The sequence below is a fragment of the Atractosteus spatula genome, chromosome 2 (assembly GCF_055471065.1).
Source record: "Atractosteus spatula isolate fAtrSpa1 chromosome 2, fAtrSpa1.hap1, whole genome shotgun sequence".
NCBI classification, from domain to species: Eukaryota; Metazoa; Chordata; class Actinopteri; order Semionotiformes; family Lepisosteidae; genus Atractosteus; species Atractosteus spatula.
The window spans coordinates 34,756,185-34,857,886 of record NC_142707.1 but is presented as its reverse complement, the minus strand read 5'-3'; the positions used below and the strand labels follow the sequence as shown (position 1 = coordinate 34,857,886).

Below are 101,702 nucleotides of genomic sequence, written 5' to 3'. Positions count from 1 at the left end.
TTCTTCATAACACAAGTACCATCAAGTTGTCGTTCTCAGAGGTGTTAAGAGTGAAAAAGCAGTACTGTTCTGTTAACATCACTGCCCTCACGTCCTCATTCCGTCCCGTTTTTGAAATCTCCATTCACTTCACCAGCTGTTATGTTGTTGGTGACCTTGAAAAGGGGGGACTTAAAGAGAAGCGTAGCACCAATTGGGCCAGAGAGGGAGCCAAAACGTTTCAGAAGAGACTGCAGGTTATAATAAATCCATGGGCTCTTCTCTGTACCTCCTTTCGGTCTTGCTTGCATCGTATTCTCTGCCCTTGCTGCGTGCGCACAGCGACGTTCTCTGTCAGAGGTGACGTCATAAAGAGATTCTCCTCGGGGCGGCTGCAGGAGATAGTATTGCTAATAAAACTGAGCAAATTACAACAGAGTACTGCACTTTAACGGGATCTTTATTGTAATAAAAAAGTGCGTTTACATGGTCGCGCAGCAGATACATGAATACCTCAGGACATTTTCCAAGCACAGCTGAAAGCAGACGCGAAGGACTCTCCTAACTCTGAAAAAAAAGCGGGTGTTGTAAATGCTCATCATCTGGTGCTCAAGTGCTGAAGAATCCATATCTAAACTGGTCAGCACGCATTTAAAGAAGTCGATTTAAATAATCGGGATGTGGTCGGGCGGCATAACGGCAAGGTGTCTTCCTGGCTTGACGAATAACACCCTGGATATGAAAGAAACTACATGTGACTGGCTTTAGACATCCATCTTTTTTAGATCAGCTGGCGTTTGCACTGGGGCTGAAGAGTGTGAGTAGGATTTAAAATGTTAATAGCTCCTTGCACCGTGAGAGATTTGATCCACAGGATCGGGGGCACTTTGTATGCACAAGGCAAACGAGCCCTTCGTTACATTCATTGAGAAAGGGAACTCTGCTCCGTGCGGAGAGGCTTCCGAAAAGACATACGAGGGAAATCGTGAAAAAGATTAATCCACTCTCTTTTAATAGGATCGTACCACGATATGACTGTACGAGGTGTGTAAGAGACCTACCAACAAAACACGCCTGCGATTTAAGATCATTTTAATCAGATCGATTGATACTGTGAATCAGTTATAAATACAACGAAGAGCAGTGGGCACAATTGACTCGAAAGGAATCCAAGTTAATGAGGTTACTCACGTTGTGTAACCCATGGACGTTTATTGTTAGATATATTGCTGTTTATTTTACAGAAACCCGTTTCAGTCTCGTCACTTCCCTGTTAGCAGCACTATGACTAGACTGAGCGCGCTCTCCGCTGCGTCTTAGCTCCGAAGCCGGAGAGACGGCTGTGCCCGTGACCTCCCCGCAGCCGCTAATGCAAGCCTAGAAAGAGACGCGATCGTACCCCTCGGCCTTCCGCAGCTCATGATCCTGAAGGCGCCTGTTGCAAAGGCTGCATCGTGAGGTAAATTACGTGTAACATGAAACATTCGCGTAGCCGTGAACGTCTGGCGTTTGTCCACGAGGGTGACATGCTAAATTCCTTAATGTTGCATTCAGGGTGTAACTGGGTTTCTGTTTCTACTGCTCAGGCAACTTCTAACTTCCAGTAGCATTCACAAGACCTCCAGTTTGTGAGATCATAATGGTACATTAAAAATGGAAACTGAAACTACTACAGTTGTTATGCTTATTTGCAAATCAGTTATTTAAATTGAAATGGAAGCTTTTTCGTAAATAGCTGATTAAGTACTTTCTTGGGAATCTTCGTGCAAACTCAAAATAAAGAAGTGCAGCGGTCTCCGTTTTATCCTAAACGCAGGTTTAAAACTCGCCCCAGTTTTAATGACACGTCTTGTTTGCTCATTGAATGTGCTCGTGGAATTTGTACTGCCCTACGGCTGCTGGTCATATTAATTTGGTGTTATTCGCACTACAGGCAGAACTACAGCTGGGAGGGGAAGAGAATGGCCCTAACCTTTGAAGAAGCCCGCAGGCTGGGCTGGATTCTGCTAAAGGCTATCATCCGGTTCGCCTTCATGATCATCAATAATCTCGTTGCCATTCCTTCCTATGTTTTATACTTAATAGCACTGCAACCCTTGAGGTTGATGGACAGTCACACTTTTTGGACTATTGAAGGAGTCATGTTTAAATGGCTTTTAGCAATGGTGTCGTCTTGGGGCTGGGTGGCAGGATACACAGGTAAGAGGACGCTCTGCATCAATGTGGATGATACGGTGACTGCTTTTTGGAATTGTTGACTGACTCTTTTGAATCAGATGTATAGTGGAATGTTTTTTTGTGTATTGCTACTTGCTATTTGGCTTACAAATTGGAGTGTTTGTCATTGTTAGATTTAATCTTTACTTGCCTTGCAGTCACATTTCTCAACCTGTTATTTCTGAATTCCTTCAATGACAATTTTGTATTGTCACACTCTGAGGGTACCTTAAGGTCCTCAAACTCCTCAAACTCATATTTCACTCCTGTCTCAGAATTACCTGCCAGCTTCCACTCACAAACGTGGGATCACATTGCTGTCCAGGTAATTACATAAGACTGTAAATTATCTCCTTTATTGTCTCAAATACAGACACTGTGCAATCATGGCCTTAGTATTAATAGAGTAGCCCACCTATATGTTGCTGTGCCTTGTTTTAGTTTTTTACCTGTCTCCTGCATGTGAGTGTTTTAAGAATTTGGGTCAAGTATGAATGTTCTGGTGCTTTTCAGAGATCCCTCCTTCATTTTTATATTTTGTTCAGTGTACTGTATCCTTATATGCTTACATTGACACTTCTGTCTAGGCCTGCCTGTGTTTCCATAACTTCCTGTGCTCTGTCTAGCCAGGGGCCCGGTGCTTCTGAGATGTTGCTGTGACATGGAATCAGGGCTTAAGAGGCTTTCTAATGCTACATGGAGGATAAAAACAAATTACAACAAATTCTGTGTCCCACATTTTCTTTTACTTTTCATTTTGATAACTTCTGATTTGAATTGTCCCAGAGAAAGTGCATCTGCCTATAATTCATTTTCTCTAAGAGTTTCTTCCCTGAAATTCGAGAAAGCTAACTGGGGAAAAGCAGTAAGGAATGATTTTTGAGATGGTGCTTTTCTGTATTTAGAAATGTTGTAAAAAAATATGATTTTGAAGCGCTAAGCGCTCTTCTTTGGGAGCTTGTGGGAGCAAAAGCATGGAGAATGCTGTTTTCAAAAACTGCGTAAACTGTGAAACATTTTTTTGCAGTCTGTGATATCAGACTTCTGCAGACTTATCCCTGCATCTCCAGGGACTGATTCACAATTTCAGAAGACTTCAGCAAATGAGTCTTAACTTTTTTAATGTTTGTCTGTTTTGGTTATAGTGAAATAAAATGTCTATAAATGAAATTTCACATGATATGTCTGTTGTTTTAGGGACAATACTACTGCAATGATTCCATACCTGTATCATGTATTCAGTGAATGCTCAACAACTACAGTATGTAAATCTAAAATATACAGTAGTATTTCTGAGTTTGGATAAAATAATTCATACATCTGGATTAAAATGATCAAAGTCTGGGAACACGTCTCAAAGTAGCTGAAGTAAATGGCTTATTGTGAAAACCCGATGTACCATCAAAGACTCAGTGCTGAAAGAAATATATCCTGGTGAAGTTCTTTAATGACCGACTTTGTGTTAAGGACATAAGAGCACATTGCATCTGCTAGCCAATCTTCCTCTCGTTTGATGCAGCTTTTTCAACTAAAATGAACAAGTCCTCCATGCGAACGTACTCAGAACGTCCCATGTAGTCAGAACTGTTTCCCTATTGTATGTAGTTTTGTATCAATTCATAATACACATTTTATCAGAAATATTTGGTACGGTATAGTACATTACCGTTCTGATTATTAAATGCCTGGATGAAAACGTGGTTTATCGAAGTCCAGCATTCTGTGTTTTATTTTCACCGGAATTATGTTCCTTTATCTTTTTGTACTAGGGCAAACTGCAAAAGACTTCTGTAGAGCGTAAAGGAAATAAATGTTATTGTCACCTTTACGTTTTTAATAGTAACTTTTAAGCTTTCCTACGTCCGAAGTCTAACACGTAATGAAAACGCATACTCCCCTTTGTTCGTTTAACGGGACAGAAAAAAAACTGCTCAAGTTAATAGTTTGGCGGCTCTGCTCCTTATTATATTTTATATCAGGTACAGCCTACACAGAGGAATTTCATATACCTAAATCGGGGTGGTTTGTGATTTTTGACTGCTTGTTGGGCTCACGGTGTGAATGTTGAATAGCGGTTATAAAGACACGTGCTCAGAGCGCATCGTGGAATTTGGAACTTGCTGTTCAAATGCTAGCTGGTGCCCTGCACGTGCGGGGAGTGGATAATCCCATAGAGTTTCATATTGCGGAGATGGGTAATGCTACAGAAATTGTAGAAGGAGTCGGTAACAAATTTTTCAAATTAATACATTTAATGGGAACTGATTTTATATTAATGTAGAGGTAGTTTGATACGACTGGCTTGACTTATAGCTATGTGCCGTATACCTGATTGCTGACCGTAGAAAATTTATAAGCCAACACATTTCGTTAATAAATGCGCCCATGCGTCACACTGTGTCCTCCTTTTATTTTTATCTACATGCAGCATTTTTGCTGACAAGCGTGTATTCCCACTTTCAGAGTCTTTGCTATTCATTGCACTTTTCTCCAACCGTTGACTACTAACCAGGACGTACTCGGGGATTTGCAAGATTTCCTTTAAACCTTGTCTGCCCTTTCTAAATGTGTACAATGTGTTGGAGGCTTTTTTTGCATTTTCAAAACGTTCATGGAATATGTTCAGTTTTACTTACAGTAAGTTATCTATTGTGCCTTGTACCTGAAGGTCAGTTTTTTTCTTACAGCATGGACAATTCTAAAATGCTTTTCTTATTTGGTTGGAATAATAATGGACAGGATCTTATTTTATGCTTTTTAACACATTTTTAGCAGACACGATTACCAGAGGTTGGTCTGTTACGCTCTTTCTGACTTAACAGGTTTAATTTGAAATGCATTTAGTGTTTACATGCCTGTTTTTTTTTAAATTTTGATATTGTGTCGGCTGTAATGACATTTTGTTTGCTGTTATTGCTTCAGACATCCTTTGTGGCCTGACTGAAGTGGCATTTAACGCAACAAAATTCTGGAAGTTGAGTAAGGATTTTTCTGACATATACTTTATAGTAAATGTGCCCAAAGATGACAACTTCCTGTGCCCAGTATAAGATATGTTTCTGCATGCTCTGTATGCAATATCTGTCTTTTTTCTAACCAGAAAGATTTGTCAGAAAGAAAGAAGTTTCTAATATTGCATGAGATATACTAGAAACCCACTAGTAACTTTTGTGCGCATATATGTCAGCATTAAGAGCCATGACTTGGTGACAGTTTTCGTGGCCTTAGGCAACATAGCTAGAAACAAAAAAAAATCAACAAAAGGCTGTTTTAATCTGTTCTCCTTTTTTGTTGATGTTCCCTTATTTATTTTTTACCCTAATGTTTCAGTGTAAATTGACTGTTTTTCATTGAAACACATCAAAATGAACAGCAATATAAAATGCTGTAGGTCTTGTCTTCATCTTGCCTGGTGAAGATCTTACTCTCACACAGCTATGGGAAGCAATATATGTGAAGCGACAGTTAGGTGTCATTCCTCCACCAATTTGTGTTTTTTCCTCATGAAGGATATCATTGTGTTGGTATGGTGGGATTAGAGTATAACGTACTATTTGGTTATTGCTCTGCCTTTTTTGTGATTATTATAACACCTCTCTTTAAGATGCATGAAGCACTTCTGGCCTCTTCAGTAGATCCTAATGTAGAAAAACATATTCATCGCCTGGTAGGATTCTTTTTTAGAACTATTTGTTATAAGTAAATAAAGTATTACTATATTTTGCCTTACCAGAGCGATTGTTTCTTTATTTTCTGACCAGCAAAAATACATGTGAAAAAATTCATGTATATTATTAGTAATGTTTAGTAAGGGATAGTTTCAGTGTCAGCTATAAACATTTATTTGAGGGACTGATGAGGCAAAGTGATGAGCAACTGTGATGTGTAGAGGAGGTCTCCTTTTTAAATTTAGCACTTTTAGTTTTTCTAGTTGGAAAAGGCAAACTGCGGGTACAAATTCACACAATTGTAAGTAAACACAAAGACCAGTTAACGCTTCATAGTAAAATTATTCACAGTTTCTGAATACAAGTTACATTCCACAAAATCTCTGTTTCTAGACCACATGTGAACTTAAGGGTTTTATCAATTTAATTTTTTTAATGTTACAGTAGCAGTGTTTTGATGCAACAGTAGTGACTGTCCTTGAAAATTGAAGTAACTTTGAATTGTACAGTTTAAGGCATCCCCAGGTAATTATGGTTCCAAAGTGGGAGCAGAGGTCTCCTAGAGGGAGAGAAATTGATTATCTTTATAAATCAGTATTGGCAGTTTTGGTACTGTATTGAAATAGCAGTGTAATAAATATGACTGCTTCACCAGTTTAAAGTTCAGACCACCCCAGCGTTTCATTTAAATTGTGTATTTTTATAATGCTGTATACCGTAAAAAACACAGAATCCAAGGATATTGATGCATCTGTTTGCCTAATTGTTATACACAATATACAAATATTTTTGTTTTATTTTTATTTAGCTGACAGGTTAGTTCATTGCTTTTTTTAAACATGTTTGTAGTTGTAGCAAATCTCAATGCACATTATGTTGAGAATATAGTTAATGCAGAAAAGTGAAGGGAATTTAGCATTTAGCCCCTGTTAAACTTTGTCAAGCAGTTAGCAGTAAAGACTCATTTTCTTTCTCGTGGTCTGTGTATAGGTTTTCATTGTTTAAAGGATTACATTTTATTAATTTGGGTGCCATTTAGTGTATTATATGTATATGCAGCAATGCTAGTCAGTATCATTTTTCATTTATTATTTGCAACTGTAAAAGGTAATGGGGGGAAAATTTACATTAAAAAACTCCTGATTAATAGCATGTTTTATCATGCAATGTCAAAGCAGATATCAGACTTCTTTAACTGCAGATACTGTGATCTTTATGCTTGTAGCCGTAAACAAGCAGAAGCCCTCGAATTTTATGTGGGTTTGTAAAGACTTGAGCTATGAGTCAGCATTTCTAACAGGTCAGTTAAACTTACCAGCAGAATTGGAGGCCAGTGAATCTCATTGTAGTAGAACAAAAGCGTTGCTTCGTAAAATAAGAGATCAGCCAAGGTTACAAAGATACAGGAGACGTCATTCAAAGTGATGAAAAGCAATCAGAGAGCCAATACAAAATATAAGTCATTGTTCTTAGGTTCCAAATGACTTGCCCTCAGTGACTGATCTTGAGACATTTGCTCATTAACCTTGAAAGTATGTTGATGTGCACTGAACGACACTGATGCTCTTTAGTTTTATAAAATGCAGTGATTGTGCTGACTTGCCTGTCAGATTGTTCACCCTCTTCCTCCATTCTGGGATTTAAATCCCTTTTCATAAAAAGAGGTGCTACATAATAATAATTCTTTATACTTTTATAGCGCTTTTCTGGACACTCCACTCGAAGTGCGTTACAGGCAGTGGGAATTCACCTCCACCACCATCAGTTTGTAGCATCCACCTGGATGATGCGGCAGCAGTCATAGTGCTCCAGAACGTTCACCACACACCAGCTATCAGTGGGGAGGAGAGCAGAGTAATGAAGCCAATTCATAGATGGGGATTGTTAGGAGTTCATTCTCATGAGAAATGTGGCCAGGACACCAGGGTAACACCCCTACACTTTTTGAGAAGCACCCTGGGATTTATAATGACTTCAGAGAGTCAGGACCTCTATTTGAAACCTTCTCTTTCTCAGGAGGTCTCCCTTCCAGCTGCTGGCCAGGCTCACCTGCCTGAGCTTCACTGGGTTACTGGTTGTGAGCTGCAGGGTGAATGTGGCTGCTGGCTTTACATGGCATGTCTCTCTTGTTGATGAAGCAGCCCCTGTGTGCGTGAACGATCCAGGAGAACAATGGGTGGAATGGGGATGGAAAATGAGGTTTATTCAGGCTTTGTTCCCCTAATAGCTGTATAATTTATTTAAAGGCCTGTTCCCTCTGCCTGGGTGGACTTGTTCTTGGAAGAGCTGTCTGTGATTTGATCAGATAAACTGAAAGATACAGCACACCTGTTATTCCTAGTGATTGTTCATTCTTTCATTCCTTAGCTCTTGTAGTGTAGTTTCCTATTTTGTTAAGTGTACTTAGGTTTTCAAAATATATAGTATATATAGGCTCTTGTGTGTAGTCTGTCATATGAGTATTTTTCTTTCTTCGTATATCCTTTTTAGTCTGAGATGAAAAGGTGTGTTTTTGACCTTGTGGAATGTTGAAAAGGGCATTTCATCACTTTTTTTCCTTTGGAGTTGGAAGAAAATCATCTTTTCTTCAACTCCAAATGGTAGAGGAAAGCATGGGATTTATGACTGGTTGACCATTAAGGATTTGCTTGCAGGTCTTGCTGTATGATCAATACAGAAAATGATCTAATGAAACCAGCTGGGTAATGAGCTGGTCTGCTGTGCATGTATAGCACTGTTGTAAGCGGCACAGAAAAGGGAACCTCAAGTTCCGCAAAAGTTGTAATACTGTTAACATAACAATTTTGTGATTCACGTGTACAGTTTCACTATCTTGCTTTTTATTTCCGTTTAGAGAATACAAGTCAGATAATTTGTAATTTGTCTGTGGTAGGTAAAAGATTATGGGAGTAAGGATTTCAGTGGAAAAGATGATGATCTTCCAAGGAGGGTCTCTTATCAACTTTTTCCATTGTTTATGATGTTGCCTTGTCCAAAGGTTTATCTTGATTAAACATTACAGGGAGGTAACTGACCATGTTTGAAAGCTCATGGATCTAGCTACATTCTTTGGTGTAGTTGCCTTAGCAACTAACTAGACTTTAACAAACAGCACTAAGTCTTCCTAATGATAATAAATGCCTGAAAATACTCACCCTTAGTTTGACTCGCATGCAAAGTTGTATCACAGATGGGTTTGCAGAAATGTTTGCGCTCCTCTCATCTAATTGTTGGATAGCATGTTTAAAGTTATCCACATCTGACAACTTATCAAAGAAACTGGTGTAATTATGCTTTTTACATCTTTTAAATCCACTTCATTTTGTTCTCAAACATTTCAGCAAGTTCAGATCTATGTGGATTTTAATTATCTTTCAGCAATCTTAATGACACACAACAGTATTTGTCACATCTTGCTTTCCTAGTTAAAAAGCAAAGCTTGACAAGATTGAGGTTCATGACAAAACGACGGGCAGCCCCGATCCTCATTTTTATTCCATATTAGACATTAATTACTTCATTAAACCAATTATTTGGATAAGAAAATTGAATGACTTATTAAGTTTAAATGATTTGCTAATTGAAAATTACATCAACCTGTAGAACTCCAGCCCTTGAAAACTATAAATGTGTGGAGGCAAACTCATCAACAGTTTTGTTTTACATAGGAATCGACGTTTAACTTTATAATAACTTTAATTATATTGTAACCCAATTTATAAAAGCTAGGTATGTGTTTTTCACACCTCGGCTTTCAGCTGTGAACTCACAACCGCACATGGGAGAGGATGAGGAGACGTTTGCAGTCCCATCCCCTTTCGGGCCCGTGAGCTTTTAATACCTCACTGGCAACACACTCCCCTGGGGCCACAGGGGTCGCTGTTGCTGTGAGCCAACCGTGCCTGGAGTGTCTAATCTTACCCTAACCTTGGCCTTTTTGTATGCAGTTGCTTGGGGAATGCTGGGCATGTTTGGCTTGTGACATGACACAGGCTCGGACTCGTGATCCTAGAACTCAGCCTGTGTTTAGCCGAGCACCTTTAACTGCTTCAGCTACTTGGGATGCCCCTTCTACATCGAGAATTGTGCAGATGATGAATCAGCACACAGATGGGTCTGAGGAGAATAAGGATTTACACCATGGCTCTTTATATAAGCCCATACATTTCTCATTCTTTTTTAATTTTAAAGTAGTACCATATATATTTTAATATTTCTCCTAATTTTCAAGAAACATACTCTTAGTCTCTGTTGCTTTGATCTTTACCAATCCCTCTGTAGATTTTAGAAGACCACAAAAGAATCCAGTGTTAAAGTCTGAAAACCATGGCAACCATTTCTTTCCTGTTTTGGCTAGTTAAGAGTTCACCCTTGTTACCAAACAATTACCAAAACAAAACAAATGTAGAAAGCTGTCTCTTTTTTCTTGTCTTTAAATTTGTCTTCTCTTCAGTCTCTCATGTATATACCTTTTTATTTTGTTCATATTAAAATATCCCATACAGTACAGTTTTAACCATCACATTAGTAATATAAACGATATTGCCAACTACAGAAAAAACACATTCGCCCATTTCTGTTATTAGTAGAGGGAAAGTGAGAGGAGTGATAGCTTTATTTAATGTTCTACAGTGGCATATAAGACTTAAAGACTGTAAGACAAGAAGAGACAAAGATTTTGGAGATCCTCAGCCAAATACCTGCATAATCCTAGAATCTTGCTTCATCCCAATGTTTGAAACAACGGGATGGTAGTTTAATGTTTCCAAGCTAAATGGGAAGGGTGAACTGTAGTTAACAGAGCCTTAAAAAAGGAGGTTCGTCTCAGAGGGGTGGTATAGACATTAATACCTCAGTGTGGTTGGTTTGAGAAACAGCATGGCAAAGACAGGCATGACAGAGTGAAGTGAAGGCTGGGCTTGGAACTCCTCAGTGGGGTGAACGTTTGAGAGAGAAGGGAGAAGGGGTCGAATCCCCTAGTCCTAATAGGAGCTGACTGGAGAGCCCAGAGACATTTGAGATCTAGTGTCCTTCTGTGATGTAAGCTTTCTGTCTCTGATACTGGGATGGGACAGGACAGGGGTGACTTTCCGGTCTCTGATTGCCTTTTTTTTTTAGTCAGTTCTTATTTAGCTAGAACTGATAGCTGGGCTATCAGCATGAGCTCATGAGATGCATGAGCTGAGTTAGATTAGGGTTGTGGTAGCATTTGTAAACTGCTTTTCAAAGTAAACTTTTGCTCTTTGCTGCATTTGCTGTATCTGTTTTATTTACTTTGTTCTCTGTGAGGTTAGAGTGTTCTGAAATGTCATCCGGTTCTCTATCCACAGTCTCCCACCCTTGTGTTACAAAGGCACTGACACAGTTGCATGACAGTTTGGTGCCTGGCTGAATTTAGACTGAGATTATTATGCATTCACCTCATAGCGGATAGGGCAGCTGCCCAGAATTCCATGAAAGGTTGAGTCAGTTTGGATTTTCATTTTCCTTTCTTCCGAAGGACATCTGGGGGAGGGCATTGTGGGGCGGTTTGCTTTTGAATGAGCCGTGTAAATAAGAATCATGCATTATTCATGAAGGACAGGTACTTCTGGGGTCACCTGATGAATTAAGGTAGATGTTCAAGAAGTGTAAAGAAAGATTCATTATTTGAATAATTAGCCAATCCTCTTTTATAGTAGTACACAATTAAGGGGGAAACACTTCATTTAAAGGTAATGTCTTATATTGTAGATTATGTAAATTTGTGTATATTGTGATTTGGATAATATTGAGTGACTTGCCTGGGGTATTTCTGTGTATGCTGAAGACGATCACATTTGTTCAAGTTGCCAAATTAAAAGCGTCACGGGAATGAGTAGAGATCTGACGGTGAAAAGGACTGATATTTGTGCTGTAGCCATATTTACAATCTGAAGTTGTCACTGTAAGCGTATCCTGGGCCATTATAGCACTTACTGTAGCTTCCTGTGTCGTCTTTTTAGAAAGCAGTGAAATTGCACTCTCAAAATAAGCATGTAGTAGGGAACCAAAAGATTATGATTATTATACTCTTAATAGCTCCTAACAAATAATTTGCTAATGATTAATTCCTGGTTGACCATTTTTCGTATGATGAATCATACAGTATATTGCTGTTGCCTGCTTCTCTCCCATTAGGATGTTGTTGCTTCTTACTGCTTAAGAAACATGAGTCACACAGGGTGGCCAAAATAAATAATTAAGACAGTTTTCATGACCGTTGCCTTGTAAATGTTTATGGTAACACATTTTAAATGTGATAGGAAAGCTTTTTTATCTTAACTTTCTCCCTGGTTCATAAATTGTCAAGAAAACATTCTGCTGCAGTTGTGTATTCTCTTTGATGTTTGTGTTTGATGTTTGATGTCTTGTGTTTGATATGTTTAATTTTTTTTCCTCTTTTAAAAATAAAAATGAAGTACAAGAAATGTATGGCCATTTTCTTCAGGCATTTGTAAACCGCAGAGTCATTAAGTGATATGATTCCCCGTCACTCCGTTCTTTTTGTGATATAAACTGTGTCATAAAGCTTATTAATGCACAGAACAGGGGATTGGCACTAAGAAAAGATGCCTCCTTTACTGTCATTATTGGGGTTCAATTCCTGGAAAATAAGTGTAGTTATTTGCCCCAAATTAATTCACAGCATCGTGACAGTTTAGCTTGACGTCTACAGTTTGTTTGCTCAGTAAAATTTACTTTTTCCATCTCCCTCTCTCAGTTCATGTAAGAGCCTATGCAAATTAACCCACCAGAGAGAAACCAAAGTTTTTGGTTCCACCGCCGTTAAATCTTTCACAAACAAATGGGAGCTGTTATTGTAATCACCTTGAAAATCGCCCAGCAGTACGTGGGGCATTGTCGAGACACGATAGCAAATGCATTGAAATTGAATGCTGCTATTCTTTTTGACAACATGATGTATATTAATTTGTTCCAAAAGTAGTAAAATAAGAAAATGGCACTAGTGCCAACCATGGCACACTGCCACAGCTGTGGGTGATTGTGCAGAGGTCTGGACAGTTAAAACAGATTCATTTTATACACAGATGGTAAAATAATAAATAGGTATATAAAGATATTAGCAGTTGGACAGTCGGAGTAATGTAGTTTACAGCCACTCTGTACTGGTTCACCCCTATGGTAAACTTTACATTTTCAATGTTTGAATGCTTTTTAAATGAACCTTTAAACGGGATCTGTAACGTAGTTTGACACCTTATCGTTATTTATGTGGTCTGTGAGCTTATCAGCGGGTCAAGACTCTCAGCCACAGGGTTCTGAATGACAGCATGGGGACACTGTTAGCACTCTTCCTAGCACACTGTAATTTTCTGGGGGATTGTTGGGATACGATATTGGGAATCAACACTACATTATATAGCTCATTTGTGTTTTTACATTCCACTTAATGCGCAAGTAAAAACACCGGGAATGTGGAACACAAACACATCAGACAGAGTGCAGGTTCGGCTATAGAGATCCATCATCCTGGTACTTGCCAGGCCCAGGCTTCTTCTAAGATACTACACGGTGGTAACGTCAGTAGATATTTGGTATTTTATGTGTTCTGTGTCATATGTCTACTTTGCTTTATGATAATAGATTTCTGTATTTGTAGTAGGGCAGCATGGTGGTGCAGTTGTTAGCACTACTGCTTCATAGTGTTGGTACCCTGGGTTCAACTCCAGACCTGGTGCTGGTCTGGAATCAAACCTGCCTGCACAGTTCCTACCTTGATTGCGTGGATTTCCTCTGGGTGCTCTGGTTTCCTCCCGCAACCCAAAGACATGCTAGTTGGGTTCTACTACTGCTAATAGAGTAATTGACTCCTGGTAAAATTGGCCCTGGTGTGAGTGTGTGAATGTAGATGTGTGTGCTCCGCGACAGACTGGCGTCTCATCAAGGGTGTACCCTGCCTTGTGCCCTTTGCTTCCTGGGATAGGCTCTGGCTTCCAAGGAACTGGAAGAAGCAGTTAAAAAATGATTTGATGGATGTATATGTAGTTTGTGATGCATATTTGATCTCTTCCATATGACATAGTGTGTCTGTTTCGCAACATGGACAAAAAGTAGCTTGATGAATGGTATACAATTAGTAATTTAGTTTACTGCATTGTGTATTTGCTTTGCAGTATGGCCTATATAGTTTGATATATATATCTAGTTTGACATTTACTACATGGTACTTTGCTGATTTTGAGTTAGCCCTTTTGTAGCATTGCAAGTACTGAGGCACTTCATGTACTCTGGAGTCATCAGCTCCTTTACCAGACTAGTGGTGAGAATACATTTTTCAATTAATTCAGCCCTTTGATAACTCCTGATGTTTCCCAGTGGCATATATGACAGTCTGTCACTCATGGTTCTTTCTCAAATATTAATGGCTTACAATGTCTTGATACATTTCCAGCCTATAGCTACAGCTGACAATGTTTAGAAGTGTTTTTTAAGACTAGTCTTGCAACAGAGCCACACATGAACTTATCGGCACCCTTACAGCAGCACTCCCATTTACTGCCCCTGTTGGTGATTGAAAACTTTTGTTCTCTTTCGGTGGCTTAGCTTAGGGTCTCACCAGAAAGATCATTTTAAAATGTTTGCTGAAGGTAGTTGTGGTCTAGAGATACTTGTTAAATGTTATGGCTGTGCTTGCTGTTGTGTTTGGTTCTGTAAGAATATGTTCTTAATGCAAACCCACCCAAAGGGATTGAAGTGGAAAATAATATTCTGAGGTAAGGGCCTTAAAAACTGCACAGAAAAAGACATAAAGGGTGCAGCAGGACCAGCTGATATGTTGTTTGAAGTTTTGTTCCTCTGGACAGTTCTTTATTGCAGCCAGAATTAATATCATGTGTTTCCAGGCCTGCTTGTAGCCTGGGAGGTGACACATTAATACTGAAACTGCACAGTGTGTCTAAAGAAGGGGCTGGGTACAAATTCTGCAATAAGCAAAAATGAGCTAAAAGAGCAGAAATCCCAAAGCACAGCAAGTCCTTTATGCATATGAGACTTCTTACTTCTCTGTGGATCTGTGAGAAGAAACTGGCACTGCAGTGAGTGTTGGACTTCAGTCCTTGAATGTTGTTATCGGCGTGATCAAATCTTGCCCAGGAGAGATGTCTCGCCATGACAATCTTCAAGCTGAACCTGAAACCGAGAAACTTAAGGATCACATATCTATCTCCAGCTCCAGATAAGTCTTTATTGAAAGAAAATAAAATGAGATGCGTACTCTCTTAAGAACATTATTGAGAGTATGAATGAGAGGAAGCCATTCAGTTCATCTAGCTCTTCTGGGAGCTAGTAGCTAATGAATCCGAGGATCTGATCCAGCCCTTTCTTGAAAAAGGCCGGAATATTGGCTTACGGTAGTGTGGTGTGTGTTTGAGCCGCGGACTCTGGAGCAGGGTTGGCATGGGATCAAATCAGAAGTGAGACCCTCTGACTGTCCCCTTATCCCCTGGAGCAAGTTTCTTCGATAAGGTTGCTCCAATAAATGCCCTGCAGTTTCAATGCATTCTCTTCAGGCATTGATTGTAATGGACAATTTGTTCTTGGTTGATTTAGTTTATTAACCTTGGTTGGTTTATTAACGTGGTGTACAAAATGTTCTGTCTTCGTTGCTGTAGATCCCGAAGAGGTCCATGAGTTTATCCATGGGCTCATTGTCTTTGAGGATTGGGTATTGGCATCTCAGTCATTCCAAGGATAAGAGCCACATTGCTACAGCCCTTTTCCAGGAATAAGTGGCAGTCTGACTGTGGATGGTTGGATAGTTGGGGTTACCAAAAAACAACTAGCAAACTGTACAGGAGTATTGTAGTATCAACATTCACAGCTTCTTCTGGAACAAAAGAAAGGGAGCTGGGAATTTTTAAGCATTCCAGTGAATAGCAGCCCTGGTGTGGCAGGTGTGTGATTCACTTGCATGTTGTCCCTCAGACTTAATTGAGCATGAGTTAATGCTGATTAGTAACAGTTTTGCTATTCTTTAGGGATCTAAAAAACAAGCTTATCTCAAACCATGCGGCAGCTTCCTAGACATGGAATTTTTTGTGTGTGGTTCCAGCCTCACAATGCATCTGGTACAGTAAATTCTGTTTGCTAGTTAGTTTTTATTAAAGCTGCAAATAAATATTAAATTCTGACTTAACATTTTACCATATTTTTCTGTTCCTTTTCCTGTAATAGGCAATGCTTTATATATTATTGAATGAGAACTTTACAGAGGAAAACCTGGCATTGTAGCTTTTGGAAATTATTTCAGTAGCTCTGTATTTGCTGTATTCAAACATCTTAACTTTAAAATTGCTGCCAAGGCATTCTAATAAAGGAAAAAGTTGTAAGAAAGTTGAAATCCGATTAGGAGAAGTACGCTGAAAGTAGACATATTTTATTCTTCTTGTATAGTTAATACTATGTAATTTCCCCCCTTTAGAAATAAAATATTAGAAGGTGGCCTGATTTATAAAGCAGTTTGCTATCGCAGACATTGAAGTGGCTGAGGGAGTTATTAGGTTTTTCTTGTTCCTGCAACTCTAACTGACATGGGTAACTGCCCATACTGCTTAGCAGGCCTCGTCTGTTAATGTGAGATAATATGTAGTAGTGATGTCAATGGGACTTTGTGTGCTTGCCAAAGCTTTGAGGTTTGAAATTGTGTTGGGCTCGCAGGGCCAGCAGTATTTAGCTGGCAGTTATGCAATAGTAGGTAAAGTTCTACATTTCCTTGGCTGCTATAGTGTCATGGCATAGGGACCTGAGTACTTTTTTTTAAGTGTAAGGAATTGTAATTGCTTTCCTTATATAAAAAAATCAATTCCCTCCTTTGCCCTTTTTGCACATTTTCCAATTTGCAGGACTGATGTTAGTCTTTTGGTTTCTGTTTGAATGTTTAACTTGTCACATTTAGCTTCCCTGGGAGCAGTTGTAGCCCCCAATCCATATAATGATGCTTTTACCTACAGTCAATGCGTATGTTGTCAAACTTTGTTTTGGAATGTTTTCTTTGAAAGCACTAAACTAAAAATAGAAGCTGACTTACTGCCACAATTACAGGGTTTGGCTTCACATTTAAAGCACAGATGTAAAGACATGGCATCATGGTTCTTCTGTTACTTGTCTGATTTTTCAGACCTGAATCTCAGTTTACATAAGGACTTCATCTCCCTTTGCCCCTGACAAAACCCTCATCTTATGACAACCAGTACAGTTTCTGTGACTGGAATGGGTAAATGTCTGCAGACCAAGAAAACTGATCTCATTTATGCAACCTGCAAAGGTACATGAAAGGTTTGAGCCACCATTCATATTGTGCTATTGTTATGTATGTCTGCATAAGTAACAGTAATCTCTCTTTACACAGTAACCTATTTATTTCAACTAGCAGTGAAAAACCTATTTTTAAGAACAAATACTCCAAACTATTATTAGAGATTCTCTCTTCCAGTCAAAACTTGTGATTCAGCAAAGAGAACTGTTGATTCATTGTACAGGCATTCCAGTGTACAAAGTCTCTCCTTCAGTGCTTAATGATCAATAAATGCTAGTGGGAGAATCAGCTTCTCTGTTAATATGTTTACAGAAGTTAATTTCAGTACTTATTTATATGAAAATGCAGTTCAAGGATGCAATTGTTTGTTTTGCAGGTCAGTAACATTTAGCATTAGTATTTCATCAAGTACAAAAATTGTACTGTAGCTACTTTAAAAGTGTGTTAATGTGAACATCTTGATTATTTTTAATTTCTACTAATTTTGGTTTAATCTATTTCTGTGGTTCTACAGCTATTTGATTTAGATAAGCTATTTCTGTTGAATCTGCAGCAGAGTTTTTAAAGACGTCATGACTTCCTAGATTTTTTTAACATTTTGTCTTTTGCAAAAATAAGTGTTTAGTTTCCCAAATTAAGGAATTGAAAATGGAAAAATAGGAGAGTGACATTTGATGTGGCAGATGAAATGCTTTTAACATTTAACTGGTTAAGAGGTACAGTAAGTGTAGAGTTCTTGTCGTATATGGTAAAAAGTGCCTTCTGGATTGTGTGTCTATGCAGCTTTTTGTTCAAAGAGTCTATTTGATTATACTGTTGAAGCATTTTGGTTTATGTTCCGTAGAAATTCAAGAAAGCTACTGTATTCTCATGAATAATAGGACTTTTCTTTACAATGTGGCATTGCACATACATTAACATTTCATCCTGGAGGCCTTCTCCACTACTTGTCTTGCTCAAGTCTTTACCTTTGCCATGTGTCTTTGACTTTCTTTGTGTTGCAACTGGCAGATTTTAGTTGAAGTACTGTAATTCTTGAGGCTTAAGACAAGAAAGAGGATTTACAACAGTGTTTCCATTTTTTTCTTTTTCATGTTGCCCAACATGTAAGTGACTGAGCATGAGTTTAAATGTGATTTAGGCTAAGAGATTACTATTACCTGAGGCTCAGTCTTCATTTTTTTTTAACTGTTTCTTTTAGATGTTGATTTCTGAGCTTATTATCAGCTGTTTTTGGTGCAGAACTTTTTATAAGAATATATGCATACAAACCAATTCATGATTGTAAGTCTTACCATGCAGATATTGGAAAGGAACTCTCAGCATGAACTCTCAGCATGTTGGAAAAAATTCAAATGCATTAAACTGAGTTTATCCGAGTGTGAAAAGTTGGGGATATTATCCTATACTGCAGCAGCTTGATTTAATTTTCTTCACTGGCATGAATAGGGCTTTGGAGCTTGTCACCAGTTCATCGTTGTATTCAGAGGAAGGGACTGCTGTCAACTGAACATTAATGCAAACATGTCAGAGGCAGTGCTTTTAAATAATAAATCTAAGCATATGTTACATTCATTTTGCTAGCCCAGTTTAAAAGTTATTCTGCACTTATTTAAACATTTTTTCCTACTTTTGAGCCATATTTGTATGTTTATAGTTATCTTTGATGGTTACTTTGTAAGAATCCACAACCTTTAGTTTCAGAGCTGTTAATATTTACGAGTAGTTAATTGCAGTAAAATTACTGTGGTCAAGACTTTGGAGTATAGTACAGTACTGTGAACATACACTTGTATGTTCCTTAGAGGATGTATTATGATTATTTTGCTTATCTGGTGATCTTATCTATGGTTATTTACAATATATACATAGTTTATGTAAAGTCTCGGTTCAATCAATGATAACATACAAGTGCAACAAAGTAAATTATTACAATGACAGTAAGACCAGCACAGAAAAGCAGGAAGTGTTAATCATAATAGTAATAATAATAATAATAACATCACTTTATTAACCCTTTACAATTTCTTGCATTATCTTTTCGCATACCCCGGCTTGCTCTCCATGAGACACACAGACAGGGAGAGAGCCTGGAGTCAGAGCGCAGGATCTGCCATTGTACGGCACCCCTGGAGCAGTTGGGGTTAAGAGCCTTGCTCTGGAGCCCAACGGAGTAGGATTCCTCTGCGGGCTGCAGGATTTGAACCGGCAACCTTCCAGCCACAGGCGTAGATCCTTAGCCACAGAGCCACCACTCTGCCCCAAATGCAAGCATTTTTTAACGCTTAAAACAAAATGAAATAGTACGAACTAAAACAATGAGGAATTGCACTGTTACAGTACACCTTTGTGTATATAAAGGCACAATGTCAACACCCGGTAGATTTGTGAGCCATATTTGGAGTTCTTAGTTTCAAGTTACACTACATTGAAAAACACTAGTGCGATAATGAAGGATGTACAGTAGTAATAAATCTAGTTCCAGTTAATGGTACATTTTCTGCGTTAGGTAAGGGACTTGATTATCAAGAAAAGTAACATTCATTATTTTTAATGCATAACATTTATTTGTTTTATACATGAATGTATTATTAATGTTGCAATGAGTAACGAAACTTTTAGCTCCACACCTTACAACGAATTCCAATGTGCTGGTAAGCTGATAAAGACTTTTTAAACCAACACTGAAAAACTGAGTTCAGCAAAACGCTTTGATTTCAGTATGTATGAAAAAGATCTCAAACCAGCAATACTGTCCCATCCATCCGCCCATTTTCTGTCCGCGTCATTCAATTCAGGATTGCGGGAGCTTAACCTGGCAAGCAGTCAACACAAGGCAAGGTACACCCTGGATGTGACGCCAGTCCATCACAGGGCACACACAGACACAAACACGCACGCACTCACACCAGGGGCAATTTTCCCAGAAGCCAATCAACCTATCAACGGTATGTCCTTGGACTGTGGGAGTAAACTGGAGCACCCAGAGGAAACCCAGACAAACTCAGGGAGAACATAAAAACGCAACGCAGATAGCACCCTAGGTCCAGAGTCAAACCCAGGGAGCCAGTGCTTTAATTCCGCAGTGCTAACTACTGCCCCATCATGCCACTAACAATACTGCCCCCTGGTCTTGTGACGTATTGAAAAGCTTTACACCTGAAGCAAGCCTGATTGTGCCCGATAAAGAAGAATACTTAACCAGCAGGTCCAAACTGCATCACCATGACCAAATAGAATCCAGTGCACAAACAAAGCTGGAAGCCTGGCAGCCTTAATTGCAGTGAGAAATCGGCACCGCTGCCAACCAGATGCATAATAAAGAAGAAATTAGAGGAAGGAAGTAAAAGAAACTTCATTGTGGTGTGATTCTATTAAATTACATTGAACAGGAAATAAATTACAGGTATAAGATTACTAGCGCCGTCATACTCGAGCTGCTTGAGATTTAAAAAATATACTGGAGCCAGCAAGCAACAGAATACTGGCCATACCTGCAGTGTCAAGATTACTAGACAACCTGCGTTTCCAAGCACATGACAGATGTCAGGAGACCACTTGCCGTCATATCGCGGTCAACATCTTCATGACTCCTGATTAGCAATCTGAATATTGTGGATGCAAACCCATAATCACTGAGATAACACCAGTGCCCCTTTGTTTTTCAGGGTGACTGATTTGATTGTTCTGAACTAGGGTTTTTATAGTTATATTTATTGATCTAGGGCACCTGAGGAGGTATTGCTCTTTATTTTCAATCTACTGGTGTTACTTGATCTGTGATTACAGATTCTGGCACATGGTCTTTTTCTCAGAACATATTCGTTTTACTTCACAGTGTCATTTGTTGCTTAGAATTTGCTTAAAATTGTTTGCCTAAATATACATTATGATTATACATCTTTGATCAAAAATAAGACAATATGAAAAATCAATTAGCAGCCTTTCCTTCAAGTTCCCACTTCAGTAAAACTAGATGCTCATGGTATAGGGAGTATTGTTTATCATTATTTATCATAATTATGACTTCATACACATCTCCATTCTTTTCCAATGAATATTGTCTCCTGTGTCAGCTGGCTAAATTTTCAACCATAAACCAACATTAAGTGATGAACTGCAGTACAAGTTAAACAGGCTCTGAGATTAGTGATCAGCACCTTCTGTGAATGGTGCCTGAGGGCACAGATAAGGAGACAAAATACAAAATGTTAAGTTAAATGAAAAGAAGATTGGCTCGTTTTGCAGGTATCACATTTTTAGTGTTTTTAACTTAGAAATACAATCAGATAAGGGTAAATACCTGTTTAAATACCAGCGGCTTAAAAAGTATGGAAGTTAACACTGGAAATTATAATAATTTATAAGAATATAAGAACAATAATTTGGTGAATGGGTGAATATATAATGCAGTTCGCATATGTTATAATTAATAGCTTTTGACTAAAAATCTAATATGACCTTATACTGCATTATAGAGACTTACCATGTCATTGATTGTCAGGTGGCCAATCAGAAACACTGCCTTAAGGCCAATATAAACATAAGCAATGGGACCTTTTAAGTGTTTTGGTACTGTGGTATTTGGGAAGGAGCAAGGAATCCAGGCTTTAACTAACAGAGGCTACTCCCTATTGAAAGATTGCTGCCCAGCCTTATGTTTCAGCCAGTGCTGTTTGTAAAACTCATAGTGGTCTCTGTGAAACTGGTGCTGACAATAAAAAGAGTTTAGGTAGCAGGCTCAAAACTCAAAAAATTTTCCCCCAATTTGTTAAATACTTTCTCGGAAAGTAGCCATCATCGGCAGCCTAAGATGGATTGATCTGTCAAAATGTTTCTGTTTGCCCACCAGTTTATCCAATACTGGGTTGTGGGGGATCTGGGGCCTATTCCAGCAAGCAACAGACGCAAGGTGGGGATACAACCTGGACAGGACGCCAGTCTATTGCAGGGAACACCCTGCCACAAACGCACACATACTCAGATCAGGGCCAGTTTTCCCAGAAGCCACTTAACCCAGTACGTTTTTTTACTTTGGGGGTTGAAACCTGTGGGAACACGGTGGAGAACAGACAAACTCCGTACAGATAGCACCTCAGATCCCAGCTTTGTCCTCCCATTTTGACAGACTTTAATTAAATAATGTGAATGTAGAACACTGTTTATCCAACATTGTGTATTGTTACAAATGCAGAAATGCCTATAAAGATATAAGACAGCTGTTGGGGATTACACAGAGAGAAGCTTAGGAGGCCATTGGTAGTGTAGTACTTTTTTTACTTGCACTGCTGTTTCTGCAGACTATTTGCATCAGTAACCAGAGGAATATACTCCTCTGGTTACTGATATATAGGAATATATATATTCCTCTGGATGCTTCGCCAGCAGCCATATCACCCTGCAACTCACAACTGGCAACCCACTGAAGCTAAGCAGGTGTGAGCCTGGCCAGTACCTGGATGGCAGACCTCCTGGGAAAAAATAAGGTTGGTGCTGGAAGAGGTGTTAGTGGGGCCAGCAGGGGGCGCTCACCCTGTGGTCCATGTGGGTCCTAATGCCCCAGTATAGTGACGGGGACAGTATACTGTAAACAGGCACCGTCCTTCAGATGAGACGTAAAACCAAGGTCCTGCCTCTGTGGTCATGAAAAATCCCAGGGCGTTTCTCGAAAAGAGTAGTGGTGTAACCCCGGCATCCTGGCCAAATTTCCCATTGGCCCTTATCAATCATGGCCTCCTAATAATCGCCATCTATGAATTGGCTTCATAGATGGTTTTGATCAGATGTGAAACTTGGATGTATGTCGTGGTAAAGAAACCTTTGCAAGGCTTTGTTTAGTCGTCATTCTTATCAGAAGAATCCATGTCCCTTCAGAAGGGATGATATTTTTGTTGGCTGAGCAGTTGTACTACAAGGGCTTGATGGGTGCAGGCCCAGCAAGATGTCCATTGGCTCAGTCCGGTGACATTATCTGGCAATGAAAAGGGTGGACGAAGGCAGAGGAGCTCCAGCCACCATCTTCTCTGTAGGTAATGGTTATTTGCGATTGAGTTAAGTTGCTTATATGATCTAGGAGCACAGGATGTATGAATCTGTGTAGAGTGTCGTGCCATGTTTGATGAGCACAGAAACAACAGTTACTGTAAACCACAAATGTGTGCCTGATATCAGGCAGCAGTCCTGAGAATTACTACCTGGGCTGTCGGCAACGAAGACAGGATGGGACAGTCCCAAGCTTCATCCTGAGTGTACCTAACAAGGTGTGAGCTACACCCTTTTTGAAGTTCTGGTGTGAATGCTTTGAGATTCGGACACATGCTGCAAAGACACAGCTACCCTGATCATGTTCTTTTGTAAATAGCCTTTCTCTTTACAGTGGTTGTGAATGTCCTTACTGGGATGGAGTTTATTCTGTGCTTCCTGGTATTGTGCAGTTTAGGCCAAAATTGAAAGAATTTTACTTTGCATCTTTAGGAGGGATGTTATCAGGCTTCTCCTCCACTTGTATAAATAGAGCATGTAAGCGGGTGAATTTGAGCTCTGTGCCTCGTGCTTTCACTTGCAATACATTAGGTTAATGTGTAAAAATGGGAAAATTGCTCGCTTGACATCCTTCTTCAGTGTTCCACTTTATTAATTATCTCTAGTCACTTGGTCTCTTGTACAAGTAACACTTCTTTCATTTTAATCTCATCTTATTGCATGGACTGATGTTTTTTTGGATTCAACAGATGTTTTAGGAATCTTCACTTTTGATGCTTAAATTGCAGTGTCAGTTTAATGAAGTCCAAGGACTACTTAAATTGCTACTTCATTGGGAGTTTTGTGTCTAATTTTTAAATGCTAGTGTTGTCTTTTTAGGCCAACAACTTTGTAAAATGTCTTGTTATATTTTAATATACAGTAGAGCTGGGCGATAATTCGATAATGATAATTATTGCGATATAATTTTCCTTGATATAATTTTAACAAAAGTTCGATAAATGTTCGATATATGTGTTTATGCTTTGCGCATGATATGCGCATGCGCACAAAATACTGCGGGAGTCCGCGTGCGTGTTGCAGACCGGGCAGCTAACAGATTTGTTTAATGTTTCTGCTGTTTGGCAAGTGTTTGTTGTGTTCTTAAAATAAAGAGTTGTTTAATTTACCAATTAACTGTCTGGTTTCTTCAACTTTCACTCAGGAGAGAAAATCTGCCTTTAAACTTGAAAGAAATAATGATTTGACATTTATCGTGATAATTATCGATATCGACTGATATGAAAATTTTTATCGTGATAATGTTTTTGGCCATATCACCCAGCCCTAATATACAGTATAAAAGATAAAGTAGGACACCTTTAACCTGCAGATAGTCTTTCTAACAATGTTGATATTGTTTTATGCTGATTTTATATTTACTACGAACCGTAAACTCTGCCATGCTGTGAAACTGTCTAGCTGGTGAAAATACCTAATTAATTGTGGTGTTTTTAAAAATACAACAGTGTGCAGCTGCAGGAAGAAACTGAGGTCAAAATAAGAAACTGCTGTCCCAGAATAAAAAAGTCTTTTAAAACCTGCAGAACTTTGTCCACTGCTACAAAGATTTAAGTTAAACCTCACACCGGGCAATATTGAAATGAATTCCCTGAATGTACTGGTGTCTGTCTCTTGATAAGAAGGGCTTTGTTTCTTTTAGATCTGTGGACACACAGCAGCACACTGTAGCCAGATTTCCCTGCTTCAGTCTCCACTCACTGTTTTACAAATAAAACTGAAGCCTGGATCGATTATAAAAGCTCCTTAGCAAGACTGATGCAGTCAGTTTCAAAATGTGGTCTGTGTTTGTTGTTAGGAAAACAGGAGTATGATACAGCAAGTGTTTGGGATTCATTTGTTTCTAATGCAAGGCCAGGAAGAAAAGTTTGGAAGCATTAAACAGTATAATGTGTCTTGTTTTGCAGTTATACAAGTGCGGACAATATAGTAGAGTATGTAGGTATTTTTTGTTTTGGTGAATCCCAAAAGAACTGTACAGCCATTCCAAATGTAACTGTGGCATACAGAAACATTAATGGGTTTGTTTGACCTTGGTTATTCCTTTTTCCAGTAACAGAGTGGGGAGATGATGTGAAGCCTATTTCAGAAGAAGAAGCCATGGTAATTGTCAACCATCAAGCAACGGGTGATGTGTGCACCCTAATGATGTGCCTACAGGACAAGGGAACGGTAGGTTTTCAGTCAGCATTCATGCTTCTCCCTGCCTCTTCCTTGGCTTTGGGCTCTGTCAGAGTAACAGAATCACTCACAGGTGCATCTGTGCTGTAGCCACAATTCTTGCATTTTTACTCTATAAAAAAGTATGTGCTTACCTGCAAGATAAAGCAAACAGTTTTAATCCATTTACAGCAGTGTGTGTTTGTGTCAGTATTCAGCAGTGCCCTTAAGTGCTACTTAGATTTGTTACAAACTTTTAAAGGGTGTTTCTTTTCTTGTGTACAAGGGTGTGTACAAGTCATTTAGAGTAAGTTCCCATTTGTTTGCACTTAATTGCAACCACCACTTATTTAATTATTCCTCTTTCTACTTCCTGATTATACACAATGACTGTTTAAAAATGATCATCATTGCAGATATTAAATAGGTTAAATATGATGTCTGGTTCCAGTACTTTAAATCTACAACTTAGGGGTCACATAAAATGTCCTGGAAATGGTTTCAGAACTAGATTTTGATTGTAAACTGGTTGATCTGATTTATTTAAGAACTTTTATGAACCACAAAAATTCAGGCCTTAGCTGTAAAGCTTCATTGAATTAGTGTAATAGCTTAGAGAGTGAGTCAATTTCTTCAATGACAGTGAGCCCCAGGATCTAGGCTTTTTTTTCTTGCACTTGTGGTGGTGATGCAGAAGTGCAGGAAAAGATGTTTCTTCTGGTCTCCGAAAGACAGAGCCTAGAATTGGCTCACAAACTGAAATTGAACCCATTTCAAATTGAAGACGGCCATTTGTTTGCAATCAATAGTTCACTTAATGTAATTAACTGCAGGCAGGGAATTAAAGTGCATATCCTTCTACTGTAAATAAGCCAGAATCCCCTGTACAGTATATTTGCTAAAGCAGAGCATAAACACTTACCTTTTTATTACTAGGATCTATTTTTTCTTCTCTATATTATTTATATCTGAACATGAGTATGACAAGTTCAGTACTACAAAACTGCAGTATTTCTGCTCTAGATTTACTTCTTATGTGGGTGAAATTTACAATGTGTCAACTAAACAACAAACAAGAAAGTATCACAACAATGAGCAATTGTGTCATATTTCATATAACATTTCAGTAGTGGCAGTATAAACCATAATTAGTAGTGAGACTTTGTATCAAGAAGAAACTTCTACTATAATCTAACATAGGGAAAAAAACTATGTGTTCCTGTAAATGGCAATTTTGTATCCTTTCTGTTTTCTTTTGACTTCTTTAAATAAATGACTCCCATTAAGCACAATTTACAGACTCCAGGAGAAGATTTTTTTTGTAGAATGCCCAGTCTCATCTTAGTCTAAAACGATAGAGCAACACAGACATTGTACAGGTTGATGATTCCTCTGTGAAGAACACAAATATATGATTTTTTTGTTGTGTGTTTATATTTATGAACAAAAACCTCTGCTACTGTGCCGTGAAAATGTCTGGTTGGTGAAAATACCCAATCAATTGTGGCGTTTTATAAAAATACAAGATGGTATGCAGCTACAGGGATAATCTGCAAAGATGTCAAAATATGAATCTGCTGTCCAGATTAAAAGATGTCTTTTAAAAATGCAGCACTCCTTCCACTCTAAGTGATACTTTAAGTTAACAAACTTTAAATTAAGCGGTACTGAAGCAAATTCTTTGGTATGTGTCTGTCTCTTGATAAGTAGGGATTTGTTTCTTTAACGTCTGCAGACAGACAGAAAGTACCACATTGCAGCCAAATGTCCCAGCTTGGGTCCCTACTCACTCCTGCTCCTCTTACAGTATTACAGCTCTCTGTGAAGAGGGGGCACCAGCAGCCAACAGTACTTGAGCGTTTCAGACTCCGTTCTGTTGCACCTCTGATCCCGATTACTTAATTTAACTAATTATTTGCATAAGACGCCATGTTTTTATATCTTTATCATTTGCTAATTGAAATGTACCTGCACAACTTCCAAGTCTGCCCAAAGGCTGGAACCTTCTATCGCTGATACAGCAACTGAATTTGCCTCACTGCTGAAGTGACATTTTTTAGGGGCTCAAGACTCTATATGGTGAAGGAACAAGCAAGAAACAAGGCACAACTGCACACAACCAATGTAATTATCAGCTGATTAAGCACTGAGGTCCTGATTCCGCATCACCATTACAAAAAGAAACAAAGAGAATGCACTTTGATGACTGAATTGAAGAAGCATTCATCTCATCTACCAGGGATTACTAATTTCAACTAGTATCTTTGCTACTGCAGTTTTCATTGGAATATGGATTTTATAGGAGTTGTATCCTAGTGTACAGGAACAAAAAAGGCTTTTCTCCCTTCATGTGCCTGAATTATCTTCTTATTCCTCTATGAAGTAACAAGCCTCCACTGAAGGAAACTCTTCCCCTTGCCCATTTCATTTGAAAAGAGATGCGTGTTTGTGTTTTTTTTTCCATCACTGAACACATCCTACTGGGGCTTTAAATGCCTTTTAATCAGACTGGCATGTGTTTTCAGGACTTTAAAGTTGAATGAAATTTGCAAATTCTCCCAGTAAAAACTAAATAACCACTTATCTGAAAACCTTTCCTGCCACAGATCGTGGCAATGGAAGACTACCTTTGTGGTGGTGGTGGGGGCGTCGCTAATCCCTTGTTCTCTCTTTTAGGTGGTCCGAAAGATGATGTGGTTAATGGACCATATATTCAAATACACAAATTTTGGCCTTGTGTCTTTAATCCATGGCGATTTCTTTATAAGACAGGTAAGGTATCGGCTTTCTTGGTGCTGTGCTTGGGCAAAATCCCTTAATCGTGTGGCCAGCAGGTCTAAGAGAGTAGAACTGCAGGTGGACCAGACCTGAAATTTCAAAGTGGGAATCTGCCGTTTTACATGTGAACCTGTGTGGAGAATGAGCGCATCTCTCAGGACTTACTTTTGCACTTAGGCAGAGGGAAAAAAAACCTGGCAGATTCAAGGCCACTAGTGAGCTACTGACGTGGTCCAGAGTTGGACAAGACTAAGTGATAGATTCCAGGCCTCGAGAACCGGGTGTTTATGCCAGCCTTTTCTCAAAATTTGCCCTAGATAGGAACGATGTTCTGGAAGGGCGATGAGCTTGCGATGTGCAAGCCATTTACAATTTGTGGAAAAAATTAAGCAACAGCAATAGTATCCTTACAGAAATGTTCAGAGGATTTTAAGGCTGGCCTCAAATGCAATGTTGTGGACCTTCCCTCTTTGTGTTGCCAGTGGGAACTTATGTAAAGTCCACTGTGGGTGTGTACGCTGTCTCTGGTGGGGGTGTCTCACACGCCTCTCAGGAAAGGCACTGGCGCAGCTCCTGCTGTTGCTAAGCAGTGGGAGTGTAACAGCACCCTGCTCTCTCACATTCCTCATGAGCCGACTTGACATGCTTCACATGCCTGGTGTATTTCTCAGCCGCTATAAGCTGTTGCATCTCTCGTCTGCTTTCCTCTCGTCCACACTCTTTCATTTTTGTTCTCTGTTTTTCTCTGTTTCTCAGTCCTAGTCCCAACACCCTCTGCCACTGTCTCTCCTCAGTATATCACCAAGCTTTTGTTTTATCAAGTAACATGACAGAAATTACAGAACTTTTAGTACCTATTACCATTTACTACATTATTTAAAAAAAAGTCCCCGTTACAAGGATGGTGTAAAGCTTTTTTCCAAAGTTTGCGTCTGTTTGTGAAAAGCCTTTTGCTGAAGAATCCTCATTTATTTGTTACATTTGCTGCTGTAGCCAAAAATCGAGTGTTCATAACCGTAGCCAGTGCACTTTTCATTTGACACCGATAAAGGAGTGGTACCTGGGAGCTGGTCTCACAGACTGTGCCTTTGCCTGCAGGGTAAAGCACACCGGGATAAGCAGCTGAGCTTCCTCAAGGATCACTTAGACAAGTACTACCACAGCCGGGACCGCAAGTGGATTGTTCTCTTTCCGGAAGGGGGCTTTCTGCGGAAACGGAGGGAAACCAGCCAGTCTTTCGCCAAGAAGAACAACCTGCCCTCCCTGATGCATGTCACCCTGCCCAGACTGGGAGCCACCCAGGTCATCCTGAAGACCCTGGGGCCGCAGCAAGAGAACGGCAGCCTGGGGGCGGGAGACGCCAGCAGAACAGGTTCCTGCAAAAACCCCTTTTTGAACACTTTTGTCGATACAGATGATTGTTAAAGAATGGTTCGCCTCTATGTAAAAATATACTGGGCCTCACAAGAAACATCACTTATAACGACAACAAAATTAGGAAGTTATCAGGCGATTGAAACCTTTTGGTTGCAGGTACATGGACATTTTCTCAAACAGACATGACATAAAGGAATTTTTGTTGACATATATTTGCCGTCAACACGAGGTGTCCTGTGAACTCTGTCCCATTATTCTCATGAGAAGCATGTGTCCCTTCACTGGTGCCATGTTGTCCCACCTCATCCCTCGAGTGGACGTGTTACTTATTTGACTTGGAAATCACTGCAAAACAGTAAGCGGAACCAGTTTACACAGTGAAAAATAAATTAAATGAATGCCGCTAATCAACTGATGCAAATATACCCAAACACACAAATCCTAACTGATAATTCTTTGATTAACAGCAATGTAGATTATGTCCCTTGAAGACCAAAGGATAAATGATAAAGGCTGTAAAATTTAACTACGTTTGAATACCACGGTTTGCCATTCAAAATCTTGCAGTGTTCCAGACATGCCCTAAACGTTGCCTTAAACGCTTATGGTTCACTAGGGATTTGTATTCCTGAAGGGTAGTGTACTTCCACAAGCAGCATTAAAAACGCTTGCGGTTATCTCTAGCAGTAATGTCCTATCATCCTTCTTAAGACTCAGTGACTCCCCTAGTATACATCTACTAATGACCAATCAAAATAAGATATTGCTATGGGATTCTCAGCCTGAAAGCAGGCCCTTATTAAACCTCCTTTGAGAGCAAAGCTCAATGAGCCTTGGCTTATTGTGCTATTTTATCTGACTTTATAATACACGCAAGTGAAATGCTCTCTTTTAAAGTTAGAATCTTGTCTAAAGCTTAAGATCTTATACTGACTTTGTTGAATTGAGCTTGGAGTTTATCTTGCATTTCCATATGCTGCACAACAAAACCTTCCTTAGGCGTAATCATCTGGAATAACAAGCATAAAAAAGTATTGATAGAATCATACAGTGTTGTGGAGGATTGGAAGTAACCAGCATACTGGACTGCTTGGAGAAAAGGACTAAATGATTTTATGTTAAATCACTTAATGAATTATTTTTTTCCGACTTGAATACTTCCATTTATGTTAATCCACATTTGCATTCAATCAGCTTGACATGACAGTAAAGATTAGAAAATTAACCATTACCCTAACCCTTTTGCAGTTTGCAGTTCTGTTTATTAGTAATTATTATGTCGCGCATCTTTCTTTTGGATTCTGGTCATTTTCTATAGCCCCAGCTTTCTCTTTCTGTAGGTTTTGCTTAGTCTTAGTTTGTCAAACGGCTTTCTGCTGCCCCGTTAGAAGCAGATAATAACATGCTGTGTGAAATGTGGATCTTCACAAGCATTTTGGATCAGTGCTAGTCAGTATTGTTTCTTGGTGGTTTGTGACTGCATCTGGGGGCAAAGTGAAATTTCCTCAGTGGGTATCCATTTTTTCTTGAATGAAAGTGAGCTCTGCATTGATCCCAGGATTTACTTTGTCATGCCAGTTATGTGAGGACTTGCTTCAGTCACCATCTCCGCTCTGCTTCTTGGCAGCTACTTGTAGAAACAGAAGATGGTACTAAGGCACTCAACTCTTCAAGCCACTGCTGTGTTCAAAAAGCAGCCTTCGTTTATTGATTAGTATCATATTAATTAATGTCCGTTTCTGTATTTGTCAGTAGTACCATAATAGAATACTAGGAGCTCAATATCAGGGTCAGCTGATAAGAGTCTCTGCCAGTCAAGTGGAAGTCAGGTAAAAGCAAATAAGCAAACCTTTTTTAAACAGTGATAAACGTATTATAAAAGTTCCTCATTAAATTGTTAGCATTAACTAATTGCTTTATGTCTTAACGTTTAAGACCTCTATGGTCACACATTCAAGAAATATGGATGTTTCTAAGCACTCAGCTTAGAAGGCCACCAAAACAGTAATCAGAGGCCTTTTTTTAAAGCAGTGATAAAACAAATTTAGGTTGGGGGGAGCTGTATGGGAAGACCAGGCATGTCATTTGGGTGTAATGTACATAAGCAGTGATCTGTCTAGATTAAAACTTCATGTGTAGTTCATGTGGTCTGGACCAGGAAACCCTTAAAGATAGTGCTCTACAATGTTCTCTCTAAACCTGATAGTAACCACAATGTGCTACAGTCAATTATACAGTAGTTACATATTCTGTGAACATGACCGGACAAAAGGGAGGCACAGTGGTTAGAATTACCCTGGGTTCTGTTCTGGACCTGGGGTGCTATCTGCATGGAGTTTGCATGTTCTCTCTATGTTCATGTGGGTTTTAACCAAGTATTCTGGTTTCCTCTCATGGTCCAAAAACATACCTGTAGATTAATTGGTTTCTGGGAAAATTGGCCCTGGTGTGAGTGTGGTTGTGTTTGTGACTGTCTGCCCTGGGATTGACTGCCATCTCGTCCAGGATGTATCACCCTTTTCACCCATTGCTTGCTGGGATAGGCTTTGTCTCCCCTGTGACCCTGATCACCTATCCTGGATGGATATGGTTAGAAAATGTATGAACTGTGGACCAAAGGCTGCTGTGGTGTTGTATAACTTTACTGGCACAACTTGTTAATTGGAACAGTAAATTGTATGAGCTTTTTATTGGCTAATCAGAATCAATCGACAGAATAATAATAAAAATAATAATAATAATAATAATAATAAAAACCGCAGTTTCAAAATATACAATAAATAGTTATTATTGATATTGTTGTAATGGAAAGAATAAGGTTCTGGATCCCGAGATGAAGTTAAACAGATGAGTTTATTGCATGCAAGGAACAATAAAGCCGAAGTCTTGTTTCCCCGCAAGAAACAACAAAACCGAAATATTGTTCAAGGTGCCGGTACAAACCTTAGGTTTATATAGTCCTTCCTTGGTGCTTCGGACGTCATTCGTTAATATGGTAAAGGGGGGAGGTCACGTGTTTTGCCAGTTTACAGCCTTTTGGCCAAATGGTCAGGGATTAAGTCCCCAGGGGTTTTCCTAGCTGGCATCTGGAATCCTTATCAGTTAACCCCCTTTCCTGCCATAAACTCCTGTTGCTTAGAAGTCTAATCTTCAGGCAGAACTGACTTAAGTTAACCCTTTTCACATCTTATGTCTTACTTCAATATGAACCAACATGCATATTAAACCAACAAAAATCAACAAAAATACTAATAATACTTGAAACAATCTGCCTAGACTAAAAAACGGTGGCTTGTTTACTTGAGAGTTACCACAATTCAAAAATATATCAGGATTAGAAAGAGATACAAAAATATAAGAATTAAACAATTCTAATTGGTTACAATTTCTTACTCATGAATAAGTATTCAACATTCAGAAACTCAGAGATAAGTCAATACTTTTACTAATGCAAATTCACTGGTATCAAAATGTGTTTAGGTTAAGATAGTGCTCGAGATCGATAACATTGAATACTAATTTATACTCATCCGACAATGGATTCTTGGAACTCCCCTGCAGAAACAGAGAAGGCAGCTGATGGTGAGAGAGAGAGTTCTGTTGGCACATTGTGGGCAGACGGTTCTCCAGGAGGGACTTCATTGTTATTGCTGAGCTAAACCAGATTTTCAATGTTCGTACCCAAAGTCAGAATGTGGTCCAGGCAAGTCAGACAGGTGGGGAGAAACTGTGTTTGCCTCCAGTCGTAGCTGATACTTTCATAATATAAGTGTATGTGGAAGACCTTGGGCAGAATTCTGTTTTACATATGTGCTGTCTGTTAACCAGTCTTTTCTGACAAAAGTTTTAAGTTTGTGAGGTTTTATTGTCTGTTTGCCAAGTTTCCAGTCTTTGAGTGAGAGTGAGAGTGAGAGCGAGAGCAAGCGCAGAAAGTTGTGCAGTACTTTTTAACCCACAAACTTACATTTGGTGGTTGGTTGTGATGTCACCAGGTGGAGTAAGTTTCCACACCCTGCAGGTTCTTCATTGTTTGGTCAGCTTTTGGATAATTAACTGTGCCTTCAGCTTAAGATCATCTTCCAGATTATCTGTAGACATGAACTGTCCCAGGAAGTGTTGCTCATTAAGAAGCCTGTTTGTCCTGCCTTCTTGCCAAAGCCACCAAGAGCCCTTATTTAAATCCTTTGCAACTTTTATTTCTGTAGTTCATTAAATAAGAATTGCTGCTTCACTGCCATCTAACTGCAGTCTTCTTTGCATTAAATCATAACTCAGGGAAGCTTTTAAAGTTGAACCTTTTCAAGTTTGTGAACAAAGAAGACAAATGCCATTTCCATTTTGTGTAACTTGAACATAGAGCATCCAAAGAAACTTGTCACTCATAATAGTAACAGATTCATAAAGCTATTAATTCTCAAGAAATTTTTTTGCAGGTACATGGACATTTCGTTAGATGTGCCAGAGGTGAATTAATTATACTGATTAACATGTCACCCCAGAGTGTCTATGATGAAAGTTATAAGCTAGTAGTTTGTGTGACCTTCACTGGAAGCAGTACAATCTGCAACACCTGCTTTGGATCAGGTTGCATGTGGGAGTACAGTATATGCCTTTCCTCTTGTAGAGCTTGGAAAAACATGCGTGTTTTTCCTGGGTGCTGAGCCTAAGGTGCCACACCTCATTCCAGCACATCCCACCAAGGAAAGCTGTTGTTACATGAGTAGCACGAGGACTTGTGTTGTCCAGTTGAAATGTGGTCGTCTAAATATGAGACCATAGGAAGAACAGGAAGTAAGGTCTCAGGATTTGATTAGTGTAGCTCTGTGTAGTCAGGTTGTTATCAACCACTGAAGATGGAGTTCTATGGTGACTAGACACTCCTAGTCAGACCATCAGACATATGCTTCCCTTTTAATCTCGGTGAAGTGTCATGACTCGTGAACTTAGTGATAGAATGAGGCCTGTCTGACGGACTGTGATTAGCTGTAAAGTCTTGGTTCTAACATTCCAGACGTCAAGTCACATTCTGCTGACTTATCCCAGCTTTCTACTTAAAGGCTGCACAGAGCCATTGTTCTGTTGGGTAGTGGAATATACTGGTTCCTTCTTCTGTTTTATTTTCTTCCCAGGCTTGGCATTCAACAGATTACGTGTTGAATCACCTGTGCCCAGTCAGCTTTATCCTGTCAGTGCACTATTTTTCAATAATGTCAGAGGGTAGTAGGCTTGGAAAGAACCGTGGAACTGTGGAACATAGTTTTCAAAGGGTTTTGCGAGAAACTTTGGTTTCAGGGAGAAATACATTATGGTGTAAACATCTTAGCTGCCCAGTGTTTATAGTAATGGACTTAAGAAATCAGTAGCTAAGAGTATAGTTTTGTATTGTGTTTTAATACGCTATAAATAAACTGCACTGTTTTAAACCTTACAGCTGCAAATGTGTGTGTTTTCCTGAGACCCTGCCCATATAACACATCACTTGCAACGGTACCCAAACACCCTTATGTGTCACACTAGGAAGACGGGTTTGTAGTGAGGTTTTGGTATTTGGCATTAGAAGTTCCAGTGTCTCACTTTTGTTTGTAGAGATTTGCAAGTTGTGCTAGAGCGAGCTTTTTCCTTGTTCAGGAAATCATTATAAAGTAGCATGTCCATCTCTTGCTTAAGGTTAAGGTGTGGGTTATCCTTGAAAGGTTGTTGTGCATTATGTGTGTGTGTTATGGTATATTATGATATTAAGCCATTTGTTGGCAAAGAGCTGGGTAACATGAGGTTTTATACATGTTGGATAAAATAAGTCGTGTTGTATCACAACTAGTGATTGTCACCTCTTAATACATGTGACAGTTTTTTGAGTCCTGGAATTGGGACCTCCTGATAATGATGAACAAGCTTATATGAATATGCATTATGTATACGGTGAGAACATGATTGAAACGTTTAATTTGCAATAGAAAGGGCAATGGTAAAAAAAAGTGAGCTATGACCAGTTATATAGAGATGTATACCCGGCAATGTCCTGATTCTGTGCATTAGAAAGGCTGGTAGTGTTCTGCATAGTAAGATTGTATTCTTCAGGCTTTGTTGCCAGTTCATACACCTACTTGGTTTTGAATCTGACATGTCAGGAAATGGTAGCAAACAAACATTTTTTTTCCTTTTTACTATCGTGCAACATCAGAATTGTTTTGTGCATCTTACATACTCTAAAGTGGTTCACTATGTGATTAAGTCATTAGTGGTTTGGCCCTTCAACCATCACCTCTCCAGTTCAGTGCATGTGTGCCCACTTCACCATTTGGCTGGAATTAGTCTAATTGCTGGTTTCTATTATTAGAAAATCTTTCCTGACTGAGGCTCCCTATTGATGTGTTGCTGTGCTGCCTTTTCACTCTAACCAGCAGGCAAATACAGTTGGAATGAGCAGCGGGATTGTGGTGTGCCTCTTCTCTAAAGCTCTTTATCTTATGAACGCATCCGTCCTCAAATGCAAATTAACCCTGTTCTGCCATAAACACAACGGAAAATGTTCCAAGTTGCTTCAATTTAAAAGTAAAGTACCCTTAGTGTTAATTTTCTCAGGAGTCACAGCAGTATCACTATCCATGTAGCTAAGGAGCCAGTGACTCAAAGCTGAAATTGTTTTCTTGGTCGTTTTTTTTTCTAAACAGACATTTAGTTACTCAGTGTTGTTCTCTAGACCTCCCAGTTTTTAACTTGCCCTGCCGGTTTAAAAATGCAAGATTTTTTTAGAGCGGAGCACATTGGCACCAGAGAGTGCAACGTTACAGGATACAGGTGGTAGAGGGCATGAATTTACATGCTTTTCAGGAAAAGGGTTCCAAAGCTGCTGGATATCACAGATAAAACCGCTTCAATCAGTACATCGTCTTAGGCTATCTTCTCTCAGTGTGCCTTTGTGGCCTCAGAGTGGGTGGCAGAGGACACTTGCTGTGCTTCACGAGTACACTTTCAGTGTCAGCTGAGGGGCATGTCTGCCTGGATCTACCATCACACTCTGTCATTTCAATTTAATGGCGTTTGTTTTAATCCATCTGTAATTGGGGCAGCAAATGCACCTAAAAATATTAAAATGTCTGTTACACACCACAGTTCTCTTTATATAAGCTTTGCAAAGGTGTGGTTCCACCACCCTTATATACATTTGTGTTTTTTAACAATATTATAGGCACTAGAGCATGTGAATGAGAAAGTGTCTGTTACCTTGCATTAAGCGCATTGGGACTGTTTAATGCTTTCACTGTGTGCCAAGAGAATTTGGCTTTAACATAGCTGTAGCAACTGAGGAAAATAACAAAGCTGTATCATGCGATACTGTTCTTAATGTGCTCTAATGAACTGTGTAAGTGTACTATGAGGGCATTATTGTTTTTCATTTTTGTGCATCTGCAAAATACACATTTTGTTTTCAGTACAAGAGCAAATTGAAACTTGGAGATGGCAAGTTGATATACAAAATAACAAAAATCAGACTAATAAAATTCCAAATTGCGATTGCGACTCTGAAGTTGAAAATCAAATATGAGATACATTTGTAAGTTAATTCTCATCCTTGGCTTTCTTTTTTTCAGGGGGGGGAAAAAGGCCCCGCATATGACCTTCCTCCATTAGCTAGCATACAAAGGCTCTTCCGTGAGCTGTGCTTAATGGAGAAGTAATGCACTGCAAATATTAAGAAACTGCTGTGTAGAGCAGTGTTGAGATCCATTGGATGCAAATTCCTAGGTAACAAGGCTGATGTAATATCAACTGGTGTCTGCGTGTAAACACTGTGTCCTGCAGGAGTTGAAAGGCACCGTACTGCGGTGCGCCGAGCAGCTGAATTTGTGTAACTGATGCTAATTGAGCCAAAGTGGTATTGGCCAGCTCTAACAGCCGCACTCATTGCCTGCTTTTCCTGACACATGCATAGAGCAGAAAAACACTGAGGTCTTGACCGCCAGAGTGTAAGGCGCTGAATAATAAACCACATTTAATGGCCAAATGCTGTAGTTTAGTATATGTGGAGAGGCAGCACTGAGTTCACAAATAAGAGGCAGCTGAGAGAAGGAAAGTGTTTAGTGTCTGAAATCTGGAAGTGTGTTTTTATGAGTTTCAGAAGTAGTTAAGAGTGAGTCTCACTTCATTCCTAATACAGGGTTCAAACACATGGTTTCTGCAGTGTTCATTACCATTTCAGGACATAAAGCATCTGCTTTCACGGAACAGGCACAAACATGTTTGTAATAGCGCTCAGCAGGTATGAAACTGTTTTGACCTTTTGCCTTGCCTTTAAGCCATCCCTCTTAATCCCAAATCTGCATTGAAAATTAATGGGTATAAACTCCCTTATCCCCTCGCAGTTTACGACACGACAGCTTCTGAGCAAAGAAAGAATGAGCCTCAGGGTTTAAACATGCAGTTTTTCAAGATCCTCCATGATACAGAGCCAGTTATTGTAACCTTATCTTCTGGGATGTATTTTAATGTTTGTTTACGTTTGTCACAGAGGGCAAAAACATTTAACCATGCATGTTACCCCCTGTGTCTTATCAGATTTTGATCAAATATGCAAAATGGCATTAAAAAGCAACAAACAAGTTTTTGAACCAGCATTTGATGTTTTGAATTCCTCTCAGTATAATGTGTCAAAAATTGTTTTTGCAGGTGTGAATGCAAGACCAAGTAAAGGTTCAGTAAAGAAGCACATGCTGTGCTGGTTTTAGTGTTCTCCAACATGTATAAAAGCATATATAAATATTCTAATTTGGCACGGTTTATTAAAACACACCAGACCAACTCTTTCTATTGGCCATTAGCATGGTATATTAAAAAGCATTCAGTATACAAATGTGCCTAGTGATCACATGCTCTGAGGTAATTGCTCTTTTCAGGAAGGAAATGTTTGGAAAATACCCATATAAGTTGAAATTATCTGGGGATCCAGGCAAGTAAAGTGATTTAATTTATGTAATATAAACCCATCAATATTCCATGAAGTCCAGTGCATACAAGAGAAGAGCGTAGTAACTGTTTATATTACCAGACACTGAAGGGAGAAAAGCACTTCACAATTCATGACTTGTGAAAATGAAACTTGATCCTAGGTTAAAACAAGGTTCATTGCTTGCCTGAAACGACATTATTTTTGAAAATTTTATTAATTTTAAGCTTTTTATGGTGTACACATTTTAAAAAACCTATCTGTGGAAAAACGTTACTTTCACTGGTATAGGTTTCAACTTGTAATTGAGATTTAGGGTGTAGCATTGACAAAGTAATTTTTTTCTGTCTGGTAAAATAAGTATAGTTCATGCGCTAATCATAGATAAACCCAAACAATTTTTAAGTGAACTTAAAATTCTCCGAATGCAATCTGTACAGTTTGTTGAAATACAAAATAAAAATTGAAAAAAATCTAATCCACCAGAGAGAGCAGAGAGAAGCACTTTTGAGGATAAAATTGACTCTTGGCATCTACAGGCTAAAGATTAAGTGACAGAAAAAGCAATTTTGTGTCGGCAATCACATATTGCAGGTGCTTGTTCTTTAAGATCCTTTTATCTTTAAATGTTTCTAATGACACACTTTTCGGGGGTAGACATCTGCCTTGATATGTTTATTTTGATGTGACATCATGATTATTTTTTATTTCTATCAACATGATTGCAAGAAAAGAGAGCCTAAAATGTAAATCTTTCTTACTCTGAAGTTTTTTATATTCATGTTTCTGTTCACATATTCACTTATTTTACAGGTCACACAGATAATAATAATAAACTTTATTTTATATAGCGCCTTTAAAGGTGGCTTCTCAAAGCGCTTTACAGAATGACAACAACAATAAATAAAAATAATACACAAGATAAAACACAATTTCAATATACAGAGGAGACCGTGGATGGTGGTACTAAGTAAAGGCTTTTCTAAAGAAGAAGGTTTTGAGTCTGGATTTGAAGGAGTTTAGAGAAGGTGACTCTCTGATATCCTTGGGCAGAGAGTTCCAGAGCTTGTGGGGCATAACAGGAGAAGGCCCTGTCACCCATACAATGTAGATGGGCTTCGGGGACAGTAAGGAGACCAGAGTTATAAGAGCGAAGGTTGCGAGGTGGGGAGTAGGGTGATAATAGTTCAGATGGGTACTGAGGTGCCAAGCCATGCAGAGCCTTATAGGTGAGCATGAGGATTTTAAAGTCTACACGGAATTTGACAGGAAGCCAGTGCAAGGACTCCAGGATAGGAGTAATGTGATCATTTGCACTAGACCTGGTCAGGATTCTGGCTGCTGAATTTTGGACATACTGCAGTTTGTTCAAAGTAGATTTAGATACCCCAGTGAGTAGAGCATTACAGTAGTCAATTCGAGAGAACACAAATGTGTTGATCAGCTTTTCAGCCATGGTTAGTGATAGCATAGGGCGTAGTCTAGCTATATTTCTGAGGTGAAAAAAAGATGTTTTGACAATATGCTGCACATGTGGGTCGAATGTTAAGCCAGAATCGAATATAACACCAAGGTTTTTCATTTTTGATTGAAGCTCAAGTACAGAACCATCTAAAGATAGGGTTACAGGACTGGCTTCACGAATTTGATGGGGGGTGCCAATAAGCATGACTTCAGTCTTGTCTCAGTTAAGATGAAGGAAATTTTGAGTCATCCAAATTTTTATGTCAGAGATGCAATTAGATAGAATACAGACAGCCACATCAGTGTTAGGTTTGGTATGGATGTATATTTGAGTATCGTCAGCGTAGAAATGAAAGCTGACGCCATGTGATCTGATAACTGAGGCCATGTGATGTGATAACACAGATGCTGTGCATAGCACAGATGCTGAAGATGGATGCGATTAATTGAAGATACAAAAAAAACAAGTTTATTAGGAAATGTACATTGCTTATAGTATGAAATAAGCTATTTTTAGATGTCAGTGAGTATAAGCACAGTACAGAGAAAGTAGCAGAAGAGTGTCAAGTCACTGGCTGAGTATAAAAGCAGGGACTGAACAGATTTGTGTATTCTTGTGTGTGAAAGGTATGCTGCAGAGAGTAGTCAGTGATGACCCATCAGTCATGTGAAATACAATGGTCAGTGAACTGGAATATGATCTTAGAATATGTTCATTCAATTAATTTAAATTTTAGTTGAGTCTTATCGAGCTTTGAACAAGATTTGATGAAAGGGTGACCTCGGCGTTGCAGTTTTTTTTCTTTTTTTCTTTATACAACAGTTGTTATCAATAAGAAGTGCTAGAAGTTAGCCAGTCCCAAAGTCTTGTGCTACAGTTTCAGGACTAATCTAAGACGGTATTTTGTTCTTTGAGTAGTCTGATAAAAAACATTTATTTAAGTATTCCGAAAGAAACACTGTGTTGAGTTAGCCAGTGCTTTGAGAATTTTAAATACATGGATCAGGTCCCCTTGTGGCCTTTTCCTTTTGTATTAGGTGACCAAAATTGAACACAGTATTCTAATACTGTAAAGGTAAATTACAGTATATATCCTAACATTGGCTACTTTTTGTATTGTTTCTGCACTTTGTCTTAATTAGAAAATGATGTGAACATAACCTCCTGAGCTGTTTTCATTGGTAATATCTTCAAGCTAATTGTTTTCTTTTCATATGTATAGTTTGTTTTGCTGCCTGCATGCAATACTCTTCATTTTTCTATTTTAAATATGAATCCACCAGATATTTGCCCAGTTTTGGAGTTTTTCTAACTTTTCTTAAAATTTATTTCCAATGTTTGGCAATCCTCCTATCTTGGTTTAATCTACAAACATATGAGATTTTAGGTCATTGATTTAAATTGTGGAAATGTCCTAATACAGATACCTGTGGTACTCCAATAAATGCAACACCCCAATTTGAATATTCACCCCTTATCTGTATTTTCAGTTTTCCAGCCATTAACCACTCCTTTATCCAAACATACAGTATACCTTTTGTCTGCAGTTTGTGAATTAATCTTTTGAGGAACGTTATAAAAAGTCTTCTGCAACTTTACCATGATGTCCTCTGTGTATATCCATTACTGCCAATGTTAAGTTGCTTCTTCAAAAGGAAACTTTTGACCCGTACATTATAAATACAGACCTAAATATCCCCTGAACATACTTTGAAGGTTACACTTGAAAAACAGTAAGGAGAAGTCCATTTTAGGATAAAAAGCTACAAAATTGTATTCCATATTGTGCTCTACAGTACATACGATTCTTTCCCTTTATGTCCCATGAATTCCACTGCAGATTTATTGGAAATCTAATTTGCAGGGAGGACAGATGAGCACTAGATAAAATGGCTGAGTGTAAAGGCATCTCTAAAATTAAGAGATCACAAAATTAATTGGTTTTCTTTCACATCCATCACAGCTCAACTAATGAGGGCCTTTTTTAAGTAGGTCTGCTGGCAAGATGATGGGAACTGTCTGGCAAAGAAATATTGTTTCTTCAAGATGGTGTTGTAGGAAAAATGACATAAATAAACAATGCAATCTGACAAGCAATTCATGCTGTTATTACCTGGCATAATGCCCAACAACGGAGCTAGATTTCCATTTGTTTTGGTGACTGAAAGCTCTTACAGCAGAGTGAAAGCCCATGTTATCAGGTTATCAAAAGATATCATTTGCAGTAGCGATTTGTTTAGCAAGATTTCCACTGTTTGTAGCAAAAACATTTCTAACATTAGCAAGAAATAACTAGAATGCCTCTTGGATGTTTCTTTGTATGGAATATAAAAGCCTGAAAGATGGCTTACTTCACCTTGAAATGAGACTTTTTTTTTACATAAAGCCCAATATGTATTCTTTCCTAGGAAGTCTCCTGACAGCTCCATTTGTTATGTCTGCAGTCTAAATAAAATTGTTGGTGAAATAAAGGTGTTAACATAGACTTGATTTGCCTTTATGTTCCAATGCTATCCCTGAAACTGTCACTGTAAGGCTGTCTCTGTCCTTCAGCACATCTGCACAACCAAAGTCCAAGCACAGTTGATCTGATGTGACCAGATAATAGTATAACTGATAAACTCTTAACAAAAACCGATTAGAAAATGGGACAGGGATTAAATGGTCTTTGTGTTACTTTGATGAATCAAAGTAGCAGCAACATGTTGCAGCCCATGCAAAAACACTGAGCCACACATGTAGCAACACAGAGCAACACTCATAGCATACCAAGCAGCATCCACAACACGGACCAGAGGAACTAAAAGTCATGTTTCATTTGTTTCGGAACAGTTTTTATTTTTATCTTTGGGTGTGCTGCTTCTGTGTATACTACAGAATAATATAGTATAGAAATTCTTGTTTATGCATAACATCTCTTAGTTTTGTACTGTATATCTGTCAAAAGTCTTCTTCTTTTTATGCACAAATCAGATTCTATATTTTATTTAGCATTTGTCAGGCCTTTTCTAGTGGTTACCATGGTATCAGTGCTAAGGTCTGACAATACTTTGGCATCTGTCCAATGGTGTATTGCTTTAGGATTAATCATGCTGGTTTGCACAGGGTTTATAATGGTCCTGTCAGATTTGTGAAACTAAAATTAAGGGTGGGTCTTGTCAGCATTGGTCTTGGTACTGAGCCCTCTGTAACCTCCTTTCCCTAGTCTCTTGAAGCATAATAAATCTGTAATACTTTAATGTGTCATATCCACTGTGTAACTTTGGAAACATTGGAGATCTGATCTGAGACAGTGTTTGCTACCTGAATAATCCAGTTCAACAGATAAGATCACACCCTGCAATAGAGAATTTGGTTGCAGACTTCTCCCTCTTGTGGTGTGTAACAAGCAGATCAAATCAGAAAGTCCTGTTGAAGGTTTTATGAGGTATAGTGCCAAAGGCTTGAGTCTCTTTTTTCCAGCAGCAATTAGAATCCATGTCTAAAGTAACAGGAGGCACAAGACTAAATACAAAATCTCCTGAAATTCCCTCATTCTCATCTTTATGCACAGTTTCAGTTTCACAGTGACCAAATGTGTTCATATTTGCCTTGTGTTCTTTTTCATTTCACATAGGCAAACCCAGAGGCTTGCAGTGGGTTATTGACATCACCATCGCCTACCCCAAAGCCAAGCCAATAGATATCCAGACATGGATTCTTGGTTACAGACCGCCAGTAGTTACACATGTGCATTACAGGTAAGGCAGATCGGCAAGATTATGTGTGCAGTCTTCTTCACTGTTTAGGGGTGGCAGAAAAAAAATGAAAGGAAAAAGACCTTTAGCAGTTCCAGTGTATATATGTGTTTCATGATTTCTATTATTCTGAGATCTTTCTGGTAATATTTCATAGTTACACCCGGCAGTGTTTAGACTTCTTTGACTGATAATTATCTTGTACAATTTTTTTTCAACCTCATGATCATGTCAGTAGCTAATCCACAAGCTCGAATGCTATATATATATACATCCCAGAAAATAGCAAAATGCTGTGTGTGTATTCTGTTTGATGTATCCTGTGATGTCTGCTGTTGGACGAATTAGCACACTTGCTACTGAGTAATTTCTAGTTTGATGTTCTCTATCCAGTCTGACTCCTAGGCATATGTATTTCATCTTAATGTATTTTGTTTTTGCAAATATGGAATATGTCAATGTTTGTTTCAGGGTTCTTTCAACACTGTGAGATTTTATGGGTTGTATTTTTTTATACTCTGAGCGACTATCTGAAAATCAACTTAATTTAAATTCCATTTATTCTCGTAATATCCCCGGAACCTCCTGAAAGCAGCCTCGGAAGGAATAGCATTCCGTCCCCACTGTAAAAACTGCCCATGCCTGTGATGACAGCAGAGAAACCAAGCTGTGTTGCAGGAAGAAGCCTGTAGGAATTTGAACCCACTTGATGTAGACGCATATCTTGAGACATTTGTCGTCAGGCTGAATGTAATTTCACATCCCACTGGTTTTATGAATAACTTTTTGAAGATTCCAAGCCACACACCTGCAGCATCACCGCATCATCTTTTAATAAAGCATTAATGAACACTTGGCTCAGTAGTTCAGAATCCTTGAAAACATTTTTGTGTTATTTGAAGATGACAAGTAATTGTGCCTTGACAAGAGCTAAGCTTTCTAATTACATTCACAAAAGAAGCTCAACAGCACTCAGGGAGTGTTAAAAGCATAAGCATTTTATTTCATGGCTGTGCCAACGCGTTTGGCCATTGCCTTCATCAGAATAATGCAGATCTTTCTTTCAGGATTCTCCTGATTTTCTACTCGGCTTCTTTTGTGCAGGCTGGTTTTCGACTTCATGCATTTCAGAGATGTTGTGAAGCTGCTTTGCCTTTTCTTTTGTTTTGGAAGCCTTTATAATTAAAAAAAAACCCTGTATTCCAACTTTTTTGGGTGTTTACTGTATAGTTATGAAGCAGTGTAATCATAGTGTACAGTAGTAGCCAAGTACAGTTTTGTGATTGTTCAAAATTGTTGATAATAAACAGGCTTATCAGCAATAACAGCCAACTGTTGATATGACATTTCTGATTTCCATCAAGCTTGGTTATACACAGAAATAGCTGTGAAGTGCTATTTCTGTTTTTTAACACATACAAAGGATTTTGTTAACACGTGCTAGTCTCCAGAAACACCTTTTATAGATTGGTTTTGCGTACTCTCCTGCTAATGTTGTACAATGTGGTAACTAGTATACATCACAAGCAAATTACATTTTTCTTCATCTGGGAGTTATTGTTAAGCTCCCCTAGATGGTTGTCCTTGCATTATAAATGGTTTGTCTGGCTGTGTCAGATGTCAGGCATATGTTTTAAGAAAACATAGTGTTTATTCCTTCTGTTTGGTGGAATTTGCACCAAGTCTGAACTCTCAGACATGTAGCATTGTAGAATGATGGTGGCCTATATTACGTTACTACCCACTACAGCATTCCATATGCAGAGTTGTTGTTGAATAGCAGTTTTCAATATGTTTACATACTGAAAACAGTACAGTACAATATGTTGTTTTTTTATTGTTGTACCGGGATTACTGCCGTTATTAAGGGAACCTTATTAAATTTAGGGTCCAGTTCACCTTCTGACATGTAGAGAATCATCATATTGGAGTCTTTCTGGACCCTATTTTTTTCCCTTGCTTTTAAAGAATTAAGGCTAAAGGCTCATTAAGATGGTAATTAAGCTTTGAGAGATCTGCGTCCGTTATGTCCCCCCTCTAAATTTTCTTCTTGAGTGCAACTCTCAGGGGCCTGATTCATTCCAAGGCTTCCTAGGTCTCATTGCTTATGCTGAGCAGGCTAGAGCAAAGGGATGTAATGCTTATATTTAATTATATTTGATATATTAATATGTTATAAAAATGCAATCTGCTAGCTAGCAAAAAAAAACATTCTTCTGACTACTCATTGCTATGTTTGTTCAAACACATATCAATTTACTCCAAAGCATATAGAACTGTTTCCTTTTTCTTGCACAAGCTGGAAACGGAAGCATGCTGTTTGTTATAGTTACCCAATGCACAATTATGACATACTGTATGTTTTGATATGTCTGGTTAAGCTACCCAGTTTCTAACTACCCAGAGATGATGGATTTTATTTGTTTCTGAGATGTTTCACAAATAAAAGCTCTGATCATAAGAACAAAAAAATGCAAAGAACACGTATAAACATAAAGCAGAAGAAAGTTGGTTTTGCTTTTCTGTAGAAGTGAATAAACATGAAGTAACATTTTCCTGAGTTTAGATAAGTACCTTGCGTGACAGACTTTGCAGCTACATTATCACACCCCTGTCAACACACTAAAAGCCTCAGGACATATAATGTCTGTTTTTTTCTGTACAGCCATTTGAATATCATGTCATTTGGAGCAACGGTGTTTAAAGAATATTTCTTCACAATATTCACCATTCACTAGGATTTTCACCAATACATTTTAAAAACCACAAATCATGTAGATTCTGTATCATTCTGTAGATTAAGATCTGGGTTACCCTTGGCTCTAAAGCACAGTATACAGCACTAAAGTTATAATTGTGTGAGGCATAGTTTATGTAATCTTTTACTTTCTGCAGAACTTTATTTTGTGTTGAGGTTTCTGCTGCAAAAATGTGAAGATGAAATAAACCATTTTAGCGTCTTTTTAAAATTCGTTTTCAAAACTGTTCACCTCCATATGTCAAGTGTATACATTTCAGATGAGTTACTGTGGGGACATTTCTGACAGAGCATTTGATACAGAATGTGGCATTTCAACCATCAGAATTAAGTCACAACCTAACCCGAGTAATCAAGTCTTAACTGTTATATCTAAAAAGTTAAACCCTGCATATTAGAGACCTATTTGCTATCTCAAGGCTACCTTACAAACAGATCCCCCCCAAAAAAACAGAGGGATAAAAATAAGATTTAATATTGTCTCAGCTTTTTTATTTTCAAGGTTACTCATGCAGTCTGTATTTCTCTTAAAAACAGTTTGGCTGTTTTGAAATATTCAAACTACTCTCAGTAGTTTCATTTGGAACATGTTGTGAAGTAGACAAGACTCTTTCTGGCACAATGCTTCTGGTCTCCAACGCCTCCTTGTTCAGACAAGAGTGAGCACAGTACGGATGAGTCATATAACACTACTTCGAAAGAAATCTTCCAACGTTTACTTGAACAGACTCATTTTTAAGCTTACAAACTAAATAAAACAGGCTTTCAAAACCTGGATAAAGTACTAGAGCAAAATGTGAGATGAATACAAACAAGAAAAACCTGCATATTAGTAATGCTGAAGTAATTCAGCAGGCTTACATAGAGACTCTTCAGACGTAGATGTTATTTAGAAATGAAAACATGCACAAATACAGTAGGTCCTGTAAAGTAATTTAAACTGTAATAAAGTGTTTAGAGGCGTTGGTTGGAATCTGAAATAAAGCAGTTAAAGAATGATTTGTGTCAAAGCCAGTTTAAGGCTCTTCCACAAAGCCATTTTCCCTATGACGCAACTCAAGAGATAAAGGAGACCAGTCCATGACTGGAATCAAGAATGCAAGCAAGACAGTGGGTCACACTGAAGAAGCATCCATCCATTTTCTAACTGCTTCATTCGATTCGGAAAGCCTATCCCAGTAAGCAACGGGCAGAAATAACCCAGAGCCCTAGTATTGCAAGAGAGCAATGCTAACCACTGTGCCACCATCCCACCCCTATTTCAACCAAGCATATTTCAACCAATTTTATAAATGTTTAACAGCAAGCATCCTTGGATGAGGTGCCCTGTTCTTCTCTATTAAGATACTGTGTGTATTGACTGTGGTAAAAACTGTCTTTGTTACAAAGATTAATAGATAAATAAAGATAATGTCTTGAGTAAAGCAGATACTGAAATTAAACAGAACACATGAAAGCAGAGCTGCCAACTTTATTTAAAAAGACTGTTCCTTATTTAGAAATGAGTTCAATTAAATAATGGCTGAGTGCGTGGTTTACTTTGACAGTTGATCCTGATAAGGTTTAGTGAGGAGCCCGGTTGTAATTATGTAAGGGCACTGTGTTTGTGTTAAGTGTCTTTGAAGAAGAGTGCGATCTGGTGTTCTAGTGTTGCTTGCATTTGAGGCTTGTCACTGGCAGGAGTGTTCTTCCAGGAAATGAGGGTAATCCAGTATTCATTAATACATAATGTAATGCAGCTAGCATATGATATGATGTGTGTAATTTACAGAATCCAGCTTGCTGCTGTGTACAGTATGTGACATACAGACCATCTGCTCCATCCATTGATCTTGCTTGTGAAATTCCAGTTTTAATTTAGATTACTTAATAGCACTGCTTTCCGTCCATCTCTTTTAACAGGACCACATGATATTTATTAGAACTCTCTCAAAATCAAGAATGCTGTAGTGAACTGTAAAATAGCTTTTGAGGGCAGCTTGGTATGATGGTCAGGACCATAAGTCCCGTGTTCCTTTTGTATGTTATCTGATGAAGAAAGTTCCGTAGCATCTCCAGTACAATCACAAGGGGGTCTCGCAACACAAAAAAGGATATATGTAGAACAGCTTTAATCGTATGTTAAGAATTATATTAAAAATACAGGTTGGCATAGCTTTAAACTCTTTAAAACTAAGAACAGGAGGGACTGCTTGACCCACAGGGGTGTGAGAGAATGGAACAACATTCAAAGCCGATGCCCTGGCTGATGACAGCCTAGGATCCTTGATTTCAGTGCCCAGTATGAATGGGCTAGATGGGCCAAATCCATTCCTTTTATTTCTAGGTGTTCTTCTTAAACAGTGATGTCATATATGATGGTCATTGCTGGTAACTTGAATGCATTTTCTATGGATTGATTACAGCAAGAGAGCAGAAGTGGCTCACCCTTTTCCAACAAATGCTCCCTGAAAACAGGAACAATGAAATGGGTTCCTAAAAGAATGTCTGTATTTTTTTCATAAACCTTATCTATTGAATCTTTTTTGACCTGATTAAAGAAGCGCACATTTGAGCAATTGCCCACCCCCTGTGAGATCTCTCCAGTAATGGTTTTAATGGGAAATACATAAAACAGTGCCATAAGAAAATATTCTGTTCACTTTTTTCAGTATTTGTTTTTCAAAACTGGAAAAACCAAACTGAATACTTCCAGGGTACGATATGATACAGTAAAAGTTACAAAAACTGGACAGAAAAAATGAGAAGTTGATTGCAAAAGTATTTAGACCTGCAAACTCCGTATTTGCTTGAAGCACCTTTGGCAGCTTTTTCTTTTTGAGTAAGTCTCTATCAACTTTTAACACCAGACTGGTGCAGTTTTTGCACATTTGTCTTGACAGATGTACTCCGTTCTCAACAGGATTCGAGGCGGGTCTGGCCACTGAAGGACTTTCGTTTTCTTATTCTTAAGGCACTCCAGTGTAGCTTCAGCCTTGAGATTTGGTCTCTAAAATTTCTGCCTTGCAGCCATTTATTTACCAGCATGCAGCAGAACAGGTGGAGAAGTAAGGAATTCCTTCATCTTTTGAACTGAGAGGGAATTTAGGACGTCTAATTGAACACATCGAAGACTGAGGCTCTAAGGAGCTGATGCTTTAAGTTGCTTTTTCTCCCCCCTCATTTTTAGTTAATTTTAATATGTGCAAAAATCATGAATCAAGAAGCATGCCAGGGTGACAACAGTGGAGTAAACTGGAGTTTTGTGAGTTATAAACACAGAACTGTATTTTCCAACAAAATCGTGGTCATGAACTGAAACATACAGTTTGTGAGCCGTTTTTGAAAACACTACTTAAAATTTTTGTTTAGTTAAGGAGCTCAGGACAAGATGTCACCATTTTATTTTCTGGCTGGCTTGCTGGATTGTTATAAACATATTTAAGGAATAAATATGGTGAGTGGTAACGTGCCACACTATTCCATTGAGAGATCTTAGGGGGAGGCTTCATTTGTCTCTCTCTACAGTATGAAGTTGCTTATCTGTAAAAAAACTGCAGTAAACGTGCCTGTGATATAACCACCATTGTGGATTAACACTATCGCCTCCACTCCTTCTTGCTGTCATGAAGAATCTTCATCCCATACATTTTGACTTTGTAATGTAATATCTGGTAAATGTAAAACTCTTAATTATTAACTTTGATTCATGCACTTAAGTAAATCTTTTTTGTAGTTTTCTTGTTAGCTTGTTTTAATGTACAGTAAATATAAAGGTATGTTAATTTTGGACTTTTTTAGACTGCTTAGATTTTTAACACAATTTGGAATTCATTTTAATTGTACCATTTTGGTTGTAGACAAACTAAAATGTATACTGTTTCTAATATATATAATGCCAGTTGTGTGTCACTGACAATTCTGTGCGTCGGGGCTCACTATTTTAAGCTTTCGAAGCAGTCCTTTTAGCTGCTGTGTAGTAACTAGGTCTTCTGTCACGCTCTTACAAGATGGGCAGATTGTAAGATTGGTTTTGAAACTTTAACACATCAAAGATTTAAGCTGCTCTCTGCTAAAGCATTTTGCCTTTAATCATTTATGTGTAAAGACATTATTATCATACCCGTGTCCCCAACAGGGTGTAGTAGCTGCCTCTGAAGTCTGAAATAAACATTGTCAAAGGATGGAAGGCAGTCATGCTTCTGGAGCATATTCAGTAATCCTTGTGTTGCACTGCACTTTGGTTTTTAATTCTCCACCTGGTAATTCAACAATTGCTTGTGTTCACTGTAAGGAATACCAGATGTTTTACTGCTTTTTATTCTGTTAGCTTTTATTAAACTTTCAGCTTTTTTTTTAACTTTGTTTTACTTTATGACATTTGTATGGTTTTCCATAAGGTTTGTCCTTGCACATAAACCTTATGTGTGTTGTAAGTCATCCTGGGTAACAGTGTTTGCCTAACCAATAACTGACCGATAAAAGGTGACTGGTGGAAAGAAGGGAAGACATGAGGTGGGTTATGCACCTCTTGAACAGATGAACTAGGCTAATCTGCACTCTATACCTGTTGGGAAAAACCCAGTACCATCTTGTGTTGCCCACTTAGTAGATAATATTGCCTGCTTCACTAGTGCATCATCCTGTGTATACAGTACCTTTGTTTATGTGTTGGGTCTTTTTAATTCCATATTTCAAAGAGCAGATCAGGTGAAAAAGGCTAAGTTACAGTGCCATGTGAACATTGGGTGCCGTTTTGTTTTCCCAAGTTGTTCATCAAACGTAGCTGAACAAAAATGAACTGTACCTTTTGTGCATTTTGTCGAAATCAAGCAGGGTATGTGAATGAATATTGTATTCAGCTCAGGAATGCTGTGCACCTTTACTTAATTACTCACTCGTAGTGTTTGGAATTTACCAGGTGGCTGTATAAGCCCTTTGAAATTGCAAGAGTAAGATGCCAAGAGGGGAAAGAAATAGAAAGCACTGATGGCCATTATTCAGTCAAAAGCTTGTTCCCCACAAGAAAATTACCTTTCACAGTCTAATTTTGCCCTTTAATTTCAGAATTAGATATGATTGTCCCAGGCACCTGGTGAAAGATGTTAATGTTTGTGATATCTACAGTACATTTTTCTACGTACTGTACATGTGTGCATTTTGAGGGCATATTAACTGATGGCATCAACAGAACGAGGGTGAAAGTGATTTATAGTGCTTTTGCTTGCTAGGTCATTTTATTTTCTCTTATGCCACCTGCATTGCAAGTGTATCGCCATCACTTTTAAGGGTGCAAGGGGAAATAAACTGTAAGCATTATAATGAGCTCCATTATGGTGTCATTAACCACTTTCTCCCTAAAATTAAACAGGCTAAAAGTTTGCCTTCATTTTTAAGGTAAAATAAATTTCATTAATTATTTCTTATATCATGACACATCTGAAAAAAGCCCAAAGTCTTGACTCAGATTAATTGAGAGTTGCTTTCTATAAAGTATGTTTAGTAATTCACTGGTGATTAAGTATGGACTTATCAAACAATGTATGTTTGAGGCATGATGCAGTAAATGTACGACTATATTAGGGCAGGTCATATTAGTCAAAGATCCGATCAAGTTACTCTACTGTTACTAAGACAACTTCTGTAAAGAGTCGTTTGAATCCTATATAATTTAATATATACCTGATATATATATATATGGTATTCTAGTATATGCATGTTTGATCAGCTCTCATCATTTACTGAAAGATGGCACAATTCCTCACAAGTGGAATGAGCACTTGGTCCTGTCTCTTTCAATCACATCTGCTGTCCTTCACTTACTGTGAAGTGAAAACGGCCAGGAACAGCCTGAATGTAGTTTTCTCAACAACAAAAAGGGACAGTGGCTGTATCCCTACATTCATACATAAATCTACTGTACATTGTTCCTTTTTAGTTAGCATGTACAGTATTGATACATGAAAAGTGCCTTTTCAAAGATTTTTTGCTCCAGGGAAATTGTTGCCCTCTAGTATTGTGAGAATGGTGAATATGAAATCAAGCAGAAGGCAATGTAGCTATTATGTTGCACATTTTTCACAAAGTGTTCAGAAAACAATGAATTTATTGTTTATGGATTAAAAAGGGTAAAATTGGAATTGGACCCGGAGATCTACTTTCATGAGTCTTTTTTTTACCTTGACTTGTTTGCACAATTTAGCAATGTGGATCCATCATAGTTTACAAACTGTGGTTACCTGAATTATCACAAAACCATTTGCCTTAATGCTTAATTAAGAAAGAAGCCAGAGTATCAGGTTAACAGCATGGCTAGGTAGCTTGTTCCATACTTCCACAACCCTTAGAATAATGAAGTGCAAAGGTTTGTGAAGATTAAAGGTCAGCAGCTTCTATCGTCATCATGGGAGTTTTATCTCTCCCTTTTGAAGTATTCTGCGTGCAGTATTTTATTTAATAAGCCCCCAGATTTACACCTGCACAGATTAGAGTTATCAAGCAATAGTGTTCACATCCCACTGTGCCACCATGGCCAGCCCACTTCCTTTTAGATAAACAGGGCTTGTACTCCGTGACATTTTCAGACCCTCCTGGTGCTTGTGGACGACATTTGGGAATTATAATATTCTATTTACCATTTATAGTTAATCATTAATGCTACTGGCGGATAAAGGCATCATCCGTGTCTGATAACATCCTGCTGGTTTGTCTGTGCTTGCAATGGACTTTGTCCTCCAGCGTCACCAGCTCCTTAGGTTAGTGGGTTCACGGAAAGGGATGAAAGAGCCATCTTGTTCATTAGCAGTGAGTGACTTGCTGAAGGGGGTTTGGATGTATTGAGAGTGTTCCTCTGCATTTCTGTTTTGATTTTTAACTCAAAGATGCTAAACCATGGCAGAGTTTTACACTGTCTAGATTTCAGAAGACGGTGACATCACTTCTGTAGCTATTAGTCCCGCTGAGACATCCACTTGTGTACTAAAGGTGAAAGCCATGCCTGAAACAACACCTGCATTGGGAGAAATCTCCCTTCATCTCCCTTGCTCTGAGACCTATTACCCTTTGGGAAAATTATATGTATTTCATTTAATCATCTGTTACATATTGTGATCATCTGTCGAGGACGTAGAGAAAACACTTTCCAGAACCCTCTCACAAAGTCCTGGTGAATACCACTAACAGAGAAAGCTTTTATCTGTACTGCCATCTACCTTATTTCATTTAAACAGCAGTTTGAAATGATCACCAACAGGCAATTTTTGCGTTACTTATTTACAGTATGTAACGGTCACAGTGATGAGTGACACGAAGTTAACTGAACTACCTTGTTCCATTGTTTACCAAGATATGTGTGGCTGCCAATATTATTATCCTGCTACTCAGTTACTCAGAGACATCATTTTTGCTACCCTTCTGTTCAATATGAACAAACTTCATATTGATTTCAACGATAAGTAAAGTGAACAAACAGGACCCATGTGTTGCTGCTCAGCTCAGAGACCTGAGGGTACTGTTGCTGCCAGCAGTGTCTTCCCAGAGCTGCTACTATGCCAGGGAGCTGTGTTCCACAAATCTAATGTAACTTGGTGCTTACTATTTACAGAGGGTCATTTTGTCCCAGTATTATGATGGCAAGGATTGTTGTTTGACACCAATTGCTTTAGTGTTTAATTTGAGCTGTTCAGCTGCCCTTTTATGTTAACAGCACACAGCCCATCCATCCTTAAAAAAAACTTGTACAGCCTGCATCTCGTTAGTTCTGGCTTCTTTTTTTCAGGTCCGCTCAGCTAAGAGACCTTTTTTCAATTTTTACATTTAAATCAAATCATTAAGCTGATGAGGACTGGGCATTTCAATGTACAGTAATGGTTTTATATCTACAGGGACCTAGGTATTATTATTTAGCATTAATAATGAGGCAGTGGTGTAAATCAATTTTTCTCACTGCACTCTACTGCCACTTGCGAATTGTCTGCTGGAAAGGTGCTCAAGTCGCCAAATAGATGCGAATCTCGGGGTGCCAGGTCAGGCCTGTGAGGCAGGTGGGCAGGCTATTGCCTGCTCCTGATGAATGGCATGCCACACTGATCCAACAGATGACAGCAGCATACAGGTTTGGGCCACTACCATTTTTAAACAAACACATGGCATTACCATGAATGGTTAGCCTGATGAAGTTAATGATTATGTTGCAGGGTTTCTCCCTAATCAAACCCACTGTGGTAATGTGTTTTTGACTAAGAGTTCCTGTTATTTTACTTATTGGATTGCCCTTGACTTATTCTTGTGATGGCAGTTGTTATTCTCCCGAAAGAAGAAAACAGGCTTGTTTCTCCTCCATGGGTTTTGTAAAGGTCTTGGGGGGGAAAAAGAAAGTATTACTTAACTAACAGGCCTCAAAATCAACTATAGCCCGAACAATAGTTAACTGCAAAAAAACAACAACAAAGATGCCATTGTCATCAAGATAAAGATCATTCCTTTGCATTTTATTTAAAAAAAAGGCTGATCCGACAGGAACCTCCTCCTGAAATGTCAGATCCGCTTTTTAAATAAAATATGTGACTTTTTAACTCTACCTGCACAGGGATGAGTGTCATTGTAGGGAAAAACGAATCTTAGTGCTCATTTTAGTTGAAATATGATGTTAAAATAAAAGGCCAGCAGGTTCACATATCTCTGATCGATACAGTACAAGATTTATGCAGTATGTCCACAAGAAATGCATAATATTCTAACTTCTGTGGTCATTTTAAAAGTTATTTCATTTTGCAGCACAGTATGAATTGGCTAAGGCACTGTTTAGTCCAGAAGACCAATCTGTGAAAGTCATTAGAACAGTTGCAATTTGTAGTAAACAATGATACTTTTTATTGTATGTTTTTTAGTACGTCTGAGGGGGTCTGTTTTGAAATGTTTGGTTTTTGTTAAGTGTCTTTAAAAACTGAAAAAACACTAAAAAAATGAATAGCCTTCCCTTTTTGTTGAACAGTTTTGATAACTTGATTGTATGACTTTGGCTTGTCTGCATATTTTTAGATCATTATGTCAAATTGCTTTGTTCAACCTTTATACAAACTCTACTTCATTTGTAAACTTCATTCTCATTCCCAGTTGTAATGCACTGTAGAGCTCATGTTGTTTTACGTGGCTGTAGTGGGTAAAACTGTATTTTAACTTTGCCTCAAAAGCCAGGAAAATATAGGATCTACTGTGTATTACTTTGAGATTCAGTTCTATCAGCTGGTACGTCATAGACGTTACATTATTAATAAGTAGTAGTTATCCGAGTCAGTGCTTGCCCAAAACATCAGAATCCCAAGGGTTTCTCCAGTACACACACTTTTCTTGTTATTGATATGAATCTATTTTTTTGCAGGGAAAATTACATTTGTACCCATTTATACAGAGGGATGTTTTACAGTCACAATCCGAGTGAATAATCATGCTCAAGTATCGAACAGCGGGTGTTCCCTTGGGCTTGAACCTACAGCCTTGCAGTTATGAACCAAGAGTCCTGACTGCTCCTTCATACTGCTGCCCTAAGGCACAGTTTGAATCCTTAGAGTCGAGCTATTTCTGTTTGCAGTCCGTGCTGTGACATTAATCATAAAAACAGGAACTTAAAGGCTGCTTGACCCATGTAGCCAGTTTGGTAGTGTACTCCAGTCTCCAGGTTTCCCCAGCTAATGACAGTTGCCTTAATTCTGCTGACGTCAGGTTGAAACTACCGAACTTGCCAAGGTATCATCAACCAGGGACTTGTGACTTCCTGGGTGCCAGTAAATGTGTAGTTTTGTCTTTGAGAGCTGCGGTCGACGTTTATACTGCGGTAGACACTGAATTCCTCTGGGGAAACATTTTTCACAGTCCAAGGCAATATCGAAGGCTAAATAATGAAAGGCCTTTCAGGTATAAAAATATGTGATTTTTTAAATAGAGTGCTAGTGATTTTTCTTGAATGATACAGCAGTGTGTGTTTTATACATCCTTCACATTTAAAATTGCCTGTTTTCTAGCCTGTTACTATATTGTTTATGTGGAGGAGATAAAAAATAAGTCACTGTGGTACACAGCTCTAGTAGGCCTGCTTCTGCAGGACTTATCGTGAATGTTTTCAAGTGTTATGTCGCTGATTAGAATGAGCACATCAACAAAAAGTGTGAAGGGGCTATTTAATTAGTTACCATGGAGACCGGGGGAGATGAAACAGCTTTGAACTTGGAAAGCCATAGCAGGCAATCGGCTGGCTTTGTGTCCTTTAACAGTTGATATGGGGCCAGACGTGTCTTGTGGGAGAGGCGAGAACCCACTGTAAAAAAAAAGGGAAAAAAAGACTTCTGTCTCTGAACTGCCAAAGAAAGGATTAGCTGAGTCTCTGCAACAGTATAAGAAAAGGGAGCCGCTCAAACAAGCTCACTGGCCTCTTCCATGTGGGTAGATTAATTTCACTCCAGTGAGAAAACAATGCACCAGTGTCTGGTTTTGGCTAGACCTCATTTTAGGTTTACAATCAAGTAAAGCATTCATAGGCAGTGACTCATTGCTGAAGAAATTATGATTTTGAGAAAAAGGAGAGACCTATATTTTTAAATTAAAATTTAATTGAATTGATAAAACTTGAGCTCACACTGCAGATTTATAAATGTTTAATGGTGAACAAAATAGTGTCATATCCTTTTAATGTATAGTTTACGTATGTTACGACTCAGTTGTAGTCCAACTCAATTAAGGCCCATACCGAGTTGTCCTGACCTCTTTTCCAGGATATATCCTTTACATTTTAAGAAAAAGGCTTGAGTTTATAAGATTTGTAGCAGAGCTGGTTTGCTGTTGTTTTAATGGGGCACACCACTCCAATAAGAAATTTTTATTGGCCTGTTCTCACAGGTCATTTCCTTTGCCCTTTAAATAACATCCTTTTCCAGCGTTGACATTAATGACATTTAATACTTACTGCAGTGATGAGTAAGATCCGAAATGGGATTTTTTTATCCCTCATCTTAGCCCTTATCGATTGCGGATCGCAAAATAATGCGCAGAATGGCAGGGTATTCCAATGACCACATATACAGAGACATGGCCATTTTAAATGGTTTTGTTTGGATTTGATATTAAAAATCTTTTTTTTCTTTTTCGTGTGTTTCCCAATTTGGGAATTGCTGATGTCTAAACAGCTTGTTTCAAGACTCCCCTAAGCCTTTGGGGAATAAAAAACACCTCTTGGTCCCAGTTCTAAATGCACTTTTCTGTTCCATTCTGAACAAGTGCATTGAAGCTGCATAGGCCCTTGGGGATTTTGCAAACAAGAATCAGATCTCCTTGTAGTCTTCTCTGTTCAGGATAAAAAAGGTTATTTTTGCTTGTCAGTCTAGGAAATTTCTTTTAGCCCATTTTCCATCAGTTGGTCAGGCTGCAGAGGGTGGCAAGGCATTCCCCATTGCATTCTGGGGGATGTGGTTCAGGCATGATCAGCCTCTTCTGCAGTAGTGGACAAACCAGTATTTAAACCCCCCCCCCCCGTCATTTTTCTGTTCACAAATTGCAATATAATCCCAGTGAAATCTACAGTGTAAGTGGCAGAAATTAGTTCTCGTCTGTTGGCGAGCTATATGGGAGGGTTTCAAGTTTACATTCCCTACTCTGCCAAGTGGGTTACTATGGAAACTCCTTTGTGCCTGTGTGGTTTTGCTCCAGAGCTTGATTACACCAGAAAGGAGTACATTTTCTTTAAACAACTGTTAATGCATTTCAATGTCTGTCCCTATCCTGGAATATTTCTGTTGGTGCTTGAGGCACTTGAAACTGTCCATGCTTGTTAGTGATAAACTGAATAGTCATATGTGACTGTTATTCAAAGGAGGTTAGCTTGCTATGCTAAATGTACATGTTAACAACTTCTAGCATGGTTATAAAACACTAACAATGCGATGACTTTAAACTAAGCATGAGATGACTGTGACACTAGAATAATAGAATAAAAAACATTAGGCTGGATTTCTACATGTGGGGGAAATCTACAGAGGAAATGAATTGAAATTGCCTGTAGAACATTTTTTAAAGAAGGACTTTATGATCCTTGCAGATGGCACAACAGTTTTTAGTAGTTTTTAGATATTTAGGATGTGAATAAACCAGCTTGTATTTAAAATTATCTGTCATATAATCATGAATTATAAACAGACTTGCAGTCTTTTTGTTAAATATATTTTGTAGTGTAACTGAAACCTTTGTGAAATGCTGGCCTTTTATTCTAAAGGGATATTTTAATTTGCATATTTGACCCAGCTCTCCATTTTGAAGCACTTAGCAATTTAAAATTGCTAAACCTAATAATAAAGCTGTAATACATTCACCTCTTATTTTCAAGGATGTGACTGTTAATGTGACTGAATTCCATGGTTCGAGGCATCTTTAATATGAGAAATACGTGTACAGTTATCAGTTATATTTTTAAATGAAGAGCCTCTCCAACCTTTAGTCAGAACGAGAGTGCAATTAGCAAGTGAACTCATATGAGGTTTTCACAAGGATGAAGACTGTTGAGGTGCTAGAATTCCTTAGTTTTATGTGCTTTGTACAGTTATGTATATTCGAGGGAAAATTTCTGTTAATGGAGTAAACATTAGAACCACTACAGTTACTTGTATAAGAGATTACTTTTTAAGATTGGCCAGTGGGTGGAAATTTTTTTAAAAGTCATTGGTTTCAAAATTTCCCCCAACTCTGTAGTAATTTAAAAAAGGTATTCCTTACACAAGTAACTTGTAAATCTAATGTATGGCTTTTTAAAAGTAGCTTTCTCCAACATTGTGAGGGTAAAAGAAAATGCCTGGTAAAAGAAACACTCTCAATTTTCCAAATTTGAGAAACTAGGCTACCTCTTATGGCTTGATGGTGGGTCCCACAGGTTGTATTGTGTCCATCACAAACCTAAACATATTTTGAAGGTTTTCAGAAGCTTTGTATGAACACTGTTCGTTCTGGGGGTTTACCAAGTGATTTTTCCTCTTTATTAAAATAAGTCAATGTCCATTGCAACATGTGCTTACTCCTTGCAGGAATCGATGGAGATGTGTTGCACTGTGGGAAATAGGCCCCAGTTCTTGTAGTCACATCCTTCTGCGAATGAAGAGATGTCTGCAATTAATTAATGAAGTTCTAACAGGAATGAAGTCTGATGTTTTAAATTTTGAGAGATAAGGAATTCTGTATGAGGGCTTGCCTCACAAAGTTATATATTATCCCAAAGGGGTGGGATGGGTTAATAATGGAGTTCTGTTCTCCTTCTCCTTCTCCTTCTCCTTCTCCTGGGATTTATGTATTACACTGCTGCATGTTTGAAGAGAAGATTATTCGATCTAAACTATCACAGAACAGGTAGCCTGGGCATCTGTTTGGAATATCCTCTTCTCATTCCTATTAGTGCAGCGATTCTGACTGTATGTCTTCACCATATTTACAGCCGAGGAAATTTTAAATAATGCTTATATCGCCCCCTGTGCTTGGTGATAGTCAACATCAAGTAGATTATAGATATCTGTGGCTTATAAAAATACAAAATGTTGTGGGTGTGGAATGACAGAGGAATTATTTGTGCCTTCAAGTATTTAAGCCTGTTATGCCCACTTTGGAATAAAATGTGCTTGTTAACTCAAACATGTCATTATGTAGTCTGTGGGCCTCTTTGCAAGCAAGAAATAACAGTCACAGATAATATTTCCTCTTCCAATCATGGTGTTTGTATTTACTCAGAGCACTGCCATTGTGGATATAAAAACTTGGGGCAACTGTTATGTTAGGGGCCCTAAAAGAGTTTCCCTTCTGGTCTTTTGTTCTGGTGTGGTCCACTTGATGAAAAGCATTTTTTTTGCTTTCAGATTATCAGAGGTATTCCTATTTGTCACTGTCAACTCCTGGAACAGTGTGAAAGGCCTTGTAGTTCAAAGACCTTTCTTCCAAAGGTCCAGCAACAGAAAAAAGTAATGAAAAGCAGACCATTGTCAGCCAATGAAAAGCAAAAATCAAACTGTTCATCTCTTTATTTGACAATATCTCTTAGGTTCTACCATTAAGACAGATTTTTAACCACAGGTGGGATGTATTCCAATATTAGTGTTGATTCTGCTTAGTTGACAAGCACTTAATTTTGAAGGAACAGCCTTTAGTTCATCTGCCTGGCACAAAAAGAAACTTGATTTCAGTTTACGTGGTTGTCATTGGATCTCATATACGTGGTTATGTTGCAGACTAATTGAGAAGAGTGAGAAGTGAGCCAGACCAAGGGGTGAATTAGAAAGCAGAAAACAATGATTGATTGCTGTGCCTGAAATGAGACGTGCCTGGTGGTGAGCTAGCCTGCTCGCTGTAGTGGGAGGTAGCAGGTAAGAGCGCACTGCTCTGTGAACAGCAGACTGATGGGAGCACTCAGACACTGAGATGGGCAGAGGAGATGTAGAAATCTCGTGAGGATTCAGCCGGAAGCATTGGTTGCTAAGAGGTGGCCTTGACAGGTAAATGGGAAAAGGCTTTTGTCTGGAGGCAGTGAGACGATAACTGTGTGTTAATGGAGTCACAGTTGAGATAACCAATAAAGGAACTGACTTCATCATATTGGCATTCTTTTTTTAATAGGGCATTTATCTTCAATGGTGCTGCTCTAATCACTGCACCTGTCTGTGATGTAGGGGGGTGGCCTGTCCTTGGGTTTCTTTTTTTCAGCCCTTCACTCATTGGAGAAGGAAAGTGCTGAAAGCAATGTTGGTATGTTTGATAAATTTTGAAGAATGGCAAAATTAAGAAAAGCCCATTTCTTTTGGCTGATTCAAAGATTTTTCTTTTCCCTGTGCAGTGGATAGGGTGTATGTTTCTGTTTGCTGCTCTGTATTAACCACTCAGGGCTGGGACTGAAACAACAGACCTGTGGTCCTTGATGTTTGTCAGCAGATTTTTAAGTTCTAGACTAAATACCTATGTAGTCAGTGGTGGATTTGGAATTAATGATGCTGTCAAGACCTTCTGCCCTGAGTACTGCTTGCTTGGTTGACAAGTCACAAAACTAAACTTCTGCTGTTTGACATTGAACCACAATGCACGAGGATACAATGCACAGACAAAATAACCCAGAAGGAGCACTTAACAACCATGTTATGGACGTGATTCCAGAAATGTTTAATGTACTTTTAAATTGGGCTCTGCACTTCACTGGCATCCTGAGAAAAAAATGATTTTGGGAATTCCCCCCTTCAAATGTCTTTGGGCTAAATCGTTGGTTAAGAGGAAGGATTTCTCCAATGCTCATCCTTGCTTTAAGAATCAATCAAAGAGTGACACTCGTAATTTTATGAGTCTTCCTGTGTATACATTCTTTGTTTGGTTTGGATGGTTTGACACGTAGGTACTTACTGTAGTTGGATGTTGGCTAAAAGCCCTTTGAATTTCATATATAACTTTATAATTTTATCTCTTGTATCCTACTGGACAGTTAATGTTAATAAAAACTAATGAGTATCACTTTAAGGAAAATGCCTTAAAATCTGTATATTTAAGACAAAATATTTAACACACAAGTTTGAATTCTTAAGATTTCCAATTCTAAGATGCATAGAAAAAGAAAATGTTCTTCAGTATGTCTGCAGTGCAGTGCTGGATGAAAACATTGATTCTCCTTATGTCTTGAGAAATGGCAGCTGAAGGCAGGTCATCCTGAAGTGCTCTTTTCCTTTGTCCATCCTGATCACAGCTGGGTGTTATCACCATGCACCTCTTTCAGTTGAAGACATCCGGCCAAGCTTCACAAAAGCAACCAATTACGAGAGCTTAGCAAGAGATTTTGAGGTTGTAAGGCATCTTCTTAAACAGCTCATTTGTTTAACTAGAAAGGATCCTGTTTCCATCTCATTTAGAATTGCTTGATAAATTATTTAATGAACATTTTTCTTGTCTCCACAGGTTGTTGTCCTCAGCTAACCTGCTTTATAAATGAGCGTTGATTAAAACAAAAGTACCATCATCTCTATACTGTCTGCTTACAAATAAATCTTTTAGCATGTTCCGTTCAAAATAATGATTGTAATTGTGGGAATTGATTTGTTACAGGCTTTTATATTTGTTTTTTTGTTTTGCTCCAAAATATTAGCTGCTGGAGTTTAATGCTGGTGTAACCAGGTTACAGGTGTAGAATAGTGCCTCATGCAGGCGGGTTGTTAGATCCTTGCTACCAGCTTGCAGGACTCCAGACTTGTGCTCTGGAATCCCTCCCATGGTTTTTTCTAAGCTGCCAGTCCTTAGGGGGACCTGCTAGACATCACTGCAGCCTGGCAGCTTAGGCACTGTGATGAAGACACTGTCTGGGAGTCCCCCATTGGGTTTTATGGGAGTTGTAGTTCTTAAGCCAACACTATATCTGTGACCAATCATAGCACGTTTTATACCCAGCTTCCCTGTGATTGAAGTTAACCTGTCTGTTTTGGCAGGCACTGTTAAGTATTAGCTAATACCTGGCAGGGTTAAGTATTAAGCCAGCAATATTTTTGTAACTTTCTTTTTCAATAAGACTTTGGCCCCATCTGTATTTTATCCAAAACTTTCTATATATGGCTTGTTGGTTAACTAGTGGGGTTAGACCACAAGAACAGAAAGTTTATGGACTTAATTAGAACTTGGTATTTATATCCATAAAATCTCCCTGGACCTCATCAGCAACATCCTCTTAGGGCTCCAGTGTTTCCTCAATGATACCACTTGTTCATCTGGGGTGATCTGTTAAGTAAAAAGACACCATAGCTTGAACGTCTAAGAGAAATGCAGAATAAATGTTGCCTAAGGGGAATTGATATACAGTATCATGTGTACTGTCCTCATCTAGCTCAGACTGTGTGATCTCTGGCTCTTAATAATGCCTCCTGAAGTTAATCTTCTTACCTGAGTGGGATATGGATAACCTTGCACTATATACTACAATAAGCCATTTAGCAAAAATAACAAGGACATTTATTTACTGTGCCTGCTGGGTACCCCTTTAGTATAATTTTCCTTTCTAATAGTTATAGAACCAACTTTTTGCAAAAGTGTTGAGTACTAGATATTTCACTGATATACTGTACACACCTAGTCCTGGAGGGTGCTGTATCTTCATTCCAGGCCTTTGTTTAATGATGAGTGGCACTTAGAACATCGGGTGACCTGCAAGTTCTCTAGAGGCACGAGAGAATGCCCCAGAAATAGTTGCCATTTACATTTTGGAGCAATGATTTGCGTTCAGGGCTCGTAACTAGAATGTTTGGGTTCAATTCCCAGGTGAGATGCTGCTCTTATACCCTTGAGCAAGGTACAGTACTTCACCCAAGTTTGTCCAGTGAATTTCACAGATGCATAAATGAGTGCTCATATAAGTAATTTTGGATAAAAGTGTCAACCAAAGAATTGTGGGAGTTTGGAACAAGCTTCCCAGCCATGTTGTTGAAGCTGTTACCCGGGTGTCTTTCATGAAACTGCTGGATAAGTTACAAATGACTTGACCTCAAGTTTCATTTTCTGACTACAAAGTGTCTACTTAGAATGGAACAAGTTTTTAGTTAACAAGATAAGTTACAAGCAGTGACTGATCATTTAGCTCTTTTATCCTAATTGGTCAGTAGCTAACTGATCCAAGGATTTCATCGAGCTGTTTCTTGAAAGACCCAGGGTATCAACTTCATAAATACAGTTGGGTATCGTATGCCTACAACAATTTAGTTACAGATGTGCCTCCAGGTCTTGGTTAGAAGTGTAGTTTCCTGTTGTGCATACATGTATCAGGTCCTCTTTTAGTGTTTGCTTTTCAGAAACAATGCGAACACTCTGTGGCTTCCACTCTGTTTACACGAGTATAATAGGGTGACTGTGCTTTATCACCTCTTTACCCTACCAGCACAACTGTGCGAAGTTGGTACAATAGATGGAGACATTCTAAATCACTTACAATTGAGTTATTTAAACACAAAACGTCATGTGATAAAGCAAGTATTCACACTAACACCTTGGTTAAGGAGCAGTGAGAGTAGGGCTGGGCAATAGCAATATGACCCTTTAAGACTGTACATTGTGTATTCTGGAAAGTGAAGAAGTCAAAGGATATAATAATGATACAAAGATAATACGTGTTCCTCTAGTGATTGACATTTTGCTGTACTTACAGCAAAAGTACATTGTGGCTACAAGAATGATTATGTAGCAGTCTTTCGAAGTTGCTCTGCAACTTCAAGCTATTTATTAACAGTAGCTACTGTATTTCCATCTGATTCTTTGACCAGCCATCTGTTGTTTTAAAATAGATATATCTGTTCCAATTGATTTATGGTTACATTATAGCAATTTTACATATTTAGCATGTTTGTGGTTTTTAAACATATTAGATGACTCAGATTTTGTGAAGATCCAGGCATTTTATTAGAGATCAAATGTAAATCCTGTCTAGCATGAAAATGAAGAGCCTTTTGTTTCAAGGAATTGTAATAATTTAGCAAAAGTAAATACACCAAACAATTAAAGTAAATGGGATTCCTGAGTGCTAGTCTTAGATTTGAATTACACTATTAATCATTTTGGAATCTCCGTAATGCTCTTTTTAGTGTCCTAAGATCTGCCAGATGAACTCACCGCTGTCCAGTCATGCTGAACAGAATCTGCTAAATGAAGATGCAAAATGGTAAAACATTTTCTTTCCAAGAAGAAAGAAGTGTAAGGAATTGTAATCGTCATCTCATTTGATTTATCCATAGGTTTTTTGTCTTAGGGTTCTAAACTCTGGAGGAAATAAATTATCAGGGGACAGGCTCTTGTGATAATTCAGTACCCATGGAAAGGTCTCTAGCAAGGCACTAGATGTTAAGGAGATCTCAACTTACACAGTTGCAGAAGAGAAACCATTTTTTATTGTGATATGTTAGGCATTCTTCGATTTAGGGACACATATCTGCTTATTCAAGGAGTTTAATTCCATTTTGGAAACAAAAGGAAAACTACAGATTCTTGGTGGACCCTTTGCTTATATAGTTGATCTGGTGAGGCAGAACAAAGGTATTTGAACATGTATTATAGGATGCAAAAACCTTTTGTTGGCTCATATTCATTTGTTGATGTCCAAATTCAAAATATTTTTGTTCTAGTAAAACTTCAAATAATTTTTTGTTGTGCATGTTTTACTTAAAACACCTTATTAGGCACTTGCTATCTTAAGACACATTTTACTTTCTCATTGTGATTATTCATCTTATTGATCTGGTTTCTCTGATAGTGTTGCATTTCTTAGTTATAGTCTAAAGCCTCTTTTTGTTCATTTGCAGTAGAAGGAACTAGAATTCTGTTACATAGTATGTAGTGTTTCTCCTACATGCACAGTAACTCCCAGTGTGTCCATTTTTTAGTGAACCCAGTTTAATGGTGTTAGACCCTTTTCTCAATAAACCATGACTCTGGTAAATCAAGGTGGAAATTTCTTTTATTTCAGTGAAGAAAGGAGGGCAAAGTTTACAGGTTAACCTCACAATTTTCTAAGGATAGCGACAGGCTTTTATTTTTGAAGATGAGCACGATTTCCTTACAAAAACATACATTTTTTTGATTGGTCAATAACAGTTTGTTACCTTATAAGGTGTAATCAAGGTCAGAAGGTTAAGCAGTTAGGTCAGCCTCAGGCAGTTAACCAAGATCTTAATTAACTAAGACCCCTGTTCACTTTCATGTTGCTTACTAAGCATAAGAGACATGAATTACACCTCAAGAGACCTTGAAGAAACCTAGGTCAGCTGGAAATGAACAAAACAGTAAAACAGTTTTTGAAGGCTTAATTGTTAACTCATAACGGGCATAGGTTCCTTCAAAGGTGATGCCTGTAATGCTACTGTTTCACTGTGACAGTACTGTACATCTTTGCCTTTAAACAACCTAAACTATGCAGCCTAATAGGGACACCTTCTGGCACAAGCAGCTGAACTGCACAGTTATTCATAGCAGAAGCTGGCTGTTTTAGTCTGTTTTTGCATTTAGTCAATCATATGTTAAGCATAGACTATTTTAAATGATGATTCTTAGCATTTAGCAACTTTCCAATCGGGATTTACTCTGTTAAATATTAATTTCTTATACACATCTGATCTCATACTGGATGTTGTACATATAAAAGTCAAGATATGGGAAAGGCCAATTTGACACACCTGTGCTCATTTATATTTTGGCAGAGAAAGCTGTTGGTGCTCTGGAGGGCAAATGTCTGAGATGCTGTAGCCAGACAGATCACTCCCTCTGGGCATGCTTGCCGAGTCCTGTAGGAATCTCAAAAGAGCTATGTACTGTTCAATGTAGTTATCTCATTACTTCCTAAAATTCTCGTGCTTAATGGCCAGAATGGCACCTTCTGGTATACTTATTCACCATATTCGCTGTGCCTTTTCAGTAGAAAGTTATTCACCCTCAACCCCGCTCTTCCCTTATAATTACCTCCTGGTCCCAGAAGAGATATGTGTCTTCAGTCATCTTTCCAAGTTGTGTAAGGTCATATATCTTAGCCCTTATCCATTTAATTGCATAGGTCTCTGATCTGCTCATAAAATTGATTTTTTCTCATGGCTCAAGTCTTTGACGATAGCCAGTTTAAGAATATCATTTAGGCCACAGAAGTTACCCTTGTGACTTCCTGCGGGTCAGCCCTTCCAGACTGTAGCTCGATCACCACTGTGTGTTGCATTTAAATAAACAACATACCGTTTTTTCCGAAGATTAGAATTTTCCAGTGCCAATGCTTATTCCTGTCTTGCTTCCTCTGATATGTCAGCAGCTGCAGATTTTAGGACAATGAGACAGTAGAAGGATTTGGAAAGAAAAAGAGGACAGTTAAGTGCATGTGTGTTGCAGCAGCAGCACAGAAGTGACTGAACTGGCCAGTTTCTTCTGATGGGGGGGAATCGCATTTTTTATACATTTTCCCAGTCAGTTTCTGTTCTTTTTATTTAAGAACTGAAGCTTCTGAAAACAAATATAGGTCTTAACACCTTTGTCAGTCACTTTCCCCCACCCCCAAATGTGAAATCACTTAAAGAACAGGCAGGTGTGGTTTTCAGAGGGCTGACGAAACACTTCCTGATTAAAGGATTTTTCTCTTGGCAGCCTCTTTCTTAAAGTACGCAGTTCCCAAGTATCATTTCGTTAATTAGGATTGTCCTTTCTAACTGAATTCTTATTTCTGACACACAGGGTCTACCCAATTAAAGAAGTTCCCGTAGAGACAGAGCCACTTACTGAGTGGCTCTACCAGCGGTTTGTTGAAAAGGAGGAGCTTCTGGCCCATTTCTATGAAACAGGTCTGTAATTCCTCTTGTTTCCATTATGAATGTTCTCGTTGTCAGCTTCTCCTGTCCAGGCCGGTTGCTAAGTGACATCTGCTGGGGGAGGCTGGGATAGAGCAGCTGCCGGCTGGCCTGCAGCTTCTCTCTTGTCAGATTCAACTGCTCTGCACAGCACGAATGGGTTTTGGCAGTTCTGCTAAAAGTGGTGCTAACTGTATAAACGACAAAAGGAGGAAATTTCTCACTAACTTACAGAGCCCAGATCTGATGGATTTGTGTTGCTGTTTTTCTAGTCTTAATTAATCATTAGGTCACAGCAATTATTACAAAGTAAGTCGTAAGTAAGTCCTAAAAAAGTCCTTGTGAAAAGAAACTATTTTTTTGTATAGAATACAAATGTAGTCAAATGCTCCTTGCATCACTGTTTAATATGTCAAAAGGGTGCTCTTACCAGTTTTAAGCATTGGCAACGTGCATGTAGGCGTTGGTAATGGAAGACCAGAATTCTTTTCTCATGCCAAACCACAGAGACTTCTCTTAGAGATGCACTGGAGATTTCAAGGTTGAGCTGTACTGTATGATTTGGGTCATGTTGACTGTGGCTGAGAAAAAACAGGTAACGTTAAATTATCTTTAAAGGGTGTTGGAGGTGGCTATTTATTGGACATAGATACTCCTATAAAAGCTGTAAAATAAATTAATTATCTTTTCCTAGACAAATGAAAACTATAGCTTCCTGAGCAGTGTTGATTGGAATCAGTTTTTATACAGAAGATCATCCATTTGAATCTGTTCAATATTTAGAGGCTTGCATATTCAATGAGGTAATAAAATGTGCAAATCATTCAATCGGAAGATGATCAGTTATTAAAATTCTACAGAATATGTTCAAGCTTCATAAGATACAAAGTGCTTATTCATACACACAAGAGTGTTTAATTATTTATTAGATAGGCACTTCTGAATGTCAGATATATGTCACATATGGGAAATCTGCTTTTAGAACAAAACAGGTAGGTTATGGATGATTTTTAATAAGTCTTTTTTTTATGTTCCTAACAGAACACTTAAATATTGCTGGTGTCTGTACTTGCTCACGATTGTTCTTCTGATAAGACAACTGACAGACACAGGTTGTCACTTTCAAAACTGATACGCTTCTTACTCATTAAATTATTTAAATATGATTACCTTTTGTAAATATGTTATTGTTGTTATTATTATTATTATTATTATTATTATATAAAAATTAGGGGCGTACTTAAACAAGTATTGGCTTTGGAGCACATTGCTGAGGTCATAAGAAGGACAAAGCAGCCTACATGACACTGATCCCATAATCATTTCCAGGCCTCGAAGCTGCGCTTTAATCCGTCTATGCAGTTCAAATTATTTCAGAAGGGCAATGTCCTAAGCTGCAAAGCATCCCTTGAAGAAGTTTGATAGGGGTTTTGATCTTTCTTATAAACAAAGCCCTTCATAAAAGGGTACTGAACTCTCTTCGTTATAAAAACATCAAGAATCCTTTTCCATGCAGAGAGCAATTACAGAACTAGACTAACTTGAATAGTTTGGCAAAAGGAGATGCAATTCCAGGAATACAAAGTCTAAGGCTTAGGATAAACAATTGTCAAAACAGTTAAAGTAATTGGGGGCAATTATTTCATTTTTAACCTACATTTATGAATTAAATGCTCATTTAGTGATTAGAAATTTTCTGCTGACCAAATTACTGTGAGGTGCTAAATATAGTGAAAAAATGTCTGACGTACTGTGTATGTTATTTGAATAAATAACATTTGTATGGTATTCAAATACAGTGTCTGTATTATATTGTGTTTGCGTTGGGCATATTATTGTAGTAAAGGAACGAGTAATAGGTTTATTCCATGCTGAAAAGAGAAGAAAGAAAACACAACGTTTCGGTCGTGGAACCTTCTTCAGGCACACCTGAAGAAGGCTCCACGGCCGAAACGTGTTTTCTTTCTTCTCTTTTCAGCATGGAATAAACCTATTACTTGTTCCTTTGCAGCCTACACATGCTGACGCAGCTACCCACCTGAACATATTATTGTAGTATATTGCTTTTGATTTCATGAGTTTTGTGGAAGTGACGTGAATCTCAGAGATACAAGTTAAATCTTTTCTTATTGTCATTAGGGAAATAAAAGATAACCCAGCAAAATCTACTACCTCTTGAATTAATTTGAACAAGAATGTGACACTTGCTGCCAAATAACATTAATGTGCATGGGCTGTTTCCATTTGTCTTATTATTTGTCACAAAATCGACATTATAACAACAAATAGAGCCACACTCATCTTTCCAGGTAAAATAATTTTTTTTTGTTAATCGGGAACAATTTCATGTCCTGTCCTGGTGATAGGTTGTGTATGCTTAAACTGAAAAGTGTTAATAACTAATTGTTTTGAAGCAGGAGGAGTGTGTGCCCAGATGATTTTGCTCCTTTTACATATTTTTACTGATTGGGGAACTATTACCTTCAGTATTAGTGATTCTATGTTTTTTTTTCTCTTTCCAGGGGCGTTCCCACCACCAAAAGGCCAAAAGCAAGCAGTTTCCAAGGAGATGACTCTTGACCCTGTGTGGCTTTTTACTATACAATCATTTGCTTTTGTCTCTGCCTACGTGTGGTACAACATCCTTCAGTATTTTTACTGCTGTGTGTTTTAATCAAATTTAATTAGAAAATAATGGACCTTTTAGTCACCTGGACATATGGCCCAAGCATCATACTATTTGTGTGTGAATGTAGATTTGCTAAGATGAGAGTATAAAACAAGGAAAATATAGAATATTAAAAGGATTTTCCCCCATACGCACTCATACAGACACCTTTGTTTAAATTTAAAAAAGGCTCAGGATGTAAACTGAAAAACGATCTGGATTCTCCTTAATTCCTCATTTTGATGTCCACAGCAGACACCTCCAATGGAAGGAGGTCGAATTTTGACCAGAGTGTTGCCCACTGGGAGACAGAGGAGGCTGTCGCGGTTCTAGGAAAAAAAACGTTTTTTCTTTCCCTACTCGTGGTTGCACGAGGCTTTTCTTCAATATATTGTGAGCCACACTTACAGAGAAGCTGTCCAGTCCTGAGGCTTTATAAGCTGGGGAAGGGCTGCTACTGCCCTGTCTGGTGGGATTCTGGAGAAGGGCGGGAGCAGGAGATTTCTCACCTGTTCGTTTCCTTTGTTGCACTTCGGATTCAAACTGCTCCAAGCCGTGGAAATAGCCTTCAGCGTCCTGGTCAGCAGTTTCACAACATTACTTAATATTATCACAATTACTACTGTTCAATCATATCTTAACCAACAGATCACCTTTGGAAATCTTTGGTGTTCTTGTTTACACCTGTCATCCTGGTGAGAGAAACATGAGTTAATTTCTGTATGTCCGATTCTGCTGAAGAGGTCCTGGAGAGAGGTGGACGTTGGTGGGTGTGGGAATGGAAAATGTAAAGTCTGCTTCGCCAGTCACTTCTGGTTGGGCTGGGCCTACACCTTTACAAAAATAATGACAGAGAGGGCTGAAGCTTTTTTTTTTCATCCCAGCCCAATGCCAGCAAAACGAGCCCGGCTATCCAACTGAAAAATGCATTTGCGTCAAGTGGAGTTCACAGCAACTGGGAAAGATCACCCCAGCCTCCAAGCACCCATTCCACTGATGCTCTCACAGTGCTGAAGTCTTCATACATCACCTAGAGCCGCTGTTTATCTCGGATTTCTGATATTTAAGCCATATTCTGAGTAGGTGGACAAAAAGAAAAAGTTAAATTATTTTTAATGAATGAAGTACCAAAATGTGTTGAACCCTGTTCATTAAGAAACCTTTTTTTGTGAATTCAACTGCAGATGGACAGATCTATAGGTCTGATTACTGTGCGTAAACAGCATAACTATCTGACGTTTGTGTGATTCCCTTTTTTCCTTTTTTTCTTTTAAACACGTTCACAGTTAAGTTTCTCTCATGTGAAAGTATAGTAAAAAATGCACAATTAGGTGTTTTAAGACTTTTTTTTATTTGAAATATTGTCTTTGAGTGATCATATGTTCAGTCCAATGTCTAAAAGGTGGAGTAGAAAATGTATCTTGTGATTACAGCATTGTTTTTTTTCTGTATCTGTGATATTTTCAATATCATGAAATGAATGAATTTAACCGTTCAGCCCTGCAGCTGAACTGAATTATGGGAGTTGAGTTTCCTGAAATCCCTTAACCATTTAATCCAGTCCGATCAAGACGACGCTTCTCCAAGCCCTGCTTTACAGCCAGTGGGCATGTGTCCAGATGGACAGCTCAGCGAGTGGTGGAGTGGGCTGTCTGACGGATGTTCTTGGTCATTTCAGTGCATTGAATTCACAAGTGGGAGAGGATGCTGGTCCCCCACTTGAGTGATTTACACAACTACTGTATACGTAGCGTAGCGCACGAAACAGAACAGCTGCTTCCTTCAGTACGATAGAGGTTCTAGAAATACCATAGGCACTAAAACAAGTTTAACAGAGCAGGCAGTCATTTTTTTACATTTCTGTATCCAAGTTTCTTCTGACCTCCTCTTGCTAGTTATCAGTAGCAAGGATAGCCTGTTGGTAGCAAAGGTCATTGACATACAGCAGCCCCAGCAAACTTTGTGTAAGAGCCTTATAGTTCACTTCCTTGTAGAGAAGATGAGAAGAGATATACTTTCACTTACAGGGTTTACATAGGATTACAAAAAAGCACTTGACTTAATGCATTTTTTTCTGAGCAACACAAATATAAAGGTATTATAGTCACCTAAAATAGCTTCTGTGTTCCCTCTTCGTGTTTTTTTTACTTTGCCCTGTTTGTATTCATACTTGGGAAGCTTTTTTTCCATAAACGGTGAATCTGTCTGAAGCAATGCATTTCAAATACCATAAAGAAGAACATAGACTGTTGTAATGTGTCATTTCCACACTGGCTAGCATAATCTATTTGTAAATGCCAGAGCAGAGGAGATGTCTTGCAGGCTTTGTGCTGTTCTTGGAATATTTGGTTTTCAGATGGATTCAGTGCATCTTTGTAATTCTTCCAAAGATGAATTCCAAAATATGCAGTATGGCACAACAACACAGAAGTTGAAAATAAAAATCTGATTGAATAAGAGGCAGTTATTTTTTCTTTACATTTTTTAGATCACCTTACTGTAAAACCTGTAAACATTACTTAGTTGTACCCACTCAATTATATGTTTACATGATACCATAATAAAACATGGGCTCTTAGATGACTCTCAAACTTGATCCCAAGGTGTGTCAGATACATCTTAGTCTTTGCTGAGATGCAGTGGTTTACTTAGAATTTTTTATTAGTACGTTTTCTCTACAATACTAAACAGTAAGTGCAGTTTACATTGCTGGTTGTCAATGCCTTGAAATGCCCCCAATATTTTGCTGTTTTTTTAGATTTATAATCCTAGTATTTTGGATGAAAAACATTTTGGCATAATTAATTGGGGATACATTTACATACGTCTTACCCAGGGTATACCCTCTGTTATTTGCAAAGATAGACTCTGACTTCCCTGTGACCCTGAATTGGAAATAGTAGTGAGAAAGTGGATGAATAATTAACTGGGGAGGGGTTCTGGATAAAACTACAATTCAAAGCCTATGAATTGGGAGTTTCATTTTCCCATGCTATCTGCAATGTAGAGTCGGACTGAGAAGTTAAAGCTTTCCTTCCCTCACAAGCTTAGTTTTAAAACTTTTCAGTTTTCATCATCAGCTCCCCTTTACTAAAATATGCTTGTGTTTCTTCTTTGTTGTGTGTTTTGATAAATGTTCACTCTACTTTTTTTTTCAGATGACCTTGTGTTTGCACTGACAGTCAGCAGTGTACAGTTAATTGTACAGATTCATGTCAAACCTTACAGACTGAACACTGACTACATTTTCAAAAAGCGTCAGGGCTGTTCTTTTGCTGCTGCTTCTGGTACGTAACAGCTCTCCCTAGACTGCATGAGACAGAAATGTAAGAGCAGGGACTCCTGGTTCAGATGAAACTGCTTTCTTCCCTAACTGGTTAACATAATGGTGTTAGGAAATAAAATTAATTCACACCACTGTTGTGACTTGTGCATGTACAGTACAGTATGTACACAGAAAGATAGTTTCAGAAAAACACAAAAGGCTGTAATTGTATATGGCAGCTATCCAATAGTTATACCACTGTGAGGTACACAGTCATCTCTGATGTTCTAAAGCAGAGATCCACTAATGCTGCTTCAGTAGTTCCAGTTGAGTATTGGTGGAAAAAAAAGCAATAGAAAGTGTGTGTTTGCATGTGTTACAAAGAGACAGCTTTTATAATAGTGAGTAGGTGAGGGAGGAGGTTTAAAATAAAACAATATTCCCAGTGTTTGTAATAACTATTTGCTAGCAGGGTTAGTTTGTGATTTGTACATTTTATTGCATTGTTATGCGTTTCCTGCGGTCTCTATCCCTATTCATATGCCCCAGGATGGCATTCAAGTATGGTTTTGTTCGTGTTGAGAGAATGATTGCTAAAAGGTGGATATATCCAAACGGACTTACAAGCCAATGTTATACTGTTTTCATAAAGTGTGTCTTTCTTGTATTGAAGTAATATTTAGGATATTAATGGCTTTCACCCATTGGAAGAAATGCACAAATCATTTTAATTCTCAGTCAGTTTTTTCAATTGTGAGTTGATTTGTTACCCGTCTTGTGTATTCTATAGTGCCTGTCTTAAATTTGTCATCGTATGTGGCTTTTTCTTCATTTCCATTTTTTAACTGAACCTTTTACTTTTTCCTTTTCCTGTAATTCTGCAAAACAACCAAAAGACCTAACTGCACATTCACATTACAGGGACAATGCTGAGTTAAGAGACAGTGGACATGAACCTGCTATGCACTGACTTGTCAAAAATGTTCAATAAGTGAGAACTTGTACGGTGCCTTGCATAAGTTTTCATCTCCAAACACTTGTTTTTTGATGAATTACAAATGAGCTTTTTATTAATAATTAAACAAATCAAACAGAACACTGTTTTACGCGTCACACTGTTACACATCAGTAAAGCCTGCAAAGACAATATGCAAATTGTATTGATTGCATAAGCCCCTAAATCAGTGTTTGTTGACAATTACTGCTGAGTTTCTTTTTGAATAGGTCTCTACGAGCTTTGCACATTGACATGGGGGAATTCTATTCTATTCTTCCTGGTAACCTTGCTGCAGTTCTGAGAAGTTTTTTTTTTTAGGATTGTTGAGGGGCATTTAATCCTCAAGTCTTTTCTGAGCATTCTGTTGAACAGTACTCTTGACAGACCACTCAAGGGCTTTCACTCTCCTATTGTCATACTGCTCCAGTGTGACTTTGGCCTTGTGCGTCTGGTTGTTGTCCTGCTGAACTATGAGCCCAGTTTTAGATTCATGGGCAAGTTTTCGTTCTAAAATTTGCCTGTACTTTGCAACCTCGATTTAAGCATTCCCTTCACATGACGCTGCCACCACCTTTTGATATGGGGCTGATTGGATGTTGAGATGCCACCAGGCATGCTTTTCATTTAGACCAAGAACTTCACCTTTCGTCTCCTCTGACAGCAAAGCCTTCCGTCCCATGTTAGTAGTATCATTTGCATGCTTTGTCGCAAACCTTTTTGCAGCAATTGCTTCATTCTTTGCCACTCACCCAAATAGGCCCGCTTTGCATTGGAATCAGGAAAACAGTATTATATGAATGGCTGTTCCATCTCAGAGACCAGACTTGATTGTGCCCCCTTTGGACAGTCACCTGGCTGCTCAGAATGTCCTGACCCGGGTGGTGTCTAAGTGGTATAATACACATTCCATTTGTTACTGATGGTCAGTGACCTGCGCCTCTCTGCTGCTTTACCCTCCAACGTCTTTTTTTGAAAGCTTCATGGTCTTCGTAGTTAGTTTTTTGTATCAATCAGAGTTGTGGCTTAAAATTGATTATCCCAGGGTGCTCAAAGAGACAGATGTGTTTACAGAAATCAACTTAAATGCCTTTGATTCTACACACAAACCATTACACTAATTTTGTGACCTTTCAAACTGATTTTTTGCTCCTGAACGGATTCAGAGTTGCCACTGCAAAGGGGTTTAATTCTTATCCATCCATCCATTTAATTGTCACGTCTGCTCTGACAGCTACAAAATGCAAGGAGTACTTTTGCAAGGCACTGTGAGCAAAGCAGTTTTAGAACTTTAAAGAATATCTCTAAGCTTTTGCCATTAATCAAAGGTATTGGTCTTGTTCGCTTGCTGTTGACCATTGTCTGGAGCTGGTTTTTAAAAAGTCATCAGAATTCTGCCAAATCTGAAATCTTTTGCCCTGTGATTCTGAAAGTGGTCCATTTTTAATTTAAGTACTGTTTTTGGATTAAACTATTCAAACCCTTGAAGATATCAGTGATACAAAGTAGTTAATCGAAAGAAGATGACTGAAAGAAAACACTGCACTGCATGAATGGGCTAGTAAATTGTACCAAATGACTACGGGCCTTTAGGCCAGGAATGGTTGTCTTTGTGAAGGAGATGATGAAAATGGGCCCCATACCTTAAAATAAGGAAATGAAAATGAAATGACTTTGTTTCAGTGCTGATTTTGGTTAGATATGGTCTCATCTTGTCCATTTTTTTTTTCTGAAAATGGAGGTAATAGTACTGGATAATCCAAAGTTCTTAAGATCTCCCTGTACTGTATCTGTTTTTTTATAAGCCATTCAACTCAACTTTAAGATAGGAAAGCTGTCCTTTCCCATTTTCTGAGTACTAATTTGTAGATTGGCTGCAAGAATGGACAGCATCAAATTGCACCATAACTCTGTTTTGCTAATCTATTGCAACGCATATTGACCATACCAGAAAACGCTCAGAAACTGGACAGATATACAGTAAGTATTTGATCAGGATTTGTCTTGTCTTGTCTTGAGCTGGTGTTGCAGCTGTCCCTTTGTGACCCAAGTGTTCTTTTTCTGGGATAAAGTGGGGAACTATATACTGTATGTGTGCAAGCTACAGAGGAACAAGTGAAAGTTAATTCCATGTTGACAAGTTAAAAAATGCAACCATTTCAGTCAGGCTCCAAAACATGAAAATACGTTTTCTTCTTTTATTTTACTGTTGAGAATGGAATCAACCACTTCAAGATATTTTTTTTGAGTAGTAGAAGCACAGTTTTGTATAAGAGCCCCACGATATTGTACCGCTATATTTGAAACTGAAGCAGGGTTAAGAAGGTATGTAAATTGTCTTGAATGTCTATGCAAGGGGCTTGTTCCTCCACCCAGAGGCGAATGAAGCCTGCGGAGAGAGTTACCCAGCAGCTCCAGCTGTAAAGCTACACAGACCATCAAGAGATAAGGGGGGAGTTTGAAAAAACAGATCTCCAGTACTGCACTGGGCATTTCTAATTGTTTAAGGTATTCTCATTTTGTGGAGGCAGTTTTTTTTTATATCGGTAGCAGACAGAGCTCCATTTTTTTGTTTTTCATGAGCCCAGGCTGTTTTATTTTAAAAGCAAAAAACTGTCTTTTTCTTCTATATGAAACAACTGTATTGATATATAATGTGAGCTTATCTTTAGTGCTTTTTTAAGTACTAATACCATTATATTGGTGAATTTGGATGGTGTTGCCATGTTTGTTAGCATTCAAATTGAGCATTGTGTTAATCCACATTGTGATCTTTTTACTACCCTGCATAACAGTTCTGTAGGTAAATTAGTCTGTAAATGTCAGAGAAAATTATGGGCGCTAGAGCTTCATATTTCTGGTCTGGTCGATTAAATCCAATACAGGTTTTCCTTAACTTTCAAAACTCTTCTGCGTGTTGTTTTCCTGCCCAAGAAGGTCTAGAGAGAAAGGCATTGAAGACTATTTAAGCTGGCTGGGTAGAACACAATCCCTCTCACAGACACAAGGATAATCTTTCAGTCAGTTTCTGAAAGTGAATAAAGGAACAGTGAGTGCGCTGCAGTCTCTTATAGAAGAATTTAAGCCATAAATGCTAATTGTTTTTTTTTTACTAAATTGTTTTATGTGATTAAAATACTGTGTGTATATATTTCAAATAATCATTACAGTTTAGACCTGTGACAGAAAATGTTGGAAATAAAATCTTGGGATACCCAATCAAAAGTGTTTCATGGCAGTCTAAAAACTTTTAAAGCGTTTTAACTGTCATACAACTCAAATGCAATTGGAAAGGGGATTCTTCAATAAAATATCTAGGAACATGATTAAAAATATGTAAACTGACATTTATTTTATGTTAAATCCTTATGTTGATACTCTAAATAAAATGCACCTTTCTACAAAAATGTGCTGGAAGTCCTTTATTTAAGCCAAATTGATACAGCACGTTAAATTGATCATTTGTGTGTTGACGATACTTTTCACAAGCAGTGATACAACATACAACATTTAGGAGCCCCAAAAACATAATCTCAATAACTTTTACTAATAAGCCCTACTGTATGTATGGTCCCTACGTGCTTTGAACTCCCAAGTTCATAAATTATTTTTTTTTGGTTTAAATTGTTGCTAACTTTCATTGCAACCATCTTTACTTAGTGGTTCCTGTTCCCTACTCTGGACAGCTGTCAGAGCATGCAAAACTGAAATAAAAAAATACACCTTAAGATGTACAGTAGTTACAGTAATATTTTTTTTACCCAATATCTGACCTTCATTAAAACTGCTGTCACATAAAGGTTTTGGGAACTGTTCATGCAGTATTGTGATTACAGGAATTCTTCCTGATTTTGAAAGCAAGGCAACTTCAGTTGTCTTGCTGGTAATTGGACTGGTGATAAAGTTCATTACATCTAATTGCTCATTGTGGACTCATCTCCCATGAGTTTCCTCATTACTAGGATCACCTTAAAAGCACTGACCTCATTGCAGGTAATTATAGATTAATGCAATTAAGTTCCTACATTATAAAACCTTTTATTTTTTTCTCCTCAAGTGATTTAAATAACAATAACAAAACATATTAAGAAGACATCCGCTAATGTTTTACACTACACTCCTATCATTAGTGTTGCTCTTGTAAAAATCCTATTGTGATGTGATTCGTGATAAATGTGAGGCTTCTTCCGACAGTCCAAAGACGTGCTTGTAGATCAATTGACTTCTTGAAGATTGGCCCTGTTGTGAATATGTGTCTGTGTGTGCCCTGCAATGGACTGGCGCCCTGTCCAGAGTGTATTCTGCCTTGCACTCACTACTTGCTGGGATAGTTTCTAGCTCCCCTACAACCCTATACTGGTTACAGCGGTTAGAAAATGGATGGAAGAAAGACTTTTTTATGAGTTGGAAAGGGAGGCATTTCCCATAGACTTTAGACTAACTATAGACTTAGAATAACATGAACGGAAATAGAGGGAAACAAGACATTTGTTTAGTTAAAACAGGCACAAGCTTTTCTACCAATGATCAAAGGGGAAAAACAAAAATCGTCTTTTAATCAGAACAACCCTGAACTAGACTATTTGTTTGGCCACTTTAAAGAAAATTTAAATTTCCAGGCAGAGAGTTGATGAGATGACAGTGCTGCTACATTTTCTTCCATATGGAAAATACCAATACAAGGAACTGGACAGATAGCTGATGTCCCTTACTGCTGCACAGAGTTCTACATACATGGCATTATGGTATTTTATTTTTTCTTACGTCACTTATTAATTTAGAGTTCCAGCTTCTTTGCAGATCCGCCCCAATGTGTGTTTGGCTCAAAGCTGCAAACCCTGTGACTGCACACAGGAGAATGAAGTAGATTTCTCCAGCCTACATACCTTGGAGACAATTGTTTTTTGACACAGACACCACAGTCCCTTGCCAGCGGTTTGGTGTCAGTTGGAGGGGACGTGCTCCCAGAAGGCGACAGGGGTCACTGTGTCCTTTATAATCAAAGAGAGCCCTGGCCAATTAATCCCAACCCACCCCTGGTGGCCACAAACACTGATGTGCCACAACCTGTGTAAATACAGTCACGATTGGCTAGTGACATGACCAAGGCTTGAACCTGTGATCACAGAGCTCAGCCTCCCAATTGCCTTTGATTGCCTTTTCCAGTTTAGCCACTCAGCTGGTGCCTGTTAGTGATTTTAAACGCAGATTCATTTGCGGTCCCTGCCGGAAAATGTTTGCCCTCATAATTTTATTGTATTCAGTACTGAAAGGGCCACTGGTGAAAGGGTGTAGCCGAATGTGTAAAGAGCTGGTCAGGCAAGGAAACTGCTTTTTGTGGTTTAATCCCCTGCCTTTCAAATTTCTAACCAGCGGTGCCCCCCACCTTATACTTGAACCCAACTCAAGCTCTTCTACAAACATTGGTGTTTACATGTACCTAAAGCACCTAAAGGATTTGGCTTCCTCTTTCTATAAGCCGATAGAAACCTCTGAAGGGATAATAAGCAAAAGGTTAAGACCTTTTCCAAACTTACTTTAAAATTTAATTTAATTTACAAGGATGTTGATGTCTTTGCTCTAGGATCAATTTTTTCCCAGGTTCCTTTGGACCATCAATATCAGATATTGAACTTCTGCATAGGCACATAGCGCTGAGAAAGCTTACAGCATCCTATTAAAAAAAAATGAGTTTTATCAATTTATATTACAAATTGCCATATCTTAGCAGAAATTGGGCATTGTAAACTACTGACCTTTTCAAAAACAATCATATAATGACTTTATATCTATTATTAGTTTATGCCACATTTGTACACTTTGGAAGGCATAGACTGATTATCAGACAACCATATACAGGTATGTAATCAAGTACCAAAATATTCACCCACATATCCTGTATGATATTAGGACAGGTATGACCTTATATGATCTGGTTGACTTAGTATCTGTAAAACCAGGACAATATTTTGAGAAGTACATACTGTATAAACATGAAGACTTACTGCCAGTGACCTACTTGGAAATTGGGAGACCATAATCTCAATATAACAGTACAAGAGCACCTGTCAGGAAATCAATGCACACAGGCCAAAACCCTGGCCTCCGTTCAAGAACCTATGTACAACAAGTGCACACAGATGAACTCTTCAGATATATTTCTTTGATGTTGTCCTTAAGCTGGAAATGGATGTGTTCGTAACATTAAGACCAAAAAGATTATTTTGTGAAAAGTTTCTGTTGTTTACATTCAAGTATGGCAGCAGTTCAGCATGGTGCAGGCCTGCTTTAACTCTTTACTGCAACATGCTGACTGATAGTAAATAGTGGTTGTAAAATCACTGAATGGAATTACACGGACACTAAGGAATATTTTTTCAGCGTGCAATATTTTACAAGTAGAGAGCATTTTTATCTATGTGAAGCAATATCATACTTCTCTACCTGAACTACTGTGTGGTGGGGCTGCTTGTGCAGGATGGTTTCTGTAAGTCACTCAGGTGGTGCCACACTTACGTTGTGAAGTGAGTCTCCTACATATGAAGAGTGAAGAGCTACTGTAGGCAGCTAAATGAACTGGAAGGAATTATAACTGCTTTTCCAAAATGGAAACGCATGTCTGAGTAATTCCTAACTGAGCTAGGACTTTGAAATAGTCAGCCAGAGCTCTCTTCTTTCTGGCATCCAGCAACTCTTGTGACTTCCTGCCGGCCTGCAGTGATGGCAGGGATTGGAACGCTGTTTTTCCGGTTGGCTCAGACTCTCCTGTAAGGTGCCCTGTAGCTTCTAATGTGTCACACCAGGAATGGCTCAATAAGGATGTCTGTGTGTCTCGTTCTCTTCCCTGAGTAGAAACATGAATCATTGCTGGTAAATTGAGTCTCACAGGCAAAAAGGATCGATGTATAAAAACGAAATTACACTGCCCGTGCAGTCTAGTGGGAAATGTGATCATGTGTATACAGCTGTATTCAAAATATTTGGGCACCCCTGGTCAAATTGCATGTTTCACTGAATCTCTAAGTGAAAAGAAGTTAACACAACCTCTGCAGGGTACAAACTTATGACATATTTCTGCACATTTTAATGCACAATTACTATTTATTTGCTGAATTTAAGATTGAAAGAAATAGAACAGTGAATGTGGGATGTGCAAAGGTTTGGGCACCCTGTCAGTGAGTACTTAGTAACACCTCCTTTGGCAGAAATCACAGCTTCCAAACTTTCTTGTCGCCAAGAGTTTTTCTATTCTTGCTTTAGGAATTTTCCTGAACTTTTGCATACAACTGTACATAGGGTTAGGATAACTATTTTCAAAGGAATAGCGAACTAAACGTGGGGTGAATTCTCATCTTAAAGTTTTTCTGTGCAGTGTGTTTCCTGAGTTCTACAGTTAAAGGGTTACAGTGGTGCACAGTGGATTCAAACCTCCAGGCAGGCTTGTGCTTTAGCATCTAATAGATTCTGCTTCAGAGTGCCATGGGGAAAGTCATCTGCAAGATGGGATTATGCCACAGCAAGCCTTCATTTGCAGATTAAATACTGCCAGCAAAGCCGTATCTTGGAAAACCACAATTAAGTGTCTTGTCATTATCCATAAAATGAAACATAATACACAAATTCTAACTACATTGAACTATTTTAACTTAAGTAAGATACCAATTATTAGCGTTTCTCAAGGAAATGTTAAGTAAAGATATTGTGTAGTGTTGGGTAGAACTGGAGCATTTCTTCCCATCTCTATAGGTGAGAAATCAGTTTTGGTTTCTGGCACAGTCTGAAAAAGGCAGGCTTGGGGGAAATATGTAAGTCTTGTTTTTATATGTCAGTCTTTCCTTAGAGATAGGCTCTTAAAGCAGGCCTGTTATAGAAAATGAAGGTACTAATTGACATGAAGGGTTCCGGATGATTCCTGGAGGCTATTATTTCACATTATAAACTGTTCAGCTTTTGGCCCACTTCCCAGTACTAGCTGATAGAAGCCTGGTACTTGTTCTTAGAGGATAGTCAGGTAATTTTAGACATGCATTCCCAATGCCAGCAGTAGTCTTTAGTGGTGCCTGCTAACACCACACCTGATCACAAACTCATTTTTTTCTTTCTTCCTGAGACCTAGTTTTAGAATCACTTTAAAGAAAGGGCTACTTTTCTCCTGAAGTTAATAACAACCTAAGAGTGTTACAAAAAGTTTCATATGAGCTAACTGTAGATTTTGAATCACAAAACCAGTATTATTGTTACAATTGAAAGTATGCTTTGTCTTCTTCACTGTCCAAAGCAAGTGAGCTTTTCTTTCTGTGGGACTGCTTAATTTTTCACATACAAATTTAATTGCAAATTATACTTTTTAAAGACTTTAAAGACCTAAATACTAAAAATAGAGGAATAAGCTTTAGTATGTAGTTTTGCAGATAGCATGTTAAACATTTTCAGAGTTTTTTGTTATGTACAAAAAGAAGATGTTAAAATTCGAAGATGTAAAGAAACAAAGACTGTTTGCCAGCCAAATTTCTATTTGCAAGTTTTCAGTCTCAGTTTGTTCCTAAAGAAGTGCCACAGCGTCATTCCCACAGGCTCCCTTTGTGTGCTTAATTAATTGAAACCATTTAGGTTATTGTTATCACCATTCTGAAATGGAGAAATGCAAAACATATATAGAAGTCCTTGTCAGATCAAAGTGTTCAGTGTCTGATGTCACTTTCTTATTTAAACTAAGCATTCACTCTTAGCTGCAATGTCTGTCTCAGGAAATTGTTTTCCGTTCATTCTGTGCACCTTTTTGGGTTTTTTAAATTTCAAACAGAAGAAAAGAACCCCCACTTCCAAAAGTCAAGAAGGTTGCTATCCCATGGATGTCTTCATGTTCATCCTGATGAAAAACTTTATGCTGCATTGACTGCCTTTAAACAAAACAATATATATTTTGGAGCATATGGTATGCGTCCAACTGATCCTATTTTTGATATTCTTTTGCTTTTAAATTTACCACCCAGCAAAAGCAATGCATTGTTTTTAGGATTCTCTGGCTGCTGAAATGGAAAGAAAAGCTAGGCAAAACGTGGAATTTAAAACAGCTGTGAAAACAGGTGTAACCGTACTCTGTTATCTGCTGATCCAGGAAAAACATCAATAAATGTTACCTCTCTGGACGGTGCTCTCCTTGTTCTGTGTGTACTGGTTGATGTATTGCGTTGCCCTCATGGGTTCTCTTGAGTCAGCGAACATGAAAAATCCCAGCTGTGCTTGTGAAGGGCAATGTGACCTGGATGCCACACATAAATAGCAGATACCTGCAGGCAATCAGTTGAATGGCAGAACAGCAAATGAGAGTGTGTGTATCACCATATCTCGAACTGAATTAATTGGCTGCCCTTGTTGGGGTTGTTATGCTTTCCCCTTGTGTTATTTTTGTTGTTACATATATTTATGAAAGGGAATGAGCAATAATACTTCTTGTTATAGTTATGATACCTGTTCTGAGTCCAAAGATATGACATAGACCCATCCAGTCTAGAACTCTTTGTCTGAAGAGCTTTTACTGGGACCCTAGGAAGGACTTAAATCATCCCACTTGCATCTTTATTAGGGCAAAACACTGAAAGTAGAGGGAAACGGTTTATTTATTAGGGTAAAACGCCGAAAATAGATTAATAAGGTTTATTTATTAGGGTAAAAAACTAAAAACAGAGGATTAAGATTTAGTACAGAGGTTTGCAAATACACAACAAAGTATACTGGCATTTTCTTGCATCAATGGAACACAAATGAGCAACTCAACAAATGAATAAATGTTTCAAAAGGAGTACGAGTTTTTTTTTATTACTGACAATTTTTTTCATGTTATGATCAAGTTGTTTTCTGCCATATTTCTGTTGAAAACGCATTGCAGTATTTGGTAAATGCCCAGAATATGTTCTCCTCGTGTTTGTGTGAGTTTCCTCTGGGTACTCTGGTTTCCTCCCACTGTCCAAAGACATACTGTACTGCCCGGTTAATTATTTGGTCCTGATGTGAGTATGTGGATGTCTATGTTTGTGTGGCGTGACTGCGATGGACTAACATCCTGTCAAGGGTGTCTCCTGTCTCCTGTCAGCAATCTGTTGATTGCTCTATCTGCTCCACTGACCTAAACTGGATGAAGCGGTTAGAAAATGGATGGATGTTTAGCATATTGCATTAAAGGTTTTGTATTTTATATACTGTATAGTATTACAACACATCTAATAATGACATCATTATGACATAATATTATATGTATAATAATATATATGTATATGATAACATATAGTAAACGTGTAAATACTGAGTCTATTCATCCTTCAAGTTCATGTAATATTATGTTGTTACTGTATGTATATTGTTCAATATTTGGCATAGTTCAGATGCTCATAAGTGTTCTGCATCGTCAGTACTTAATCTGCCCAGCATAATACGTTTTCCCAGGATGATATCCCACAGATAGACATCATTCTGCAAGTCCTTCTGAAGGATATCCATCTCCATGCTTTTTTGCATTATCTCTGATCTCTCGAGTGCCCCTTTATACAGTCAGGGAGCTGTGTTTTGATTTTTGTTGCGTTTTGACTGCAAAAGCACTTTCATTTTAAAATGTGTCTGTTCAAGCAGAGGTTAATGCCACCCCAAAAGCTCATGAATAACTAGAAAAATATATATTTCAGCTGTGGAGCTCCAACTTAAACATTGACTGACTTTTTTCCTTTTACTTTTTTAGAATTAAACTTGTGTTGTTCATACACTGAAAGCCCTACCCTACTGTATATAACACACACAGTCTATCATCTAACCCCCTGACAACTAATTCTCTGCAACAGTGACATCAAGGATTCTTTTTGTTAGTTCCAATGTTTTCGAGCCTACAGAAAATGTAAAACTGATTTAATTCTTCTGTCCATCCATTTTCAGTAAAACAGTAATCCCCTGGTATGGCTATGGAAACACAGACAACCAGAACTGAAATCCAAACCCAGGACTCTGGAGCTGTGATTGTTCTTCTGATTTAAAAACAAATGTTAACTTCGGTGCATCCAGTGTTGCAACTAAGTCAAAATTACACCTATTTTTGGTGAGTGCTCAAGTAATTAGGATTACACAGGAAAAAAATGAATATGATCAAAAGTATACAATGTCACCTTTTATTTCTAGGTATTTCTGCACATATATGCTTTATCATTTTAGAATAATACCATTTTTTGTGTTCCATCCCCCCATTTTAGGTGAGCATAAGTATTGGGACAATTGGCTGCCTCATGTGTCTTATTGGTCAGGTGATTCCTGTTGCATTCATTGTGCGCATATAAAAGAGCTGTGAATATGTAGTGTTGGATGTAGCCTTTACCTTTGTTGAAATTATGTAAGTGCAGTATTTGAAAATGCGACTGAACAAAATATGTTAATTTGTTGTACAGTATATTTGTAAGCTCAATTAATTTGTAATTACAGTTTGTGCTGGCATTATGCATCCAATTATTAAGGGTTGCAGAGGTGCCAAAGCCAATACCAGCAATGCTGGCATTATATGAAGTATAAACTGGATTTTGTATAATAACTCACCCTTATCCTCCACTTTCTGTTCCTTTGTCTAATTTTATTTTATGAGGTTCCTTTAAAATGAAGCACAAATCTCTTCAGGCCATGAGCAAGAGCTGTTGTTGAGTCAGTTCTAGTAAAAGCCCTCTGCCCTAATCAGACTGTATTGTGTTTTAATGATTCTGAGTTGTTTTCTGCTTACATGCTCAAATGTGCTTCTAATTGACTGAGCAAATTGCTTCCTTGAAGAAAAAGGGAATATCTCTCATGAATGAGTGGAAATGGGGAGGTGAAGTAGAAATGGTGCTAATGTTATAAAGACATATAAGATATATAAAACAACTTTGTGCTACGTCAATTCAACTTCAATTTGCTGTCACACTGATGTGCTACTGGGACAGAGAGGAGCCATCGTGCTACTTGTAAACATGAAAGGACATCCATCTCTAACCTGACAGAGACAAATTCCCACTGTAGAGAGCAGGTATGCATACTGGGTCTTCACTGACATCATTCATGTTCTCAGACAAGCTGGAACACAAGTATGGTTAGAAAAGAGAGGAGGCCATTCAGCTCATCCGGCCCAATATGAAATTAGCTAATTGACCTGAGGATTGTATCCAGCTGTTTCTTGAAAGAAGCCAGTGTATTGGCTTCATCAATATGGCTGAGTGATTTGTTACATCCTCCACAACCCTTTGTGTAAAGAATTGCCTCCTAGTCTTAGTTTTAAAAGTCTTTGTCCATACACAGTTTGTGTCAGGATAAACTTATTCCCCAGTGTGTGTCAGAGCTACCGATTTCTTTCCTGCTTCCCCACCTTGGTGAAACCTTCAGTTTCAAAACAAGATATCTGTTCTGCTGCAGTATTGGCAATCTCATTGGAGCCGTCCTATTTTCTCCCCTTGCCTTTTTCCATCACATACTTGAGGTGAAAATTAAATAATGTGTACACCTCCCAGAGCTGCACCACACTTACTGGAGACATGCTTGTGTTTTTTAGGAATATTGTGGCTGGAAAGGGTTGAATTGACCCAATGGAAAAGGGTTCGGACCCAATGGAAACAATCTAGCATGTATTTAAAAAACACTTCTCCATACGCAGTTTGTGTCAGGATAAATTGCTTGTCCCAGTGAGTGTGTCAGAGCACTCACTGGGACAAGCACTTAATTTTAGTGGAGAATGGATTTTCTTAAAACTAAATGCAGCCTCAGTATGAAGAAAAACAGTAGGTAAAGTTTAAGTTTGGTTTATTCTAGATGTTTTGTGTGAGACACCATGTGTAACAATGTATGTCCTAGAAAGTGTGAAAATACCATTCAGAATTCAAGAGGACAGTAGTTAATCTAAGTGGTTAATACTTGATAAAATCCCATTTTTTTCCCCAATTCCTAATTTTCCATGCATTTGTTACCATTACTGTACATTCATCCCTCAGGAGATAAGTAGGAGGTAACAAGAAAAAGGGACTTAAGCCCTAACATTGTCACAATGTGTCAATCTCTGTTACAATTCATCATGATTCAATACAAATGTTTCAGTAAGCATTTAGTCATGAAAAAAACGCACTTTATTTACAACTGTAAATATATATATACAAGCAAAATTGAAATAACTCTGCAACATTCTCATGCTATTGTTGACTGCAATCAAGTCAAACCTTCTTGTCCATTATCAAGGCACTTGTTCTGGTCAAGAACGCAGAACTGAACCCAGAAGATAGGAATGAGATTTCACAAGGCAGTCAGATCCAGCCTTTGATTAAAACAAAACTGTAAAAAGTTATTCTGCTAAAAGAAAACTTTTTACTGACACATAACATATCAGAAATGGCATGTCTTTCTTATGGAAAGAATAAATATCAAATAAAAACTTTGGTTTCATTGTGATTTTAATCAATATAGTTTGGAGAGACACACTTCCCTGAGGTGCTGTTGCCTTTTTTCTTCCTTGAAACAGTAACAGCTGAGGCTGACAGGATGTCAGTACATTTTACTGCTCTAATAGCAACTGTGGAAAGCCTGTAGCCTCATTATTTCATCAGCTAAGCACTTTTATCCGAGAAAACGTGAACCTGAATGAAATGTCAGCTGAAGAGCCCTGCATGTTTGACTGAATCACTCCTTTTATCAAATAAAGTTAACTTTTTTTTTGGTTCTCAACCATATTAACACAGAACTTTTCAAGTTCTCTTGGTGCGTGCTTCATCACAAAGGCATGTGGAAAAATAAAGAAAAAAACCAACAAGAAAATAATCAACATTAAATTGGACTCATAGTTTTATTAATAATCCACTATATCAGGTTAGATTGTATTTCAAGTTCATACTGTGTTTATTTTGAGCTAAGATGTGGGCTGTAACATTTGAAATGCAGTGATCCTATTGTGGTATATCATATAACCTGTAATCTAACAGTGTGGCCTTGTGACAGACATCATAATCTTGTCTGTTTTGCAATACGGAGGGGAGGGCAGAATTGGCTATTTCTCAGGGGAATCAACAAAAGTGATCTAAATTGATAGAATGGTGTCTAATTCCTTTTCTCCTGTGTGATATACTGTACCATTCATGATCTCTTTGGCCTCACAATTTTTCAATGAAAAGTTGCTTTCAAACATGTACTGTACCACACTGTAACACTCATAACCCTTGCAACCTCATATTGTTCTCCAGTGAAAAATGAAGGCCAAGGACTCTAAATAAGCATCCTTCCTGTGAAAAGTAATATTACGGTTATCTTAAAATGCTACATTTATCTCTGACTCCTCAGCCTGCCTTTTCTCACAGTGCGTTTTCAGGCTCTCGTTCATACATCCGATCTTGATGTCTTGTTACTCACAGTTGGCCTTCCCAGAGGCAGGCAGAATAAGGCCAAGTGTTATCGCTCCTGAGGCCTGAAGATGAGACTTACTGAGTAAGACGCACCTCCTGCTGTTTCTGCTTTGCTGAAAATCAAAGCCCCGTAGCTCTGTGTATTTTTTTAAAATTTTGTTTGATTTTTTTTTCCAAACCTCCCCCAAGCTTATTCAGTCTGCCTTGTAAAGGTCATTGCGACTCAAGCCACGAATACAGTAACCATAAGGCTGCCAGTGGACGCTGTTGCCAATTTCCTGTTAGCACATTGCTGAGAATCATGTGACACAACTTGTCATTGTGATAGCAGCCTTTGCAAGATATGCCCTTTTTGTAACTGTCCGTCTCATCCTCAGAACAGGGCAGAATTTACTTTGGTACGTTCACAGCACACACTGGCAGCAGGAAAGCAGCTCACAGCAATTTAATTACGTAAGTTTGTCATGCTATCGTTCCTCAATGATGACAAGCTTGATTTGGAGCAGTTTGTGCTGCATCAGTTCATTGAAAAACAATGCACTCTGTCAGAACACTTTATGAAATGATGAAGAGACTTCCTCTGATGAAAGGGATGAAGAGATGTGCTACGCTGACCCCTTGTGGAGTTTAAGCAAACAGGGAGGCTTTTGAGAATAAAAATAATTCATTCTGTGTAGACATACAATTCCAAAAACCTCAAAGAGCTGTACAATAGTGCATGCATGAAACAGAAAACAGAATAAAAACGTAAATTGATTAAGGAACATAGTCAAGCAAAGTAAAACAGAATTCTGAATTAAAAAGCACAAGGTACAGTATGAAGTGGGGTGGAACAGCGGTCACGATTACAATCGTGATGTGCTGGGGTCTTGGGTACAATTCCAGTCCTTGGAGTGCTATCTCTGTGGTTTTTTTATATTCTCCTAGTTTTCAAGTGGGTTTCATCCAGGTGCGCAGGTTTCTCTTCCATAATCCAAAAACATCCAAGTAGGTAAACTGGCTTCTGACAAAACTGGCCCATGTGTGTGTTTGTCTGGCTGCCCTGTGATGGACTGGTATCCCATCCAGGACATAACTTGCTTTGAGCCTGGTGCTTGCGGATAGGCTGTGTCTATAATAATAATTGCTTATACTTTTGCAACACTTTTCTGCACACTCCACTCAACGCTCTTTACAGGTAATGGGGACTCCTCTCCACCACCACCAATGTGTAGCCCCCACCTGGATGATGTGACAGCACCCATAGTGCACTAGTACGCTCACCACACCCCAGCTATCAGTGGGGAGGAGAATGGAGTAATGAAGCCAGTTCATGGTTGGGAATTATTAGGACTTCATGATTGGTAAAGGCCAGAGGGCTTTTAGACTGCACAATCAAAAGTACACTGTCTTAGGTAGAAATAAACACGGCAGATTCCAGATGAAATGTTAGACTTAAAGTAACCTGAAGCTAGACTGCTGTGTGACCTATATGCATGCAGATCCACTCTAAATTTCACTGCTGTATAGTGCGATTTACACAGAACAGGAGTTACTTTCTGTGGCACAGGAGCGGCAGAATTCTGGACATTCTGAAGCCTGTTTAGAATCTTGGTGGATACATCTATAGGTAATGGCTTAAAGTAGTCTAATCTTCATTCAATAATAGCATGTATCCATCAAATATACAGAGAAAGGGCCTTTTTATCAGGTTCTATAAATGACGTCTTTGGTTGTTGTACTAATCTTAAGATAAATAATATAAAATGTAAAATAAATAACAGGTGCATAATGAAAAGTGTTTCTCATTATGCGCAGTATATACAGAACAGCAGACAAGACAATAGACAGTAAATACAATAACAATAACAATGTAAACAATGCGTGTGGTACCAGTATGACAGTACCCATATCTTGGTTTTTACAGTACCTTGGTTATTTACATCACTTCTGATTTAGAGAAGTGTTATGTACCAGAGCAGAGGTACAAAGCTGTGTTAAGTATGTTTTGTTTAAAATTAATTTAGGTGTCTGTGAGGTCTGCTTGCACATGTGTATGTGGATATTTAAACATTGATGATTTCAGCTCAGTGTGGCAAAATAGTTAGCTTTGCTGTCTTGCAGCACTGGGGACCCGGGGTGCTATATGTGTTGAGTTTCACCCTACAGTATGTTCGAGTGGGTTTCCTTTGGGTGCCTGGTTTCCTTCCACAGTCCAAAGACATGCTAGTACTGTAGGTTAATTGGCCCTGGGATGAGTGTGTGCATGTCTGTTTGTGCCCTGCAGTGGTCTGGTGTCCTGTCCTGGTTGTGTCATTTCTTACACCCGTTGCTCGCTGGGCTCTGGCTCCCCTGCAGCACTGTATTAGAAAAAGTGATTGAAAACTTGATGGATGGATTTCAACACAGAAGGTTACAGGCCTACATAGAAGATAAGCTTCACCCTCATTACAAAAACCTGTGTGTGGCTGGGACTACCTTGGTTTTGCCTCTGCTATAGAGCAAAACTAAATAATAATAATATTTCCTTTCACTTATATAGCACTTTTCTGGACACTCCACTCAAAGTGCTTTACAGGTAATGGGGACTCCCCTCCACCACCACCCATGTGCAGCCCCACCTGGATGATGCGATGGTAGCCGTAGTGCACCAGAAGGCACACCACATACAGAGCAGAGTAATGAAGCCAATTCATAGATGGGGATTATTAGGAGGCCATGATTGGTAAGGGCCAATAGGAAATTTGGCTGGGACACTGTGGTTACACCACAACTCTTTTTGAGAAAAGCCCTAGGATTTTTAATGACCACAGAGAGTCAGGATCTCAGTTTTACGTCTCATCTGAAGGACAGCGCTTTTTTAGACTGTAGTGTCCCCGTCACTATACTGGGGCATTAGGACCCACATGGACCGCAGGGTGAGTGCCCCCTACTGGCCCCACTAACATCTCTTCCAGCAGCAACCTTAGTTTTTCCCAGGAGGTCTCCCATCCAGGTACTGTCCAGACTCACACCTGCTTAGTTTCAGTGGGTTGCCAGTTGTGAGTTGCAGGGTGATTTGGCTGCTGGATATGCATTTGAATACAATATTGTATGTATCTCTAAGCATTCCTCACAAGGTTATTTCATCTTCTTCTCTTACCTTTTTACAACCCTGCAGTAAAATAGAATCAATGCTTGTTTAAAATAAAATTTGTGCTTATTTGGAAGGTAACAATAATGCTATTTACAGTACCTTGGTTTGTTTCACTTTATATAACTACAGCATTTTAAAATTCAGAATTGCAACTATAAAATGACTGATAGAGAACATTTTTAGTTCAAGGTGATCTTGCTGACAGTACAATTTCTTTGTTTTTTCATGGCGTCTATGAGACGTTTATGGAAAAGGACTTCTTTCCCCATAAACGGAATCATTCTGTCTGGAAAATGTCACTGCCCTTCCATGGAGAGGAATGCTAACAATGTCCAACTCGCACTGATGTTCCAGTTCACTGTGTCAGTGATTTATAGCGGTCAGTGGTCATTTTCATCATCATAATCAGGCAGAAACAGAGTAATTTAAGCTGCATGTTATGCTTTAGGCAGATACACTATCAAGATGACAATTAAACATTATTACAGTATATTTCAATAATACTAATTAATAGCAGTCTTCTGTGAGAATTGTTTAAAAAGGCATGTATACTCTGTTATGTGAACTACTAAGAGCTACAATGTTATTAGACATGAAATTACCAGGAAATTGACTTTTAAGCAAGTAATTAAATTCCATGAAAAGATTACCCTCAATTCTTACAGATAAAAATAAAAGACCCATGTCTAAAATTAAGTTTATTTATTGTTTCTAAAATTTCAAATCCAAATTTCTGTTATCTCAGGGTGTCACAAAATGTGAAGTGAGCAGTCCACTGGTTACATGAATGTGCTCATTACTGGGTCATGACTCATTACTGGGTACAATACACATCTACACACAATACACAGAATATGCTCTACAAGCAAGGGCTCTGTGTGTCGCTCTAAGCAGGTTACTTCACCTCCTTGTCTTTTGCATTGTATTAGATTCAAAGAAAGAAATCATGTTGTGTCTAAATGGACAAATTTAGGCCAAATTCAGAATGCTCTGAATTTTTAGGCATCAGATAGATTGAGAAAGGCTGTGATTGTTGTCCTCTACTTACGTTATTGGAAGGAGTCCATTAACCCCATCTTTACTTAATTAATCCAAGAATCCCTAACAGACATTTCTTGAAGATAAAAAAAACAGGGTATCGGCTTCAACAACATGACTGGGAGTTCCATGCTCTCACAACCCTTTGCATAAAGACATGCTTCCTGTTCACAGTTTCTACTTGTATCCCCTGGTCCTTTCCTGTTAACTAAATGACTTAGTTATACTAAATATTATTTTGGGCAGAACTCAAAGCTTTTTTCCATGTGTACTGACATTGAGAAGTAGCGTTTAGTGATGTAATCCTGTGACGTATGTGACATGTTCCACTTTTAGAAGCTGTTGTAAGCATGATAGGATAATGTCACATCGTATTATGAAAATCAAAGTTGCTGAACACACAGGAATTCACTTAGCTAGCAGCAGATTTGTCATCATTAATGCACTCAGTCAGACCAAGTGAGATCTCTAAATGTATTAAAATGGTCGAATTACCAGTGCCCTTGGGCCACTAGGGTGCACTGGATTTTCACCACCCAAAAAATTAGAGTTTCAAATTTTTATCATCACTTGATTAATTTATTTCTAGAATAAATTCCATACTAAGGCGTAGCAGTTTAGTCTTAATGGATTTAAAATGTTTCAGAAGAGATACCCAGATGTTTACAGAGAAAAGAAAATAATTTTCCCTAAATGGGATACATATTTACTAAATATTTATACAATTAATCAATAGAACAGTCCTAACAGTAGGTGGACGCTGACTGATGATGGAAATGTTCTTTTCTTAAATTCATTCCAAGTCTATAAGTTTTTGAAAACAAGAACATTAAACCAATAAACTTATTTTGTGAAACAATGTGCTGCAGGCTAGTCCGCCAGTCTATTCAAGACTGAATTCTAAAGTGTCCTATAAAATGTAGTTACCTTTCCATGATACATTGTATACTGGATTATCTTGTGCTTTCAAGTGTCAGGCAGCACTTTGGGTGTCCTTTTTGCCTCTGTTAACCTACTTCATTTTGAATGAATTATGTCAGGGTGACTGCAAACTGGAATCATTCAGCAACATGTTTCAGTCATGCTCTTGTACGTAGAAATCCTGGATTAAAGTTTTCTCCCCGAAAAAAAAACCCTTCTATATAAAGACATACACTGAAATATGAGTAAGTATTACATTTTACTACATATTTTTTATTTTCAAATGTAAGGTAAGCTTTCAACCATCACTCTTTCATTCAGCAGGCCATGTATCTTCTTTTTTCCTGAGCCCTTAGTACATCAATGTTGTGGCATCAAACACGGAAGTTAAGAGACAATGCATTAAGGTCTGAAAATAATAATATAGAGTTGTGGGAGCGAGAAACATGTGGCCCAGCCATGTTGTTAAAGCCTAAACTGTGATACAGCCGATACAGCCGGATGAAATCTATGGCTTAATTAACTACTAAAAGCAAAATTGGCTAGATGAGCAAAATGGCCTCTTCTCGTTTTTAATTTTTTACGTTTTAGTGTTCTTTACATGAAGAAATGTAGATATATGGAATACATTACTCATAATGTACCCACTTTTTGTCTCTGACATTGATAGCATGATAAATGCTACAGGGCAAGCTCTGTTTAGATGGAAATGAGAACATGGGTGTGCTGCTTTAGTACCTGGTGGGTGCAGTTACTTGTACCCAGACTGCTCAATGATGATATTGTCTAAAGTACGCAGGGAAAATGGGGAGTGTGCTGGTGGTGATGGTTATCTCGACACATCTGTATTCCCAAATCATGCCTTCAATGCAGAAAACAGTCTCATCTGTTTAAGAGGTGCTGAATGCCCAGATCAGTGCTCATATAGAATGTCCCTTCTTCGACACCTGTTTCTGGACATGAAAATTGGTCTTTACACCTCCACAAGTTGGAGAAGAATTGTGTCAGTGACAAACCCTTTGCACACCGAAGTTGAATCACTGTGCTCTGTATTTGACCATGCTCACAGACGTCCAGCTGCTTTTACATATGATGTTACCACACTCAAGTGACAAAGTTCTGGGGGCTAATGATGAAACAAACAATGGTGCTACAGTGATTAACCTCTTCAGACCTGCTGAGGTAATGCTTTGTACCATTTGTGTTTGATACAGGCTGGCCTAATGTCAACACTGAGTATAACATAAACTAGACACTGTAGCACTCGAGAGAAAAAAAACAACCTTTCTTCTTTTGGTAATCTTGTGGCTGTCAGCATCTCTGCTGTGATTAAAGCTGCTTTATGTGGCTCATTGTCTCTTTCCAACTGTTGCAGCCATCAGCGCCAGTGCTGCTATTGCGGTTGCCTTTAGCTCACCAGCAGAGCCCTGGGGTGTGGCTTGCAATTGTCTCCTTTTACTTTCACACACCTACTGAAGAGAACATGGTTTTAGGGAGAACAAGGTTATCATGGCAGTAACTGGAAGTAGCTATGGTCTCCCAGGCAAACAATAGCTGACACCTTATGACAGTACTGTATACTATATACAGTACATGATTTCCTAGGATTGTTTTTTCCTGTAATAATGGATTCAACCAAGAAATCAAATTGGGGCAGACAACAATCATAGTTTTGCTAATATGGTCATCACTGGCAACTGCTATAACCTACCCAGTATCGTTTGAGTATATTTAAGTGTTTACACCTGAACACTACTCTGAAAACTAACTTTACAATTAATTCTCGACGTCTGTAGTTACATATTAGCCGTTCTTGTACCGACAATGTTATGACTATGTGCTATGCGTTTAAGTGTCTGAGAGAACCTCAGTATTGACTTAAACTATTAAACTGCTGACACATTTTCTGTAGCCCAAGTATTTAAGAAGCAGATGTGGCAGACCACAGAACAATAGCAACCCTGCCTCCACAGCCTTTGATGCCCTTCTTAGATACAAACACCTACATTGTGTCTCTCCTCATGTTTGATTTTCTTACACCAGTACACACATAGTTCATCATTTCTCTCTTGACTGCAACACACTACAAATCATGCAAAGATTGTTGCGAGCAGTAACATACATACTTCAGCTAGAGATTAGATTTACAGATACCTGCATATGTAATACCTGAGGGTTTTGTAGCTAATATATTAGAGCTGATATGTTTTACAACTGCGCCATGGGCCACATTAGCAGGGTTTTTCATATTGATAAAAATTTTCACTGTGGTAAGGAATTTTGTGACACATGAATACTTTCCCATGTGTGTAGAACCCCATTTATCACATTGTGTCCACAAACTAAAGCATCTTTTGAAACCTCTGCATTGCTTGTCTGACTACATTATCATTGTTGACAAGTGATGAGTGGTTTAATAATGAAACAATGGTATTAACAACGGGGGGCATTTTCATCCTGCTTGGCAGTTATTTATTGTTACACAATATAAATATTTTTACGACTCATTTTGTAGGACTTCAAATTTTTGTCATTTAATTCATTATATTTTTTTTATATTTGTAAGTTTCCTTTAAAAAAAGGTAATTAAAACTCGGGATTACATCACCTATATTGCTAAAGGTGTTTTTCTTTGTAGCTGATTACAAGTCATCCGTTAACGGTAAGGCAACGTCATAGACACCATTAGCTGAACAAATCCATAGGGAATCTTCATTTGATGTCAGCAAGCCAATTGTCACATGAAGAAATATTTACTAAACATGAATTTAAAAATCAATTTGAAGTTGCAAAAAATTAATAAAATCGTACAAGATTTCAAGTCTCGAAGAATGGAGATCTCCAGCATTGCTGTATAGTCAATTTTCATAATATGTTTGTTCTGCCACCTTGTGGTTACAGAAAAAACTGTAAAAATACTTCTAGCTTCTAGAACAGCCGCTGGATAGCGTATGATTATTGATTTAAATTAAAAATTTCGTACTATGCCTACAATGCCTAATAGGAAATCCGGCACTGAGTTTACAAAATTGCTGGAACTGAAGTAAGTTTTATACAGCTCTCACTGGTATCTCACATCTTCCTGAAGTGACTGCTGTGCAACTAGCAATAGTCACTCCCCGGCAGTGATGAGCCATTTGTGTGTTAACATTTAGGGAATATAACCCAGGCCTGAACCAGCTAAATATGGATTATAGTGCCCGACTTGTTGTCTGAGGGCGACTTTATTTGTTTAGACACAGAAACACAGAACTTTTTGGGTTTGAAACCAATTCTGAATATTTTTCAATTTTAAATATGTATTTCATTTATTGGCTAGTTTTGTTTTGTTTTTTTTTTTCCCCAATTGTTCAGCATCTAGGAGAACAGCTCTACTGGTGTTGTGTGAAATGTTCCCATGAAGACCGTTTCTACAGATTTAAGTGGAATGAAAAGCTTGGATTGGTTTCGGTTGTACTATTCCTATTCCAAAGTTATTCCAAAGACATTTCCAGCATGTTGTCTGAAAAAGGTTGATTAAAATAATGTTTTTTTCTATGACATGTTCTTAACTAAGATTAAAGTTGTGAAATGAATAATAATGTAAGATGTGGTTATGGAAATAAACACTGGTCTCAGGTCAAGGTCATATTTCTATCCTGGCTTTGAAGCACACAATTGGCTTTTTATAGGCTTTTAAATTCATATATTTTTACTTCTTCTGTAAACACAGAAAAAAAAAGACAAAACATGAAAATGAAGTCAAATAAAAGGGTCAAGTCGACATAATATTGTATTGTGTAACAGCAAATAAACAACTGTGTGGCCATTTGTCATTATTTTTTGGTATTTCTTGGTTTCATAAAAAATTGGAACTTCTACTTCAGAGGTGTCCAAGTACAACACAGATTTAGCGTCTTGAAGCATGTGAGTGAATTACTAAACAATGAAGACAGAAAGTTTTTTTTTCAAGCATATGTTTTAGAAACAACTTACACCAATGAACATATAATGAGATTTAATACCCACTGAACAGTACAAATCATTAATACATGCATGTATTTTTTGAGCAGCATAATGGTATAGCAGCACTATATAGCCATGGTTGGATCTCAGGTTTGAGTCTGGCCTGGGTGGCTTCTGTGTAGAGTTTGCATGGTTTCTTCCTGACCACATTTATTTTTTTGACCAAAGGCTCTTATTTTCTCTCACTATCCAAAGAATTAACTTAGACATCAACCTGTCAAGGTTAATTGGCATGTCTAGACTGACCAGTCTGTGCGTCATTCCATAGACTATCTGTCGCCTGTGGTGTTTTATGCCTTGTGCTGCTGGGTTTGGCTCCAGATCTGCACAGCTCTGTTTTGCGGTGGCCATGTGGGACCATTACCTTTGCTGACTTTAGTCAAGGCAACCTCTTAAATCGCCAGTGCTAACTGACAACATTAATTGATCTGCTTGTTTGTTTAAGTTCCAAAAACCCCTGAATCACACAAACTGGTATAAGGGTGATAATTAAAAGTCCCAATCACCTTTTAAGGATCTGAGAGAAGTTTTAAAAACACTGCCCGAAAATCCAGCTGAAATCCATCAGCTTGTAATTAAGAACTCTGCTAGAATAACAGACAGCACTTTCTCAAGGCTCAGGTTTGGGAATTACTTCTGTATTCGATGAAGAGCTCATTGTGAGTGGATGGATATATACATTTACAGTGGAACTTTGAGATCATCTCACTCACTTTCCACTTTTTGAAAGCCCCGTTTTACCAGCCGTGGGCAAAAACCATAGTTCAAGTAGGTAGCTGCGTCAGCATGCGTAGGCTGCAAAGGAACAAGTAAAGATTTATTCCATGCTGAAAAGAGAAGAAAAGAAACACAACATTTTGGCTCTGGTGCCTTCTTCGGGTCACCCAAAGTTGCTTTGATTATTTGCAAAGAAAAGGTGTTTAACTCAAAAAGATCTGACTGAGCTGGGAGACTGCAAGGTTAAGTCTGTGCTGATTTAGTGCACCTTACACCCCATGTTAAAAAAATAGTAAAAAAGAGTCTGGGCTTCAAAATTAACTCCCTTACTGTAACTGTCAATCCTTCACAATTCACATTCACAATTCCCAGTTGATCCTGTATGTTATATACTATTACTGTTAGTGCCCCAGCTAAAGTTGTGATAACAATGTTAGCAATGCGTTTTCCTGGTTTTACAATCAAAAATGAGTTTTCAATGATTGGGAGAGGCAGAGGTGTGGCATATAAAAAAAGAAAACTTTTATCTACAGCCTGCAAAGATATTCAAGATTGTGCTGCACTACGCACATCTTTTTTAACACAGGAACCCCTCCCATGAAGGCAGACTCTTGTTGGGGGGGTTTCTTTCATTCATATGAGTATTCAGGGCTTTCATGTGCAGATCTGCAGATATGTAGCCTATGCTTAGTAGGGGAAATGAGGCACCATCACATTCATTTTGAGTGTTGTTAGACACACCTATAACTACTGTATGTGAATAAGAGGACTCACCTCTGAAGGATGAACCAATCAGCCTGTTTATGTATAAGATTCTCCTCCTATCTGTCTTGCATTAACAGTGATTGCCACCATTTGTTTCCTGAAACTGCTTAAAAATGGCTAGTTAACAACAGTAATGTCTTTTCATTGGACCAATTTTGATGAAGCCTTGGTCATTAATTTATAAGGAATGATATGCAAGAAAATCACAGCAAAGCAAAGAAAGCAGAAAAAACAACCGATTTTTTATTTACTTTTTCAAAATGAAAACACATTTTTTTGCTGAAATGTTGATAATACAAAAGTGTCTCCATTTTAGGACATAAAAAGGCTACAAATGATACAAGGCAGTTTGGCTCATCTACCCTCTATGTAGTGTGTTTGGTAGGTGTTTTCTTTTTTTTCTTCTTAGTATATCTAAAATGCTTACTTTAGAGTAAACAATGATGATGTGAGTTCTCATGATAAAATTAAGAGAGGGAAATTATTTCTTTTCAGTTCAGAACTATTTTAGAATCCCAGTCCATTGTTCATGCAAATTTCTCCCAAATAGATTATGCAAAACAATCTGGACTATGAGTCTATTAATATACTAGATTATAAGTATCCACCACAGCTAGGGAATGCAATATGACTTTGTTACAGTAGGTGTCAAAATAATTGTTGAGGTAATTCTTCTATTAATACAAATACAGTATTACAATAATACATCTATTTCCATCATGAAAACATTTTTTATGGTGAGGGGTTATGTGCAAATACCTGTACTAACATGCCAGTGAAAAGGTGATGTTGGAAATTGATGAATATTGTCCATTAATATACTTCACAATTAAAAAAATAAAACATTTGCTAATCTGTTCATAGACACCCACATATTTAAATAACATTAACAAATATTTTTGTTCAAAACAGCTTTAAAAGGTTAATTCACAAATGAAAATGCTGTAGGGATTAAAGGTATTGTATACTCAGTTTGAGAATGGGTTAACGAACAGGATAGAGGACATCATTACAAAGAGCATAACTTCTGAAAGCTGTGTCCTACTGTACTAGACTGCTTAGCCAGAGCTGTATCAATGATTGACATTGTGATGCCATCACCTATATCATTTCTAAGTTAAATTTTAAAATTATACAAAATAGTGGGGAATAGCAGACACAGAAACAGCAGCAAGGGAATTAAAAAGAAACTTGCACACAATCATTTGATTAACGTTGATGTTTGCAAAGTGATCTAGACAGGAAGTAAGGAACATAGGCTATACAGTACATATCACATGGGTGAGGCACCTATGCAAGAGAGAGGTCTGGGTTTAATATCCTTCATGTCTTCATCTTGACAATGTGGGGAAGCAATAAAAAAGGAAACAGAATGCTTAGGAATATGGCACGTTTAAATCATGGAAAGTTGTGCTTCAGATTTTACAGCACACTAGAAAGATCTCATTTAGAACATTGTTTCCAGTTTTGGCAACCATATCACAATTAGGACATCACGACAATAAGAGTGCAACAAGATTGATTCTTGGCCTGAAATGTGTCGTATACAGACATGTCGAAGGAGATCACAAAAGAGCTACAGAACAAATGTTCTCATCGTTATAGAATAAAAGAAATTAAAAGAAGATTTTATCCAAGTATTTTAAATCCTCAAGTAGTATAAATAGATTTTCAGCATGGAATAAAACTGTTTTTTTAATATGTATTATTTTTTGTTAAAAAGAGGCAACCTGGGGAACTATTTCTCACTCATCAATGACACAAATACACAAGTTTGCAATTTGGAAAGTAAAAGTGAACTTCGTATAGACAGTAAAGCACATTTACACAAGGAGTTGCGAGTGTCTGGAACAGGCTTCCAGGCAGGTAGTTGAAGCCTTTTAAATTTTCGATTAACTTTGTTTGCACACTCCCATATAAGCATGATTGCACTAATGCTTTTCACTCGCAACATGTGTAATATTATAATGAATAATAATTCCGTTTACTATCGCTGCATAAACAAATAACACATCATATAACTTCATGTACCAAAATACAAACCAGTCATTTAAAATGACTATAAATAATTTCAGGATTCTAAAATATT

The 101,702-nt window shown here is 38.2% G+C and overlaps 1 protein-coding gene across 2 annotated transcripts; it reads left to right on the top strand.

The window, feature by feature from the left end:
• Positions 1-388: 388 nt before the first annotated feature.
• lpgat1 (lysophosphatidylglycerol acyltransferase 1) lies at positions 389-70,755 on the top strand. Of its 2 annotated transcripts, XM_088907549.1 has the most exons (9): positions 389-796; positions 1,224-1,438; positions 1,913-2,178; positions 25,256-25,374; positions 28,039-28,134; positions 29,239-29,512; positions 43,543-43,666; positions 67,632-67,738; positions 70,267-70,755. In XM_088907549.1, exons 3-9 carry the CDS (start codon positions 1,941-1,943, stop codon positions 70,416-70,418), a joined length of 1,110 nt encoding a protein of 369 aa, XP_088763675.1. In that variant the 5' UTR covers positions 389-796; positions 1,224-1,438; positions 1,913-1,940; the 3' UTR covers positions 70,419-70,755. The 2 variants fall into 2 exon arrangements, with proteins under 2 accessions (XP_088763675.1, XP_088763684.1); XM_088907558.1 differs by lacking the exon at positions 1,224-1,438 and having other exon boundaries at positions 724-796; positions 70,267-70,754.
• Positions 70,756-101,702: the final 30,947 nt, after the last annotated feature.

Excerpts from the sequence above, each read along its gene's own strand:
- lpgat1 (XM_088907549.1), top strand. The coding sequence starts at position 1,941 with ATGGCCCTAACCTTTGAAGAAGCCCGCAGGCTGGGCTGGATTCTGCTA. Across the intron at positions 2,179-25,255 it reads CTGGGTGGCAGGATACACAG|TAACAGAGTGGGGAGATGAT; the intron begins GTAAGAGGACGC and ends TCCTTTTTCCAG. Across the intron at positions 67,739-70,266 it reads GGCCCATTTCTATGAAACAG|GGGCGTTCCCACCACCAAAA; the intron begins GTCTGTAATTCC and ends TTCTCTTTCCAG.